A 144,179-nucleotide genomic window follows, 5' to 3' on the forward strand; every position below is an offset into this window, starting at 1 on the left:
AAGGTTATGAGTCTGAGTATAATTTTTAATCCCCGTCTAATAAAATCGGTTTGGTCTGGTTGGTTTATGGAAGGGGTGATTTTTTTTTTTATTCTATGGAAAAGAGCTTTATCAATTATATAAGTGTCTACATTATTTAGTCAGATTGGACGATAGATGGACGATAATGTTGGATCTTTATTGGGTTTGAGGAGAAGTGCAATTGCGGCTGTGTTCCTGGTGTCTGAAAGTTTTGATTTTTGTTTGGTTTGTTTATCAAACATATGAAGAACGATGATAAAATAGGCCTAAAGTGAACTCAGCAGAGTAACCATGGTAATTTATTGTTTGGTATGAGTTTAACAGCTTAATAAATTTCATATTCTGTTAAAGGGGATGCAGAAGTATTCATTTACTGTTCATTTAGTTGAAGGTAAGTTGATATTGCTAAGAAATGGATTTGTCGTCCTGGGATGGGTTAATATAAAAGGAATATAATTTGCTGTACAATTTATGAAAGATTTTATATATTTCTTCTGGTGAATTGGTGGGTCCTTAATGACTGATATTGTTGTTTTTCTTTATAGTGTTTGACTTGATTAGTCAGATATTTACCAGATTTGTTAATATGATGGTAGTTTTCTTATCTGATAGTCTGTGAATAAGCAATTGAGTATGCGTATTAATTATTTTATTTTATTGTGATTTATATTTTCTTAGCATATCTTATGTTTCTTCTGAAGGGTTATTTATGTTGATGTCTTCAAGCTCTTTAATTTTCTGTTCCAGTTAAGCATGTAGTTCTTTCTTCTTTTTTTTTTTTTTGTTAATGGAGTATTAAATGTTTTTCCTCCTAATACTGTCTTTCCTGTTTTACACAGAAGATTATATGAGGATGTTTCAGGGGAGTCATTTATCTCTAGAAAGCATGTCCACTCTCTTTTGTAATAACTTGTCAAAATCAAGGTCTTGAAGAAAGGAAGTGTTAAATCGCCATCTAAAAATTGGTTTATGTGCAGTAATTACAGTGCATCAGGAAAGTATTCATAGCACTTCACTTTTTTCACATTTTTATATGTTACAGCCTCATTTCAAAATGGATTAGATTAATTTATTTCCTTAAAATTCTACACACAATACCCCATAATGATATTGTGAAAAAAAATATTTTTTTAATGTTTTGCAAATTTATTAAAAATAAAAAAACTCAAAAATCACACAAGTATTCACAGCCTTTGCTTTGAAGCTCTAAATTGAGCTCAGGTACATTCTGTTTCCACTGATCATTCTTGAGATGTCTCAGCAGTTTAATTGGAGTTCACCTGTTGTAATTACAGTTGATTGAACATGACTTGAAAAGGCATACGCCTGTTTATATAAGGTCCCAGGGTTGACAGTGCATTTCAAAGCAAAAACCAAGCATGAAGACAAAGGAATTGTCTTTAGACCTCCAAGACAGAATTGTGTCGTGGCACAAGGCTGGGGAAGGTTACAAAAAAATTCAACCCAAGCTCATTTTGAAAGCGTAGCCATGGGGACATTTCTGGAGACCGCGATTTACGTGGCCGGAGGTTTGTATGACTGTATTTAATTTTTTGTAAGCGAATGCTACGGGGCATTGTGACGCCGCCTCTTTTCACGCTCGCCAGCTGATGGCTCACCTCTTCTGTGTGGAGGGCTTTCCCATAGCAACCAGTTTGTCCGGTTAGCTCGTCGTGTTATGTCGGCAGAGCAGAGGCGGGGAGGAGAAGAAGCCGACCGCGTTCGAAGACCGGGTTTGAGTCGGGGAAGAGCGGTTCCAGAAATCAGGTAAGACAAAAAACAGAATCCAAAAAAAAGCGAATGAGTTCGTAACGGGGCGAGAATTTGGTGAAATCCTAAAACGCTTTTAAAATTGGGCTTTTCAAAAAGAGGGCTTTTCTTTTTCTAGACGGCTTTTGTAAATCGTCGCTTGGGTTTAGGGAAGAAGGAGGAGGAGGGGGGTGGCTGGGTCGGCCAATTGGCCGGCCGCCCAGTCTATCGTTCAGTCATTTAGTCAGTCATTCAGTCAGATAGACGGTCGCTCGACAGCTGCCTCTGGTGGCTTTTTACGCAAGAACAGCGCAGTCGAGAACGGCGCACGCTCGAGAGAGGTGTTCAAGACGCAAAAAAGCATGCATAGCCGCCTCTCGCGGATTTGCGAAAACAAAAACTGCACAAATACGTACCTCCCGAGACTTATTTTGCAGTCTCCAGAAACGTCCGTGGGGCTACGTTTCCAGAATGACCCTGGGTTAGAAAAAAATTCTGATGCTCTGAAAGTTCCAATGAGCACAGTGGCCTCCATCATCCATAAGTGGAAGATTTTTGTAACCACCAGGACTCTTCCTAGAGCTGGCCGGCAATCTACGCTGAGTGATCAGGAGAGAAGAGCCCTAGTCAGGGAGGTGATCAATAGCCTGATGGTCACTCTGTCTGAGCTCCAGCGTTCTTCCACCAATCTGGTCTGTATCGTAGAGTGGCCAGACAGACACCACTGCCCACTTGTAATTTGCCAAAAGGCATTTGAAGGACTCTCAGACCATAAGAAACAAAATTCTCTTGTCTGATGAGACTAAAATTGAACAATTTGGAGTGAATGTCAAGCGTTACGTTTGGAGAAAAGCAGGCACCGCTCATCACAAAGCTAATACCATCCCTACAGTGAAGCATGGTGGTGGCAGCATCATGCTGTGGGAATGTTTTTCAGCAGCAGGAACTGGAAGATTAGTCAGAATAGGGGGAAAATTAATGCAGCAATGTACAGAGACATCCTAAATGAAAACCTGCTTCAAAGTGCTCTTGACCTCGGACTTGGGCGACGCTTCATCTTCCACCCGGACAATGACCCAAAGCACACCACCAAAAAATTAATGGAGTGGCTTCATTACAACTTAGTGAATTTCCTTGAGTGGCCCAGCCAGAGCCCAGACCTAAATCCAATTGACCATCTCTGGACAGATCTGAATATCTGTACACCGTCACTTGCCATCTAACCTGATAAAGATTGAGATATACCAGGGGTGGCTAACCCTGTTCCTGGAGAGCCCCCTTCCTGCAGATTTTAGTTGCCACCCATATAAAAAACACTTGAAACAAATTAATTAGGACCTGAACAACCTGGGATAATTACAGGCAGGTGTGTTTGATATGGGTTGCAAGTAAAATCTGCAGGAAATTGGCTCTCCAGGAACAGGGTTGGCCACCCCTGAGATATACTGAAAAGAGAAATGGACAAAAATTCCCAAAGGTGTGCCAAGCTTGTGGCATCATATTCAAAAAGACTTGAGGCTGAGATTGCAAGAGGGGTCTGGATGCAGACTTGGTGTAGATGCAATCTGAACTGCATACAATGTTTTTTAATGCACTTATCTAACACTACACCAATCCCTACAAGTCACAGTGATGTCACTCACTCCATTGAGTGCATTGTGTCTAACATTGCATCGCTGAGTAATGCAATCTCAGCTTGCATCATAAAGGCTGCATCTAGATACTGTCAGGCTCAGTGATAGAACCCGGGTCTCTGGCATGTAAGTGTGGTCACCTTACCACTAAGCCACTGGTAGTTGATTGTATCAGATTCCTTCAGGAGTTTTATTAACAACAAAAAAACAATGGAAAATGAAAAAACAGGGAACATCAGGTTTCAAAAAGTTTTTTCAACAAAAACAGGGAACTTCAGGTTTCAAACAGAACATCTACTCAGACAAGCAAAAACTTCTGAACAGAAAAAATCCCAAAAACTCCAAGGAATTATAGATACAAGAGAATTTAGCTCAAATAACAAGAAGGAAAAACTCACTGTAGGTGACAGGTGGTAAATAAAAAACCTTACGTGAAAAATTAACCAAAAACCCTGACTTTTTAGGGCCCAAGAAATGCTTTGAAATGTGCAATTTTTATTCGATGTTTGTCGTAATCTCAACTGAAACATGAAGAGAGAGTTATAGAGTAGCTCCTCCCCTTTAAAAAACAGCCAAACAGCTCTGCCAGTGAGAGTGGTTGAGCTCAAGCACAACAAATGAACAGCCAATGAGAAGTGTCTTGAAGGGAGCGAGGCATGTCAGACACTAGAGAGTATTTGATTGGTCACAGAAGATTTAATGAGAAACTGAAGTATGAGGTGATGTAAAAAAAAAAAAAAATGTTGAATCATTTAGGCAGAAGTGACAAACTGCAAGTTTTACATGTTTATATCGGTTTTACATCTTCTAAATCTGAATATGGTCATTGTTTTGTACCACACTAGCGTATAGATATCCTTGAAGTCTATCATATTGTACTGCTACTAATATCCAAATAATGATATTTTAATTTCACTGGACCTTTAAGACAATTCTAGATATTCTGCAGAAACAACTGATCCCACCTTTTATATGACTACTTGACACAAAACTACACAATTAGACACAAAACATTAATCTCAGCTGTAATGAATGTTGACAGAAACAAAAATGGCTAGAAGCAGCCAATAGCATTCTTATTATTTTTCCGTCAAGATCCCACCAAACAGTCAAGAATAGAGGCAATAAAGCTACAAATCTATTTTTAAAATATTATTTAAATGCTACCACTGCAAAAATGCTTTTCTTTCATATAGTTTTTTGTATTTTGTAGTTCAAATATCTAAAAAAAATAAATAAATCACCCACATTTTTTGCCCACATCATTTTGACAGAAAATCTGTGTAGAAAATGTTTATTCTTTAAGAATTTTTACATATTTGGACTAGAAACAAGACAAAAACAATAAAAAAGGAAAGAATTTTTGCAGTATATTTACCAACTGTCAATGATTCATTGTACATGGCTGTGTGATAAGAAATTTGATCACAAGAAAACCAACCATGATATATAAAAATGTTGTAAATGAAGGGTAGAAAATGAATCAAAAAGTTATAAGATGCATTTCTTTCATTGAAAGCATGTGTTTATAGTATTGCAACTGTGTAAAAAAAGCACACAGCTGTCCAACAAGCTGAAAAATGCAGAGATAGGTTTGTGACTGAAAGGGCTCATCTCTAAATTAGTCAGAGCAGCGGCATCACAATAAAAAAAAATTTAAAAAATGTGCTAAGGTCAAAGTTATTAGCCCCCTTATTAAGTTATATTTTTTTTCGATAGGCTACAGATACTATTTTTCCAGATGCCATCGTTATACAATAACTTGCCTAATGACCCTAACCTACCTAGTTAACCTGATTAACCTAGTTAACCCTTTAAATGTCACTTTAAGCTATATGAAGTGTCTTGAAAAATATCTATTCTAATATTATTTGCTGTCATCATGGCAAAGATAAAATAAATCAGTTATTAGAAATTAGTTATTAAAACGATATATTTACAAATGTGTTTTAAAAATCTGCTCTCTGTTAATCCGAAATTAGGGAAAAAATAAACGGGGGTCTAATAATTCAGGGGGTCTAACAATTCTGACTTCAACTGTACATGTTAGAAAACAGTTAAAATAGCAATTTATTGCTTTCTAGTTTTCTGTAAACTAAAGACATGTATTACAACTTGGCCAACCTATTTGATGTATTTTATGCATAGCCTTGGTTTATTTTTAATCATGCTAAATTTTGCATTCCCACTAGATTAATATATGTTCTTCAAGAACAGTAACTGATTGGAATGCTCAGAAAGGTAAGCAGACTCCTCTGAGCACTTATAATGCCTCCAGCAGTGGAGAACATTAGTTATTTACTCATCAATTTAAAAAGAGCATTATTTTTAAGTTTTTTTAAATTTCTCTAAAATTTTCAGCCAAAATACCATCTACAAGACTTTGCAAAGGTCTGCAAGGGTTAAATAAATGAAAGACCCTTCAAATTATGTGTTCTTGTTCTATTGATATCTTTATATATTTTGGCGGAATTAAATAGTGTGAGCCCATATTCCTGTATGAAGTTTCACAATTGCAATGGCTCATCTGTCAGTGGTTAAAAAGGCTGGTGCGTCTCTGATGTATTGTTGATCCACCATTACGGGGAGCGACTTCGTAAAACTTCTCAGTTTTGGTGACAACAATCTGGTGGTGGGTATGGATGCTAATGCAGTGGTCAAGCCCTCTATTGATAAGTCTCTCTCCGCGCCATCCGGGGTACACAGTGACCAGTCTTTATAGGCATTAAATTAGCTTATTTTGGATAATGACTTGTGTGATATCTGGAGGATGAAAAACGAAAATTGAAGAGACTACACCTTTTAATACTCCCAACACAAAACATTTTCAACAATAGATTATATTCTTATATCAAAATATTTAATTCAGAGTGTAAATAACATTGGTATTCTTCCTATGCTTATTTCAGACCATTCAACAGTAATTTGTCATTTGTCACCCCCTGCAGGATCTCAAAGGACAAAAAGGTGGCGCTTTAACACAACTCTGCTACTAAAAGATGATTTTATTAAACAGTTACGAGTTAGTCTGACCATGTTTCTTTCAGAAAACTCTAGTTCAGCGATTAATCTGCAGATTTTAGGGGAAACAACCAAGTGTTTTCTGAGAGGGAACTGTATATCATTTGCCTCCTATGAACAGATGTAAAACTAAAGAATTAAATAATTTAGAAAAACAAATTGAAATAATAGAGAAATACTTAAAGGAAACTTTTTCAAAACACAAGATCAGGATTTTAGGAAATTTAAAATCTGATTGCAAGGCAATTTTACTAAGCAAGACAGAATTTTTGATCCATCACACCAAGCAGGCATGTTTTGGCGCGTTGCTGGCGTGTTGCTATTTTCTAGAAACTGTAATAGTCTGTTCTTTAGACCAGAACAAACCCAGTCTAAAGTCCGGCGCAGTGCGCCTTGCTTACACACTGCTTAATACACACTAGATGTAGAGCAATACGCAAATATCTTTACATATGAAAAAGAATTAAAATATTAAGGATATATAGAGGATATAATAAGGATATATAGGATATAAATATAAAGGATTAAAATATTATAAAACATATTATTTTCTAAGGGCCAGGCAGTGGCGCAGTAGGTAGTGCTGTCGCCTCACAGCAAGAAGGTCGCTGGGTTGGTGGTTCAAACCTCGGCTTAGTTGGTGTTTCTGTGTGGAGTTTGCATGTTCTCCCTGCCTTCGCGTGGGTTTCCTCTGGGTGCTCTGGTTTCCCCCACAGTCCAAAGACATGTGGTACAGGTGAACTGGGTAGGCTGTAGTGTGTATAATGTGTAATATGTGTATAAAGTAGAAATATTTGTAATTTAGATGAAGTGAGTTTTGTTATAACATATACATGAGTTATATGAGTGTGTTTGGGTTCTTAAAACCGTGTTTTGACCTGCCAAACTGTCATTTTAACTAGGAGAAGTGCAGTGGACGATATTAGCATGAAATTTAGCCTGTGAAATGTGTATTTTGATTGCTGATTTTCGATCTCTTTTGTGTGTGAATGTTTAGCAGTAGCAGGCGTAAGAGAAGTTTTAAGAGAAGACTCATAACTGCATGTTCTCTGTTTGTGCAGGTATTGTTTTTTTGTGTGTGCTTTACAGTATGTGTCTGATGTTTAATGTGTTATATAAAATACTGGTAAATGTTATATATTATTAAGTGGAGTTTTGTAACACATGTTTGAAAAGTTAAAATATGAACTAGATTAATTACCAGTTTAATAATGACTTTCTCATTATGTATTATGTTATATTTACTGTTTTATTCTTGCTTGAGTCTGTCGGAGGACAGAGCAGAGCGAGCAGAAGCAGGCGTAAGAGAAGTTTTAAGAAAAGAATCATAACTGCATGTTCTCTGTGCAGCACTTGAATAAATGAGACCGCTGAACCTGCAGACAGACTCCAGCTCTTTACTTTACACAAAACAACACAACGCAGAGGGGTAGTGGAGCCAATAAGACCGGCCCCGCTACATCTGTGCGTACAAGGTTTCCCTATCTACGAGAGCAAAAGCGAAAGAGAATAATGAGATGCCTTATCTCTTATTCTCAAACTGCATATGCTCTGTTTAATTGTTTTCTTGCTAGTAAAATGCTCAGTTTTCCACTTACACTTACTTTACGTCATGTAAATAGCAAATGCGCTTATGACGATGCACCTGGCTCTTAAAGGAAATGGGAGATGAGTCTCTGATTGGTTTATTCTCAAAACACACCTATAACTCATTAAGAAAATAAACTCAACCCTTTTAGACCAAGCGACACGGCGCAAAGCGGATTTTCCCATCCTTATATTAGCAAATATGGATTCTGACACGCCCTGAATGCGTTTACGCCGTGCGCTTTCCATTTAGCGCATGGACCGTCAAAATAGAGCACTTGATCCTTCAGACTGATGCAAGATCTCTGGAACCACGCTACAACAGACTGTGCAATGGGCCCATAGCTGGTCAGTTCCACCCAGAGTGTTTCACCAGAGATAGGAACCAATCAGACATGAAGGCCAATCAGCCACATGTTTTATTTTATTTCATAGTACTGCAAAAGCAGTTTAAAAATATTTTAGAATTTTTTCGGCAACTTAGGGTGTGCCCTGTATCCCACCCACCGCAACCTTACAGGACACACTCTAATCCTATCTCCTGGTATTGATCTGGGGTGAACAGACAGCCGGTCCCATATATTCCATATTGCCAAGGTGCACAATAATAGTGTCCTCATCAGGCATTGATAGTCACCCAGTCAAGAATGTAGTGCCCCAACATTTTTGCCCTGTCTTACATGGGCAGTCATTTCCTTATTGTTCAGCATGCAGACTGTCCTATGGATTAACAACTTTGCCAATACTGGTCCATGAACTCTTTGTCCTTTGTCAATCATCCTGCCTACATGACTTTTCACTTTGAAGTGACATTCAAAACTTGATCCTTCAGACTGATGCAAGATCTCTGTATCCACACTACAACAGACTGCAGCAGGACACACTCTAATCCTAACTCCTGGTATTGACCTGGGGTGAACAGACAGCCGGTCCCATATATTCCATATTGCCAAGGTGCACAATAATAGTGTCCTCATCAGGCATTGATAGTCACCCAGTCAAGAATGTAGTGCCCCAACATTTTTGCCCTGTCTTACATGGGCAGTCATTTCCTTATTGTTCAGCATGCAGACTGTGCTATGGACTAACAACTTTGCCAATACTGGCCCATGAACTCTTTGTCCTTTGTCAATCATCCTGCTTACATAAAGTGCCATAATTTTTTCCTTTTGAAGTGACATTCATAACTTGATCCTTCAGACTGATGCAAGATCTCTAGATCCACGCTACAACAGACTGTGCTATGGGCCCATAGCTGGTCAGTTCCACCCAGAGTGTTTCACCAGAGATAGGAACCAATCAGACATGTAGATCAATCAGCCACATGTTTTATTTTATTTCATTGTACTGCAAAAGCAGTTTAAAAATATTTTAGAATTTTTTCGGCAACTTAGGGTATGCCCTGTATCCCGCCCACCGCAACCTTACAGGACACACTCTAATCCTATCTCCTGGTATTGATCTGGGGCTAACAGACAGCCGGTCCCATATATTCCATATTGCCAAGGTGCACAATAATATTGTCCTCATCAGGCATTGATAGTCACCCAGTCAAGAATGTAGTGCCCCAACCTTTTTGCCCTGCCTTACATGGGCAGTCATTTCCTTATTGTTCAGCATGTAGACTGTCCCATGGACTAACAACTTTGCCAATACTGGTCCATGAACTCTTTGTCCTTTGTCAATCATCCTGCCTACATGTAGTGCCATGACTTTTTCACTTTGAAGTGACATTCAAAAATCGATCCTTCAGACTGATGCAAGATCTCTGGATCCACGCTACAACAGAATGTGCAATGGGCCCGTAGCTGGTCAGTTCCACCCAGAGTGTTTCACCAGAGATAGGAACCAATCAGACATGAAGGCCAATCAGCCACATGTTTTATTTTATTTCATAGTACTGCAAAAGCAGTTTAAAAATATTTTTGCAATTTTTTCAGCAACTTAGGGTGTGTCCTGTATCCCACCCACCTCAACCTTACAGGACACACTCTAATCCTATCTCCTGGTATTGACCTGGGGTGAACAGACAGCCGGTCCCATATATTCCTTATTGCCAAGAAGCACAATAATAGTGTCCCCATCAGGCATTGATAGTTACCCAGTCAAGAATGTAGTGCCCCAACATTTTTGCCCTGTATTACATGGGCAGTCATTTCCTTATTGTTCAGCATGCAGACTGTCCTATGGACTAACAACTTTGCCAGTACCGGTCCATGAACTCTTTGTCCTTTGTCAATCATCCTGCCTACATGTAGTGCCATGACTTTTTCACTTTGAAGTGACATTCAAAACTTGGTCCTTCAGACTGATGCAAGATCTCTGGATTCACGCTACAACAGACTGTGCAATGGGCCCGTAGCTGGTCAGTTCCACCCAGAGTGTTTCACCAGAGCTAGGAACCAATCAGACATGAAGGCCAATCAGCCACATGTTTTATTTTATTTCATTGTACTGCAAAAGCAGTTTAAAAATATTTTTGTATTTTTTCGGCAACTTAGGATATGCCCTGTATCCCGCCCACCCCAACCTTACAGGACACACTCTAATCCTATCTCCTGGTTTTGACCTGGAGTGAACAGACAGCTGGTCCCATATATTCCAGATTGCCAAGGTGCACAATAGTAGTGTCCTCATTAGGCCTTGATAGTCACCCAGTCAAGAATGTAGTACCCCAACATTTTTGCTCTGTATTACATGGGCAGTCATTTCCTTATTATTCAGCATGCAGACTGTCCTATGGATTAACAAATTTGCCAATACTGGTCCATGAACTCTTTGTCCTTTGTCAATTATCCTCCCTACATGACTTTTTCACTTTGAAGTGACATTCAAAACTTGATCCTTCAGACTGATGCAAGATCTCTGGATTCACGCTACAACAGACTGTGCAATGGGCCCGTAGCTGGTCAGTTCCACCCAGAGTGTTTCACCAGAGCTAGGAACCAATCAGACATGAAGGCCAATCATCCACATGTTTTATTTTATTTCATAGTACTGCAAAAGCAGTTTAAAAATATTTTTGCATTTTTTTCGGCAACTTAGGGTGTGCCCTGTGTCCCACCCACCACAACCTTACAGGACACACTCTAATTCTATCTCCTGGTATTGATCTGGGGTGAACAGACAGCCGGTCCCATATATTCCATATTGCCAGTGTGCACAATAATATTGTCCTCATCAGGCATTGATAGTAACCCAGTCAAGAATGTAGTGCCCCATTACTATCAGCTAGAAACAGAAAACTTAAGACTCAACACACACAGGGACGATTTCCGTTTGTGTTTATTGTCAGCATTTTACGAGACGTTTTTTCTGGATTTAAAGCCAAGCGATTTTCACTGGCGTCAAGCAGAAGAGTATGCAAAATCCCTTCTTGACATTAGATGGCTCTACACAACTTTAAGCTTCTGACACACTGCTTAAAACACAGAGGAAGAGGAAGAGAGGAAGTTCACACATTTGTTGTTAAAGTTACTGGTGACTCAAACAAGCATGGATGGTTCAAGCTGCAGCTCTAGCGATGAAAAAATGATTATTGTTCACAGGGCAATAAGCAGCTCCACGTTCAAATCGCCTCGCTCGCTCTGACAGTTTTGCCCTAAAGGGCCTCCAAGTGCTGTTTGCTGTAACTTCAGCAGTTCCGTGCACGTAAACAAAAGAGCCAATCTGATTAGAGAAGAAGGTTTTGACGCGGTGCATCAAAACAAAAAAGGCGATGAGGCGTTTCTTTAAAAATTACGCTTTTGTGCCTGGTGTTTTGCGCGCTGATGTGCACGATCACATTGGCGCCTTTTATTTAGTTACAAGGGCTTAAACGGTGATGGAAAAAGCAAGCAAAAAGCTCATTCAGAATTTTGCATCAACAACATGAAAGCATGGATCCACCTATATTTTTAATGCCACACTTTAAACCCATTAGTACCATATGAGCATTGTGTCAATGCCACAGCCCACCTGAGTATTGTTGCTGACCATGTCCATCTTTTTATGACCACAGTGTACCCAACTTCTGAAGGATACTTCCAGCAGAATAATGCACCATGTCAGAAAGCTCAAATCATCTCAAACTGGTTTCTTAAACATGACAATGAGTTCACTGTACTCAGATGGTCTACACAGTCACCAGAAGCTAATCCAGTGGAGCACCTTTGGGATGTTGTAGAATGGGAGATTTGCATTATGGATGCACAGCCAACAAATCTGCAGCAACTGCATGAGGCTATTATGTATATATGGACCAGAATCTCTGAGGAATTTTTCAGTACCTTGTTAAATATATGCCTCGAAGGATTAAGACAATTCTGAAGGCTAAAGGGCATCCAACCCAGAACTAAAGAGGTATACCTAATAAAGTGGTTGGCGAGTGTATATTTCAGCAGTTAAGTAGGTTATTGTTTATTTCTGAAACAGAGTTGCTACTCTTGAGAGAGTAGAGGTGACAATTTTATAGCAAAAGGAGTTTTTTTTCGTAATTTTTTGACAACTTAAGAGAGTGCTCTGTGTCCTACCCACCACCACCTTACCTGGGGTGAACCAACAGCCAGTCTAGGAGCTATGAAACAAAGTGCCATAAAGTTAAAGTGCCAATTTTATCAAATGTTTATGTTGATTTTACCTGTTTAATAAAAATGTATTTAATACTTTTTTCCAACATAATAATTTGGGTGTACTAATTAAAATATTTTAAATTATTTAATTAAATTAGTTTTGGCTTTGTTACTGACAAAATGTAATGTATATGCACAAATATAATATTGTAAAACATCTTATAGAAATCTGTGAGGAGAGTACTCGTTTATGCTGAGCACTGTATATATTCAGTTGAAGGCAAAATTATTAGGCCTCTTGTGATTTCTTTTAAAAAATTTTCAAATATTTCTCTAATGACGTTTAAAGGTGCAGTAGGTGATTTTCCACAATGCTAACAGCTAAGCATAAATCTCTGAATCAAAGTCCCTCCCCTGCCAACTAGAGCCAAGCCTCCTGAAACAAGAGCACAGCAAAAGAACCCTCTCTCATGTGTTAAAAAAAACTAGTGCTTGTCCAGCGGCATGCAAGCCAAACTGAAATGCTATTTCAGAATGAACATTTAGAGTTGCATGGTAAACAATATAGGGAGAGACTAGGCGGAATAGTCGTATTGTGTTTTGTTGTTAAACTAACTATAATCTTTATCGATTCTGTAAAAGATCCCTCATGAAACTGAAAATAGTCTTATCAATCTTTCTTCGGAAGATTTTAGTGGCTAAACAGCACTTCGGTGAAGATATGTGTGTGTGTGTGTGTGTGTGTGTGTAAATTTATCATTTATTTAAAAACTTACTTGTTGGTGACTTCTCTGTCTTCTGCCATAGTCTGCCATACTCTTCTTTATGAAGTCGATGAAGTCACATTGCAGAAGTTGTGTCATGATGTTATAGAGAAGTTATAATGGAGGTTTGCTACTTAAACACTTATTTCAATTGTCCTTTGGTTAACTTTTCATACAGACACACCTCCTGTTTCTCATGTCATTCTGTCAATACATTTCTTTTCTATCATTAGATACAAACATACTTTAATATCTTCTCACATGAACAAAAGTCAGGTCAGTGCCTGGAAATAAAGAAAAGCTGCAACCTGTAGCTTTCTGTTTAGATTTTTCCACTCATCACTGCAATTTCAGAAATGATTTCTTTCATTTTAAAGTCCAACATGTGTCAACGTAACCAACTTATTTTAAGTCCATTTTAGGGCTAATTATAACTAGATTATTAGCAAGACACTGGTGCTATGCTTGATGAATTGTTTATAGTAGATTATTTTATGGAGAATAATGAGTAAGACCTGGGAAACTGGGGAGGAATTGGAAGAAAAGTTTTCTCTTAAATTATTTTTCTTTTTTAAATATGTACTCAAATGTATCATCATATCACTGAATATGGGAGAATCTCAGTTTTAAGCTTTTGTATGAGACATAGTCTGAACAATATATATATATATATATATATATATATATATATATATATATATATATATATATATATATATATATATATATGTATGATATATATATATCATACAACATGTATATAAAACATCAAACATTAATTTAAACTGGATTTTTTTAATGATTCAATAACTAGCTTAGACGTTCATTACTGGATTAATCACTTTTGCAATATTATTCAGCGACACACATTTATAGTTTTATCGCCACCTTTTGGCCAACAATATAATTCCATAAAAGTAAAAAGCATCAAACACATTCAAACGGTTATATATATATAATTACCATAAACATCAGCGTTCATAGCTAAACCTTAATCAATTATGGTAGTACTTATGTTTGACTGTTTTTGACCCAGAAATTATGATATTACTTCAACTCGCGATCACAGGCTATAATTAAGATCGCGTGGGTGTTTGAAGTGATCGCAATTTTCATTTAATCAAAAAAACCTTAGAGATGAACCCCCTTGTTTTTTTTTTTTTAATAAATCTTAGATGAGTTGAAATTAACATTACATGGCCTGCATTAACCTTTAACTCATATAGTCCGTGTTTTGGCATGTGCAGTTACTTGTTGTTGATTCCTCCTGCATATATGACGGTTTCTTTTTCCTGAAATCCATGATATGCAGCAGAAATCGGCTTTTGAAGCTGTAAAGTCGATCTTTCACTCTGAATCACAGTCGATGATCTAGGGTTTCTCATCTGTAGATGCACTAGCCATTATTCCAAATGGAACTCTGAGGTTCCATGATGTCATCAAGGCTGAAAATCTGATTGAGTGTGAATAACATACCAAACTTTTCACCGGTAGTGTGTATTGGTCGGGTTTTTTTTTTTTTTAAGTATTCTGTTCAAATAAAATTATTACTCCAGTCATTATTGTTTTTATTATTATTACTATTAATAATAATTATAATAACAAGTAATTATTATTAAAATGATTTCAGAAAGAACATGTGACTCTGAAGACTGATAATTCATCTTTTAAATCACTGGAAAAAATTATTACATTATTAACTACTTTTGAACAGTTATTTTATAGTGCGATAACATTTTGCAATGTGTACTGTATTTTTGATTAAATAAATGCAGCCTTGCAGGATAGGCTTATTTTAACACACACACACACACACACACACACACATATATATATATATATATATATATATATATATATACACACACACACACACACACAAGTTGAAGAAAAAATGCCCACCATTTCAAGATAGCAGACCTTTAATCAACATTGGATAAATGTTAAAAGATCAATTAAACTATTTTTGAAACAATCTTAGCGTTTAACACCCTGAGATAATGTTATTTCAACTGCGATATTTATATCGAAATGGTCACAAAATCAGCATTAACTCAATAAAATTGTATCAATATTTACACTGAAACTAACATTTAATAAATGTTAAAAGATTAGCAACTCTATCATTGAAACGTTAAAATTTATCAGATTTTTTTGCCAGTTTTGCACCCTGAAAATGTTATTATTATAGATAACTTATATATCAAAATGATCGCAAAATCTGCATTTGTTCAACTAAAATTAAATAAGTATGGTTTACATTGAAAGAAAAAAACACTGAAACCGCATCAATTCAATCCTGCCTTAAGAACAGTGTGATTTTATTCCAATTGGTGTTTCCATTGCCTCATTTTAATTAGAGACTTGTTAGCTGATTGTGCTAAGTAAAAAAAAAAAAAACTAAAGAAACCAAGTTTTTTTTTTGTACAGTGTCAATTATTTTACTGTCATTTTACTGTCATTCCCACTATGATGATGTTTTTGCCAAATGATCGAAACAGCTTTTTGCTGTTTGAAAGGTTTATTCTATTTTAGCAATAAAAAAATATGTAAAAGTTACTTTAGAATCTTCTCTGAACATTCTAAAACAAGGTATACATTTTACAATGAAAAATGTATTACAATATTTAAACCTGAATTACAATATTGAAAACAAAACCATGAGAAAGTTTTATACGTCTCTACATCTGTTGTGGAACATTAAAGAAGACCACTTCCAGGGTTCATACATATTTTTACTACTAAAATTCCATGACTTTTCTTTAAATAAAATTTTATTTAAGTCAATTTACTGCAAGTCAAAATTCCATGACTTTTCCAGGTTTTCCATGAACCCTGCACTTTACAACATAAAAACAATATTTATGTTCATGAGTATCTATATGGAGCCTAAAATATGCCAAATCAATCTGATTTTGAATTGTGTTAATTTTAATAATTATTCATTTAATTATGTAATTAGTTTTTCTTTCCTTAGGCTTAGTCTCTTATTTATCATGGGTAGCCACAGCGGAGTGAACCGCCAACTATTACAGCATATGTTTTACGCAACACTGAGAAACACTCATACACTCTGGCATTCACACAGACTCATACACTACGGCCAACTTAGTCAATCCAATTCACATATAGCACGTCTTTGGACTGTGGGGGAAACCAGAGCACCCGCAGGAAACCCTTGCAAACACGGGGAGAACATGCAATCTCCACACAGAAATGCCAACTGGTCCAGCCGGGACTTAAACCAGTGACCTTATACACATACATATCATTCATTATCAAGATCAAATGAAATAAAACTGAATAAAAACGGCTCATGTATGAACAAAATAAACTGATATTTATTTAAAACTGAGAACCAGTATATATATAAAAACATGAAAAAGTACAAACTATTCTACAATCTTATACAAGATGATTGCCACTTTATGCACGCGAGATGTTAGGTTATATTGACATCCAATTATTAAACTCAATAAAAATCTACCCTGTGCTTATACTGTAAGATGTAATCCTGCCACATTAACATCAAAGATCTGATCAACTTCATTCCTGTTACCTCTGCTTTCTTTGTAGCTAATGTATTTCAACATATACTGTATGTACATGTTTAATGATTGAAAAAAGTATATATAAACTGCTGATTTGCAATACATGTTGCACATAGCGTGTGCTTATATGACATTTTATATCTGTGAAATCCAAACATGAACTTGTTTATCATATGTGATTTGCTTGTGTTGCCATATATTAAATCTTTATATGAGATTTCTTTCATGCAGGCAAAATTTGCACTTTCCATAACAGTAATAAATGCATCCCTGTAACAAAACAATAGACAAACAAGTGCGTTCCGTTGCTGTGCACAGGTTTTTGCTTCATGTGTCTTTGGCGATTAAGAGCTTGTTCAATTATATCCAAGGCTGACTGGTGATGTGTCTGTAACAGAAGCAAAAAATAAATAAATAAAACACTTCTGTAGCCATGTTTCCATCCAAATATTTGTATGCACATTTTGGAAAATCGTATTAAAAATGCTAAAAGGAAATTCCTCAATAATTGATTTAATAGAATTAAAAATTGGCTTGATGGAACGGCATTAACAGACAAACAAATAAACCAAATACATTGTAAAACATCAGCTATGTTGTTTTGTTTATTGCAAAATCCTTTAGCCAAAGTCTGTCATCAAAGTGGTTTGGTATTACCTCCCAGAATTATCTTGACCATCTACGCCACTAAAAGCCAGTTATAATTGAGTTATGTCCTTGTCATCAGGGCAAAAGTATTTAATTATTAAAAAAAAATTATATATATTTTGTTCTTTGACTTATTGGAAGGCAATGATGGTATATTCTGAAATAATATTCCAGCTTTGTGCATACATTTAATGGACACCTTTAGATGGAAATAGCTTCTGTCTTCTTTATTTGATGGCAAAAGTACATATACACAGGTGATCAGTCAGCCATTGTTTTCCATACCTCCCCACCGGACATGATTATGGGCTCCTATAAGCCCTTGAGCCGTTCCTCCATAGGACGTTTTTCATGCTTTAACAAAGCATTAAACAGGTCTTTAGCAATCCTTTCACAATTCACGTACAGAAGCAGTTCCCTCATCATCGCTTGTTTTGTTTGCTTTGCTTTCACATTTGCAACTGATTCACTGTGTAACTCAGAGAGATCATCCAGAATTTGATCAATGTTCTTCACAGTGTTAATCAACCAACTTCTGTTGTCTTTGATAAACTTGGGATAATCTGTGAATCCAAACAATATAAACATTTGTTCAAAATATATTTCATATTTTACAAAGTCTGTTGACAGGGTCATTTACTCATTCTACATCCAATAACACGTATTAAAACACTCACTTGTTATTTGACTGCTTGATTGTCCAGCTGTATTTGTGGTCTCTGTAGAAATAAAACAAGTTTATAAACAGATGATCAAAAAGATTATTAAAAGTCATTCAAGATTATAATGTGCATATTATACTACTCGCAGTTAAAATAAAAAAAATTTGAGACACAAGTGTTAATACTAATATAAAACCATATATGTGTAAATATATACACAATACCTATAATGATTACAGATTATCCTAGATTAGGTATCTTTAAAGCATCTGTTTAAACCAGGGGTGCTCAGCCCTGTTCCTTCAGTAGCAACCCATGTCAAACTCACCTGCCTGTAATAATCAAGTGCTGCTCAGGTCCTAACTAATTGATCCCTATGTGTTTGATCAGGGTTGGACAGAATACGTGTGATTCTGCTTGTAAAAGTTTTGTTTGTTATTAGATATTAAATTTAAATGTAACATTTAAAATGTAAAAAATATTTAAATACACCACATACAAATTTTAAGATTTTTTTTACCATATATGCTTGCATTTATGCTTTACGACTAATGAATTTAATATCCATAAAGTGCAGTTCGAAAACCTGCATTTAATATAAGTTTAAAGTATAACATTCTCATCCAAATGGAATAAACAAAGCTAAAGGAATAGTTTAAAAAAAAAAAAAGTTCTGTCATGATTCACTCACCCTTCACTTGTTAAATTTGTTTGACTTTCTTTATTCTGTTGAATTTGTATCAAAGTTTGTATTACAAATATTTAGTATTTGTATACATTTGTATATAGGTTTTCAGCTTTCTTTTAAATAAAGAAAGAAGTGTTCAACAGAAGAAATATGCTCATAAGGTTTGGAACCACTTCATGGAGAATAGTGAGTAAATAAAATTTTTTAAGTGAACCTTTCCTTTAAGTGCATGTCCAAAAACATTATTCTATTAATGACAAATGTTCTGTGTAATACATAATTTGTAAATCAGAGTATCGGAACTTCTTACCTTTCACCTTTTCTAATTGGTCCACTCTGTTTGTCAAGTTGTTGATCTGTTTCTCATGCTGATTTAACTTTGTTTGCATCCCTTTAAGTTTGTAAACTTCAGGGCCTAGATTCTCCAGAAGATCTTTGTTTTGGTGCAAAAACTCCATGAGAGTAGTCATGTCCGGGGAATTTTCCTTAACATAAAGTCATGGTTTAGAACAAACATGGTGGCAATTCATAAATAGCTAACAAAGTTAAGTGTTCATATTTTATTTTTATTTCTGATGTACTTACATTTTTATCAAGGTTCCCTTCAAAGTGTGTGATCAAGTATTCAATCCTGTCTTTCAAGGCTTGTTGCTCACGGTTCAGAACTTCCTGGAAGTCTACCATGGTCTTGAGATCTTTATGTTGACCATCTACTTCTGTTTGATTGAAATTCTTGTCCAAAATGTTGTTAAACTACTCAGAAAATGTAAAACAAAAAAATTTCAGTCAAGTGCTGAAATCAAGTATAAATAATAAAAGGATGTGATAAAAAAAACAGGCTTATCATAATCTGGATTTCATTCACCTGTTCTATCTTCTCTCTCAAGACTGAGAGTGCTGATACCTTGGAATTAAGCATATCGGCAAACTGGAAAATTGTTTCAAGGTGTCTGTTCATATCCTCATTGTTCATTTTAAGGTCAGGGGAGTGCATCACAACATTCCGAACATTTATAACCTGAATTATTCAAAATATACAGTTGTAATAATCTTATATAAAGTGACATTTGATGTTTGAATATCTGTAACAATACAGTTTAGCCGGTTTCCAGCACATAATAATATTGGAGAAGAACAGATAAAAAGGTTTATAATGATTTAACATCAAAAAGAAAAATCTTAGGGGTAGAAAACAGTATTTACCTTTTTCACATTTTCCCCCTTAGTCAAAAATGGCTTAAAATGTTTACAGGCACTCAGAAAGTTAAGAATGGCAGAAATATCAAACTGGGCAAACTCACAATGCTGTTTGTGCCCACGTGGCATGTATGCCTGTCGATAAAAGTATGAAAAACACGCAGTCAAAAATATAATGGACATAGATTTGTTCACTGACAGCAAATATACAACAAGTTAACGCAACAGGTGATTGTTTTTAACGATAAAATGTTCTTACCTTTGCAACTTCCCATTTATTTGTGGCCCATAGATGTGGCCGGCAATTGTCCCAGTGTACATTTCTACCACCCTCATTGTGATTGGTCACAATTTCATTCTTCCAATATTCACACAGTTGGCAGAGAGACTGGTGGAAGCAGCAGTACACAGTCAGAAACGTACAGATACTCCAATAATCTTTGACTCTACATTTTAAAAAAAAATCTAAAAAGCAGGTTAAGACACAACTGGGAGTTCTGTATTTATAAGAGGTTAAATGTAAGAATTAAATGTTTATATTTAATGAAGGTGAAATATTGTATTATATATATAATGTATTTGATACATTAAATTATGAGAAAGCAATGTGTATAATTTGACATTGTTGTGTAATTAATCTTTATGTATGGTATAATGTTTAAATTTAAGAGCTGTGTGTGTTCCCTACTGCTGATGATACACTGGACAACTTTTTGGGAAATGTAGCAGTTTTGCATGATGTTGCTTGGCTACTTTAAGATTTAAAAATGGGAAAGAAAATTGTATCTGTAATACAGTGCCCTAATCAGTTACCCCGTGTCTCACCTGGTTGCCCACTTATGGCATAATTTCCCAAACTTGTCCAGCAACATTCCTCAAAAATTTGCCATGTGTATCATCAGCATTAGGGCAGGGCTGTCAAACTCGGTTCCTGGAGGGCTGCAGCCCTGCAGAGTTTATCGGCAGCCCTACTGTAACACATTACCCATGGATTTCAAGCAACCCTAAATGACTTAATTAGTTTGTTCAAATGTGTTTTATTAAAGTAACCTGTGTAGAGCTGCACTCCAGGAAAGTAGTTTGACACCAGTGCCTTAGGCTTAGGGCATGTCTAATGAAGATCTAACTAAATAAACAAATGATAACAAAATATAATAAACTAATGTTGAATTTTTGTAATATCCAGATAGTTTTGTTATTTTTTCTTCTGCCTAAAGCAGAGATGCCCAAACTAGGGCCCGCGGGCCAAAGTTGGCCCATGTTAGCCTTTGATTTGGCCCACCATCCCATTTAAGTGGAGAGGGAGGATAAGGAGCTTGGCTGGGGTTAATATTTCTGACAATGATGGTCATTTAGAATTTAATTTCATCTTTTGCTTATCTTGTCATTTGTTTTGTTTTGAAAATGAATCTGACTTGTAAATACTGTCACTCGAAGGATAGAAGCCAATGCACAAGACATGTGCGAGCAAACCAAATCAAAGGCATGTGCAGCTTAGTGTATTTAGCATTGAACTTCATTCTGTGGTTAATGGGATTATTTATGTTTTTACGGTAATAATCTCATTATAAAACATTAAAAATATATATACTGCATTAGTTGAAGTTATTTAAAGTAATGTTTTGTAGTTAGTTTTAAACATTAGGAAATACATTTTTAGTTAGTCATGGAAAAGTTATTGTAATACAGTTTGGTATATTTACCTTTGGCCTACGGCCCACAATCAAGTTTGGTTTTTGGCCTTTCATAAGAAAAAGTTTGGGCACCCCTGGTCTAGACAGACAGATAACCACAAAGAAGTGATAGACGGATAAAGATACACACGAGTAGAAAAATATGCGAATAGATGAACAGACAAATTTTACTAATGATAAATAAAATGTATACAAAAATGACACCTTTAAAGCTCAGTAATCTGTAAATAATTGTAGTCATTAAGTTTTAGGAAAATTTGGTCTTAGCCAATTTTTTTAAATAATTATAATTTTTTGGCTTAATGTTGTTACTTCCGGTGTTACGGTTTAACTGAAATTATATTAGCAGCCAATGACTGTCAAAGTACAACATTGTTCACAGTAAAATAAACAGTGTTAATGTTGTTTTCAAGTCACATAAGTAGGTTAAAACCAACTTTACCTCTACACCCTATATTGTATACCATGGTGAGGGTATTTTGAATATTCGGTATAAAATATTCTGCAAGTGTGACTTGAAAACAACATAAACACTGTTTTTTTTTTTTGCTGTGAACAATGTTGTACTCTGATAATCGTTGGCTGCTAATATAATTGATCAAATAATTTCGCTATTTAGTTTCCAAATAATACTTTTATGAAATTATATTATTAAGGAGAAAGTCCGAATGTATGAATTTAAAACCAACTTTACCTCTGTTGATGATTCTATGCTCTTTGCTGGTTTCCATAGATATATACATTAGATGTTGCCTGGCCTATTGTTGTCTATTGGACGGAATGCATCAATAGCGCCGCCATCTTGCTACAGGGTAGCGCTCCTTTGAAATGAACGCGGGACCAATGTACAGTGGAGGACTGTGGCCATCCAAAGCCAGAGATATGCACATATACACATATATCTATGATCGGGAGTTTTCCTGGATGTTAGTATGTAAATTTATTTTTCTAATTACGAAAATTATAATTTTACATCACTTTTCTGCATTGATGGATCAGTGACCGCACTGGCATTCCTGACAAAAAGCTTGTGTTTGTGTGTACAGAAATTTTCTATTCACCCTCCCTGTTAAATTTGATCTAATCATGTCCTGAAACATACCTCCTCTTCTCCCTGCTGAAAAATCCAGCTTAAACCAGCCTAGGCTGGTTGGCTGGTTTCAGCTGGTTGACCAGGCTGGTTTTAGAGGGGTTATGGCCATTTCCAGGCTGGTTTTCAGTTATTTCCAGCCTGGTCTTAGCTGGTCAGGCTGGAAAATGACCAGCCAAATCCAGCTAAAACCAACTTGACCAGCCTGGCCTCATATTTCTTTTGCATTGTTTGCTGATTTTATTTAACAAAACTAGCATAAGCCGAGTGTTTAGTGCGAGTTGAGCTGCTTTGCCTTATGGTGAGTGCAGTAAGTGACTGTTATCATCAATAACGTTACCTGATTAGCACAAAAGTTCAGAACATACAAAAACAGAAAAAAACTTAATATTACCTATGAAATGTTCTGCCTTTGTGCTTTGATTTCTTTGTTTGCTTGTTTCTACACCCGTAGACAGTGCTAAAGTCCCGCATCTTCACACAATAACACTGTCTTGACTAGTGCGGTTGAATGACATTTGTCCTGGGAGCGCTGTACCAATGTGGCGGCGCTATTGACGCATGCTTAGGGTCCCTATGCGATATTTTGTGTATATATCTATGGCTGGTGTCCCTTTCCAGATGTAACGTTAAGCTATTCATGCTTGCAGATTGGCAGATTCGTTACTTTTTCCACAGCAGCAAAACAAGCCCATACCAAATAAATATTTTTATTACTTGATGTCAGTGTCATTGTAAACATTTTTTTATTTTAATATTTGTGTAACACAGCAGTATATAACCTAAATTAATCTAAAAAATAATTATAATGTGTATGTCATCAACGGGATTCGAACTCAAGTAGTTAAAGCACACGCATTAAGCGACATGTGAGCTGTTGGGGACTCCACTAACTGAGCTATTAAGGACTCATTATTTTTGTCAGCTGTGGACTCGTGTTAACATTTTTCTACAAACTTTCACACTAATATTTTCTCAGAATAGTTTTGAATGACAAAACAATGTTTTATCACTCCTGCCAGCCAGTTGAAGATTGAACCCCGACTCCAGTATTTACTTAAGCTTAGATTTCCAGGTACAATTTACAATTTCTATGTACGATTTACGTTACCTTATTATTTTTGCAGGTTTGCTCACAACGTTGTCCACTGAGCTGCTGTTTGTTTAGCAGAGCCTTGTGATAAGTTTCAGTTTCCTTTTCAATAAAGTCCTGCATGCTGTTTCGCAGTATGTGAAGACTCTCTGCTATTTTTAGCCAGTTTTTGTAATTTTCATCACTAAAGCGTCTGTAAGGTTGTGAGTTGCTCATTTTGGCTAATTAAAATATCAATAATGCAAACTGCAAAACTTCCTCTTCTTCTTTGTGTTCTTCTTCTTCTTCTTATGGGGTTAATGGTGGTTGGCAGACCAACTTATATGGTGCATTTCCGCCACCTACTGGATAGGAGTGTGGAGCGCATAATGTAGGAAAAAGCATGAGTACAAAAGATATGATACGAATGGAGGGATGAGATTACCAAAGGGAAGAGAGAACAGGAAGAAGAGTAGGAGGAGAGGAGAAAAAAAAGAAAAAAAATACAAGTTAAATACCATATCAAATTTTAATTCCTTATTTTGCTAAGCTATTCTTAAATTCTATTAATCAATTTTGTTTCCTTTAAGTAATTAATTAATTGCATTATTATTTTAACTTGATTTGAACCGTTTCCTAATAGGGTCTGAAATGACAAATTTTTAATCCCATAAATGCTTAATCCTTGAACTAATTGATATCTCTGATTTTCATATGCCACACATTCTGTAATTACATGTTCTAATGTTTCTATTTTCCCCCATTTATCACAACATCCTGTCTCCTGCTTCCCTATTCTAAACTTATACTGGTTTAGCAAACAATGACCAACACGCAACCTAGTTATCACCACATCATTCTTTCTATTACCAAACTTATTTCTAGTACCACCCACACATCCTTGAATATTATGCATATGTCTGCCTTTTTCTCCATTATCCCACTCCATTTGCCACATTCTACCCGTTTCTTTTGCAATTATGTTTTTTTTTTATCTCTGCCTTACTTATTTTTATTTCTATTTGATTATGTTTTAATGCTTACTTTGCAAGTTGGTCTGCCTCTTCATTACCTACTACTCCCATATGACCAGGAATCCACAAGAAGCTTACAAAAAGTCCCCTGTCTGACCCTGTCTGATTCTAAATAAATTTAGCATTATCTCATTCATTATGTCCTGTCTTGCCTTAGATGTTCCAGTAATTAAGTCGTTTGGTACTGACAGAGAATCCGAGCATATTACTGATCTTAATGGTTTCACTTCTTCTATCCACTAAAGAGCAAGAAGTATAGCTACTATTTCTGTAGTGTACAAAGAAAGTCGGTCCGATATTCTTTTTGATATTTTAATATTGAATTTTGGGATGTAAACTGCTACTGCCGTTTTTTCATCTTTAGGATCTTTTGACCCATCTGTATATATCTGTAAATAATTGAAATATGACTGATTTATGTATTGTTGTATTTCTTTTTTCATTTAACATATTAGTTTTGTGTTTTTCCTCATGTAGTAATAAATCGACTACTGGCATATGGAAAAGCCAAGGCGGAATCGTAGAGGTTGGCACAGCAGGGGCTAAATTGATGTCTCTTATGCCCATATTTTGAGCCTCCTCATTTACTGTCCAACCAAAACTATCTATCTTTTTATGTCCATATTCCCAACATTCCTTTAGTACTGTCTTTACTGGGTGCCTCTCTTCTTGGCTTTTAATGCTAACCCAATATCTCATTTTTAACTTAATTCTTCTAACATTAAGAGGCATTTACCCCATCTCTACTTGTAATGCTATAATTGGTGTAGTTCTTAATGCTCCACAGCATATTCTCAGTGCCTGAGATTGAATCGCATCTATTTTCAACAACTGAGTTTTAGCTGCGGAACTATATACTACGCATCCATAATCTATAGTAGATCTTACCAGTGCATTATAGATTCTTTTAAGCGAGAAACTACATGCACCCCATTCAGCTCCTGCCAAACACCTCATCACATTTATTCCCTTTTTTACATTTATCTATTATTTTTTGAATATGCATATTAAAATTCAGTTTTACATCCATCCACATTCCTAAATATCTAATTACTGATACCTGTTCTATTTTCTGTCTGTATATGTTAATATTTAAATTTGGATTAACTTTCTTTTTTGAAAAACAAATAACCTGAGTTTTATCAGTAGAAAATCTAAACCCCCACTCATCTGCCCAATCTTGTACTTTCCTAACTGCATTCTGCAAACACCTTTCTACATGAACTACATTTCTTCCCCTCTTCCATAGCGCACCATCATCTGCATATAAAGATCTCCCGATCCCCAACTCCATTTTTGAAAAGATGTCATTTATCATGATATTAAATAGGATAGGGCTACTAACACTCCCTTGTGGTGTTCCGTTCTCTACCTTATATATTTGGGAGAATGCAGAACCCACTCTAACTTGTATTGTTCTTTTTAACAAAAAGTTCTTGATCCAATTATACATTTTCCCATTAATTTACATTTTTTCTAATTTAATTAAAAGTCCTTCTCTCCACATCATGTCATATGCTTTTTCAATATCGAAAAATACTCCCACCAACACTTCCTTATTTACTTGTGCCTTTCTTATTTCTGATTCCAAACAAATCACTGAATCTATTGTATTACGTCCCTTCCTGAAACCACTTTGATATGTGGCAAAAAAGTTTTCCTTCTCGATAGCATGAACCAGTCTGCTCATTACCATGCGTTCCATTAATTTACAAATATTAGAAGTTAATGCTATGGGTCTGTAGTTATTTGGTTGTGAATGATCTTTACCTGGTTTTGCAATTGGTATTATGACACCGTGTTTCCACCCTGCTGGTAAAATCCCTGACTCCCATACTTTATTAAATAATTTTAGTATTATACATAATGAATTATCTGATAAATGCTTGATCATTTCATTACAAATTTCATCTTTTCCAGGGGAGGTTTTCTTACCTTCTGCCAATGCTTTTTTTAACTCAAATAATGTAAATTCCCTATCTAATGTACTTTCAGATGGCCCTTTGTTTTCCAACAACCACGGATTCCTGATCAAGATCTGTTTCCTATTTCTTCTAATTTCTTCAGATAGGTTAGCGTTACTATGAATTCTGGGAAAAAAAATTGCTAGAACTTCAGCTTTCTCCATATCAGAAATTACTAATCTGTTATTTTCTGTCAATGTAGGAATATTATTATTTCTTTGTTTTCCTGCCATTTTCCTTATCATACCCCATATGTCAGATACATTGATATCCTCCCCAATACTGTCACAGTACTCTCTCTAATAAATTTTTTTTGCCCTTCTAATTATTTTCCTCACTATTGCCTGAGCTCTTTTATAATTTATAAAGTCATTATAATTTAATGTTTTTCTAACTTTTTTTAATGCTTTATTCCTTTTACTTACTACTTCGCTGCACTCTTCATTCCACCAAGGAACTGCTTTCTTCTTACCATTAGCTTTCTTTCTTCCTATTACTTCTTCCGCAGTGCTCTTAAGAACTTCACAAAGTTTAGAATTAATAACTTCCACATCATCCTCACATCTATCTATTTCAGACAATCTATTATTACACAATTCCTTAAAATTTTCCCAGTCGGCTGTTCTAAATTTCCACCTTGGCATTCTCTCTACCACAGTTCGAATTATCTGCATTCCAATTGAACTTAGAATTGAATAATGATCACAACCAATTGTGTTTTGCTTTAATACTTTCCAATCGCATCTTCCAGCTAGGCTTTCAGAAACTAGTGTTGAATCTAAATTTGAGTATTTTCCTTTTATTAACTCTACTCTTGTGTAACCTCCATCATTAATACATACTAATCCTCCCCAATCCAGCATATCTTCTATAATTAGTCCATTGTAATCTGTTTTTTACTCCCCCATAAAGTGTTGTGAGCATTAAAATCCCTGCACCACACGATTTTATGATTTCCATTCCCTTGGATATGTTCTAGATTGTCCTTACTTAATTTATCACATGGATTATAATAGTTTATTATTCTAACTTTCTGTGTTCCATCGCATATTTCAACTGCCACAGCTTCTTGTTCCCCAGTGATCTTAACTGCCCTATACCAATACTCTGTTTAATAAATGTAGCTACCCCACCACCATTAGATTTGTCTCTATCTTTTCTTACCGAAGTGTATCCATTAATTACAAAATCTAAATGTGACTTAAGCCAAGTTTCCTGAACACATATAATGTCAGGGCTATTTTCATGATCTACTATGAATTTTTTAAATTCTTGTCCATTTGCAATTAGGCTTCTTGCATTCCACTGCAGTATTGTTAATACCATTATATACTTCCACATGGTTGACTATATACTGTCTGACTAGTTCCTGATTGTATCTTGAGTCTATCGTTTATCATATCTACTGTAACACCCTCTAATTCCAAATACTTTGAAGCAGCTCTGATAATGATTTTAATTCTCTCGGTCCTGCTCTCCGTCTGCGCAGAGCAATTAACTACTTCTGCTATAAATGTGAAGAACAATACTTTGTCAATACATACTTCATTATCTTTATTTTGTTCTTTCGTCGTTGCTTTTTGTTGAGATTCTGTTACTCTGGTTTCTGTTTCTCTTGATGTCTGTTTAACTTTCTTTAGAGCTTGAGCATACGAAATTCCCTCAGCCATTCGGACATTTTGGACTTGTACTGCATTTTTCCTAACTTGACATCCTCCATAGCCCGCACTGTGTTCCCCACCACAATTACAACACCTTGGCTTTACTTCCTGCCCACATTTACCATACTCATGGTCTCCCCCACATCTCGCACATCTCTGTTTCCCTCTACAAACTGCCGCTACGTGTCTGAACTTTTGGCATTTGTAACAGCGTTTTGGCGGGGGGACATATAGCCTAACGTTGTAGCTCAAATATCCTAAGTACACCCTCTCCGGTAGTTTGTTTTCATCAAAATGAATCATTACAGACAGACTGTCTACTTTTCGTTATTCCTAACGCATTTTAAGCCTAGTTCACACTACAGGATTTTAAACATCAGCAGATCGCTGTGCCGTTCACACTACATGACTTGACTTTGTGTCTTTTAATCTCTGAGGTGTTCACACTACGCAACACTGTGATCCACAAGAGGGGGGTCACACACTACATGATCTGACTACAACTCATTCCCCATCAGCTCATTCAAGCTACCAAACCACAGCGAATGAAATTTTGAGGGAGGAGTCGTCAGAAAAAGTTGAACACTATTGGCTGCTTGTGTGCTGATGACATCACTGACAGCGTTTCAAGCTTTGGAGAAAGCATTTAAAAACATCGTCAAATCACCTAATTTATTAGTGGATCAATCACTCATCTGCAAGGTTCCAGTGGATAGATACACAGAGAGTTTTAAATTTTTGTAATTTTATAACTGTTTGAAATAAAACTAACATATTTATAACACCCTGTCGTTTTCTAACTATCAGTGTATTTTTTTCTGACATTGTTATTTTTTTATTACAAAACAGTAAAGAACTGAGCATTTCTGCCTTAAATTACCATATTGGTCAAAATGACTGCATGCATGTCTGATACTTTTCACTGTGACTTTAAATATGTGTGCATTTTCTTGCCTAGCAACTTCCTGCTAACATAAACAAAACTTTCTTATGGCAAAAACATCAATTTACTTCAGATATCATTCAAAACAGCATATTCTGTGCTGTTAAATAGCTCCTGTTTGAAAGTGCAAATGAAAGCCAAGACCTTTAACTGTTTTAGTATCTTAACTACATATTTATAGGCTGAATTACCAAAAAAAAGATTATATTTTTAGGGTAATGGTGTCATTAAATATGATGCCAGACATTCAAAGCTTAATTTTAATATCTCAATAATAGCTTTGAATGTAAATATGTTGTGACAATATGGCGTTTTATATGAGAATGGTCAGAATGAGCAGTATGGTAATTCTAATAGTTACAGAATTCTAGTTCCACTGTTATATAGCCTACTCTCATGTCTGTACTAACGCAGAATGAAGTGAGTGCATCGATGCCCATTCTGACCAATCACAGATGTTTCTGCTGAGCTCCTGAACACACGGACATTCAGCTCATGCTGAAATGCTCTCTCATTGGCTGCACCTCGTCACTACATCTGACCACACGTGGGGTTGAGTCTGCCGACTGCTCTGGAATATTTAGCATGCTAAATGATGGATTTCCGTCTGCAAGGTGTCGGCGACGCGTCAGCGAGCCTCGTTGATGCGTTGTTTAGTAGTTCACACATAAAGAGCGGCGAGCGCCGTGCACCCGCAGATTTCTTCCCGATCACAGCCCGATCTGTCGGCGAGCTCGTTAACTTCCAAATCGGGCTCAAATCAGGCTTAAAATCCTTTAGTGTGAACTAGGCATTAGCCGTTTGACTTCTTTTACTGCTGCCCCAGTGATATTTCGTTTGATTTTCTCAACTGTAACATCAGTAGGGATTCCTGTTATTACTCCTCTAATCCATTTTTTTTTTCTTCTGGGATAGAACATATTACTTTATGCCCTAATAATGTCTTCATAGCCAAGGCTATCTTCTGTTGCTTATGATCTTTACAGTATAGAATCATTTTCCCGTCTCTCAAGGTCTTAACACTCTCAATCGTTCCTAACATTTCTTCAAGAGTTTTTGTAAGCTTCAAAGGGATGATGGTATTTAGAGTCGCTAGCAAACTTCAGCATTACCTTATACTCTTCTCTTCTCCTTCTCGCCTAGTGACTTCCCCTTTCGCTTTCAGATTCAGATATTTGTGCCCAACTTCTTCTTCTTATTAGTTTTTTGGCGACTTGTATTCTTTGTACATATCGCCACCTACTGTGCGGTCCGTGTAAAACAAAAAAACGGCCGTTTTCTCCATTTCCTTTATTCCGTTTGAAAATAGAAAACAAATGAACAAAACGTACATGGATCATGCTGGATTGTATCTTTTACATTACAAGATTCACATAATCCATTCTCATGTACACCAATTAAAAACAGTGAATCATTCAGTCAGGTATGCCCTACTCTCAGTCTGGTAATAATCCCCTCTTCCTTCGTATTCCTACCATGAATAACCATTTTAGTGTCCACATTCTTTTTGATTTTAAATAGATCTGTTCCCTTCAAATCTGTATTCCATATTTTTTGCCACTGTGTTGTCACATTTTTCTTTATAATACTTTTAATTTCTCCTTTACTTAATGGAACATTAATGTCTATTTCTTTTCTTTTAGTTGCTAATTCATCACTTATTTCATTTCCCACCACCCCTGTGTGTGCTGGAATTCAGCAAAACCCAACTAGAATTCCTTTCCTTTGGATTCTCCATAATAGTGTAAATACTTCATTCATTAAATCTTCTCTTGATGACCGATGACTGTCTAATGATTTTAATACTGAAGCAGAGTCTGAGCAAATCACCACTCTGTCTGGTGTCACTTCCTCTATCCACAAGTCCCACTATAGCAACCATTTCAACTGAATATATTGACAATTCCGATGTTGTTCTTTTTTTATAAATACTTCCAAATCAGGAACACACACTCCTATTCCTGTTACCCCTTTATCTGGATCTTTAGATCCATCTGTATACATTTGTTACACATTTTGCTTAAGTGTACCAGCTTCCTCCCATTCATTTCTTTTGTCCAAGATCTCAGGATTGATAATAACTTCAGGTATTATCCATAAGGGGACTTCACTCCATACTGGGCTTTTATTACCCATTATATCAAATACTTGGTGTTGTTTTGCTATATTATGTATATCGCATCCAAATCCTCTTCCTCTATTATTTGTATACTCCCAGCAATCTATTAAAGTTTCTTTTACAATATTCTCTCCAGCATAGCTTTTAATAGATGCCCAATATGCCAGCGCCAATTTCTCTCTACACAGATATAATGGTAATTCGTTTGTTTCAACAATCAAAGCATTAACTGGAGTTGATTTTACAGCTCCTATACACATACAAAGTGCTCTATATTGGATCCTATCTAATCTTTTTAAAATAGTTTTTGATGCTGCCGCATATATCACCCATAATCAAGTACCGATCTTATTAGAGCCTGATATACTGTGAGCATTAATGATCTTTCTGCTCCCCATTCTTTGCCTGCTATTGCCCTCATTGCATTTAAAGTTTTCCTACACTTCTTTTCCACTTCCTCAATATGTTATTTCCATGTATACCTGCTATCCAACCAAATCCCTAGATATTTAAATTCTTTAACCTCTACTAATGATTTCCCATATATTGATAGTTTAATGTCACTTGATATTTTCTTTTTCCTGCTAAAGATCATATAACATGACTTACTGACTGATATTTTTAATTTCCAAAAATTACTCCACCTTTCTACCTTATCTATAGCATCTTGTATATTTTTAAGTACTTGATTCCGTTTTTTTCCTCGTTTCCATATAGCTCCATCGTCAGCATAAAGAGCACTTTCTATCCCAGGTCCTAATTTTTTGAAAATATCATTATATTAAAAAGCAATGGACTAATAGTACTGCCTTGAGGAATACCGTTTTCTGCATTAAAAGATGTAGAATTAGTATTTCCCACTTGAACCATAAATGTTCTATCACTCAGAAATTGTTATATCCAGTTATATAATTTTCCTTCTATGTTTATTTTATCAACTTTAGCTAACAATCCTTCACGCCAAACTGTATCATATGCTTTTTCAATATCAAAGTACACAACTACCATAAACTCTTTTATGTTAATTGCCTTTTCTATTTCATTACATTAGTGACTTTACTTAATGCGTCAATAGTTGATCTTCCTCTTCTAAAGCCACATCGATATTTGCTATATTTTCCTTTTTTCTCCAAATCATAATTAATTCTATTCACTATCATTTTTTCCATTAATTTACCTAAATTTGATGTCAGTGCTATCGGTCTGTAATTTTCCGGTTTTGTAGAATCTTTCATTGGTTTTTGAATCGGAATTACAATTGCTTGTTTCCATATTTTTGGGATTATTCCTTCTTTCCATATTCTGTTATATAATTTAAGTATCACTAAAATAACTTTTTCTGGTAAATGTTTAATCATAGTATAGTTTACCTTGTCTCCACCTGGGGCAGTATATGCACATTTCCTAAGTGCTCTTTTTAATTCTGAAGCTGTAAAATCAACATCCATAAAACTATTTCCATTTATTTTATTATGCAAAATATTTGGATACATTTCCATAAACTTCCCTCTACGTTCTTCATACTCATCCCCCAATTCTATACAATATAATCTTTGTAGAACATTTCCAAGCATATTAGCCTTTTCAATTTCTGATATGGCAGTTACATCCTTCTCAATCAACACTGGTATTTGTTTTCTCTTTTTCCCTTTCCCACTCATATTTTGTAACATTCTCCATACTTGATCCATGGTGGTATCTTTCCCCATTGTCAAGCAAAATTTCTCCATCCCTCCCTCTTAGCAGTTTTAATCAGTCTCCTTACATTAGCTCTTGCTCTCTTGTATTTCAGCATATTATCAAAATTCATGTTTTTCCTAAGCTGTTTGAATGCCTTATTTCTTTCTTTAATTGCCTTGCTGCACTCTTCTGTCCACCATGGAATGTTCCTCTTTTTTCACCTGCAGTTCTTATAGGTATGTATAAATTAGCTGATTGTATTATTAAATCTGTCAGTGACTTGCATAATATTTCCACTGTATCCTCTTTAACCTTTACTAATTTTTCTTCACAGTAATTCCCTAATTACCCAATCTGCTTTCTCATATTTCCAGCGATTCTGAAGATATTGACCACTATTAAAATTCCTTACATTTAATTGACATATTATAGGAAAGTAATCATTTACATAAACATTTGGTTTATATTCTAACTCTAACACAAATTTTTTAAACTCTTGCCCATTTGCAATTAAACTTCTTGCATTCATTCCATTGTAGAATACTTATAACTATTAAGCTAATCAGAAATTTGAGAAGCATCATTTATTGCTGATCGAGTGAGAATGTCATGAATTGTTTGGGCAGAATTTCCTGTAATTCCTAAAAACTCCGCTGCAGCCACTAGAATTGTTTTGCTTTTTGCTGACCTGCTTGTCATTACAGCTGTTACATTGATCACTTTGACAATAAATACCAAAAAGTTCTCTTTTGTCATTATGAGGTCATTTTCATTTATACATTTGTGATTACACTTATTATCCCTGATCTGTCATTTCTGGACCGAGAAAGAAGGAAGAGCTTGTGGCCCAAAGTGAAAGAGGCGAGCACCACTTGGGAAAAGTGGCATATTACATCGGGACACGCGCATTCATTGAAGGTGTCGAGGTTACTGTTTAAGCACTTAAATGAGAACTTGACTGTTTCCAGTCATTACGGCTTTTGAGTTTACCTTATTTTTCTGCTGGATTTATGACTTAGTGATTTAACTTGGCCATTGAGCTCTGTTCATCTCAATACCTTTAATCTTTAGTCAGTTTTGACTTTTTGCCTTTGTTTGACCTTATATAATCAACAATTGTTATTTGTCTTATGTCACTTATATGTCGTTATCGTTCATTTCACTTAATGTCAGGGGTCTAAGAAACAATGTTAAGCGTAAAGCACTTTTTTGTTTGGTAAAAACTATGGTTCAGACTTTTGTTTTTTTCAAGAAACCCATTCTGTTAAGGAGGATGCTAAATTCTGGAGTTCTCAGTGGGGGACGGATATGTGGATGTCTCATGGGACAGAACGGTCAGCAGGTGTCGCTATTTAAAAAACAAGTTTTGTGGGGCGATTTTGCATTCTGTTAGTGATGATAAGGGTCACTTTATATTGCTTGTTGTATCACTTGGGCAAAATACTTCAATTTTAGTAAATATATATGGGTACAATACTTCTAAGGAGAATACAATTTTATTGAATGAAATAAGTGACAAAATTCAATATTGGGTAGACAAATTTCCTAACTCTTCCATTATTTTGGGCGGAGACTTCAATATGGTAATAAATGGTGAATTAGATAGGTTTCCATCCAGGGCCGCCTCTACAAATGTAATTCTAAATAATTTTCTGTTGAGATTCTCTGTTGTTGATATCTGGAGAGAAAAAAATCCACAACAGAAACTTTATCCATGGTGTAGCAAGGATCATTCTAAAAAATCTCGAACAGACTTTTGGTTAGTTTCTCAGAGCTTAGCTAGTAACTGTAAATCAGTTGATATCCACGCTTCTCTGCTTACAGATCACAGTGCTGTTTCTCTTGGAGTTTGTCTCTCTACATTACTTGATGTATACTCATCTTCTTACTGGAAATTGAATAATTCTTTGCTCCAGTTTGAAGATGTTAAAAAGAATATTGTATTATTGATTGAGAAACACTGGAGCAGAGCCTCAGAGAACACATATTGTGGACAATGGGAGCTGCTGAAGTTTGAAATAGGCAAATACTTCAGGAAATTTGGCAGTAATTTAGCTAAACATCAACAAGCAGAAGAAAATATGGTGGTGACAGAAATTACTAGGCTCTCCTCTAAGCCTCCAGAGCTACTTTCAGAAACTGACAAACTCAGATTTGCCACCCTACAGATGAAATTAGATAGTATGTACACTTACAGGGCACAAGGAGCTTATATAAGATCAAGACAAAAGTGGATGGAAGAAGGAGAATGTAATACCGCATACTTTTTTAGGTTGGAAAAGAGCTTGTTGAAGAGCTCACTAATTGAAACCTTAAATGTTGATGGCATAGTTACTAATGGTTCTAAAAAAATAGCTCAATATTGTGCTAAATTTTATAGCAATCTTTATAAGGAAAGATACTCGGAAGAGGCCGCTTGTAATTTTTTTGAATCTGTCAAACAATACAAAACTATTTCAAGTAATGATAGAGACTTTTGTGACAAGGACTTGACTTTATTGGAGGTTAGGGATTCGATTAATGACCTTAAAAACAGTAAGTCCCCAGGAACTGATGGCCTTACTTCAGAGTTTTACAAATTATTTTCTAAAGAGTTGTCTCCATATATATTCAAGGTTTTTGAAGAAAGTATTCAGAAGGAAACCCTTCCCCCAACCCTTACGCAAGGATTAATTACTCTTATCCCAAAATCCAAAAAGGATTTGCTTTTAATTGATAACTGGCGACCAGTCTCTCTACTTAACAATGACTATAAGTTGTTAGCTATTATATTTGCTAAAAGATTAAAATCTGTACTGAACTCTGTAATAGATGAGACACAATTTGGGTTTATGGCCAAAAGACATATTGTTAATAACATAAGGCTGGTTCTTGACTTATTGGACTACTCAGAAATAATACAGGAGAACAGCTTTATTCTTTTTCTAGACTTTTATAAGGCATTTGACTCCTTGGAGCATAAATTTATGGTTAAGACATTATATAAATTTGGAATTGGGGACATGTTTTGCAAAGCAATTAAAACTCTATATAATAATGGCACTTCTTCAATTAAATTAAAAAATGGCACCTCACCAAGATTTGACTTATTTAGGGGGGTTTGACAGGGGTGCCCTATATCTCCTTATTTATTTTTACTTAGTGTGCAACTACTATCTACATTTGTTTATGAAAGTGGTGTACAGGGTATCTGTTTAGCAGGTAGAGAAATAGTTATTAGCCAGTTGGCTGATGACACCACTGTTTTTTTAAAAGATGCCTCTCAAATTAATATAGTTATTGATAAAATTAAACGTTTTTCTGAAGCGTCAGGCCTAAAGTTAAACTTAAGCAAATGTGAACTAATGTCAATTAAAGAGTGTGCGGCTCCCACTGTCTACAATATCCCAGTTAAGTCTGAAGTAACATATTTAGGCATTGTGATTACTAAAAACCAAGAAAGGAGATCTTCTCTGAACTTTGATCCTGCTATTATAAAGACACAAAGAAGATTTCAGACATGGTTGCAGAGAGACTTATCTTTAAGAGGCAGGGTATTACTTACCAAAGCGGAGGGTATATGTAGCGGGTCCAGGACTCCTGTATCAGCAGCTGACAGTTTAGCGATCCCAGCAATCTGTTAAATGGTGGAATAAACACAAGACAAATATATGCGTGTGATCAGCTCTCCATGTTACTGGGCTATCTTTATTTTTCTCAACATGTTCACATCAAACAAATTTAAATGGCAAGACTTGCAATATCTAAAATACATTGCTATAGCATTTACTGTTCATACATATTGACTGTTTCAGCCTCCTTCTTGTAAATAAACAGCATTTCTTTGACAAATATATTCATCAGCCAATAGCTGTGTAGTACATCTGTGTATTCACACGCTCTTTAGTGTCACATGAATCAAATAAACTTAATTGGCTTTTATCTGTACCAAAAATGCATTAAACATGACATTCTCTGAATGTTTTGCCCATATAGATTACTCACATGCACTTTTTAAAGCAAACTAAACATTATTAGAACTGAAATGCATGTATATACAAGCATATTCACCTTTATTAAACTATTTGAGTAGATATAAATCCCCTTAAATCGCGGGTAAACATCGCGATTTTAAACCCTCATTAAACATGTAAATGTAATCAAACACAAATCTTTTTCAAAGACTTAATATGCACAAACATGTATTATTTCCATATCAATACAGATTGACACTTAGAACAGTCAACTAACCTGTTAAATGGTGGAATAAACACAAGATATGCGTGTGATCAGCTCTCCATGTTACTGGGCTATCGCGAGCAGTCCAGAAAAGGCTGAATCACACTGTGCTCTCTTAGCGCCCTCTATCGCTCTGGCGGAACCACCATTCCCTTTATACATTTACACATGCATATCATTAATATCCTCAATTGTGGCAAACCAATATTTGGGGTGTCACATATAGCTAGGCTTACATTCCTTGCACTTTCTTTATATGTAGATAATAAAGTTTGTAAAAGTGTGAATAAAAATATGTTTAATTTTGTCTGGAAGAATAAAATCCATTTTGTCAACAAATCTGTAATTATGAACAAGTATGAATATGGAGGGTTAAATTTTCTTGATTTTTCATCTTTAAACAATACTTTCAAAGTAAACTGGCTTAGGCAATTTATAAGTAACCCAAACTCAATTTGGAACTTTATCCCCAATTACTTTTTTTCAAAACTGGGTGGTCTCCCTTTTCTACTGATTTGTAACTATAAGATTGATAGAATCTCTTATAAAATATCAAATTTTCATAAGCAAGCTTTACTTGCATGGTCACTGATTTACAAACACAACTTTTCTCCTCATCAGTATTTTATCTGGAACAATCAGGACATTCTGTATAAAAACAAATCTTTATTTTTAAATGGTTGGTTTGAAAAAAAATATTTTGACTGTATCTCAGTTATTTAATTCAGAAGGTTTTCTTTTAAATTATAAAGAGTTTTTATGCAAGTTTGGTTTCCCGGTGACTCCTAAAGAACACTCCATTGTAACGGATGCAATTCCTAAAGGTGTTAAAATGCTTTTTAAAGGCTATGGTGGAGTATCCAGTGTTTCGTCTGTGCTATTGCACCCCTTGGAAACTTCAGAGGGAAAAATATGTTTTTTATCACAACCTTCCTCACGTAATTATAAAATCAGGTCTCTCTTTCAAAAGGAAATTGTAACAACTCCATATGTGAAGTTTTTCTGGATGGAAATATATGACCAAATTCATTGGAAAAAAGTTTGGTCATTATCTGTAAAATATATAATAACTAACAAAATTAGAGAAATTTCATTTAAACTGTTACACAGATTTTACCCAGCCAAGACATTTTTGAAAAGATTTAAATCAGATATAGATACATGCTGCTCGTTCTGTAATATACCCAATGAAACTGCTGACCATATTTTTTGGAGTTGCCCTCATACACAATGCTTTTGGATTGAACTTTCTTTAGATATTCATCGTAAAATACTACCAGGATTCTTGTTATCTTTTAAGGATATCCTGCTGGGTTTTTTTAATGCTCCTGATGATAAAAGTAAGGAATATTTCATTATTAATCTCCTTTTAATCCTTGCTAAATTCCATATACACCGCTGTAAATTCTCTCTGCGTATACCTTGTTTTATTGTTTTTGAAAAGGAAATTCAACAGTACATTAGAACTATTGCTTCCTCTAAAAATCTTAAAGCCATTAGAACGGTTAACTTATTTTCCTTTTTTAATTTTCTTAACACATAAGGTAATATTATTTGTTTTTCTTTTTATTGTTGTTTTCTTTTCTCTTTTATGTGCTTACTTGATTCTTTGCTCCTCTGTAAAACTCATATACACTCTTGCATTTCTATGATGTTATTGTTACCCTGACATTAAAAAATAAAATAAAAATACACTTATTTTCCCTTCTGTTCCCAGTCTCAGTATTCCTTTCCAGTTGTTTTTCATCTGTCTTTACTTCGTCCAGTCTAATCTCCTTTTTCTGGCAGCTCTTGACTGCTTCTGCATAAGAAACTTTGTGTTCAATCTTGAATTTCTGTACCTCTTTTGCTTTTAACTGAAATTCACGTCCCCCATATGTCGCATTGCAACATTTTAGATCATTTGTACATTTATCATATTCATGATCTTCACAATCACCACACTTAACACATCTCATCTTTCCTCTACATACTGCTGCTACATGACCAATCCGCTGGCACTTGTAACACCTCAAGGGCTTTGGAATGTACTCTCTAACTGTATAACTGATGTATCCCATTTTCACCTTTTTAGGCAGTTTCCCCTTCAAATGTCAGCAAAATGCTCATACTTTCTTGTCTATCTCCATTTACATTTTTAAACAATCTTCTCACATTGATTACTTTACCTCCTATTATATTTTTCTCGATCTCTTCATTGGAAATGTGTTGGTACACCTGCGATTACCCCTTTCTCATTTTTGGCTACTCCTATTTCTCTAGAAGTTACCTTTTCTCCGTTCATCTCTTTAATCCTAAGTAATTTATTTCTTTGTGCAATGTCCTTGACTATTATTAGCACTCTTCCTTGTCCCAAACATCTTGCCAAACTAACTGTACCGATTAGCTTATCTATAGCCTTAGACAGCCCAATCGGATGTAGATGTTTCACTGTACCTTTGTCAAACGTCATCATTACTTTATATCCTGGTATTTCATTTTGCGTTTGATCTTTCCTATTATCTTTTTCACTCGTTTTAGTCTTTTTTTAAAATTCCGTTTACCACATTATTCGTGTACATAGTATTCCTGTTCTTTATACGTGGCTTTTTTACGTTTAGCATTTTTCTTTTTAGAAAATACTTCTGTAAATCCTATACTTTCATTTATCATTGACTCCTCCGAGTCATCATCCATGATTGCACAACAAGCACAGATCAGATCAAGCGATTACTTTTTATTTACTTAGAGTTATTAACTATTAAGAAATGATACAGATACCGCGAAACTTGTTGTTGTCTCTGAATCCGTGACGTAACTTCCGCTTTCTCTCGTTCCTCATAATGCTCTATATTTTCCTCCTCATAGCAGTAATTACAGTTTCAATTGGATGTCTCCCTATTTTGAACTGCCCACTATTCAGAGCAGTGTGTCCAAACCTTAACCATGATATAACGATTTCCTCGCATCTATTTCTCCCTACTGTTCTGTTTTACCATTCTCTGGATCATGTATCATCTGTCTGTTCTCTCTTCCTCCCATTTCTTTTGTCATCTCTCCCTCACATATTGTCAAATTATAATCTTCATTTCATTTTTACTAGGTCTTGTCAATACCTGATTTTTAGTGGCTTCCTTTGCATATTCATCTGCTTGTTCATTCCCTAAAGCTCCAACATGTGCTGGAACCCAAATAAAAGCTAAAATGATGTCTATCTGTTGAATTCTTTATATTGTCTATAAAACTTCAATCAAAATATCTGATCTACAATCTGAATGTCCTGATTTAACTGATATTAAAAATGAACTCGAATCTGAACAGCTTCTTTGGTTTGTTTTCTTCTACTCACTGGAATGCAAATAAAACTGCAGTAATTTCACGTGTATAAATTGAAAATTTATGATATTCTTTGTATGCCCTGATGTAAAAACTGGAACACTAAAAGTCACTCCTACTTTATTTTCAAAATGTTCCATTTTCCTACTTTATTTTTCATTTCTTTTAAAGCATCAGAATATATCTGAGCATATCAATCAAAGTTATTTTTGCATGTATTCATATGTATCTTGTGCATCGGGAATCTTCTCCTTCTTTATTTAACAGTGACAGATCTACTGTGGGTTGCGAGATTAACCATAATGGGACTGTTGACCAAGGCAATGTACTTGATATTGATATTTCATTCAGATCCAATTCTTTAATTATTCTTGGTATACACCCCAGATTAATACAGTGACTAAGCCGAAAAGAAAATTAATGAACGAATAAGCTCTTCATCTTTATTGTAGTCTAGATTTTAGTTTAGGATTATCTCTGACAATTTATATGTGATCAAAACAGAGTATCATTTAAAACAAATATCAACAAATACTAACGTTTGTCGTACAGACGTCTTCGTCACAACAAATCTTTTTTTTTTTAAATTGTGTAACAGGGTAAAATGCATCATTATAAAAGTGGGATAAAATATGACACTGGATATTTGAATTAAGCAAGAACTATTAAGGTAAATAATATCAGACAAAGACAACATGTCAACATGTTAAAAAAAATTACGGATGGAGCAGCAACATAATTTAAAAGAGAAGTAACAACGCCATCTAGTGGAGATTAAAGTTTGTCTGATGGAAAGTGCATGGGAAACCTATGAGGATTCATCATGTACAAGGCAAAAACATAGTCCTAAAAAATCATAAAGTATGAGACCAAATATATGGCAAAATACATATAATATATAGAAATTCACACATTTTATGAAGAACATAAAATCTTTTTATTGAGCAAGAGACTAGATTCTAGTTCACTAGATATTAAGGTGTTCTTGATTGTTATTTTTTAAAATATATTTTTAAAGATTAATTTATGTTATAACATATTTTATCTACAAAATACTGTTACCTTTTTACCGAATTATACAGGGCAACGTGATGGCTTGATGGGTAGCGCTCTCGCCTCACAGCAAGAAGGTCGCTAAATTGTCTGTAGTCTGAGTGTGAATGAGAATGTATGGGTGTTTCCCAATGATGGGTTGCAGTTGGAAGGGCATCCGCTGTGTAGAACATATGCTGGATAAGTTGGCGGTTCATTCCGCTGTGGCGTCCCCAGATTAACAAAGGGACTAAACTGAAAAGAAAATGATAATTATATAGTTTTCAGTGATTGATTTAGAATTGATTTATTCTTCTTGACATTTAAGAATCATATGGTTAGATTATTTATATGTTAAGCCCATATAATCACAATTACAGAGCAACAATTAGTTTTTTATTTATTTTTCTAAAAAATAACCTTAATCTGGCCTTTAACTGTAAAACTCTCTCACTGCCTCTCCCTTTTTTATTTACAAGTAATGTGGTTGTCGTTCAATTATTTCTGTTATTTCTAATTTGTTAGTCACTTTGAACAAAAACGTACAGAACTTTTTGTGAATTTACACCCCCGACCCCCACATTACTTATGCCTGCAATTATTATGTTAAGAACAATGCATTTCCCATATATTACTCATTTTTATCAATAAAGTGGTTATCATTTTAAATTAATTTGATGAACTAAAAGTCAAAAGCACACTCCAATAAATGACATTTGTTGAAAATAATTTGGGCGTCGAGGTGTCACAGTGGCACAGTGGGTAGCACAATCGCCTAGCAAGAAGGTTACTGGTTCAAGCCTCGCCTGTGTCAGTTGGCATTTCTGTGTGGAATTTGCATGTTCTCCCTGTGTTGGCATGGGTTTACCCCACAAATCCAAAGACATGTGGTATAGTTGAAATGGGTAAGCTAAATTGTCCGTAGTTTATGTGTGTGAATGGGTGTGTATAGATGTTTCCCAGTGATGGGTTGCAGCTGGAAGGGCATCCGCTGCATAAAAAATATACTGGATAAGTTAGCGGTTCATTCCACTGTGGTGACCCCAGATTAAAAAAGGGACTAAGCTGAAAAGAAAATGAGTGAGTTTGGGCGTCACGGTGATGCAATGGGTAGCACGATCGCCTTACAGCAAGAATGGCACTGGTTCGAGCCCTGGCTGGGTTAGTTGGCATTTCTGTGTGGAGTTTGCATGTTCTCCAAATGTTTGCGTGGGTTTCCTCAGAGTGTTCCGGTTTCTCCCACAGTCCAAAGATATGCGTTATACAGATAAATTGGGTAAGCTAAATTGTCCGTAGTATGTATGTTAATGTGAGAGCGTATGGGTGTTTCCCAGTGATGGGTTGCAGCTGGAAGGGCATCCACTGCATAAAACATATGCTGGATAAGTTAGCGGTTCATTCTGCTGTGGCGACCCCAGATTAATAAAAGGACTAAGCTGAAAAGAAAATGAATAAATGAATGAATGAATTAAGCTAATTTAAAATGAGCTGAATCAACTTAATTCTTGAGTTTTTTTAAGACAGCTGAAACTGTTTTATGTTCAGTCTATTTAAATTTGTAAAAACTAAAAATCTAACATAATTCTGACGATTTCCTCTGATTGTGTGGAACCCAGCAATTTTTACAGTGTTCTATTATTCTATTATAATTTTTGCAGTTTTCAGTTCAATTCCAATAAAAACTAAATTTGTATTCAGTAATGGACACGAACTGTACTGCATAATATTGTATTGGACTCTAAAAGTTCTTGTCTCAGTATCTGTTGAACATGCACCACAGTAACAGAGTTTAACAGGAGGCCAGGTGGCCCCTGGCAGGGCTCCGCTTTCAAACAAGATCCTCCATCTGTCTCTTTTTTTGCCTCTCCTTTCTTCATTTGTTTATCAGTAGGGGAGAACAAGGTGAACTCTCGATGTCTGTTGCATGACAACTATTAATTAATCAGAAGTTAAAGTAAAAGTGTAGCTGCTTGTGAGACTTATACAATATGTTAACTTTTATTTTGTCTTATCATTGCTTTCTTTGTAATTATATCAAAATTACTAGGCTATGGTAAAGTGAGGGTTTTTGCTCTGTAATAAGGGTGTAAAATGTGCTGAATCTTCAGGGAAAACTGAGGTCATTATCTCATGAGACAAGACTGTCTAAACATGCAACATCCACACAATTGTGCATTATCCTCCGAATAGAATATAACTGGTGGTTTTAATTAGTGAGGAAAATGTTCAAATTGTAGTTTATAGTCTGGACTGCATGCGGAAGGCCAGACTTTTACCTCATAAACACCTCAGGTTTAGGGATACTGTATCAAAAATTATATGAGATAAATACTAATAGTGTAATATGGTTTAATTTTTAGTTAATGTTGTCATTGAAAAACAACAACAAATTTTTTAGCTAAGCTTAGCTTTAATTAATTAGGGATATTGAATCTATTGAGACTTTTCATCAAGAAGTGAAAAATGTAAGTATATCTAAATTGTATCCTAAATATTACAAGGTTCTATCTGACATTTTAGTCAAAATTGAGTTATTCACATTCTTATTAGATGAAAACTTATTTACATTATGGGATTTTTTTTTATAAGTTGTTTACTTTTTATTTAAGACTTTTTCTTGAATAAGACTGTCTGTGAGCCAATCAGGTTTTTTTTAATGCACGCACGAGGACCAATCAGGATTAGCTTTCTTTGTCATTTCATCTGACTACTCCATTGACAGCTGGAAAGACCATGACAAAAATCCCACAAAACTGAGAAGAAATCTGAAACAGAAAAGATATGTGTAAATGTGATGATTTAGAAGCATTTTTTTTTTACATTAAGACAAAATGTTAAATTTTACATTATTAAAAACGAAACAGTTATTAAAAAAGTCATATACTAAATAATAAATATTTTATTTGTATATATATAGACAGTGAAACATTTTCAGTGTTGATTAAACTCATCTTCTCATTGTCTGTTTTCTTTTAAAGTCTTTAAATTTGATTTTAAGCCTTGAATGACAAACACCTAATTTAATTAATGGAACCAATAATCCAATAAATATATTTCAATTCTTCATATAAAGCATAACGTTTTATAAATATGACCATATTATTTAGATAAAATTAACAGCTGTACTAGACAAAATACTTAGCACAGCCTTGTATGCTTAATTTGAACAAGAAAAAATATTCATCCTAAAACATGAAATACATATTTAGAAAGCAAAAAATCAAGCATCAACATATTGTTACAACACCAAATCATATATATTTTTGATTGTATTTCTTAAAAAAAGTATTGCTTCAATGAATGATCTGCCAGATAGAACCTTATTATGTTAATAATAATAATAATAATAATAATAATAATAATAATAATAATATAAATGTTATCAGAATTGGCAGGATCGTTGTTTACCTGCACATATTTATGTTTACATTAGAGTTACATTTTTATTGCGTCCATTTGAATATATAAATTGCTTTTTCATCCTGCAAATACATAGTGCAAAAAAAAATGCAACACATTAAACATAAAAAAACTGATTAAACGGCATCTTTGTAGTTCCGAACAGAACGTTGCTATGTAACTAAAATAATGAGGGGAGCTTAGGGAGCTGGGCAGCAATATTTTTTTGCACAGGTGTTTCTCGTTATAATCTTTGTACATTTTACGCTGTTTGCTTACATTTAAGAAGCCAGCATAGGCATTGTCCGGTTTATAAAACATCAACATAGTTATTATCCTAATTATCCAAAACACAGCATTAGGTAGGTAAAATACTGTAATCTCCTTCTATCAATGACGATGCTTTGCTCCACCCTCTGCTTCAGAGGCTCCGCCCCATCCCGTGCGCATCCCGTCCGCATTCTGCAAGAGGCACGGGAAAACAGGAATAGACCACTACGAGAAGCGAGGGGAGATGTGCTTGTACATGTTACATTAATTTATTGGTATTTGTTTATGTTCAGAAACAAAACACACGTTGTAGTTTTTATAAATGTTTATGCCTTACCTAAATAACACCAGTACAGTGTGTATTAGCAAATAAACCTATGAGCAGCCACCAGAAATTCCATCCCGCCTTTCCCGAAGTCCGCCTTGAACTCTACCGTCCTGCTGCCATGTTGGATTGAAGGATCGTTATTGCTTTGGGAGTTCGGAATGAAAGTTTATATTATGCGGTCTGTCAAAAGTGGAAGAATTAAAGAATAAATAGTTCACAGGAGTCCACGAGTCGCATCTGCATCTCCAGCGCAATTGAGGACAACACCATATCGGGTCTACTTGTATGCGGAATTCCTTACGGGATGAACCGAGCGCAGGCCATGTTGATCTGTGATTGCACATAAAATAATCTAAAACGAGACAAACGCTCGAGTTTATCCGCATCATCCGTAAACATGAGCGGCCACCCGCCTCCGAGGAGGGTGGCAAATGTGGGCTCTCTCCTTCTGACACCGCAGGAGAACGACTGTCTCTTCAACTACCTGGGCAGGAAATGCATCGTAAGTTATGTTTACTCTCATGGCCGAGCTCTAGTCCTTTAACCGCAAGTTTAGATGCAAATCATCCTGCTTTTTGCATCACCCGTGAGGTGATGCAAATTAACGGCTGTAACTTCTGGAAGGACAGTTGTCTTGTAACGCATTTGAGATGTCCATGAGGACGCACTGGGAACATCATGTTTGTTGTCAGGATAATTAGACTCTATTGAATGAAGTGAAACGTTTTATTAAATATTAGCACGACCCTGTGGCTGCAAATATGTATTTGTTTTTATGCAGTATTTTATTTTCGAGGCCTTTTGCCGTAGTGAAGCAGTACATCGGTTAGGTCAAAAAACCGAGGGAGCTGCCTACGTAGTCAGCATCATAAGTGCCTTCTGAGTCAGCTAAATGATGCACGTGCCTGTGATGCTCAAAAATGCTGTGAATGAAGTCAGTTTACACGTTTTTGAGTCACAACTAATGTAGTATCTATCAGTCTGTCCTGTATGTATGTATATATGTGTGTGTGTGTGTGTGTGTGTATATATATATATATATATATATATATATATATATATATATATATATATATATATATATATATATATTCATTCATTCATTCATTCATTAGTCTCATATAAGTTAAATTACAGCAAGAGAAGCAAATATTTCCCAAAGGGAAAGTTGGACCCCGCCATCGCCAGCAACTTCTGCAAAACATCAAATACAGTTAATGAAAACTTGGATTGTAGTCCCAGCTAAACCCAATCTAATAAAATTGATAATTTAGATAAAAATTATTAGAAGTCATAATCTTTGCCCATGTTATGGGTTATCCTGTGTGTGTATATTTGAAAACCTTATATGATCTTAAATATTTAGACACCTAAGACAGACTTGCAAATGTTTTAATGTCTTTTTTTCATAGTGTAACGATTTCAAACACGCATTCTTAATCATAATAATACACTTTATCAAAACATTTTACAAGAGAAGTTCCAAAACTGAACCTTTTTTTATTGTAAATTATATATGTATATAAATATTATACTCTGATTATTGAATGTTAAACAAACAGGTTTATACTCAGCAGTGCTGTTAAACACTTTATTTCCTGTGTGTTATTGAAAATGACCAAGAATTCTCAGTTCACACAGGTCTGCAAAGTGACTAAGATGGTATATCAGACCATAATTTGGCGGTGCAGCTTTGAAAAGAAACACTTTGCAATCTATCAAGGATTTTACAAGTCCAGTGGTGCTTAAGATCAAAATAAAAAAAAGAAAATTCTGACCAGATATTTGTGTATTTACGCAGGAAAAAAATAAGAATTGCAGCGAATAAAGTAATACTTTCCAAAGTCCCAAAAAATGAAGCAAAAATATGGAGGCGCTGACTATGCGACTGCACTTACGCAGTCATCTATGCGCAAACACACTCCTGTAGTTTTCCATTGTTGATTTGGTTGTCTAATACTTGTGCATTCATTCCTTTTAACTGAAAATATTATGTGCATGGCCATTCTGTTTTCACACATTATAATTTTCATTAGTTTTCCCAACGATGGGTTGCAGCTGGAGTGCTGGAGTGCTGAAGGCAATGATAAGACAAGTTGGTGGTTCATTCCGCTGTGGCGACCCTGGAATAATAAAAGGACTAAGCCGAAAAGAAAATGAATAAATTAAAAAATTAATTTCCATTAATGGCAGAAGTCAGTGGTTAATTTTAATTATTTAGCCTGACACATAAACTCATATACACACAGACACACACAGGCCAATTCAGTATCAGTTCAGTAATAGATCCTATCCAGATTGGACAGCCTTTCACTGACACTAAAGTTACAGCAAAAGCCCCTAGTTTATTGCTTTAGAGAAAATGAAAGTAAACTCCATTTCTCTCTCTCTCTGCAATGCATTTGACCTGCTGGTGTGACGTTTCCTCTTCCTCAGCTGTTACAAGATATTTTTCGGTGTTAATCATGGATCAGCTTTGATCGCCGCTGCCGTTTGTCAGTAGCTGCTTTTCCACTATCGTGCCAAACCGTTCTAAGAACACTTCGGTACGGTTACGGTTGTTTCTCCACTGAGCCTGGAACGGCGCGGCACGATTACAAACCGTTCTCGGCCCGGAATTCTCGGCACGGTTAGACAACCGTGCTGAACTGTGCTGACAGATTCTGTGTGTTGACGTCGCGACTCGGTTGCTAAGCTACCACAGCTGGCTCAGCAGAAGCGCGCTAGTCATCAGACATCCTCAATAAACTACAGTACATTTAATATAAAATAATGATCCAGGTCTAAACGATACAGTTTGAAAAGGGTTTTAAACCATAGAGCAGTATATATAGCCTATCTGGCAGAGAAGTGAATAACTCATCACATTCTTACGAAGATATTTTATTCATTAAAGTTATTATTTCATTGACTTGAATACAAACCTACTTCGCCTGCCTGAATGTGAGTTTATTGCACGCAGCACTGTATTTCACAGCACAAAACTCGCTCGGATCCGGGAGAGACATGTCAGCGACCTGCGCTGCTGACTTTTTTGTCCTGCTGCGCATCGAATAAAGCGAATAAAGCGAATAAAGTCACGCTTCACATCGTCGATGTCCAAATTCCACAACAACATCACCATATCCATGGAACACGAACTTGCAGACTCTTTTAACAAGGAGGAAATAATTGCACTTTTTAATTCAAAGCCAGGACAGCTTGTTAATACCGGCGAGACCACCTGAAGGATGGCGTGTTCGTGTTGTAATGTCGGCCGTCCAAAAGACTTTGCTTGAAAGCTTTACGGAGCGGCACTGTAACTGTCCAAGGTACTGTTGTATGATTTATATTATAGCATATGCACTAATAAACAAGTCAAAAGAATGAATGAATTAAATAAATATGGATTCTTAAATGTCAGTATTGCTTTTACTCAAAAATATCAATACATTTTGACAAATGTTTGATAAAAATAAAATGAGCAATTTTTATCATTTCAGCTTTAGGCAATTATATGATTCAGTTATACATAAGTTATATGACATTTATGAGGCATGTAACATGTTTCTGTGTTTTTGTTTTTTTGTTCTTGGTGATCTTTAATATAGCTACGCAAATATTTTCTAAAACGTCTAGTAATAATTCGCCTACAGCTTGTTAGTTAATTATGAACACAAAAAATAATTATAATAATAAAAATAAAATGATCAAAATAAAAAGATAATAGAGCAGCATTTTGCTAAATATAATAGTGCTTTATATGCTTTAAATCCTGCTATATATGTGTTTCATATTCGTTTTTATTTCACTTGCTGCATTCGTTATTTAATGTTTGAATAGTAAAACAAAAAATGTAATATATTTTATATCATTATCAACTTTTGCAGTGTAATTTAATTAATTGTTAAAAATGAAATAATTTATGTGCTGTGTTTTTATTAGTGAAAGTGCCCGCTCACCTTTCACAAGGCCTGTCCAAAATTATATTTGCCAATATAATGCAAATGCACTATTATTGTTGTCTTATCATTGTTTATTTTTCTGTTATGTTCAGAGATTTTAAATACTATTTATTTCCCCTCCAATTATTTTAAATCATCACGGTACATTTTGGTAATTTTCCCTCCAAATAAATTTAGCCAGAGCTGCGCAACGTATAGATAAATAAGGGTGCACATGTACCTATATTTAGCACCTATTTGATAGAGCGGTATAACAGTGTTTAGTCACATGGTTGCTTTCGCTTTTATGAAAAAAAAAAAAACTAGTTTCGGCTCTTATTTAACTTTAATTGAACAAAGGGAGCCGTTTACATTGCGTTACCAAGGCAACTACTGATGCGGTTTGTGTAATGTTTTAAAGAGCTTTGTCGCAGCACGACAGTGGAAAATGAAACCGTATCCGTGCTGTCTGGCCCGGTTTGGCACGGAATGGAACAGTTCTGTTTAAAGAACGATTCAGCACGATAGTGGAAAAGCGGCTAGTGTCACTTATCGGTGAACAGCGCCAGCATGTTAGAGCCAATCGCAGCCCTTTCTGTTGAGTGTGTGACCAATCATAGCCGTTTAAGAACTCGCTCGACTGTTCAGAAAGCAAGTGGGATAATATTTAAATTTGTTTATTTGCTTAAATCATCATGTTGTTCTCTGCGTGTACTTGAGTTTTGTTTAATGCAGAGCGTTTTCTCTGAGCAGGTAAAATTAAAGGTACAGTTCATATATCTGATTGCAAGCGTATGCTATGGCGCAGACTACGCGTGGACGCATAGCTCATGCCGTGGCCGTGCTGACGTGCACCTCTCAAAAAATTTAACTACACGTCGCAACGATGCATAGTGCAAGCTCTGTGATTGGTCGGCTTGGAAGTGCTGACAAGTGTGGGCGGGACCGAGAGCTGCATGAGTTCCTGCCTTAAAATGAGCAAGTTTGAACCACTTGTACATTTAAGGAAGTGTTCAGACAAAACAAAACACCAGCGAAGAAACTTGACACAGGAACATAAACACCTACTGCCAGCTAGTTTCAGTTTCAGAAGTGTTATTGCAGAGCAACAGAAACAGCGCGCAGAAGTATGAATGCACAGTAGAGCTGCACGATTCTGGCTAAAATGAGAATCGCAATTTTTTTGGCTTAATATAAAGATCACGATTTTCTCACGATTCTGTAAAATAAAGGTATGGTAAAAACAAACATATGGCACAACATCGATAATAATATGTGTAGGTCTACTGGTTTTTATAGTTAATTCTATTCTACTTATAATAATTATGATGTTGAATTATTATGTTTGAGATATATGCTTGCAATTGTCATATTAGACAATTTTATTCACTGGTAAAATCAGACATTTGCCATTATCAGATTATATTCAGCAAAATATTGTAGGGGTGTAACGATACACTTAGCTCACGATACAATGTGTATCACGATATACTGTTCACGATTCAATATGTATCACGATATTTGGAAAAAAAAATTAAAATTAAACTGAAATGCAAATTTTAATTTAATTACCAAGTAAACTATTTTTTTATGTATTTCTTTTGTTTTAACTTGTTAAACTGAACCTTCTTTAAGAAAATAAATTAAACAGGACTGTCTCTGTAAAATAAAACAATTTAAACTTCTTATAAAATATTATTGAAATTATTCAATTCAATTGAATTTAACAGTAAGAGCTTAAGGCTTTGCTTGGTCACTTGTGTTTTTTTGTGTGTGCAATCTACATTTCCAGGTAATCAGCAGTTCTTTAAAATAATCCTGAACTTATGTGTATCTGTCTGAGAGGTTTTTATGGATGGCTTATGGATGGTCTTCATGTTGGGCATTATGAGTGACAGTGTGGCCGTCTTTTCATTACACAGGACAGTCGTGGCTCTTTTCAGCAGTTTAGGCAGGTTTACTATTTCTTCGGCGTTGCTGATGTCGGCGCTATCAAGTATATCATGTTGACATGCATTTTTGTGTACCTCTGTACTCAAAAGAGTTCATGCACGTTGTAATCATAACTCTAAAATGCGATATGATTATTTAAATAATGTGCACGCTTTCGGTTTCATTTCCACTGCTGTTCATACTTCCCACGCGGTTCCTGAACGATCACTCTGTTCCACAAACTGAATATTGTTTACTACTTTATTACCTGTTAGTCATAACCTGCTGGTTCTGTTCACTGAAGTAGACGCGCGCGCCTATCGCGTCTATCATAGTCCGCCCTCTGTAGTAACAGCTCACGGTCAGCTCACGTCATGTGTGATTTTGCGGCCGCCAATACATCATTATATGAAGACAGAATGATATTTTAGGGTAAATTGTACCTTATAAATACAGCATGTGACTCTTTCAACACCATTAGGAGGTATCCATGTCGCTGTGCAAAGTATGTAAATCACTGTGAAGACTTTAAAACTTAGGCCAGGGGTCGGCAACCCGCGGCTCTAGAGCCGCATGCGGCTCTTTAGCGCTGCCCTAGTGGCTCCCTGGAACTTTTTCAAAAATTGTTTGAAAATGGAAAACGATGAGGGAGGAAAATATATTTTTTGTTTGAATATGGTTTCTATAGGAGGACAAACAATCTTAACGTTTTCCGATGCTGTAAAAGTGTGTAGAATATTTAATTTCAACATTTCTGTCAACGAAGATTTGCGTCATAGCCTGCGACACACGTTTCTAACAGCAGGGCGGGATGCCAGGCAGGTAGCTGTTGTAAACAAACCGGCGGCTGTGTGATGCGCCATGGAGCGCAAGCTGTCCTTGCTAAAGAGGTACAGCGGGGCACGCTTTCTCATTTTCCCTCCCTGAGAGAATTCTAAGAAGCCCATCCCGATCACTCACTCAACGGTAATTATTTACAAGGTGCGATCGTTGATATGCAAACCCCTAACCCCAACCGTCATTGGGGGAAAAGCAAATCGTACTAAATTGTACGAATTAGATCGTACGAATTCATACGAATTAAGCCTGATTTATACTTCTGCGTCAGGTAACCGGCTTAACCCACGGCGCAGGCAACGCGTGTGGCTGTGCATTTATACTTCTGCGCGCTGTCTCTGTCGGTCTGCATTAACACTTCCGAAACGCTAGTTGGCAGTGAGGTGTAAATGTTCCTCTGTGTCGAGTTTCTTCGCTACTTTTTTGCATTTCCTGAACACTTCCGGGATGTACAAGTGGCTCAAACTCGCTCATTTTGAGGCAGGAACCGGCGGACGTGCAACAAATTTAACTATGAGGTAAACACAAAACAAAACTTTCCATCCGGAGCTCCTTCACGGTACTCCACACTTGTAAACAATCGCTCGCGCGGCGTCGCGCCATTCTTGCGCCTCTCGGTCCCGCCCAGACTCGTCAACGCTACCAAGCCGACCAATCACAGAGCTTACGCTACGCGTCGTTGCGACGTGTAGTTACATTTTTTGAGAGGTGCACGTCAGCGACGGCGATGGCCACGGCGAAGGGCTATGCGTCAGCGCCGTAGCATACGCCGACGTTTGACGCAGAAGTATAAATCAGGCTTTAGCCACTAAATGAAAAAGTTACGAATTGCCGTGAGATTGTGTTGGTTGAGCACATTCCCAGGAATGACTCGAGCTGATCTTGAAATGGAAATGGCAGACTGCGTTTTATTGCACTGTTTGTTGCCCAGATAAGGGGCACGTTGTGCACGTTAATTTTGATGTTATTTTTTGGAATCCTCAAAATAAAAAAAACATTAAAAAAATCTGATTTCTTTATTGCATTTCTTTAATTTCTTCAAAGCAAAACATAATGCAATAATATTGTAATGAAGTTAAACTTGATCATTAAACATAATTCATTAATATTGTAATGAAGTTAAACTTGAACATTAAACATAATTCATTAATATTGTAATGAAGTTAAACTTGATCATTAAACATAATTCATTAATATTGTAATGAAGTTAAACTTGAACATTAAACATAATTCATTAATATTGTAATGAAGTTAAACTTGATCATTAAACATAATTCATTAATATTGTAATGAAGTTAAACTTGAACATTAAACATAATGCATTAATATTGTAATGAAGTTAAACTTGATCATTAAACATAATTCATTAATATTGTAATGAAGTTAAACTTGAACATTAAACATAATTCATTAATATTGTAATGAAGTTAAACTTGAACATTAAACATAATTCATTAATATTGTAATGAAGTTAAACTTGAACATTAAACATAATTCATTAATATTGTAATGAAGTTAAACTTGATCATTAAACATAATGCATTAATATTGTAATGAAGTTAAATTTGAACATTAAACATAATTCATTAATATTGTAATGAAGTTAAACTTGATCATTAAACATAATGCATTAATATTGTAATGAAGTTAAACTTGATAATTAATCATAATGCATTAATATTGTAATGAAGTTAAACTTGATCATTAAACATAATGCATTAATATTGTAATGAAGTTAAACTTAATAATTAAACATAATGCATTAATATTGTAATGAAGTTAAACTTGAACATTAAACATAATGCATTAATATTGTAATGAAGTTAAACTTGAACATTAAACATAATTCATTAATATTGTTATGAAGTTAAACTTGATCATTAAACATAATGCATTAATATTGTAATGAAGTTAAACTTGATCATTAAACAATTTATTAATATTGTAATGAAGTTAAACTTGAACATTAAACAATTTATTAATATTGTAATGAAGTTAAACTTGAACATTAAACATAATTCATTAATATACTGTAAGTTAAACTTGAGACGGCATTGTACAACAGAGTAGTCACGTGGCGCGTCATTCTCTACAGGATGCACTGCAGGGAAATGAACATTTAATCATGAAGGCTCAGTATGTATTTGTAGCCAACGAAGTCATTTTTATAGTAGGCTAATATAGCTAATATAAATACATACAGCATGTGTTGCCATCATTATAAGGCTTTTAATTTTTTGCGGCTCCAGACATATTTGTTTTTGTTTTTTTTGGTCCAATATGGCTCTTTCAACATTTTGGGTTGCCGACCCCTGACTTAGGCTATGTTTGACCCAGTATGCGTGTCAAAAAGCGGACGAGTCTAAAGCAATGACTGTACAACCGAAATGTTGCTAGACATCTGATTTTGAGAGGATGGGCCATCCTCTATTTCAACTCCACTCATCTTGGTCTGCTAACCTTACTGCTGCTGCAATCTGAACTCACGTGCGACAGCAGGTGGAACGTATCTCACATGCAAACAGCTCAACTAATAAGAGAAAACGGACGGCATATCGGAATAAAATTGTCATAACGCCACGATGCATATTGTGACATTTTTGCATCGCAATAAATCGTACAACGATAAATCGTTACACCCCTAATATATAGGCTAGAGTAGTTATACTGACATTGTAAACATTTATTTTCATGCAAAACTATGGTTTCGCTATGAAAGAAAAAACATATCAAATGCTTGCCGTAATCATAATTCTAAAATGCGATATGATCATTTAAATGGAGTGCACACTTTCGGTTTCATTTTGACTGCTACTGTAATAGCTGTTCATACTCCGCGCGCGGTCCCCAAACGATCACTCTGTGCCACAAACAGTATATTATTTACAACTGTATTGCCTGTTACTTGCAACATATGCAGGTTCTGTTTACTAAAGTTGACGCTCAAGCGTCTATCATTAAGTAGAGCGCGCGCGCCCTCTCTTTGATAACAGCTCATGGTCAGCAGCTCACGTCACGTGTGATTTCCCAGCCACGAAAACATCATTATATGAAGACAACAATGACATTTTTAGGTGAATTATACCTTATAAATACGTTATGTGACTCATTCAACATCATTTGGAGGTGTCGGTGTTACTGAGCAACATGTGTGAAACAATTAAAAGACTTGTGCAGCCGCCTTTTCTTCTCTCCTGAACTTGAAAATATGATTGGCAGAATCGTAGAAATGCTGGATTAAGATCGTCTAGGGGTTGGAATCGAGATCCCGATCTTTTACCGAATAATTGTGCAGCTCTAATGCACAGCTATGCGCGTTGCATGTGCAGTGGGTCACGCCGATCACTTCATGCAGAAGTATAACCCATGCTTTACAAGTAAACATTTGCTTTCTGTTTTATTTATTTTTTTATTTTTCAAATTTCTTCTTGCAACTTGGACAGGTACAAAGTCACATTGTAAGTGTATAACCTATTTGGGTCTCAGTAGATTATGGACATATCCATTGGTGATTTATTATTATATTTTTTTTGTCAAATTATGAATGAAAATGATATAACAATCATAGAGTTTCTGTGTGGAGTTTGCATGTTTTCTCTGAGTTCCTGTGGGTTTCTTCCGGGTGCTCCGGTTTCCTCCATAGTTCAAAGACATGCGGTACAGGTGAATTGGGTAGGCTAAATTGTCTGTAGTGCATGAGTGTGGATGAGTGTGTGTGGATGTTTCTCAGAGATGGGTTGTGGCTGGAAGGGCATCCGCAGTGTAAAAAAAATGCTGGATAAGTTGGCGCATATTCCACTGTGGCGACCCCAGATTAATAAAGGGACTAAGCCGAAAAGAAAATGAATGAATGTATAACAATCAGAGACTGTGGACTACTGAAGTATATAAAGAAGAGGGATATGCTTGGCATAGTCAAAGGTTTTCCAGCTAGTGGTTCTTTTAACATTTTTCTCAAGAAATCTGATTCACAAATATGGCATTCTTTCCCATCAGACCTACTTAGGTTGCTCGTCCATGTCTAGGTTAAAACGAAGAGTGTTCGTAAGCAAGCAGTGTCAGTCCAGGAACGGCAGCCAAGAACCAGGCCATAAAGTGGGCTTTCACTGGGAATGACTAAATATGAGACGCATCGCTTGGGGCCAAGATCCAGCAGTCATGAGTTCATTCATCACAGTGTCCCGAACCGGCACCGAAAAACCGAGGGCAGAGGGTGGATGAAGTCCAAATCGCACAATAGTGAGGGAGATGGAGAGAAGGGAAAAGATAGCGATTGGGGGTGGGTTGTGCATGATCAGCAGTCTTTGAGGACAGGAAGTGAACTGATCTGCCTCCTTTCCATGGAGATTTGAGCTTTAATGAATAGAGCTGCTGATCCAGAATCATGTTTCCAAGTAGACCAAACCAAAGTCTGACATGAAGACGGTGATCCCCATGAAAGTGGTGGAAATGTGTCTTTATTGCGTATTTATGTACTTGGCATAGACTTTTGCAGACAGGAATGCCGACACAGATGCAGTTAACATGGGAAAGCCTGGCAAATGTCCATCTGTTTCCTTTTCTTTTGAATTCAGTTACACTCAGCCGATCAATCAAACGTATAGTTTTACATATCCATATGAGGACCTTTGGTTGCTTTGAATGCCAAATCGCATCCGGTGTTTGTGTCATAGGGAAACTTGACTCTCTTTTTGAACTTCATGAACTTTGAATACCGAATTTGTACATTTAGCAATGTCCTTGAATCACTCTGCTCACCAGGAGTGCTTGCTCATTTTCAAATGCTGAATGTGCAGTCTCAGAGCATGAGGAAGCAGTTTTCCATCAGAAGAAATGAAGAAAAGTCTTGTTTCATTGATGCCTCATTTACTGACGTGGCAGGCTCACAAGGAGTGCAAGAGCTTTTCTGCCTGTGCATAATTTTTTTGTTTGCATCAGTTAATCATTAATTAATTATAAAGATTTTTCAAAGTTTGGTCAAAACAACATATTGTTTAAATAGATTTTTAAAACAACTGATAGATTATTACATCTTTATGTATTCTGGGTGCATTAATATTTAATTATTGTTTATGAAATGGTTCATAAATGCTAATGATTTGTCAATAATTATTCATATATTATATTATTATATTTTATTATAATTGGTTAATTTGGTTATTTGAAGTAGTCTTTCAGTTTAACTCCTTTATTACTGTTTAGCGATTTTGTTATTCATTTGTTTAAACCATTCTTTAATAATTTTTATTTGATTATTGTTTTAATTACGCATCAATCAATGCCCTGCTGCAGTCAACCAACATGAGTTTCTTAAGTTACTGTCGGTGGTGGAAAGAGTACTGAAAAATCATACTTGAGTAAAAGTACCATTACTTGCCTAAAAATGTAGCGAAAAAGTATCTGTTGTAAATATTACTCAAAGTATAAGTAAAAAGTAAACCTTTTAAGTGTGAGTAGTGAGTATTACATTGTAAAGAGCTGATGCATTTAATATTTTATTTTAAAAGTTAATATTAGGTTTGATTTAGGTTGTGATATCAGGTGACCAAAATTTAATGTCTAGCCAGTGTCTAATGGCAACATTATTTTAATGTCCAATACTAACATCAAATGATGTTGATATTTGGTTGATTTTAGAAAGTGACCAAAATCCAACGTCAAGCCAACATCTTAATCCAATGTCATATTGACAACAAATACTGACATTTATTCGTCAGGTAAGGCAACTAAATCCAACATCTGATAGACATCATAGTGGTAGCGTCTACACAACGTTAAGAAGTAACATTATTAGATGTTGATATTTGGTTGATTTTAGGTTGGACATTGACATCGGCCTGATTTTTGGTTCTGACGTCAACTCATTCTCATTTCCAAACACAATGCAACATCCCCACAACATTGGTGTACGACATCAACCAGACGTCTTGTTTACGCCTTGTTGCCTGCTGGGTGTTTAAGGCCATTTCGGTCATCATACACTCTCAGAAATAAAGGTATGAGAGCTGTCACTGGGGTGGTACCTTTTCAAAAGGAACACATTTGTACTTGAATGATCCATATTGGTACCTCAATATTAGTACCTACTAGTTTTAAGAGGAACACTTTTGTACTTTTTAGGTGCCAATATGTACCCTTGAGGTGTAAATATGGACCTTCTAGGTACAAATTTGTACCTTTTAAAAGGCTACCACCCCAGTGACAACTCTCGTACCTTTATTTTTGAGAGTGTACAGTAAACAGATCAGTGACATGCATCTAAACAGTCTCTCGGTCATTGCGTGTAAAGGTTTTGGACATCTTCTTGGACACTTATAATGCTTCCAAACAGTTTCCTGCAATTATAAATAGACATGTCGAGGTAGATCATTATGATGCGAATTATGAACCTTCTATGTGCGATTTGACTGGACAGAAATCACAGGACTGATTTTTCTAATCCCCATAGACAAGAAAAAAACGTAGTGACCACAGGTTGAAGGATAGCAGTGGAGTAATAGTACCGATACTGCACTACAATTGTACTCAAGGGAAAGTAAAGGTGCACATTTTTAAAACTACTTGGTAAATTACAATTCCTGAGAAAAACTACAGTCATTTGAGTATTTATAATTTGTTACTTTACACCACTGGTTACTGTTTAATAAAAACTAATAATATAAAATCATCTGTTTTGTTCAATAATCTATATGGTGTCCTATCTAAATTGTCAGTTAAATGCGGCACTATTATCTTTCTTGGTCTTGCTTAGTGTAAGTCTGTATGTGTGTGCACAAGTGTTACTTGTCCATGGAAAATATTTCATCTTCTGTGAGATCTTGGCTGTCCTCCCTATAACAGTATTGCCAAGACACTGGCCTATTTTTCCCTTCGGTAACCCATGTCTTGAAAAAGGGTGTTTGAAATGCTGCTTTTGGTCATGTGCATGGAACACAGACACTCTTCGAGTAAGAGTCCCTATAGAGAGAGAATAAAATGCCCCATCAAGTGTGTCTCCAGGTACTTGGCTGCAGTTTAAATTACAGCAGTATTTGATATCTGCAGTAGCCAGTGTGTGCACCAAAGAACATCATGCAGTATTCATACACTGATTTCTGTCTATTTTTTGGTACATGCTTTCTGAATGAAATGATTAAGCAGTTTTGGGCAAATGCAACATAGGTTGTTGTTGGTGTATGAGATTTATTTTTATGTATTATGTATGCATGCTTGTTTGTTTGTTTTTTACTTATTATCAGATTTCAATTGTTTATTTACTGCTATCTGTCTGTGTTCAGTCTATAATATCACTAGGCTTCATTTTTGAAAAGAAAATATAGAATTTGTTTGTGATTTAATTAATTTACGTAATTTAAGTGTGTAAGATAACTTGGGGTGACTGGGTTTTTAAAAATTCGGAATTATCAAATTCGTAATCAATAAAACAATTAAGTGGTGTTGGAAATATATTAATTGGTTATAAACAGCAATGAGTAGGTTATTTAAAGTAATTAGCTACTAATTATTAGTGTTGTAACAGATCACAAATCTCACGGTTCGGATCTCATTATGATTTTTTAGTCACGCATTGGACCAGTTTTCATAATCAAATAATTTGCTTTCTATTTATTACAAAAACAGTTCTGCAAGAACTTTTGGTTTCATAAAGTAAAAAGAAGAAATAAATAAAAATAAACTGTAAAATATGCAGTATAAATTATAATTTGTACAACCCATATTTATTTGTATTCTAATTTTCATAAAATGATGCAGGTTTTCACTCATAAAACTTCTTGCTTCGTTGCTAGATGGATCATATTTGAAAAATTATTCAGTAGAATGTTTTTGATGGCTGGTTATCACCTACTTTTGGTTAAATGATGTAATTACTGCCTACAACTTTCATTTTTGAGCAAATGATGGTAATCTTAATTCTTACCATAAACATCAGTGGCTTTATCTAAACCATAAACTGTTATCCCAGTACTTCTGTGTTATTTGACTGTTTGTACTTCATAACTAACTCAAAAGACTAAAAACTGAATCTCGTTCTTGATTTTTGCGTTGTCAGATTTGAATGCAGCAATTCAAAGGATTAATAAACACATCCAAATCACCATCATTTAAAATTTATGTTGCGTGGTTGTTAAGATTCTAATCTTTTAATGATTAATCGTGTACCTTACACTGAATGCATTGATGCAGGCTAAACAAGTAGTGACAGAAAACACCTTTAACCTGAGAAACCCACCACATTCCGAATAACCTACCACAACTTCTTCCAGCGTCATTGTATTTTACAGAAAAGCCTAAATGCTTTCATACATAAAATGTAAATGACATGAGAGGGCGATCTCTCTCTCTCTCTCTCTGTGATCGTTACAAAATTTAGAATTAATCTACAAGAAAAAAAAAATGCTTTAATGCGTGGGTCACGCATGTTCCAAACCATGTGTTGTGATTCGTATGAATCACGGATCAACCGTTAGCCGTTACACCCCTACTAATTATTAAATTGTATTTAAAATTCGTGACACTATATTACATTCTGCATTTAGGTTATTTTCATTCTCCTTTGTTTTTTGAGCATGTGAATTTTCAGATATATCTGACCTACTTTAGATAAAAAAAATCATGTCATGCAAAATATCTAAAAGAAATCGTATAACAAAAAACATTTATTCTGTTTCTCTAAATTGATTATATAATACTGTTTAATTTACATTAAGTTTAAAGCAAGTACATTAGAAGGAGCTGTAATTAAATTACATACAAAGTAATCCATTACTTTTTCAGCAGATTTGTAATTTAATAAGTTACTAGTTACTTTGTAATTAAGTACACCCATCACTTTATTAGCTTACATCTCTTTCATGACACATTTATGATTCCGTTTACAAAAAATGTTAATAAATGTCACCCTACTCTCCTCAAATAGTAAAACTTTAGATTTTAGAGATTCCTTCTAAATGTACAGTTTGCTTGTTTTATGAAGTTTATGAATTTCATGAGTTGTATTTTTTTGCAGACATTATGCTCAGCAGTGGTCCAGGTTTACGGGGCGGACAGGGGCTCATCCTGGGCCAAGCGGTGCTGTGGCGTTGCCTGTTTGGTGAAAGACAACCCTCAAAGGTCTTATTTTATCCGTGTCTTTGATATCAAGGTGAGCCCTGTCAGATGATCAGATGAATGGCAAATGTATTAGACCCTTCAGTTACTTTCCTCATTAAATTCATATTGGGCCCAAAAAGCAAGCTTTATTTACTCACGCTGCCTTAGTTCTGATGCTCTATGCACCACAAAAGAAGAGAAAAACATAAGCTTAAAAAAAACTGTGTTGGACGTGTGTAAGAATCACAGATTTGTCCCATGTGACACCTAATAATTTTCAGTTTTCTGGGAGTTAAAGATAGGGTTTGGTGAAAAACAAAGCGCAAATCAATCAATTAAATATTAAATGAAAATCCTGACCCTGGTGGTTAGTATGTGTGCATGACTGCACACAGCAACTAAGCAACACAGTCTCATTAGAAATACAATGAAACTACAAAAACATGCTTCAACACATTTTGATTGCAGTTTCTAGGTAAAGTGAGTACTATGGGGCAGCATGGCACCAGCAAATTGTTCCTTTTCTCTATAATAATATTTGAAGTCACATATCATCAATGGATAAAGAATTATTTTTTTTGGGCGTTAATTGTAAATAAATACTACAAAACAACTTTTAAAATTGGTTATTTTTCTTTTTGCAAAAGGAATTTGAGGACTATCCTCAATCTGGTCCACAACAGACAGGAAGTACAGCACCTTGCCTGTCTATTGGTCCAAATTTTATCCATCTGTCCAAATGAAGCGAATTCAGAAGCATACATATGCGCACAAATGAAAGCTTAGTATTGTTCTGTTTATAGCAGGGGTGTCCAAACTTGGTACTGTAGAGCTGGTGTCCTGCAGATTTTAGCTTCAACTTGCCTCAACACACCTGCATGGATGTTTCAAGAATGCCTAGTAAGAGCTTGATAAGCAAGTTTTGGTGTGTCTGATTGGGGTTGACACTAAACTTTGCAGGACACCGGCCCTCCAGGACCGAGTTTGGGCAACCCTTGTTTAGAGTATGTGCAAGCCCTTACTGTTGCTATCTAAATTGAATACAGAATTGATTTTTAACTTTTAGGAACCAATCCAGAACCATTAGAGAAAGAATCACAATTTGTTGATGGATCTATTTTTTTTTCTTTTTCAACTCCTAATAAAATTATAAGTAACACATTTTAGATTCACAAAACAGTTCTCTCTAGTGGATTTGTCTTCTGAAACATGCAACAAATGTACCTTGAGTAGTGTATTTTACATTTAGCAAAAATTTAGAATGTGTCCTCACTCCAGCCTATAGCAAGATAGTGTACTGGGCCAGGTCCAATACAGAGTGATGTGCACACAAGCGGTTGTTTTTAGAAATAATAGCTATTTATATTAATTATTAGATTACCTTTTACATTGTTTGTTATTAACTTCTATACCTACTCAACCATAATTCAAACCGTCACAGTAGCATGGGTGTTACAATTGGACCTAATCAAGTACATCATTGTGCTACAGACATTAGTAAGGACATCTTGAAAATGTAGGCTAAGCCATGTGTTTCTAATGAGCCTGGGTTGCAACTTCAAGTGCCACAATTCATGCTGACTCACAAACAGTAGTGAGAAATCAAGATAAAACATAAAATTCAATTAGTGTTCCAAATCTCTCTATCTTCTCTGTAGATAACTGCTGTAAAATGTCAACTGTCATTTATTGTCAATTAGCTTTGGAACCGATATCTGACAACCAGAGTTTTAGTCTAAATTTATTATGAAGAAACTGCACAGACAGGATAATATGAGATTTTTTAAGCACTGCATATCATTTAGCAAATTTTATTAATCTTGATTTATCAAACTAATGCATTTGTAAACATTGACGGGGTGAATTGAAACAAAATGCTACACTAATGAACAAAGCAGTGGATGAACACTAATGGCCAAGTTCAGTTTTTTGTTAAGCGACGCTTGTAGTGTTTCATTGCCCATTTTTTAATTTTGTTTTTTATAACCAGACCCATTCATGTACCTGTAAAATACCTGGAATATACAGCATGTTTTATGGGACCTTTCTGATACGTTTGTGTGTGTGTGTGTGTGTGTGTGTGTGTGTGTGTGTGTGTATGTGTGTGTGTGTTTACTTAAAGTATTAGTTCACTCAAACATTTAGAGAGAACCTCATGTAATTTCTAGCCCCTTTCATCTTCCGAAAACAAATTAAGATATTTTAGTTGAAATTCAAGAGCTCTCTTGTCCTGAATAGACAGCAACGGTCCTGGGGTACTCAAAAATCCAGAAAAAGATCCACTGGAGTTCAATGGAATGTTTTTTCACAGCTTTTTTCTGGATTTTTTTGGAGACCATAGGGCTGTTCCTACCTATCAAGGGGCCAACGGGCCCTCAGATTTCATCTAAGATATCCTAATTTGTTTTATGAAGATGAACAAAAGTCTCAGGGGATTGAGATGACATTGGGGAGAAAATTTAGTTACAAAATATTTCATTTTATTAAGAACTAACCCTTTAATGCTGGAAATTGTTCACTATAGACAAGAACAAACATTTTTCCCTTCAGACTTTGATTTGTTTGTTTGTCTTAGTTTTTTTCTCCATTTCGGTTTTGACAGAAGGACACACAGTTGAAGTCAGAATTATTAGCCCCCCGTTTATTTTTTTCCCTAATTTCTGTTTAATGGAGAGAAGTTTTTTTTTTTCAACACATTTCTAAACATAGTTTTAATAACTAATTTATTTTATCTTTGCCATGATGACAGTAAATAATATTTTACTAATTTCTAATTGCTAAAAATTTTCACCTTAAAATGGTGTTTAAACTATTTAAAACTGCTTTTTTTCATTATTATCAGACCTGTGAAAATGTCCTTGCTCTGTTAAACATCATTTGGCAAATATTTTAAAAAGAAAAAAATATATATCAAATGAGGGCTAATAATTCTGACTTCAACTGTACATGAACAATTGCTTTAAACCACATGTGTCAAACTCTGCACAGTTTAGTTCCAACCCTAATTAAACACACCTCATCAAACTAATTGAGTCATTCAGGCTTGTTTGAAACCTACAGGTCAAGCCACTGCACTTCTTTTTACCCCATTGACTTCCATTCATACCCATGTGAATGCGACAGACCAGAAATGCAAGCTCGTGCGACAGCTCATGCAGCTCGCTTCATTGCAAAGTTTAAGCTTGGTGGACTGTAACCTGCGAAATCGCATCACAGGATTGCGTGAGACCAATAGAAGATCAAAACTTGACCTCTGTGTACAGATATAAAAAATATGGACTCATCGCTTGCTTTTTTGATATCTAATCAACTTTTTTTAATCCCACCCCTTTTCGTAGCATCGTATGACAGAATATTGCATGCTCAAAATCTAGTGGGACTGCGGCATAAGTGTCATGGAGCAGGGTTGGAACTAATCTGTGCAGGGCTACAGCCCTCCAGGAACTGAATCTGACACCCCTTCTATAAACTATCCATGCCAATAACAAACAAAGGAAAAGTGTAACAGTTATAATGCCTTGTTTCTTATGTTTTTCAGGATGGAAAAACAAAATTTGAGCAGGAGCTCTACAATAATTTTGCGATTAGTAGTTCAAGAGCATACTTCATTACATTTGCAGGAGACGTGAGTCTTTTTTCTTAATATTTCATGTTGCTTACTTGACTGTAAATAAGAAGACAAACTGAGAAATCTAGCCAGCGATTTTACATGTAAAAGTTTGTTTGGCTAAACACTTTCTTGGTTAAACTACTTCTGAGCTTTAGTTAGGATATGATTGGCTTTATTGGTCATATGGTGTGTTTTGCTCTTTAGTCTTGTCAGATGGGCCTCAACTTTGCCAGTGAAGAGGAAGCCAAAAGATTTAGAAGCGCACTCAACGAACTGCTAAACAGACGACAGAGGAAAACCGGTAAACTTGCTGGTTTAAATGTCTTATTTTTCATTTACTCACCCTTATGTTATTCCAAATCCACTCCATATGACTTTGTTATTATCTCTTGTCAGTTTTATTTTTTTGGCCACACTCTGAATAAATATGCTTTATATGAGCATTTTTCCTTCCAAATCTGTTTTTATTATGAGTTTAAATTAGTTATTTTTTTGTTTTTGTCAAAAACATCAATCATAGCAAACCATATTACCACGTTTTGGTTCTGTAGACAGTTAAATATGTTCTTATTTTAATTAGGTACAGTTAGTATAGTCATTGATTCAGGAGTAGCATAATCGATTACGTATTTCACCATTAATAAATAACTACAGTTAAATCAGAACATCCACTCACAGTTTACACATTCCACATTAATAAAGATATTTAAGAACTGATTTAGAATAAAATAGAAAAAAAATATGAATAACAATAATCAAATAAAGATAAAAATAAAAAGATTCCTATTTGATTTGTGTGCTGTATGCAAATTTCTGTTAAATTATACAGTAAATTTGTGTGAAGACTGGCTCAAGATATTATTTTACCTAAAAAATACTCTCCACACCACCACTAGTGTGCAGCATCCACTTGGATGATGCGACGGCAGCCAAAGGACAACGGCGCCACCGCGCTAACCACACACCAGCTATTGGTGAAGTGGAGAGACAGTGATAGAGCCAATTCGGTGGATGGGGATGATTGGGAGGCCATGATCGTAAGGGCTGATAGAGGGACTTTGGCTAGGACACCGGGGTTACACCCCTGCTCTTTCACGAGAAGTGCCATGGGATTTTAATGACCACAGAGAGTCAGGACCTCGGTTTAACGTCTCATCTGAAAGACGGCACCCACTGACAGTATATTGTCCTCTTCACTTTACTGGGGCATTAGGACTCACGCAGACCACAGGTTAAGTGCCCCCTGCTGGCCTTTCTAACACCACTTCCAACAGCAACCCAGTTTTTCCCAAGTGGTCTCCCATCCACATTTGAGCACGTTCTTAAACACAGCTGGCTATTGTGTTCATGTGCTCAAAAGAAATGACTGTAAATGGCCGTGAAGGTCATCAGTTCACTGATGTTTACCAAGTGCAAACACAGATCCACAGACATTGGAGTGTTTCAATGTTGTGTCAGTCAACTGATCTGTCTATGGGTTGGCATAGGTGCAATTTGCTGATGGATTGACTTCAAATTAGGGCCAGGTCGAAAAACAATATTAAAATGAATCGTGATCTAATTTTTATCAATAACAATGATCAGCACTGAACCTTTTTACTCTATATTTGTCACGGTATGAGGTGGATGCAGATGAGGCGAGGACCCACATGCGGGAAATGAAGGATTTATTTAAAAAAACTAAACAAAAACAAAACTTGAACCTCCCCATGTGGGTAAAACATGCCATTATATTACACACTCCACTAGTCTTAACTTGACATGGTCCTTGGCATGGCACACTACATTTAACAACTGTTGTAGACCAGACATCAAAGAAACTCATACAACAGCAAGAGCAAGCATACAATCAACAACGGACCAGCACAGGACAGAGCACACTAGGAGAATAATTAGGAAAGACAAACCAATGAACAGACAGGCGAACAGGTGAAAATAACAATTACAAACAGGATAACAAGGTGGGTGGGACAAGACGCTAGACAGAACACATGATGGTACAAGAACACACAACACAACCATGTGTTTGCATACAAACAGAACTAGAACACACAGCCAATGAGAGAGCTCATTGACTGCATGCTCACATAAACCAAGATACTAAAGCATGTGGTTGCGATGTAAACATGAAACCATCTGCTACACAAAACAACAGAACACAAGACATGATAAATAAAGATATTTACCGTGCGCTCACATATGCGACGTGAATGTTCCCTCCCAGCGCCATCCAAGGCCGAAACCAACTGAGATGCTGAGAATGAACATAACGGCGCAGACAAACATGAGGACAAGAGCATGCAACCATACCATGATCAGGCCTCACGCGCCCACATTATGCGTTAACGCGCATGGTCCGAGCGTAACAAGGCAGGTGCTCACATAATGACAAGGACAATGACAAGAAAGAGGTACTCGACCCGAGAAAACTCAAGCAAAGCACTACATTTAACACATGACCTGACTAGTGTCTGGGCTCTGCCATCAAAACAACAATTAACAGGACTGGAGTGGCAGAATCCTGACAATATTTATCATAATAATATTGGCTTTAAGAGCCAGTCACACAGCAGAAAAGAGCAACAATGGGAATCTAGAAGTGTGTTGATATTAGAGATGCACCGAATATTTGGCCATAAAAAAAAAATTTATTGGCCGAAAATTTGCCATTTAATGGACCCTCTAATTTTTGTCACTCCAGTCATTTTTTTAGGGAACCCTATTATACAATAACAATAATTTAATATTGTATTAACTTGTATTAATATATATCGAAATTGCACTTTTGCTATAACGCCCAGCCCTACTTCAGATACAAAAGGATTTGAAATGGACAAATGTTAGAGGGATATAAACGTTTTTAAGATTTCAGTACCAATTAGTACCGAAATTCCATTATCGTGACAATACTAGCGGGCATAAAGATAGTACTACCTTCGAAGGCTACGTTAGGTGAGAGTTCAAAGTGACTATTACCGCCGGGCCTTATACCGCCGCCGTTTGAAATATCTGCCACTCTGTTTTTAGTGTATGACCGCAGTTTGTGAATAAGCCGCCAGGGGGCTGTACCTTTGTGGCTTTTGTTCGCTTATAAATTACACCAAAAATAGCACATGCGCAAGATTTAACCCTGGCTTTAACCCGATCCAGCAAAAATATGCATTATCCAACTGATATTGGCAAAGTATTGGCATCGGTTCATCCCCAGTTAGTAAGCGTAAAAGCTCCATATATAATTTATTGTAATTTCATGTAAATGAGTGACCTACACTATACAAAGTGTTTCCTTTTTTGATGAAAGAATGTAAGTCATATGGGTTTGGAGCAACATGTGGATGGGATTTTATTATTAACCTGTTGTTTTTGCAGTTTTGTTTCTCTTTCCTCATCTTTCCTAGTGTTCATTCTCAGTTTGTAGTTGTAATCTTGTTATAGTGTTGTAGTCGTAGCAAGTGTGCTGGCATTCTCTCCATAGGGTGTGTCGTAAAACCTTCACAGTAGACCTTTTCTCCTCATGTCCCGCTTGTAAACGCAGCAGTCTCTCTTTTTTCCCCACTTCCTGGCTGGGTTCCAGTACTTCCTGCTCTGTTTTGCATGCTGGGCTTTGAAGTTTAGGCTTCTCTCTGCACTAACTGGATTTAAAAGAGGCCCTGGTGCCTTAAATGCCTCCTGTGTCTGCCCTCTTGTCTGCGTTTTTAATGTGGTCAAATTACAAACAAACATGCTGAATCACTTCTTGTGCAGTTCAGTTTCATTCAGATGTATAGGGAATTCAGATCTCTTCCGGTTGTTACATGTGAAGAGATTAAAAATGATATTTGAATAATATTTTTGGGTAAAATTTGAGTATATTATAAACCATTTTTAATTATTCACACTTATATTAAACTTTTTATACTTCTATTATACTTTTTTCATTTTAAATCAATGAATTTGTTTTAAATTCTAAATGGAAAATATTAGTTTAGAGATGTGGCTATAATTGGTTTGTTAAATATCTTAAATATGTTTTAATCATGTACTTTCAATTCAAAATAATGTTTTCACAAAAATATTAAGTAGCATATCTTATAAATAATTGATAAAATCAGTTGAGGTCTTTATTGTGATACAAGAATGATGTCTGAGTGGTTGGCATTGAAACTTGGAGTAATGAATGCTGAAAAGTTAGCTTTGCCATTGCAGTAATGAATTACATTTTTAAATATATTAAATTGGAATTTTTTTTTTTTTTAAATTATAATAATCATTTACAATATTTCATTTTTAACTTTATTTATTTATTTATTGAAATGCATAAATGCAGCTTTGATGAACATAAAAGGCTTCTTTCAAATACATCTAAAACTTGTACAAAAATAATAAATAAATAAATAAATAAATACATTTGTTGTTTTATTTTTATAGTTTAGACGGTTGCATGCCTATGTCACTTTTAAATGACAATTAAATTATATATATTCTGTACATTTAGTAAATCTATTATATAAACCTATAATCATTAGGGATGCAACGGTTCTCTGTAATAAAACAGTATCCTCCCGTTGTCCTCCCATGGTTCGGTGCGCCCTGTCATCCGCGGTTCAGAATATGCATTATTAATATTGATTTGGTAATTAAAACAACTGCAACAAAGCAGTTCCACCTTGGTATGCTTCCGATTACTTTTCATGGAAAGTGAAGAAGATACAGCGCAAATGCGCAGGTGAGGCCAAATCACAGCTCATTGCTGTCAGTGTTTCAACAGACATTCAAATAAATTCAGACAGACACAAAATCATATGGAATGCCGTTTTAAAGATGGCCTAGATTAGTGGTCACTAACAGGAAAATTCCGTTGCAAAAATAGTCTAGATCAGTGGGCACTAACATGTGGATCAAGGACCTTGTCCAGACCCAGAAGCTTCCCATACGGACGTGGACATACAACAGGTCTGTTACTTCTTCCGCACCAGATCGCTCCTACTATTTACTATTTACCTGCTTTCTGTGGGTATCAACTGATCTTATCGACTGACTGTTCCCGCTGAATTAAGAGAGAAAAGCCGAACGCTCTCTCTTTGCTTAAGTTTCATTCTCTGAAATAGTGCTTAGTGAAACGGAACTCTCTGAAATCACAATACATAGAAATCATAAATAAAAGTGTGTTGTTGGCTTGGCTATGTAAGCATAATGTAAAAAGAAGTAATCAGTTCCTTAGAAGTGCACAAATATTAGAATGTGTTGACATAAAATTATTATCTGCATAATTTCATAGAGACTGTTGAGTCGAGATGTAAAATAGAAAAAGGGCAAACTTAAGTTTATTTTTTTTAAGCAGTTTATTTGAACATTCAGTTTTCAAAATGCCCTACTTTTTTAGCTGTTTGAAGCTATTGCATTGTCAGGTGTTTGTTACCCAATCAATATGTTTATTGTTATTTGAATTGTTCTCTAGGCATTTTTTTCTGAGCATGGCACAAACGGTACTGTTGCGAAACTGTGACCCTAAAACCGTGATACACCGAACCATGAGTAGATTGAACCATTGCACCCCTACTAATCATATTATCGATTACGTTAAAATATAAATGCAACCTTTTATGTTTGAAAGATTTTAAAACTATGACATTATGATTTTTGCCCCTCTGTAAGGGAGTATTTTAACAGTACCGAAAACCCAATTTACTTTTGAGACCAAAATTATAGCACAATGGTCAGTTTGTTCATGAATGAACGACAGATATGGAAAGAAGTAATGTATATTAAAGGAAATTGGGGAAAATTCAGTAGTAAAAATTTCAATAAAACAAGTCATTAGGTTTGTGAATGTCTTGAAAAAGGCCACAGGAGCTCTGGGCACCTCTGTTTACCCTTTTTTCTCCCTAACCTTTCCAAAACTAATATTTATTCCACCATTTCCCTCTCCTTTGGGTGGCCTACCAGCTCTTTTCCTTTCTATTTCTGACCTCACTAGTTGTTTAATTCAGCCTCAACGTTTTAACAATGTTAATTTTGTTTTTGCAGAGAAAAGGCGTGACCCACCAAATGGTATGTGTCCTGGTACTTACATTTACTCATGTATTTACTCCTAATGTTGTCAGATCTAATCAGTTTGTGTTTAGTTGTTTCGTATTAAATTGTTAAAGGAATTGTGCTGACAAAAGCATATGTAGACAATTTATTTCTCAGTAAGTTTACATGGAAAACAGAATTCCAATATCACCACAAGACAGTCGACACTCTGATTAAGAATCTACCATGAAAACCGGGATTTTTGATACTTGAATTAAATTGTGGTGTATTTCTATTAGGGCAGTGCAATGAATCGCAAATCCGATTTCGATTTTGGCTTCTAATGATTTTGAAAAAACATTAATCGAGATAAACGATTATTGCATGATATACCCCCACTATTCAGTTGTACACATTTGTTGCGCTTAAAAGCAGGAAAGACCGCAAGATTCTTTGTGTGTGCGGTGCACACACAAAGGGCTCTATTTTGACGGTCCATGCGCAAAACGGAAAGCGCAGGGTGCAAACGCTTTTAGGGCATGTCAGAATCCATTTTTTGCTAATTTAAGGACGGGAAAATCCGCTTTGCACCGTGGCGTATGGTCTAAAAGGATTGAGTTTATTTTCTTAATAAGTTATAGGTGTGTTTTGAGAATAAACCAATCAGAGTCTCATCTCCCATTCCCTTTAAGAGCCAGCTACATCGCGCCATAAGCGCATTTGCTTTTTACAGGACGTAAAGTAAGTGTAAGTGGAAAAACTGAGCATATTTATATCCTATATATATTCTTATTATATCCTATATATAGGCCTGTCCTCAATATTTGAATTTTTTTATGTGTAAAGATATTTGCGTATTGCTCTACATCTTGTGTGTAGGCTATTAAGCAGTGTGAAAGCGAGGCACAACTCTGCGCTGGAGTTTAGATCGGGTTTGTTTTGGTCTAATGAAAAATCTACTATAGTTTCTCAAAATAGCAACGCGCCAGCAGTGAGCGCAAATGCATTTGCTATTTGAGAAACGTGTGCAACGCCTCAAAACGACTCTTGCGCCAAGCTTAAACTAGCAAACAAGTATTGCGCCGTGCCTTGCGGCACATTGCGCCGGGTGTATGATAGGGCCCACAGTCAGAGGCATGCGGTCATCATTGGGTCTCATTCGCAGACTGAGACGAGCAGAGCGCACACATCTAAAATTATCTTAATGTGAGAGCTTTAATGGTCAAATATTTGTCAAAATGCATGTTTAGTGGTTATTCATATTAACCCTCATTTGTGTAATTAATAAACGAGTTGAGAATCAAGACACGTGAAAGAGAAGAATATTCCTGCTGCCGCCTTAAGGACTTTTGTACCTAAAGTGTTTTTCTTACAGTGAAGATGCTTAAAGCACAGTTTGTTTCATATTTTTATTCTATTGTATTTATTTCTCTTACCTTTGCAGGATGGAAAATAACTATATATGCAGTTGAAGTCAGAATTATTAGCTCTCCTGAATATTAGCAACCCTTTTCCTCCCCAATTTCTGTTTAATGGAAAGAAGATTTTTTTTCAACTTATTTCTGAACACTAGTTTTAATAACTCATTATTAATAACTGATATATTTTATCTTTGCTATGATGACAGTAAATAATATTTTACTAGATATTTTTCAAAATACAAGCATACAGATTTAAAGTGTGATTTAAAGGCTTAATTAGTTAGTCTGCAGACAATCAAAAGATATATTCCTTAACGGGGCTAATAATATTGACCTTAAAATGGGTTTCAAAATATTTAAACCTGCTTTTTATTTTTGTCAAAATAAAACAAATAAGCCTTTCTCCAGAAGAAAAAAATATTAGAGGAAATACCGTTAAAAATGCTTGCTCTGTTAAACATCATTTGGAAAATATTTATTAAAAAAAAAAATCTCTGAAGCGCTAATAATTTTGACTTAAACTAATCTTGATTACAATTATAACCAAAATAATCGTCATTATGATTTTTTCCAAAATCAAGCAGCCCTAATTTCTATTTTGGGTCCATTATCAGTGTGCTATGTAGATATAAACACAGTTGAACCACACTTTTAATGTGGTATAGGAGTTTTTTGTGACTGGATCCACACAAGGTATTGCTTAATATTTGGCTTTTACAATTACAGGTTTCTAGATAAACCCCAGTAAATTTATCTTTTTTTTTTTTGTAATTTATTAAAGCAAACTTAAGTTGTCAATAGTAACGATACAGTAAACCTCAAACTCTGTAAACAAAATAAATTATGATAATCAAATCTGTGCTTTCAAGTAAATGAACTAACCATCATTATTCAAATACACATTCCAACATTACAAATTGTGAACTTTGATGATTACATTACCCCTATGCTTAAAAAAAATCTTTCAGATGGGGTGCTGGTGGCTGAGATGCACAAGAAAAGAAACCAAAAAGCCTCTCTGGTGACATCCTTACATCTTTTTTTTACTATCTCCTCACTGCTGCTAGTCATGGCACCAATTTTCACGTGTTTTTATTCTGACCTGAGGTGGTGATGATGCAACCCAAAACTTAAACGTGAAAAGCGTGAGCTCATGGTTTCCTTCACCATTTTCAATGCGCTTAGCCCTCTGCATTCATGCTCCCCTGTCGTCTTTCTCTAATTAGGTGACCATCAATCGTTTTCTCAAAGGATGACAAACAGACGAACCATTTCTGCAGCTCCAATGCAAGTTTTTCGAGCAATTGAAAAGGCACTGCAGTGTTTAGGTGCACTGTGCTTGTCTGAAGTAATTAGTCTAGTTTTACTAAAATATGTATATTCCATGCATGTGAAGCAGATTGGTTCGTTCTACTTGCGTAAATCTTGGGGCAAAAGTGGCATTTTGGAAAGGTCAGATGTTTTTCAACTCTGTGTGCCTGGAAAATGTATGCTCATCACATGTGTGCCACTCCCTATTTGTCCACCTCACTGGAAATGACAAACGTTCACCCTAAGTTTATTGGCCTTCCTATGCAAAGGACACACTCAGCAGTCATGTTTAATGAAGCTATGCTGCTTTATACAGAAACTTTATACTGAAAGAAATTGAGGCGGCGCAGTTGGTAGTGCTGTCGCCTCACAGCAAGAAGGTCACTGGTTCGAGCCTCAGCTGAGTCAGTTGGCGTTTCTGTGTGGAGTTTGCATGTTCTCCCTGCATTTGCGTGGGTTTCTCCTGAGTGCTCTGGTTACGTATACTGGATAAGTTGGCAGTTCATTCCACTGTGGCAACCCCAGATTAATAAAGGGACTAAGCTGAAAAGAAAATAAATGAATGAATTATTCGACCACACTGACTGTGATCGCTAAATTTGTGCGAAAATCGCTAAATTTTAAATGCGAAAAAAAAATCCAAAAATTGACCAATTGTAATTTTCTGACTTGTGAGTGCAAAAATAGTTGTCGTTATAATGAACTAGGCCTGACCCTCACTAAAGAATTTCTTAGTTGATCAGTAGTTGTTCATTCAAGCAACTAGTCGGCTAATCATCCATTTATTAAATTAATTTAATTAGGCCTACAAATAGAGAAAACGATTTAAGTTTAAGGGCTGAGAATATCATTTGTAGCATTGTTGTAGGTTACACGGAAATACTAAAATAATAATAAAAATAATCATTAAAACTTAACATTAAAACTTTAAGAAGAACATTAGGAAGAAATAAGCGCACACAGAAAACGGCACCAAAAAATTATTCTAATTATGAACGTGAAGGAAAAAAAACTGCATGGAACTTTATAGATTGAATATTGATTATTTGTTAATAAAATGAAAGTAAAATAAAACTTTTGAGGTAGTGGCGCAGCAGGTAGTGCTGTCGCCTCTCAGCAAGAAGGTCGCTGGGTCGCTGGTTTGAACCTCGGCTAAGTTAGTGTTTCTGTGTGGAGTTTGCATGTTCTCCTTGCCTTCGCGTGGGTTTTCTCCGGGTGCTCCGGTTTCCCCCACAGTTCAAAGACATGCGGTACAGGTGAATTGGGTAGGCTAAATTGTCCGTAGTGTGTGTGTGGATGTTTCCCAGAGATGGGTTGCAGCTGGAAGGGCATCCGCTGCGTAAAAACTTGCTGGATAAGTTGGCGGTTCATTCTGCTGTGGCGACCCCTTTTTAATAAAGGGACTAAGCCGACAAGAAAATGAATGAATGAATGAATGAATGAATGTTTGGCAAAGAAAGCAACTTTGATTGTCTAGTAGGCCCACAGCAGGGATTTCCAAACTCAGTCCTGGAGGGCCGGTGTCCTACTAAGTTTAGCTCTAACTTGCTTCAACACACCTGCCAGAAATTTTCTAGTATGTCTAGTAAGAGCTTGATTAGCTGCGTCAGGTGTGTTTGATTAGGGTTGGAGCTCTCTAGGATACTGGCCCTTCAGGACTGAGTTTGGACACCCCTGGCCCACTGGGTAAGTCATAGAAAAATAATTTAGGCTAAACAAAGTAGTCCTTCCTTAGCTTCAGCCTGAAGGACGAACTTTAAAATTAAACATCGAATAAAAAAAAAATGTAAGTCAATTTTTGTTACAAGATTTTAGATAAGACTGTTTTACCAATTTCATTTATGGATATGTTTCTGCTGTTTTTCTGCGACCACAACGTACACAGTTTGTATGGTTGACTACAAAATGGTCTATCCAGAATAAGGTAAATAATTAGATTACTGATGTCCATGTAAACATACCCACTGAAAGCAAAGCATATTCTTGTGTGAGCGTCGTCAAGCATGAACGTAATTTGCACAAACACACACCCGTATTGTACATGACCTAGATGAGAGTAGTGTACAACCCTTGACTGGAAGCCTGGGGTCAATCTGTGTGCTGGGAGCCATATGTATGCCACATGGATCATTCCATGCCACTGCACTACTGCGGCTCTCTCCCATTCAATTACATCAAAGAGGACACGTTTCTTCGTTTAGTTGAAGGATTTTTCTCGTGGACTCTTATCAAATTTTTGATGCTGGTTTGACATCACTTAGGAACTGTGGTTCCTTATTAAATTATCTTGTTGGGCTGATGACATTAGTCTGCTGCAGTGCATGTGACATGTTACATCAAGTCTAATGAAAATACTCTGATTTTATTTTTTAGTATTTCTTATGGAAGCAATGATTTTGGAATTTGGACAGGGTGTTTTTAACAGGTTTTCTGTGGATTTTTAAAAAGTCTTATCACTTTTTACTTTTAAATCAAGTATTTTAGTCTTAAATGCGTATGATCATGGCACTAATTCAACAGTCCTTTCAGTGTTCATCAGGCTTGAATAAGGACTTGACCTTGTCCTTCAGGGTTGTAATTGTACCTTATAATTTTTTTCCTATGTCCGTGGGCCCTACAGTGTAATATGCAGGTATCAGGGAGCTGCTACCAATATGCAAGGTTTCGAAGGTGCGCAATTTTGCTTTGGAATGACACAAGCTCACTGTGTATTAGGCATGGGCCAGTATAAGATTCTGACGGTATGATAACCTTGGAAAAAAAATTCACAGTTTCAGGGTATGGTATTGGTATTGGGGTTATTGCTCTAAAAGATATTATTTTTAAATGTCTGGGTAAGAAACTAAACCCTTTTCCCCTTCAAACACCATATATTTTATTTTGAGAAACATTTTAAATAATTTGGGAGCAGTAAACACATCAGGCTGAATAATGAAACGAATCATTGAATCATACTTCTGCTGTATTCATTTTTTTTTTAAATAACATTTATTTCTGATTTAAAACTACATATTTGGATATCTTTTCTGCTGAAAATAAGGTTTTATAGAGCTGCACAATTAATCGTAAAAAGATTGCGATCTCGATTCGACCCCCTAGACGATCTTAATATAGCATTTCTACAATTCTTTCAATCATATTTTCAAGTTCAGGAGAGAAGCAATGGTGGCCGCACAAGTCTTCACATTGTTTTACATGCGTTGTTCAGCAATGTGAACACCTCCAAATGATGTTAAAAGAGTAACATGCTGTATTTTATCATGCTGAAGATATAATTCACCTCAAAAATGTCATTTCTGTCTTCATGTAATGATGTATTTGCGACCGCAAAATCACACGTGATGTGAGCTGACCGTCTGCTGTTACCACAGAGAAGGCGGGCGCTTGCCTGTGAATGAAGTCTACTTTAATAAACAGAACCTGCATAGGCTTTAAATAACGGTAATAAAGTTGTAAATAACATTCAGTTTGTAGCACAGAGTGATTGTTTGGGAGCCGCTTGGGAAATATGAACCGCTCTTAGCAGTGAAAATGAAACCGAGAGCGCACACAGTGTGGCCAGATGAAGCCGACTGATTCCAGCCCAAAAAGTATCCAAAACCCGCCGAAATGCAAAAATACCCAGTCTTCTGTATTCACGAAAATCACATCAGTGATAGATTTTAAGCAGAAAATTACAGATTGCAAGCATATTTCTCAAACACAATAATTCAATATCAGAATTATCATCAGCATTAATGACCAGGACAAATCTAAAGTCTGTCCAAGTCCACCATTCCAAGTCTATACAAAATTTAGCATTTTAACCAACAGTACAGCTACACAAAGCCTATCGCTGTTTTACCACGTTTGAGAATAACAATAATAATAGCCCACTCATATTAACCTTTATTTTACATCTACAGAATCGTGAGATAATCATGATCTTTATTTTAGGCAAATAAAAAAAAAATAGCGATTCTCATTTTAGCCAGAATCGTGCAGCTTTACCGTTTTCCAAACCGCGGTATACCTTGAAAATGGTTAACAGGCCATGCCTGCTGTGTATATAAATATTTAATGTTATTGTTATGGTATTTAACATCACTATGAGGTAGTTTTGCGCCAAGTTAAAACTTGTTTAATTTAAAAAAAAAAATGTGTCAACTATACTCGCTGTTATACATTTTAATTTGTTTTATTTTTATGTCGATTTTTTTTCTTTACTTAGTCTTAAATTTACTGTTATAGAACCTGCTGAAACTTGCAGGACATGCAAACTTGACTGCTTAAAAGAACAAAATATTTTGTTTATGCGAAAAGAAATTGTTAGTGTTACCAATAAATTAGGATTTATTTTGTAATTTTGTATTTATTTCTTGTAAATTTGTTGGTTTATTTCTAAAATAGTAGTATTTCACATTATATAATTATAATTATTTTACTGAAATGTATAGATTGTCAACTGTAAGAACCATAATTTGATTGGATTAATAGTGCTCTGATTCATGTACAGTTTACACATGTTGATTTGTTTAGTTGTGTATATTTGTTGATTTCACCTATATTCTACTACTAGTTTTGTAATAGTTTGCACTACCGTTATTGGACTTTTTAAAGTTGTATTACGATACAGAAAAGTAAAAGAAAGACAGATGGAGCAACAGTTTTTTTTTTGACTGGAGTTGATTGTTATGCTGCTTGAAAATTCAGTAAACGTCTTTAAATGGAAAGAAACATTTTATTGCCTGACTGATTTTGTAAATTCTGATAGTACCTCAACTAATAGTTCATATTTAGTTTTTGTGATTCTTGTTAGTTTTTATTTTATTTTATTTATTGTTTTAGGTAAATTACTAATATATTTCTGTTTACTTCTGTGCTCAGTAAACACACTTCTGACAGCTTGTAACCCTGAAGGACTACAATATTTGTTGTGTGTTTTTTAAAATGAGGTTAATTATAACCAATAGCATATAATGAAGGCCCTCCACTGAACGTACTATTGCCAGTGTAAGCCTGTGTACTGTTTTGGTACTTGGATAGATTGAAAGGGAGAAAAATATTTGTACATATATTATTTTAAATGTTAATTTAATAGTTATTTGAATTAATTTAAATTGCATACATACGTACATTCATGAATATAGTTAAAGGTGACATAGAATGAAAATCTGAATATACCATAGCTAAATAATAAGAGTTCAGGATGGAAATGAAATACAGCCCAAATACCTTGTTCTCATGTAAATCCTGTAAGTGTAAGTACTGTGATTAATATGCATGCCCTAGGCTACATTTGATTGGCCACAGCGTTTCCTAGTGTAATTACAATAGTGATTTTCCTTAGTTTGTCTAAGCTTGTATGAAACATACAGTTTATGTGGGACTCTAATTTTGAAAGTAAGAAAGGCAGGATATTCAACAATATTTACCACCCCAAAATTGCAACTTCAGGTACTAGCAATTTCTAATTAAAAACAACAAATCAAAAATTAATTTGTTAATTATTTATAACTATCCGTTACAACTAGTTAATAGTCCATTAATAAACTGTTAGTTAATGTTTTCCAAATGACTTGTTAAACAAAAGTTAATAGTTATTCATAACTGTACCTTATAGATAGCCAACACCTAACTTACAAGCTGTAAGTTAACAAGTTATTAATTAAAAAATTAAGTTATTAATTACTTGTTAACTGTATTTTAATGATTTATAACTATACCTAATAAATTAGTAATTGATCATAAACAAGCTGTTAGTAAATTACTTACTAAAGACTTGTTAAGTATCAGTTATTTGCTTATGTATGTTATCGGGACGTTATTCTCAAGTTGCAATTATTCTTCATTTATTACCTGTTAAGCCTAGTTCACACTACAGGATTTTAAACATCAGTAGATCGCTGTGCCGTTCACACTACATGACTTGACTTTGTGTCTTTTAATCTCTGTGGTGTTCACACTACGCAAAATGATCCACAAGAGGGGGGTCACACACTACATGATCTGACAACAACTCATTCCCCAACAGCTCATTCAAGCTACCAAACCACAGCCAATGAAATTTTGAGGGAGGAGTCGTCAGAAAAAGCTGAACACTATTGGCTGCTTGTGTGCTGATTACATCACTGACAGCATTTCAAGCTTTGGAGAAAGCATTTAAAAACATCGTCAAATCAGATTAATCGGATTAATCACTCATCTGCAAGATTCCAGTAGATAGATACAGAGAGTTTTTAATTTTTGTAATTTTATAACTCTTTGAAATAAAACTAACATATCTATAACACCCTGCTGTTTTCTAACTGTCAGTGTATTTCTTTCTGACATTGTTTTTTTTTTTTTATTACAAAACAGTAAAGAACTGAGCATTTCTGCCTTAAATTACCATATTGGTCAAAATGACTGCATGCATGTCTGATACTTTTCACTGTGACTTTAAATATGTGTGCATTTTCTTGCCTAGCAACTTCCTGCTAACATAAACAAAACTTTCTGATGGCAAAAACATCAATTTACTTCAGATATCTTTCAAAACAGCATATTCTGTGCTGTGAAATGGCTCCTGTTTTACAGTGAAAATGAAAGCCAAGACCTTTAAGTGTTTTAGTATCTTAACTACATATTTATAGGCTGTATTACCAAAAAATATATAATATTTTTAGGGTAATGGTGTCATTAAATATGATGCCAGACATTCAAAGCTTACTTTTAATATCTCAATAATAGCTTTGAATGTAAATATGATGTGACAATATGGCGTTTTATATGAGAACGGTCAGAATGAGCAGTATGGTAATTCTAATAGTTACAGAATTCTTGTTCCACTGTTAATATAGCCTACTCTCATGTCTGTACTAACGCAGAATGAAGCGAGTGCACCGATGCCCATTCTGACCAATCACATATGTTTCTGCTGAGCTCCTGAACACACAGGCATTTAGCTCATGCTGATATGCTCTCTCATTGGCTGCAGCTCATCACTACATCTGACCACACGTGGGGTTGAGTCGGCCGACTGCTCTGGAATATTTAGCATGCTAAATGTTGGATTTCTGTCTGCGAGGTGTCGGCGACGCATCAGCAAGCCTCGTTGATGCGTTGTTCAGTAGTTCACACATAAAGAGCGACGAGCGCCGTGCACCCGCAGATTTCTTCCTGATCACAGCCCGATCTGTCGGCGAGCTCGTTAACTTCCAAATCGGGCTCAAATCAGGCTTAAAATCCTTTAGTGTGAACTAGGCATTAGTAAATGAGGAATAGTTGCAATTTTAGAAAGTTGCAACTTTAGAATAACGTCCCAATAACATACATAAGCTAATAACTAACACTTAACTAATATATTAGCTTGCACTTTACAGATCAGTTGTTTATAATTTGTTAACCATACACTAATATCAGTGAAATTTTGGAGAACAGCAAATGGATGGTACAAGTTCAAGCCACAGAAATTCGATGTGATATTTAAAATATAAAATGTTTGTACCTTAACCCTGTTTCACTTATTGGCTTTTCTGTGTGCTGTATTTCATCAAAGAAACTTCACAGATGAAATATTGAACATTGTGTTTAATGTATAGAAACGCACACACTGAGCCATCACATCGCAGAACAGCAGTATTCAGCTGAATACAAACCCATGAGGTTTGGGCACTTTTTGTGCTAAACATGAAAACAAAATAAATTTAAGTTTTTTATTTAGATAAGTTCTACAAAAGTTTCAGTGGTGTTAATAGATGGTAAACAAACCATGAACAACTGATTTGTAAAGTGTGAGTTAATATATTAGTTAAATGTTAGCTTTTTTATGTTATTCTAGTCGCAACTATTCCTCATTTACTAACAGTTAATAAATGAAAAATAATTGCAACTAGAATAATGTCCCAATAACATATATAAACAATTAACTGATACTTAACAAGTCTTTAGTAAGTAATTTACCAACAGCTTGTTTATGATCTATTACTAATTTATTAGGTATAGTTATAAATCATTAAAATACAGTTACAAGTCATTTATACATCGTTAACTAACAGCTTGTAAGTTATCTGTTGGCAATCTATAAGGTACAGTTATAAATAATTAAACTATTAACTTTTATTTAACAAGTCATTTATAACTCATTAACTAACAGTTTATTAATGGACTATTAACTAGTTATAAAGGATAGTTATTCTAAAGTGTTACCGTAATACTTAAACTCTACACTAAGCCTAGCCTTTATATATGCTTTAAAAAGAAGTCAAAACAAAACAAACAATAGTCAGTTTTCCTTTACCCCAAGTTAAAACTTTTGGATTAGTCACAGTTGGAGAGGTTGGCGGTGTTATGAAGGACAGGAGTCTCAAACAAACATAGTGATGTTGACACTCTGCAAAAGATTCAATCCTTTTTTATATTGTTACCAGTCAGAACGATTTTCAGTCTGTAATGTTATCATCTTTGACATTAAAACAACAAATTTGGCCTAGATTTGTTATGGCAGCTCTGGCAGCCAGTTCAATTTTTTTTTCCTGTTTACAAGCTGCTCACATTTCAAATTCACCTTCATAATTTATAGCTGTTGTTCTAGCCATATTGTGTCCCTGTTTGACAACACTATGAAGAATGAAGCCCATTCACATCAGATTTATGAGACCTGTCCAACTGTTCTTAAAGAAAATAAAATCTGTGGGTGTTGTATAAGGTGACAAAAAATAAGATGTAATCTTTCCCTAGCACATTTCTGTCTCCTCTGCTTACTCATTGTGTAATTAGATTGCTGGTGGATATCTGACTAGGCATGCTCAGTGCGGCCGCTTTATCTCGATCATTTAAAGGTGTTTTCATTTGATGAGTAGAGACGCTAATCAGTAATTGGTTGGAATTCTCTACTGAAACATTTGGAACATCAGTTAAACGAAGCCGAATACACTTGTGTATTGTAAATAGCATGTGCCCTTGCCTGCGTTTGAGGACTTGTAATGCCTACAGCAAATATCAGAGATTATACTGGATTAGCAGTTACTTGCGTAATACTCTGCATTCGTAATTTTTCAGGATTTGACTAACATGAGTGGGATTGGTTTGGTGGGAGGCTAGATCACAAAACCGTCTCAATTGATTTAAAGGGCATCTTTGGGGATGACACAGGGTTTTGTGGCTTGTAGCTAAACTCTTGGTAAGGTGAAATTAGCTTAGCCGTTCAGTCGCTTCATGTCTCAATGCTGAACCACAGATGAGATGATGTTTTACACAACCTTCCTGTCTGCCCCATCTGAGGAGTTTTCAGAGAGCGTTTCAAGACCAGATGGTAGTTCGGTGCCTCTGAAATGCCTTGTGTTGTCACGGGATGAGCGGAATGCACCTTTACCTCAGCCTCGTCTTAAAACACTGCTGAAATTGAGCAGCAACAGACGCTCTATCTCTCCAGATAATGCCTTCTCGAGAGGTGCTCTGGGTCATGATAGAGGTCACCGGAAACTCCTGGCTTTCACCCAAGGTAGGCGTCTTAAGATATTTGCTCTAGGGTTTTAGCAGTTATGATGAACTGAGATCTGTGACACTTTACTGCTATAGTGCAGAAGTGAACGTTTGTTCTCAAGGTATGGAAGCATGTGTAAATGAAGCATTTACATAAATATAGTGATATTGTGGAATTTACTTGTTGCTTTTGTAAGTTGAAGCAGTTATTTATTTTTCTGTAACCGTTATAAAGGTGGGTGTGTGATTATGTATGTGGTTTGTGTTTGCGTCGTGTTTGACATGAGATGTTTTTTTAATATAATATATATTTTTAATCTGTTTTATTTTTGTTTTGTACCACAAAGAATTATTGGACTACTAAAGGATTATTGTTGTACTTCTAATGCACAATGTCTATGTGATGTCGTTTTATAATTTTATTATTATGTGGTTTTATTATTACATTTATTGTGAATTATTCATGCATTTGTCAAATATTTATACATTTAGATACTATGGCTTATAAATTAATCACATAATAATTTAATTGTTTTAATTGATGTAACACTTTTAAAATATTTGTGTGTAAAATTATCAATGTCAGAATAAATATGGTGAATTTATATCATATCATATTCGTTATATTTTGCTTATATTATAAACGGTATATTATATTTAGTGCTGGGCAAAAATTAATACAAGTGAAAATAAAAGAAAAGTTTGTTTTGACAATCTATGTGTGTGTATTATATTTATTATGTAACAAAACTATACAAAACAATTCTGTTATGTAAATTTAGTTTATGTATAATTTGTATCATATACACATTTTATATCTAAATATAAACAAATATTTCCTCGGATATGTGCATATGAACAATGTATAAATAATAATTATACACCATACTTAAATTGTCAAAATAAACTTTTTTCATTTTTGCTAAGCATTAATTGTATTTTTCAACTAAATAAATTATGAGGATTATAATTCACAATATAACTAGTATTATTATTATTATTATTATATATTTTTTTTATAAACTAAATATATTTCATCCCCCTGAAGATATAAGGTTCTAGCTGCGCAGTTTTCTTTCATGCATGAACATGACAGAGACCCTTAATTTACTCTAAATGTAAATGATCAAAACCCTCCTAAATTTGCAAACTGGAGTAAAACAAACCGGGCAAATGCAGATAAAGCTTTTTAATTTTGAAAAGTCATTCTCTGCTTGTAATTATAGGGTTCTCTCAGGCAGATCGTTAATTGAAGTAGGGCTGTGCAATTTGGGGAAAATATCTATTTGCGAGTTTTAATTATTTATTTATTTAAACAAATATTGCTACTTTTATTTATTTATTTATTTTATTTATTTATTTATTTATTTATTTATTTATTTTTATTTACGTTTTAATTTTGTATCGCAATATAGCCTATGTGAAATGAATAACATCAGTACACATTAACCGGTTATAATTATTACGCCTCCGAATTATCTGCATCTGCATCATGGTGCACTGAAGAAACAATTAATTTTGATACCCCTACTTGTTTTTGACTTTTTTTTAGCAAGACGCTCCTCATATAGCCACCCGTGGTGCTTTTTTACGTGCGGGTGGTGTATTTCCTCGTTCTGCGACAGCTCTTACAAATTACCTGGTTTTGTTTGGTGTCTGTGACTTTGAAACCAAGATACAGTGCATCCGGAAAGTATTCATAGCACTTCACTTTTTCCACATTTTTTGTTACAGCCTTTTTTCAAATTAAATTCAGATTAATTTCATTTATTTCCTCAAAATTCTACACACAATACACCATAATGACAATGTGAAAAAATTCTGAAATTTAAAAAAAATAAAAACCTGAAAAATCACATGTACATAAGTATTCACAGCCTTTGCTAAATTCTTGCACCTTTGGCAGCATTTACAGCCTCAAGTCTTTTTGAATATGATGCCACAAGCTTGGCACACCTGTCTTTGGGAATTTTTGCCCATTCCTCTTTGTCAGGTTGGATGGGAAGCGACGGTGTGCTGCCATTTTCAGCTCTTTTCAGATATGTTCAATAGCATTTAGGTCTGGGCTCTGGCTGGACCACTCAAGGGTATTCACAGAGTTGTTGTGAAGCCACTCCATTGATATTTTGGCGGTGTGCTTTAGATCATTGTACTGCTAGAAGATGAACCGTCGCCCCAGTCTGAGGTCAAGAGCACTCTGAAGCAGGTTTTCATTCAGGATGTCTCAGTACATTTCTGCATTCATCTTTCCCTCTGTCTTGACTAGTCTTCCAGTTCCTGCCGCTGAAAAACATCCCCACTGCATGATACTGCCACCAACATGCTTCACAGTTGGGATAGTTATTATTATTATTATTATTATTAGCCTGGTGATGAGCGGTGCATGGTTTTCTCCAAAAATAACGCCTGGCATTTACTTCAAAGATATCAATTTTAGTCTCATCAGACCAGAAAACTATGTTTATTATGGTCTGAGAGTCCTTCAGATGCTTTTTGGCAAATTCCATGCAGGGAGTGCTTCAAACTGGCCACTCTGTGGATTGCTGCACAGATGGTTGTCCTTCTGTAAGGTTCTCCTCTCTCCACAGAAGCTCAGACAGAGTGACCATCGGGTTATTCATCACCTCCCTAACTAAGGTCCTTCTCCCATAATCGCTCGACTTAGATGGCCGGCCAGCACTAGGAAGTGTCCTGGTGGTTCCAAACATCTTCCCCTTATGGATGATGGAGGCCACTGTGCTCAGTGGAACTTTCAGAGCAGCAGAGATTTTTCTGTAGCCTTCCCCAGCCTTGTGCCTAGAGACAATTCCTTCTCGGAGGGTCTACAGACAATTCCTTTGCTTCATGCTTTGTTTGGTCTTTGACATGCACTGTCAACCCTGGGACCTTAAATAGACAAGTGTATGCCTTTTCAAATCAACTGAATTTACCACAGGTTTTTACCCCCCCAGTTTATTTTTTTGAATTCATTTCTAAATATAAAAGTTTCAATAACTCATTTTTAATAACTGATTTATTTTATCTTTTTATATTTTACTAGATATTTTTCTAGACATATCTATAAAGCTTAAAGTGACATTTAAAGGCTTAATTAGGTTAACTAGGCAGGTTAGGGTAATGGACCCTTCGCTAAGCCCCACCCTCCTTAGTTACTGTTGCTACGCCTGACAAGCTTTCGTGCCTGGCATGGCTTTTTCAATGTGTGTGCCGGTTTCAGACATTGCCAGGGATATAATGTCATTTTTGAAGATGAAACATGCATGACAGTGCTTTTACATAGTTCATTCATAGAAAGAACAGCCAGAAAAGGGAAACTGATGGATTTGTTCCGAATATTAGCATCATTGACCCATAACGATGTTCAGTAAGTCACTTATTACTGTCAGTATGTTTGTGTGCTCTTTATAAATGACTGAAAAACAGCTGCAGATAAAGTATATTGATCGCAACTGCTCAGTTTGTGATCATATCTCGGTTTTGTTCTGTTGATTTGTAATTTCAAATATTCGTAGCTTGAAATAGGTGGAAATATGAAGTTCAGTAAAGTTAGCAACAGATTCGCAGTTTCGTATTTTCCGGATCAATAACACATGTCATTATGACCTATTCCCTATTAGTATGACTACGTTACTAACGTTATGGCGAAGGCTTAAACGGAGCATTACTCATAATATCGAGCGAAAAAAAGGAATAAGATAGACAGCTGTACAACATAACCATCTCTGTGTTTTTGTAGAAAACACAGTTTAGATCTGTTTAGGGTAAGAGGTGTGTGAGTTATTGCCGCCTGTCTATCACTGAATGTGCCAGGAATATCAAAACAAAACCAACCTATCTCCACTCCTTTAGCGCCCCTCACACAGCTTGATCCACGCTGGCATTTCTCCTCTTGGGTTTTAGGTTTTGAAAAAGGAAAAAATTCCACCATCCCGTCCAAACTTTAAGGACACCGGGTATCAGATTTGCACTATCCACATGCACTCGCTCGAAAGCTTGACAGAGCCCCTGCGCGTGGCTACAGTTGCTAAGCCACGATTGGTGGATGGCGTTTTTTGGGCGTGGCTTAGCGAAGAGTCAATTAGGCAAGTTAGTGTATATCAATGGTTTGTTCTGTAGACAATCGAAAAAATTATAGCTCAAAGGGGCTAATAATTTTGACCTTTAAAATGTTTTTATTTTAAATTTGAATCTGCTTTTATTCTGATGGCAGTATGTGTGGAACATGTAATATCGGACAGAAACATGTCACATTAACACAAAACAGATTTTTTAAAAAATATTATTAAGTCAAATTTGCAAGTCAAATTAACTTGCACTGCTATTTATATTTACTTATCAATCATCATAAAACAATCCTTTATAAAATATAATAATAATAATAATAATAATAATAATGTAACAATTTTACGGTGGAGAATAGAAAAGATATTGTCTGATAGAAAAAAAACTCATATTAACACATTAAAAATAATTCATAAAGTTTACTATTCAGTCAAATTTACAATAATCTAATTCTAATCAAAAAACTTGATGAAACCACAAATCTTTGATAAAATAACTTTTTAAAGTAGTTGTATGCATGGAAAATATATTCTATGACAACAATAATTATATAATTTGAGTCAAATGCTCATATCAATCATTATAAAACCATGAGACAAAATGGGAAAAGAATCTAGTCTTTGTTATTCCAAGTCATGTTATTATGAGTGTGTTAATGTGAACAATGAGCCTGGTACCCTCTCTTCGCAAGGAAGCCAAAGTCTAAAGTTTGCTATGGCGAGGTACGCAGAACCCTCGCGGCTAATTCTGAACCAAACCGTTACTCAGAGGCAGCATTTTATAAACTCCCTCGCGGGCCCGATAAAAGTGTTCAGTGGCCGCATATGGCCCGCGGGCCGTAGTTTGCCCACCTCTGTTCTAAATCATCACCATTGAACACATTTTTTTAGTTTCAGGTTTTATCTCAATTTTGTGTGGTGCAGCATTATTTAGTCAATGATTTTGTCTTTCTTTCTGGTCCTTGTCAACGGGCGAAAAAACAAAGAAAGATGATCTTGATTGGTCCTTGTGCATGCAGTTGAAATGCTGATTGTCTTACAGAAAGAACCTTATGGAGCAAAAATAGAGTTCGACTTTGTAGATAAAACCTTTTTTGTTTTTTTAATAAAGTCTTCATGTAAACAACTTTATAAAAAAAAAACATCACAACGTAAATAATTTGTCATTTAATAAGAATATTTGAATAACTAAATTTTGACAAAAATGTCAGATAGAACCTTACAATTTGACTATTGATTTTGTATATAACGTCTTCTGTTGTAAATAAAACTAACAGCATAAATATATAGTTACAGTTTGTGACCAGTTGGCTGTTGGTCAAAACCTGAAAGATGTCAGTACAATTTTGCCTTATTTTTTAACACGACATATTTGAATGTTCACATTTATTTATTTATTTATTTATTTATTTATTTATTTATTTATTTATTTATTTATGTACAGTTTCTTATATATCATTGATGGCAATGTGTGTTAGACTGAACTTGCTGGCTATATTGCAAGGGATTGCTAGCTAATGCTTGTGGAATTGGGGAAATTTTTATACAAAGCCTGTTGTTTAAGCAGCATTCCTTTCTATGAATGCTGCTTTTTCATTATCCACATAATGATGAGAATCATTATGACATGTATATATTTGCCATGATTCAGAGTATCTCACTTGTGGCTCTGTTGGCCATGGCCATGTTTTCTCAATGTTGTCGTGTTTATTTCATTAAATATCGTTAAACGGAGAGATAGTAAGGCAATTGTTTTGATCCATGAATGTGTTTATTTTATTTACACATACTGTACATTTATATTTGTTTGACAATGGACATTTAAGTATTATTTTTTTTTACTGTTATTAGTATTATTATTGTTGTTGTTATTATTATTATCAATATAATTGTCGTTATTGTTGTTATTATTCTTATTATCATTCTTCTTCTTCTTCTTCTTCTTATTATTAGTATTATTATTATTGTTATTATTATTAGTATTATTATTATTATTAAAACCACACTGGTGTTATCTAAGCCTTGAAAGCACAAACTTTTAAGAATGTGTGTGATTCATTCATTATGACTCTCCATGAAGCACAACTATGAGACGCCCCCTCTATGCTTACGCATGGACAGAATCTGCTGTTGTTGGCAACACAAACTCTCAGAGCTCGGCCGGAGTCCACTACTGATACTCTCACTGGGAAATGTGTGCAAGCGATTGTCAATTCTTAGATCGTCGCTAATACCTTTTTTTTTGTAATGTGTCCAGGACCCACTCTCCCGATGGCGACGGTGGACATTAAGAATCCGGAGATCAACAACATGCGCTTCCACAACAATTCTCACGTGAATAACATGGTGCACAGTGGCCTTAACAAGAAAGAAAAGAAGGTCAAGGGCAAGAGGAAGAAGCTGACAAAGGCTGACATCGGGACACCAAGCAATTTCCAGTGAGTCTTTACGTGTGACAGGTTCAGTACTTCCTGTGTTGACAGGAAGTGACATCAGGAAATTATTAAAGTCAAGATATTGTAACTAACCATTTCAGTGCTTCCTTTAATATGTATAGTTTATTTTGTTTTTAATTATGATTACAAAAAATAAAACCTACAACATACACACATACAAAATAAAAGTTTGTTTTGACATAAGATGATTGTGTATTATATAAATATATATTTATATATATTTTTGTTTGTTTGTTTGTTTTTTGTTGTTTTTGTAAAACACACACAAAAAACAAAAAACTATTTTTTATATTTTTGTATTTTATAAAATTATTTAATTTATATATAGTTTGTATCATGTACATACATATTTTATATCAATATCTATATTTTATATCTATCTATATTTATTATGTAAAAACAAACTTTTATGGACACAATTAATTGCAAATAATACATTTTGAACGCGATTAATCCTTTGCCCAGCAAAAAGGCAAAAAAAGTCCAAATAATAAATTAATTTGAATTAATTGATTTCAATTAAGAATTTAATAAGTGTTCTGATGAGGGCTTTAGGATTTTGGCTTTTGTTGACGTATAATCATTGATCAGCTCACCTCGTTTACAGCATTCAGATTCAGTCACAGAACTTCAAATATGCACATAACAGTGAGGTTCATTTTTGTATCATGTTTGATTTTCCACAAGAACCGGTGAGCTTTGATCTTGTAACTCAGGAACGGGTGAGCTTCTGTTTGTGTTTGTGCTAAACCAATGTTTGGATGTGTATAAAAGCCTGAATTAAATTTCCTCATTTAAAGCGTATATTCATAAAACTTGTATAATGATCAATTTTTATTTTTTTTGGTCTGCTTTAGGGCTGCGTAAAATCAAAATCTCGATTAATTTAACATTTTAACTCGATTTCAAATAATAAACGATTGTGTTATTTATTTTAGGTTTTTGTCCTTAGTTCATTGAAGTTTTGTACAGTAAATATCACTCTCATATTACAAGTGAGAGATTTTTGAATGAAGGGTGCATTACTTTATTTTAAAATAATTGAAGTAAACACACACTACTGCATCTACTATCTATGATTATTTTTTGAACATCAACGCTAAACAACTAAAGTTAAAACACACATAGCCTAAAATGTGGCTCTCTGCGATGCCCACTGTCGTCACCACTACCAAACAGACCATTCACATAGCTTGCGCTACACATCATTGTGACGTGCAAGTATGTTTTTTTAAGAGGTGCACGGGAATGCAAAGCCTGCGCTAGACTGTTCATGTGCCCTTTGCAGATGTATAATAACATAATAATATAATAAGTATAAATCCTGTAGGGAAATGTAATTGAACAATTTGACCTGGAAAACTTCTATTAATTATAGATTCTGAATGTCGATTTCGATTACTTTTTGATTAATCGCCCAGCCCTAGTCTGCTTACAAATATTCAAAATTTTGATGAACAGATTTGAATAAAAAATATCTATCTTTGTGTTTTAAAGATGAGGAAAAGGCTAATGGGTTTGAAACAAAAAAAAAAATTATTTAACTGAGTAGTTCTTTCAAAAAATTAAAATGTCCTCCATCTTTTTCCACTCTTAAGTGTTTTTAAACTTTTTCAGAATATATTTCTTGACGAACAAAATATTTTGAAGAATGTTGTAAACTATTAGCTATGCTTCCACCTTTTTCCATATTAAAAATGCTTCATGAAAACATTGAGATGTGCATACATTTTGAACGTTTTATCTGATAAAAATGTGCATGAATTATAATTCAAACACATTTACCAAATAAATTAATCAAAAGTCAAATAAAAGTTTAGCAAGTGCACATAGACTATTTATGCAGCACAATGACAATTTTCTGTGGGAACTGTGGTGCAGTTGTACATGGACAAAACAGCAGACACATTGCACAACATCAGAAATGTTCCAACCCCCAACATTGTAAGCTGCTTGCTTTTCTGTCTGTTCCATTGCTCTATTTGTTAGATGTTTGCTCCCACTTTTTTTCTTGCAGTCTAAAGTGAGTCAAATGCTCACATCGCGCCACAGGATGTCTAATCCAATCTTTGCATTGACTTTACAACTTGTAAATCACTCAAACTTCATCTGCGTCTGTTTACTGCACAGGTTGAAAAAACACTTCCACCTATTCTCATGTAATGTAATGATTGTGTGGGCGCAGGTGAGCGGTTATTTTTCGAAAGACACTCAAACACATCTCGTGTGCTAGGTATGAAGTGTCTAAGTCATGTAAAACAATTAATTGCAAACTGAAATGAATCTAATTTCATTATATGTTTTGGAATTGGATGTTTTATGAGATTATTTACATTTTTTCGATTACTTTGCATTTAAATAGAAAATTTAGCCAAATTGCAAAAGTTTGCTACTTTTTGTTGATTTGTGTTGGATTCAGCGAATGCGGAGTCACTAAAAAACTAGGCAGTCTGAGTTATGACAGCGTTCATTGTTTCATTCTGGTTTTCGGAGACTCAAGTACTTCATTTCATAAAAAAGGTGGCTCACGGTGGCTTATTCTTTTTAATATTTGTCACCAGTTGATGGTCACCAGTGACAATTTTGTTCTTTTCGACTCAATGTATCTAAATGGAGCTTTCTTTGCAAATGTTTAATACAATATTGCAGTTTAGCGCATGAGCGTAATCCACATACATGGAAACTGCTTATGTAACATCCATAGTATGAACATGGTATGACCTGCTGCTTCTCAGGTTTGTATCAAGTGAAGACAGTAAATAATGACAGAATTTTTATTGGTTTGCCTGTCCTTTTTAAACCAGTATTAGTTAAAACCTAAAACCGAACATTCTGTCATTATTTACTCACCTTTTACTTGTTTCAAACTTGTTTGAGATTCTTCTGTTGAACACAAAAGCAGAAATTTAAATGAGGCTGGAAACCTGTAACCATTGACTTTCATAGAATCAGTTTTTTCTACCATGGAAGTCAGTGATTACAGGTTTTCTACTTTCTCCAAAACATCTTGTTCAACAGGGCTAGGAAAGCCATGAAAGTTTGTACATTTTCATTTTTGGGGTGTACTCTCTCTTTAAGTTTAATTAAACTTTTTTAATCTTGTTTATTGGCACATTCTGACTACATTTAACACAATGTTTTCCAGGCACATCGGTCATGTAGGATGGGATCCGAACACAGGCTTCGATGTAAGTACACAACAATGACTTGCTCTGTCATCCCCACTGACACACTCGCACGCTCTCAATGTCGTACACACTCTCACATACATATTGAAGAATCTCTCATAGGAAAACAATGCTGACCTGTGTACTAATGGCATGATGAAATGCCTCAATAGCCTTGTGTTCACGCAGGCTAAAGCCTCTGACGCTTGAAATTGCTGCCTGTCGCCCACAGCATAGCCCAGAATGGCATCTGTATATTTGCATTGTGTGTATTTTAAATTGATTTCAAATCAGTTGTTATGGAGGTGCCTGGGAAATTGCCACATGCAATCTTTTTATGATGCAATCAGAGATTCGGGACAATAAAATCAGATGGTGTTGCTTATAAATTACTGGGAAAATATGCAAATGTTCTGAAGAAGCGTTCACATTTCAGATTTTGCATTATGCATGCCGTTGGAATGTTTTGCATGACATAATGGATGGTTTTACCAGAGATGTTTTTCTTCGTGTGGTTTCCCCACAAGATGGCAGGATTGTGCTATGTTTGAGAACAGCATGAATGGTGGGAAAGTGTGATTTTTGTAGGGCTTGCAAGGCAGAATTGCATTCATATTTCTCTTGCTACTTTACTTTACTCACCTTGATCTGATATTAAAATGTCTTTTTTGATCTGTAATACATTTTTTCCCTTTTATTTTAGTTTCATTAAACATTGTTAAAGAAACTATGATTAAATTAAAATCCACAATAACTCAAAAACAAGGTATACGCGGGGTCTTAAAGTATTAATGGCTAAATTTTATTTCTTAAAATGTTTACTGAATCTACTGACACATTGTGTTGTAGGTTTTTAAATATTTTTTACAGGTCTTAATTTTCCTTTGTTCATGTATAGCTACCCAATCTGGCTATTAACACTCATTCAATCACCAGCAGTCTATCTCAATAAAACATTTTTATTTTAAAATTGCATTGAATTACTTTTTCTTATAGTAACATTTGCTTAAGTTTATTTATTTACTGCTGAGGATACTGACATGACCTATATTTTTTATTATGTAATTCTTTATTATTATTATTATAGAATAAAATAATTGACAGCTATGTTTTGTTCTTTTCTTGGTAAGGGTTATAGGGTTTGTGAATGGATACATTTAATAATTATCAAATAACTAGTGTATAAAAAAATATATAGAATTTTAATAATGTTTTGATGGGGCAAGTGAAAATCTTTTCTAACTGGGGTATTTGGAAAAAAAAAGTCTTAGCATTTAGCACTGTATAAGTCTAAGGTTTCAGTCATAATCATTTTAAAAAGTCTTAAATATATCTTGGTAAAACCTGTAGAAACCCTAAAATATTATCTTCAAAAATATTACATGTGAAATTGATTTCGCTTTAATTTATCTTAAAAAGATTTGTCTACTTTTATTACTGTAGGTATTTCAGGGTTATTTCTTTGTTTTTAAATAAATGTAAATTTATTTTAGCTTTTAAAGTAGTTCATCAACGTTGACCAAAGAACAGAAGCAGTATTGCTTTGCATCTTTGATGGATGGTTTCGATATACTTTAATATTGATTAGTTTACAATCATTGCACCTCTTTTAAAGAGATTTAAGCTTAAAGTTTAAAAAGCTCTATGAACTTAAAATTTTATTAACCTTTGTAAAATTTTTAGATGCCAACTTTTTTTTTTTTTTTACCCCTAATTTGTTTTTCATTTGTAGCATAATTAAACACACACACACGCACACACAAACAGTTGAAGTCAGAATTATTAGCCCCCCTGTTTATTTTCCCCCAGTTTCTAAACATTTCTAAACATAAAAGGTTTAATAACTAGTTTCTAATAAAATTAATTTATTTTATCTTTGCCATGATGACAGTAAATAATATTTGATATTAGACTTTTTTCTACATATTAGACTATTAATCTTTTATACAGCTTAAAGTGACATTTAAAGGCTTAACTAGGTTAATTTAGGTTAACTAGGCAGGTTAGGGTAATTAGGCAAGTTATTGTATAAAGATGGTTTGTTCTGTGGTGTATAGACCATCGAAAAAATATTTAGCTGAAAGCGGCTAATAATTTTGACTTTAAAATAGCTTTTGAAAAATTAAAAACTGCTTTTATTCTAGTCGAAGTAAAACTAATAAGACTTTCTCCAGAGGAAGAAATATTATCACACATACTGTAAATGTCTTTGCTCTGTTAAACATCATTTGCGAAATATTTAAAAAAAGAAAAAAAAAAATCAAACAAGGCAAAAGATTCTGACTTTAACTGTATACAGTTGAAGTCCGAATTCTTCGCCCCCTTTTGATTTTTATTTTCTTTTTTAAATATTTCCCAAATTATGTTTAACAGAGCAATGACATTTTTACAGTATGTCTGATAATATTTTTCTTCTGGAGAAAGACTTATTTGTTTTATTGCAGCTAGAATAAAAGCAGTTTTTAATTTTTTTATAAACATTTTTGGGACAAAATTAGTAGCCCCTTTAAGCATTTTTTTTTTTCGATAGTCTGCAGAACAAACCATCGTTATACAATAACTTGCCTAATTACCCTAACCTGCCTAGTTTACCTTATTAACCTAGTTAAGCCTTTAAATGTCACTTTAAGCTGTGTAGAAGTGTCTTGAAAAATATCAAGTAAAATATTATTTACTGTCATCATGACAAAGATAAAATAAATCTGTTATTAGAAATAAGTTTTTAAAACTATTATGCTTAGAAATGTGCTTAAACAATCTTCCCTCCATTAAACAGAAATTAGGGGAAAAAATAAACGGGTGCTAATAATACAGGGGGGCTAAAAATTCTGACTTCAACTGTATATAAATATATACTAATTACAATTTACAATTATACAATACATTAACAATTGCAAAAATAAATCAATATCTCTGCATTCAAATACTAACAAGAAGTGACAATTCTATTTGCATATTGAGCTGAAAGCTGCTATCTTGCAACTGTTTGCATATTGGAATGTGGCTGGGCCTTTTGCTTTGCATCCATTTATTCGTCATTTTTTGACTTTTCATTAATTTCTCTCTCTTTCTCCTCCTATTTATATTTAGTTGTGCTTACTAAGGCAAGCATCACTATTACTATTGCTCATAATTAAGGTTGGTGATCTAAACAAACCCTAAATATAACAATTTCAGCACATCCACACGATTTTACTATTTTTCTGCTCTATTTGGCTTGTGGTAGAGAGTAAATTTTTGACTAGGATAAGTAAGAAAGCTTACAGAATACCCTATTAAACCAGACGGAAGACATTAAAAACCGCTTTGAAACACTCTAGTACTTCTTTTAGTGTTGCCATGTGGCTTTTGTTAAGGAAAAAACAACTTGTTAACCACAACAATTTCTGCTTGTTACTGCCTTGCAAGCACTAGTATAAATTGACTAAATAAACATTTCTGTTGAACTTCACTGCAGGTTAAATATGTAACTTATGTATTAATGGAAAAAAAGTCTTACTATTTTAGCTTTTTTTGTGTTTTGCAGTTGAATAATTTGGACCCAGAGCTGAAGAACTTGTTTGACATGTGTGGCATTTCTGAGGCCCAACTCAAAGACAAGGAGACGTCTAAGGTCATCTACGACTTCATTGAGAAGAAGGGTGGTGTAGAGGCCGTGAAGAATGAACTGAGGAGACAAGGTGAGACTGATCGCTGTCAGACACTGGCTGCTCTGAACAGCTGTGGTTTTTCTGTGGCCTCGGCATATTGATATGTCTGGGGTCTGGCCATCAATCATATGCTGTCTCAAAGTCTGAATCAACAAAATAGTTTTACATGGCTCTAAACTTCATTCTAAGTACCAAGGTTTTTTTCATAAATAAAAACTGGGACTAAGACTAAAACTACTAGTCAATAATCATTTTTGTTAGTTGAAATAAAATAAATCAAAAACTAAACAGTAGTAAAACGAACTCACAATAATAGAAAAAAACATCATATTCAGAGTTAATAAGGACTCATCATGTGGCGGGAAATATAGCATGGAGCTGTTTATATAGAAAAACATTAGCTTGCACTAACATGTAAAAAAGGCAAGTTTAAAGATGACATCAAATATCTATTTTATATGTATGTCCATTTGATATGATTTTTTTTAGGGTCTTCATGAAAAGTGTATAAATTGGTTCAGTTCACAGTGAGCCTTTTCACTTCATGTCTCATTAAATGCTAATGAGCTGCTGCTCACCCTGCTTCTCTCTGAGGCTGGTTCAGTAATGGCTGTTGTTAAATCACACTCGTCATACCAGAAAAATAAGTTTTAGCCCCGGACGCCAGATCCTGTCAGAAAATGTCTGTTTCTTTGCGTATCCAGACAACAAGCCAGCGGAGCTGCCTAATACCCAAACCAGTTAATCAGTATTCAACTGAATTTACAGTCTCCTATCAATTTAGGAGTTGACTGTTAAGCTTGAGAGGAGCAGAAGCAGGAGACGAAGTAATGATAACAAAGAAAGAGCAGAGTTTATTGAATAATTTGAGTTGCTACTTTAATAATTTTGATACTGCTTCACAACATTGTTCAGAGACAATACAGACCTTGTAATGGAGAAATTATGAACTAATGAAAACCAAGTGTTGCTTAACCCACACACTAATAAGATTATAACAATATGGAAAAATGAAATAATAATAAAGCAATAATTATAGGAAAATTTCATTAATAAAATATAAAAAGGAACGAAATTGACAAAGAATAGTCAATAATAATAATCTAATCATTAACTAATTATTAATCAATACAATGATAATTATATAAATGACTAATGATCATATGATTAAATAAAATAATTAAATAAAGAATAAACTGATCTAAACACATGGTGGGCTTTGTAAGTGGAAAAACTAAGCGCTTCACTAGCAAGAAAACAGTTAAACAGACCAACTGCAGCACAAGGATAAAGAATGAGCCTCCTACATTTGGCCTCTTCCTCTTTCTCTTTACTTTTACACCATTACTTTCATTGTTATGGAAACTGTGTTGTACGCACTCCACTGAAAACAAGCTCAGCTTCTTCTTTACAACAACCACATTACTGCTGCCGCTGCACCAATCCGCCTGTCAATCTCACGTTCCATCCTTTCCTCACTTGTGAACAAAACCCCGAAATACTTAAACTCCTCCATCTGGGGTAAGGACTTTCCTCCAACCAGGAGGAAATTTTGCTAATTTGCTAATTTCCAGCAAACAAAAAAATAAACAACGATATTTATATTCAAATACATGTCCTATTCTTGTGCCCCTTATAGTGATGCAGAGGTCTTCAAAACCCAACATGTGGACAAATCTAAACTTTTGTTCATTTATTAATTTTCTGTCGCTTTTACGGGGCCCGGTCGTGTGGGCAGTAGTTTTAGGAGAGAACCCCAGACTTCCCTCTCCCCAGACACTTTCTCAAGCTCCTCCGGGGGGATTCTGAGACATTTCCATGTCCGAAGCTGCACCTTGAAATTTTGTCCTAAAAAATTATGAATAGAATTGGTGACAAGGGGCAGCCCTTCCGGAGTCCAACATGCACTGGAAACAAATCTGACTTATTGCCGGCATTGCAAACCAGACTCCTACTTTGTTCATACAGGGATGACTATCATGCCATACACATCTTGTGTCTTATTGCGTCGGGTGTATGATCAAGCCCCTAGAGTTTTATATGATTACATTTAAACCACTAAAGTAAAGTGGAATGTTTTGACAATGTTTTTGGTTCTTTATTTGGACTTTGTTCATCTCAGAACTTTTGTTGTCAAAGGAGGACCAGAGAGCTCCTGAATTTAATCTAAAATATAAATTTTGTTGTGATCTGAAGACCAAGTTAAGTCTTGGGGAATTGGAACATAATATGGGAGAGTAATTAATAATGATTTTCTTTAAACTTTGGTCTACACTGGAACCATACTCAACTATAATAACTAAAAGTAAATGTATAATAGCTAAATAGAAATGTTCACAGAATAAAAACTAAACTAGCTAACAAAACCAACGAAACAAAAAAAAATATACGTAGCAAATTTAAAAATATAATTGAAGTAAAATGTAAATGTGCCATAACCTTGCTAAATACACTAGAGGCAATGGTGTAGAAATAGTTTGACTAAGAAATTGCTAGTTAATTTTGGTTGGTTGCAAAGACATTGGAAGTAACTGAAACTGTTTTTTCTTGAATTGTTTTTACTCTGTACTAGTTTTTTTCAGTAACTTATCTGTCCCCGCTGAAAACATAATGCTACATAAAACAGCACAGTCAACATATCGCATTAAAATAATTTACCTATAATGTACCTCAGAGGCTATATCTTGGGAGTTGGGTACATAACGTACATCAGCATTTCTACATTTGATCAATATTTATTGTTTTCCTTCAGGTCCTCCAAGGTGGTGTGGTAGGTAGCGTGTGTGTCTTGCTGAGTTAAAACCTTTCAGATTTGCATGCATTAGAGCTTAGAATTTTTGTATGCTGGCATGGGTTTCAGACTTTGAAGTACATCTTCAGTATGAGAGTGCCATTTAACCAATGATAGCATTTGAGCATACATGAGTATGATTCATTATTCAAAATTTATCTACTGCCATTTATCTTTTTGAAAATGTGCTTGATCCCATAATATGTGATTTATGACAGTGTGAGGTGTTGATTTTTTTTTAGGTGAAAAATGTTGGATTTTTGTTCTCTGAAGTGAAAGTTTTGCTGTGGTTTTGAAGACTCCATGAAATAGATTGACTAGGTTGATTTAAAATAAAATGTTCTTTCATTGGATAAAACTCGAACGATAGACCTTAAGTAACAAGTAGTTATTTTACATTTAACTTGCTGGCTCTTAACAAACTGTAGCTATATACGTATTATTAACAAATGATTAGTTACTTAGCTGTGTGGATATTATGGGGAAAATGTTATTAAATAAATATTATTATTTGTGTACTTCTTTGTAAGAAAAGAATTGACTTTACTTTTAACTATTAATGGAATTTCACACTTAGCTGATGATTGTTTAGCAATGCTGTCTAAGAAAGCCCTGAGCTCATAAGATCCCTGATCCTTGAGCCTCTCTTCTGTGCAAGGCGAGAAGGGAATTTGAGCTCAGGTATATTGAGAACTCCCCTGTTGTAGTAGCTAATGAACAGATTGTGATTGCTCTTAAGAGATAACCACTTACTATAGGTGCTGATTTGGATTAGTCAATTAACTTAAGTTGCATGTTTTTGGACGGTGGGAGGAAACCGGGGAACCCAGGAGAAACCCAAGTGAGCACGGGGATAATGTATAAACTCCGCACAGAGACGTTGGCTTGCTTGGTAAGGACTAGAATTAGTGACGTTCTTGCTGTGAGGCAACAGTGCTAACCACTGGGCCACCGTGCCACCCATCTAGAAAAGGAGTAGGGGTGGAAGGGGGAATTCTTCAAAACCTAGATGGCTGTCATATGGAACTTAGGGTATTTATAGTGGCTTAGGAATCGTCTGATTGGAGAATCATTAATCGAATAATGCAGGGCCGGTTGCAAGCAATCATGAGCATGTGATCCTCTCGAAATTAGTTTATAAATAAACTTCACTTTGTAGCTACAGTATTTAATTTTTTTTTTCTGTTTTGTATATTATCGTTGATAGTGTTTTGTAATTGTTTATTGTAGTCATTTATAATACATGTTTCTTTTCTTTTGATTGTTTTAATTATTTATTTTGTCCATTTCTACAAGATGAAATTAGTTACTTCTAGATTGAAGTTTTTACTTTTAAAACTCTATTTGGAAACAGATGCAGAATGAATTCAGAACTCCAAATGTGTTTTGTTTCATGGAGTCTTTTAAAGGGATAGATCATCTAAAAATGCTCATTCTTTCATAGTTTTTTCATCTTTTACTTAATTCAAACCTTTGCGTTTCTTTCTTCTGTTAAACAGAAAAGCAAATGTTTTGATTACTATTGACATACTGTAGTATGTTTTTCCTTATAAGGTAGTCAGTGCTTAAGGGTTTTCAACTTTCTTAAAAATATCTTTTTTTACCAAAGGTTTCAAAAACGACTTGAGGGTGAGTAGTGAGTAAATAGAACATTTTTGGGTGAACTATCTCTTAGACTATGCTGATTTTGTATTTAAATACCTTACCTGATGGTGTGTTGTGCTTTTGTTTGTGTGTTAGAATAATTATTGTTGTACACATTTAGCACTAATACAGATGCTGTATCTATTGTATCAGCCATGTTTTCTCACTGACATTCTCATTATTTAAGACCATCTGGTTTCCAAAAGCACCTAATGTGTATAAAGTTTTTAGTATTACGCTGTAATTCAAGAGTAAGAAAAAAAAAAGTTAAGTAAGTCAAAATATTCCAAATGTAATAAAGTAATAGCACCATTTCCCCAAAAGTCTTGATTTTAAATGTTACATTTTAGACACAGAATTGATATTGTTTCTTGTTGTTCTTGTTGATAGTTTCACTAATAACCAACTTGTTCTTTTTATATTATATATATTAAGGAATTATATATTTTTGGAATTAATTTATTGAGCAAGGAAATTGATGATCCATTCAGAAAAAAAGTCACTTCCTGTCAGCCTTTTGTGCTTTCATTTTGAAAATATGCACTTGAAAATATCTACTTTACAATGTATGCATTATTAATTTTAGACTGAATTTTAGAAATTTTTTTTGAGCATTAATTGATCTTATTTAAGATTGTACTTTTAAATATATTCTTTTAAATTCATCTTAAGATTATACTTTTAAGTAAATGTAAGTGTGTAAATAGGTTTGGAAACCTTTTGAGCAATGGAATATGTTACATCGACTTCATACCACCTACTTAAAATTTGTAGTGTTATTTACCCATGACAGGCCTTAACTAGGAAAGTTGAATGCACACAAACACATTCGGCTCACTATGATTTAATTAACATTAGTGAAATAAATCCCCAGTAATATGAATATATACAATATTTGTTTTATTTTTTCCTAATATCGCAACAACCTTTATTTATATACCACTTTACTACAACCGGGGTTGACCAAAGTGCTTTACATAAGTAAAAACAAAATATACAACACAACAAAAAAAGCAGACAATGCAAAACAATACAGAAATATCAATAAAATACATCAAACATAAATCAGTTCTTTGGGGTCCGTTCTTCATACCTCGCTTAAATGATCTGAGATGATTTGGCAGATCCTGGATCTTTTAATCTTAACAACTGATCTCTGGCTAATTTGGTTCTTCAAACAAGTTCGCGAATCAGATTAAAATGTCTGGATCAACTGATCTGAGATCGCTGCGTGTGTTGCGAAGGACAGATCTATCGATCCTTGAAATCATGATCAACAATGCAACGATTGGCTGATGGCACAGCAGCGTAATGACATCATCTGATTAATATTCAATTATCCATGTGAGCAAAATTACATAAAATTAGCAGCAAACTATTTGTTAATTATGACATGCAATAACTTTCCACATTTGTTGTGAGCTGCAGGCTTTACACTTTCATGTGTCAAGAGTATTCATCATGAATTTAAATGCATATCAATGTATTTAATTCTACATTTAGAGAAGATTTTCTTTATTATAGCAGCCTAGGCCTACATTTTTTTATTTATTTTTAATCAGCGTAAGGAATAAATGTGTAAACTAATTTTGCAACAAAAAAGAATTTTGATATCGGTAAAGGTGTCAATCACTGGCATACTAGCGGTCAAAATATGTACTCGACTGCATACATTTTTATCCTTTTTAAAAAAGTTGAATATTATGCATGTACGCGTTTGTATCTAAAAAGATCATATCAATAAATTTTCTCTTTAAAACATATTTTAAAATATAAATCAATATATATTTTTATATTAAAAATATAAAAAGTTAAGAGTTTGAATTTGGTACATGCTTTCAGTATTATCTTTGCCTGAACTGACCCAATGTAATCCTGTTTATAGGAAATGAACCTGCTCCCAAGCAGGTTCGAGCTAGTCTACTAGAAGAAAGAACTAAACGATCCTGGATCGTGTCAAATCATCAATATCCAAATCAAGCTAATTGAGTTATCCACAAACAGCAGTGTAACTGACATTTAATTGGCAGTGTTATTGGGGTCAGATGTGCTGGAGACTTGGGGCATAAACCTCTGATTACAGTTGTAATTTGTGTCTTTTTCACATTTTATTTATTTTATGCTTGTCTACTCCTGCAGCACCCCCACCTCCACCCTCCCGTGGTGGTCCACCTCCCCCACCCCCTCCTCACACCTCTGGACCCCCTCCTCCACCGCCTCCCGTGAGGGGACGAGGAGCCCCACCTCCCCCTCCTCCTTCAAGAGCACCAACGAGCGCTCCACCGCCACCGCCTCCATCTCGGCCTAGCATGGGAGCGCCACCACCACCACCACCCAGCAGAGGGCATCCACCTCCCCCTCCACCTGCACCTGCCTCCATGCCGCCTCCCCCACCACCACCACCTATGTCCGGAGGAGCTGCGCCTCCTCCGCCGCCTCCTCCCCCACCACCTCCCGGACCTCCGCCTCCTTCTGAAATGGATGGAGGCCACGGTGAATCCACGCCTCCGCCCGCGGGTGGGAAGTCAGCTCTGCTGGAGCAAATCAGGGAGGGCACACAGTTAAAGAAAGTGGAGCAGAACAACAGGCCAGTGTCATCCACAGGACGCGACGCGCTGCTTGACCAGATCCGACAGGGCATCCAGCTCAAAACGGTGAGGATTATAAACGCTAACCGTACCTGATGTTTCCCAGACAACAGTGAATAATCACCTGCTCTGCTGTCAATTATTATTATGCTAAAGTAGGTGTTAAATGACCAGCTACCTGTGGCAGTGAAAGATTATAACAGGAGCTCATGTCAGAAAAAGATTTGATTTATTTTTAAATTACACTGTTTTGGTTTTTATTATCATGTAAGGATGCAAAATTGATTTAAAAAGACATTTATGAGTTACAAAAGATTGCTTTTTCAAGTAAATGCTTTTCAGGAGTCCATATGAAAATTAAGCAAAGCAAATGTTTTCAACATTTATGAATTGGCATCAAGTCGGCAGTGAAACATTTCAAATTTTGGTCCCACTTTATATTAAGTGGTCTTAACTAATAAGTACTTACACAGGAATTAATAGTTTGTTACAATGTACTTATTGTGTAAATACATGCTTTTACGGTGTACTGATGCTTGATTAAATACTAGTATATTACATATTTAATAAACTTTTGTAATTACATTTGTAAATACAACGTTGACCATCCCTTACACCTTAACCAACCCTTAAACCTACCCATACCGTAAAAACCTGTTCATAACCCAACCTCTATCCCAACTCAAAGCACCACAAGTGTTCTCAAATACATCATAAACACAGTAAGTACATTGTATGTATTTTTTAAAGGAAGTACATAGTAGTTAAGGACACTTAATATAAAGCGGGACCCAAATTTTTATATTTCACACTGTAAGTATTTTACTGCATTTTTATCAACTAAATCCAACCTTGATAAGCATAAATGACTTAAATCAAAATTATTTAAAAATCTTACAAACACTAAACTTTTGAACAGTTGTGTATGTGAAAAATAAAAAACAAAATGGTTAGCTGAGGAACTGTTTAATAACATAATTAATTGTAGACTTGTTTCAAATTTTAAATCTAAAGGTTTTTGCGCACATTGATGAAAACTGATCAAAACCAAGCCCCACGACTCAAAGTTTGCTCAAACCTGGGTTACCTCCCAGACTGGCTTTGTAAAACAGCCCACAGGTGACTGTGTTCTGTAGTGGAGGTTAAGTGGAGTTAAAGGTGCTGTACTGAATGGGAGTTTTGGGCTCTTCTAAAACATAAAAATACCATAATATGTTTGCAGATATTTAGGAAACATGCTAAGTGAGCATTCTTGTTTATCTGAAAAGTAGTGCTAAAGAAATGGTAAGTTTTATGATCTAATTAGTACATATTTAACCTCTTTAAAATGAATGAATGTAGATGCAGCATCGGATGTAGATTTAGAGAGTCACAGTTCTAAAGTTCGATTTCAAACTGTTTCATTTTCATTCATTTCATTTTCAAGATCTAAGGTGAACTATCTGCTGCTGCTTTCAGTGGTATGGCATTTAAACTCACGTTATTAGCATTTAGCACTGAATGAAGCACATGAGGTGTACCTGAGGTGATCATTGTCAGTTTTCTGTTGTTCAGCTCAAGAAGTAAAACAACAAAATCTAAATTTGACGTGTTGGTTAGAATACAAACTCGTTTTAATTTTAAAATATTCCTATTGCGTGCGGTTGCTTTTATTTAGAACATGATTTAAATCAGCTTTTAGGCTTGATAGTCACTCACTCTTGTTGTTCCTCAATCTGGCAACCTGTGCTTGCTTGTGTTGTGATCCAGGAATGCAATACCTTGTTCAACCACTAGGTTTCAAACGTACACTCTGCACCTTTATATGTAAATGGGAAAAGCTTACTAGATCACAGGTGTCAAACTTAGTTCCTGAAAGGCCAAAGCTCAGTTTACTTCCAACTCTTGTTAAACACAGCTGATCAAACTAATTGAGTCCTACAGGTAAGTGTATTGAAGCAGGGTTACAATTAAACTATGCAGGGCTGTGGCAGTGTTTGACACTTCTGTACTAGATAAATACACAAAGAAAAACTGTGACTACAAGTGAGTATCAGAAGTGTAAAGTTAAACAGCACTACCTTGTGTACCAGGGTATTTCTGTTTTTCTTTTAGCAACAAATAAAGTAAGTGATTTTGCATTGTGCAGTGAAAAAAAAGTGTGAATGTTAAAAAGTGTCTTGGAAAAAACACTAGCGATAGCCTCCCCGGTCTGCATGAGGCTTAATGCAATATTATTCTGTGTGAATACAAAGTAGAGGTGTAACCTACACTGGTCTTACGGTTCGGTTCTATTACGATTATCATTATTGATTCAATTTAGTTTGATATCTCGGTTGATTGGCGATGGTTTCCATTCACAATTTTATATTTTACTTCACAGAACAACAATTCTTGTATTAAAATGTAGAAATAAATTTTTTTTTATCAATAATTTGTTATAAAATTTTGTCCTTTAATAGCACCATATTATCTCATAGCTCATTTTGTATAATTAGCACTCTAACCCAGGGTGAAATATAATTGCGGTGGTTGCTAGATTGAAACACATCATTTACCCACATCACATAAATAAATACCTATATGCAACAAACTAAACATAACTAAATTATCAACAATAATTGTATTTATTCAAAGCAGTTCAAAGCAAACTTGAATGCCAAAGCATTTTAGATATAAAATAACCTATGTAATATGGCCTACTGACATCATCAAATGAATGAAATGAAAAATAAATTACAGAAAAAGTAATTACAAACAATATTTCTAAATTTTAATAATTGCAAGATTAAAGCATATAGATTATTTATAGCCTCATGAGACCCCGTCCATTGACTTGTGTCCTCTGTAGTGTGTTTTCATTAATTTTTCTTTGAATTTTTTTAAATACTCTGTCAAGTCCTGTTGTACTGTTCAGAGGACATCCTGGGCTTTCTAGTTATTTGTCATTTGATTGGCTGGCATGCTAGGAACCACTGGATCCAAAATGGCCAACATACAAAAAAAGCACATTTTATGGGAAAGAGAGAGGCATGTAAAATTTAGCTTTTTAAATGTTTTGTAACTTTTATTATTACATATATATTTGTTTATTAAAGTATCAGGAACAATACATTTAACTTTTAAAGCTGTTAACTTGTTTGTGTTTCAAAATATCATCCTTTTTTTAATGTCCACTATAGTGGACACCAGGACCATCTTAATGTAATTAATGACTGCATATTTTAGAGGGCAGAACTGAAGCAGAGAGGATTCTTTATAAGGTAGTTGAGCGAAACTCTGATTTAGAGTCTAACAATCAGACAATTGGAGAATTGGAGACAATTAGAGAATGAAAATCAGTTTTCAATCTCTTTTGTTAAATTTGTTTTGTATAAACATTACTATTTTTTATTTATTATTTTTTTGCTTTCTTTCAGACAAAACTCTTTTGGGAATTTTAATACAAAAGGAAAAAATGGCTTTTGTTTTGTTTTTGTTAAATTAATATTATATTAATATCCCTTTTTCAGCCATATCCTGTACAGTTTTGTTGTCTGAGTGGCAGTTGTTTCGAAGTAAAATGGTCCTATGGTCTACTACAGTGGACATGCTGTAAAATTAAAAATAAAAACTAAATGTAAAAGTTCTAAATTGTAGATTTTTTTTTTAACCCAAAGGATGTAGGAAATCACAGAAAAAATAAAAAATTTTCTTTGGGTCTTAGGAGGATATAAGGTAAATGTGCTGAATAACCTTTACTAATGGTGTACATATATTTAACTGCCAGTTTAGACCAGTCTCTTTTTGTCCTGTGCGCCAAGTGAAAGTAGGCTTGAGTCAAAATGTAATGCAAAAACACATACAATTAACAAACAACGAGTTTTAGAAAGCAAAAGCCGAATCCCGGACATTTTAAGAAATTTAGAAACCCGATTGGATAAATTTTTTTAAGTGCCAAAAAGGTGCATCTCTCTGAGTCTGCAGAGCACATGAGAGTGTCTGTGGGAGTGTTGACGTCTCGCACACAGAACGAAATGGGTAAACGAGGGGGGTTTTCCCACTACTTAATAGATTGCGTATGTTTAGTTATATTAGGCTGATACAGTATAGTGTAAAAAGGTGAAAGTAATAGTAAAAAAACACCCGTCACTAAATATACTCAGCCGGTAATATACCCGGGCGGCGTACCCAAGTAAAGTCTATGTGTGGTATGCACTGACACTTTTTGTGTGTATTACCTCTTCTTGTTGAATCCCTGAATACCTCCTCAATTGTAAGTAGCTTTGCAACAAAAACATCTGCTAAATGACTAAATGTAAATGTACTGCACGATAGGCAAAAGATAAGAGATTACTTTTTTTTTTATTGGCATTCGTGAAAAAAAAGAAACGAAAAACAGATTTACCATCATGCTCTCAGTCAGTCATTATCAAATCTCATGGAAGAAGCTGCTTGCAAGAGATGTACAGATGGAAAAGATGTACACCATTTCATAACTATACCGACCATTTTCTGACTGAACCAAATTAATAGTTCTAGGAATGTCTTGGAAGTTTCTAAATCCTTATTTTCATCCATATTTCATAATTGTTATAAATTATTGGTCGTTAATTGTGGTGGTTGGCTAATTCTTCTGTTCTTGACTGTTCAGGTATCAGATAATGACTCAGGACCACCCACCCCTGCTCAGTCAGCAGGCATTGTTGGAGCTCTGATGGAGGTGATGCAGAAGAGGAGCAAAGCCATCCACTCCTCAGGTAAGTGCCTGCTTCACATTCCAAGAGGTTTATCAGAAATTGCCACTCAAAGGCTGCAAATTGGGTTTGTTTGTACCCTCTTTTGTATAGAAGCCCTTTTCTGCCAGAGAATAATCAAAGAGATAAAACTTTAAAATCTAGTTTTGATATTGCAATTTTGAGTTTGGGCGGCAGAGTGGCTCTGTGGTTAGCATTATCGCCTCAGAGTAAGAAGGTCCCTTGTTTGAATTTTGGCTGGGCGATGTATTTTAATGTGGAGTTTACTTGTGTTTGTGTGAGTTTCCTCCAGGTGCTCCAGTTTCCCCCACAGTCGAAAGACTTGTGAATTGGAGGAACTAAATTGGCCATATTGTATAAGTGTGTGTGAATGTAAACATCACATAACTGCCTCCATTTTCATTGAAAAATACAAAAAACACCCTGCCTCGTTTGCTGAATATATAACAATTCCCATTATAAAAGTATAACGTACAATATGTTTATAAATTACGGGAAATAATACAAGCAATCATTCAAATGTGCAGAATCAGTGTACGTGGTTACATAAGTTAATAAATTAACTTGTCTTTGTGCTCAGCCAAAACACGGTACCTGAGAACAAGTTATGGATTCAAAAGACCAAAGAGTCTTTAGATAAAGACAAAATGAATTAATATCACGTGCAACAACTATAGTGAGATGAGATCCAGCGGTAGGTTCTTGATGAACTGTCTGACATGCGCTGCTCTCACCTGGGGTTTTGTGCTCAAAGCACCAGCTGACTTCCTGGAGCTCAGGTGTGTGCAAAAGCTGCAACGCATGCCAGAATGTGTAGGGTCATGTGATGTGCGTTCTGTGAAATGTTTGTAACTTTTTTTTTGCAATTGCGAATTTATTGGCTTTTTTTAACAGTTCTTTTATTAATGACAAAACGTTATATTTTAGAGCAGTGGTTCTCAAACTTTTTAAGCCAAGTTCCACCTCAAAAAAAATTGTCTCTCCAAGTACCACCATAATGACCGGTATTGAAATACAGTAGCGTAGTATGCCTAATTAAGCAGCGACAGCTCTGCACAGTTCAAAACCGTGTCAGATTAATTCTTATTTATAGAAATATTTGTTATTATCAGCCACTTTAAGCTTATAAATAGTTTGAACATTTAAACTGTACTGTGCTTTGAAAAAAATGTATAAAACGTCAACGTTTAATTTAAAATGCTTTTAAAAGTTAATAAAAAATGACACTGTACTTAAATGTAAAGTATTATCATATAGTAGTCTATTCATCAAAACCGGGAAATGTTCCTAAGACCTCATAAATATAGGCTATATGTCATCATATTGATATATAAACTCTTTGATGTTTTTTTTCAAAACAGAGGTTGCATGTATATATGACTTATTTGTATATCTTTAAAATGTCAACATTAACTTGTCTTTTATGAATTGGATTTACATATTTAAATTAGAAATTAGATCTGCTTACTGGGTGTTAGAGTAGGCTTTGTGTTTCAGAAAAGCAAGTGAATTAAATATACCTGTCCACATTGGGATATAAAAATGCGCCTTCAACAACCATTACAATTATGGACAGGAAATTAGCTTCAAATGATATAATACATAAAAAACATTAGAAAATTGAAATTAAAATAAAAGGTTTAGCCTATTAAAACCAGTTTAACTGATCATACCGGTATTATCGTATGTGTTAAAGGGTTAAAAGTGTGTTCATTTTTTTTACTTGAATTATTCAGCGATTCTTTAGCATACCTCAGCTTTAGAACCACTGTTTTAGAGAAAAAAAGTAATTGCAACTTTTGAATTCAGATCTGTGAGAATTATACTTTTTTTTCTATCTGTGTAATGTTTTAAAACTTTAAAACATGTTTGGTGACTTATTTGGAGTTTTGATGTCAATTCTAAAATACCACAATTCAAAGAAAGCCACTGCAAGTTATGAACTCATTGTGATAAATATTATTGTTTTCTTTTTACATGTTTTTTTTTTTTATCACATTTTCGTTATTACAGGTTTATTGTTTTTTTGCAATTCTGAGTGGATTGTACTATTTTCCTGTTAAATGTTTTGTATCTTTTTTGTAATGTCGAGTTTATTGGATTTTTTTTGACAGATTTTTTATAAAAAGTTGCACTTTAGAAAAGTCATGGCGAGTTATTTTTTATGAGATGTAAATTCAGAAAAAGTCTGAATCCTCTCACAATTCAGAATTTGTCTCTTTTTTTTAAAAAACTTTTTTCTGTAATTTGTGATATTTTTTTTTCCCGATTAATTCTTGTACAGTGGTCCCTCGCTATAACGTGGTTCACTTTTCGCAGCCTCACAATTTTGCTGACTTTTTCATGCAATTTAACATGTTTTTCAATCTCCTCCATGCCATGTCTCCTGTACATTACAGAATGCATTCAGGTTTGCCAAATTTACATAAATCTTTGATCGCTAGCAGTGTAACTAAAGTGCTGTACTGTATGTTTGCAAGTTTTCTCCACACAATGTTGACTAAACGTTCTGCACCGTCAAAGGCAACTCTTTTAGCACCCAAAAGGCAGAGGAAGATGCTAACCATCGCACAAAAAGTTGAACTTCTGGACATGTTAAAGGACGGTAGAAGTTACGTGGCTGTAGGCGCAATTACAGAATAAATAAATGAAGATAAAATGGTTTGATCTTTGATTTCATTTTATAACACTGGACTTACTTTTTATATAGGGGTTTAACTTTTATAGTGTTTAAAGGGAGATGAAAGTGTGAAAATAATAATGAACGAAGGGTTTTACAGCCTTAAAACATTTAAAATAATTGTAGAAAATAAAGCTGACTACTTCGCATTTCATCTTGTAGGTTATTTTTAGAATGTAAAGGCTGATTTATACTTCTGCATTGAGTGATTGGCTTTACCCACGGCGCCTGCCTTTTTACTTCTATGCACCGTTTGTGCTGCTCTGCAATAACACTTTTGAAACACTAGCTGGCAGTAGGTTTTTATGTTCCTCTGTGTCGTGTTTCTTTGCTGGTGTTTTGTTTTTTCTGAATGCTCCAAGTAGCTAAAACTCACTCATTCTGAGGCAGGAACAGGTGGACTTGCAACATCTTTAACCACAAGGTAAACACAAAACAAAAGTTTCCATCTGGATCACATTCACAGGACTCCACACTTGTAAACACTCGCTACATCGGGCTCATTGCTCTCAGCATCACTCACACTTGTCATAGCTACCAGGCCAACCAATCACAACGCTTGCGATACGCATCGTTTCGATGTAGTTACATTGTGTACATGTGTGTAGTTACATTTTTTTAAAGAGATGCGTCAGCCACAGCAAGGGCTATGCAACCGCATGCAGGCTGCGCCGGAGCATATGCTTGATGCAGAAGTATAAATCAGCCTTAACTCCTGCGAATAACGAAGGACCACTGGACTTGCAATTTTACAGGCTTATTACTAAAACTGGAGTATTACTATCAGTTGTGAGATTTGTATTTTATTATTCTATTTGTGGTTCAATTTTGCTGTAATGTGATTATAGCATAGGTTAAGTAAAAAACTTGAGTTTTGAGGAATACAGTTGAACCCAGAAGATTACATACACTATAAAAAGGCACATGACCATTAAAAAAAATAGTCAGATAGTGATGTGACTACATTTTTTTCTTTTTTAGGTAAGTTAGGATTATCAAATTTGTTTCTGTTATGCTTAATAGCAGAATAATGAGAGAGATATTTTTTGAGAAATTCTTATAACTTTTCTTGAAAGTCAAGTTTACATACAATACAATTATTCTGCCTCTGAAAAAGCCTCAGATGATGATGTAAAGGTTTTGGAAGTTTCGGATTGGCTGATTGACAATGTTTGAGTTAATTGTGGGTACAACTGTAGAATAGTATTTAAGAAAAACCTCAAACATACTGCTTCCTTGTGTGGCAACATGGGAAGATCAACAAGCCAGGATCAACATAAAAGCAAGATTACAGTTTGATAAATTACACTGGGAAAAATAATATTTTTGGAGATATGTCCTGTGGTCTGATGGAAATAAAATTGAACTGTTTGGCCATAATGACCAGTGTTACGTTTGGAGGACAAAGGGGGAAGCTAACAAGCCTAGGAACACCATTCCAACTGTAAAGTATGGGGGCGGCAGCATCCTGTTGTGGGGCTGTTTTGCTCGTCCACTTGACAGCATAGAGGGCATCACGAAGAAAGAACATTATGTAGAAATACTGATGCAACATCTCAAGATATCAGCCAGGAAATTATAACTTGGCCACAAATGGGTCTTCCAAACAGACCATGACCCTAATCATACTGCCAAATTAGTTAAAATGTGCTTTAAGGACATGTTTTGGAGTGGCCATCACAAAGTCCTGATCTCAGTCCTACAGAACATTTGTGGGCAGAGTTAAGCTTGTGCAAGCAAGACAGCCTACAAATCTGACTCAGTTACACCAATTCTGTCGTGAGGAATTAGCCAAAATTTCTTTAAACTATTGTGAGAAGTTTGTGGAATGATACTCAAAACATTTGACCAAAATTATAGTTTAAAAGCAAAGCAAAAAATAAAAATAAAAAACAAGGAAATGTATGTAATCTTTTGACTCTCTAGAAATTAATAAAAAACTCTCCAAAATAAATCTCATTATTCTGGTGTTTAGCAAATGTAAATTGTTTAGGTAATTCTAATGGACCTAAAATAGTAAACCTTGAGTATGATTTACCATCAGACATTGTTTTTAAAAATGGTTATGTACCTTTTATTAGAATGTATGTAAACTTCTGTTTTTTACTGTATGTTGTTGTCATTAAGTAATAAGTTATTTACATTGGGCATGCATTTATTTATTTATTTTTTTGATTTTTCAGATGAAGATGAGGATGATGACGAAGATGAAGACTTCGAGGACGATGACGAATGGGATGATTAATCCCCCAACACTAACCCCACCCAGTAGAGTAAATGATACTAAATTCTCACTTCCCCAAATTTTACTCTCATTCTGTGCATTTTTTCCCCCCAAATCGCTGTATATTTTTGTTGCCTTTTTTTTAATAATCTGTGCAATACCTCATGTAATCTGTAAAGTATTGTCATTTATCCTCTGTAAAATAATCTCCTGGAATAACCATGTGAAGATTTTATGCCAGGAATTCATGATTTGTTGACCTGAATGTTTTTGTTTCCCTGCGAGTGGGGAAAGGGAGATGGACGGGACGCTCCACGTCCTTATTAATTGTTGATTAATGATTTAGATAACACTATTTTCATACCCTACTTTTCTGTACCTTCGATTTTCTTATTCAAATCCTAGTTTAGCATTCTTAGATTTGGTAAGAGGTTCTCCTATCAGAATATGTATGTCCCCTGTATTGTTTCCCTTGTAAATGTACACCAGGCTGATATATTGAGGCTATATATATTTTTGCACGAATAACAAGAAAAAAAAAAGGAAATTCACTGCAGGAAAGAGAACACATTGGCTGAACTCTAAGTATGATTTCTGTGGTAATCACGATCAGCGTCACACTACATTGCACGTCACAAAGTAGACAGTTTGGAGTTTTTGAGATCACTTTATTAACGAGAAAATAATATACGGTAGATTCCAACTGGCAAAGTCATGAGTACAGCTTGCTCTTAAATGTGAAAGCCATCAGTTCACACAAATATAGAATTTCCTGTCATATCAAGTAAAAACGACAAAAAAAAGCACTTCACAAAATGCAATTTAAAGTTCCGTTTGTTACAAGCTTTTACAGGTCAATGTTTATCTGACAGCTACATTTAAGGTCAAAAAATAAATAAAAGAGGCAAACCTTTGTGTACAATTAATGCTGGTTTAACAGTATTGTTTGTCTGGACTGAATTTGCTGTCCTTGTCCTGTAAGGATAGTGCTGAAATAAATTGTAAAATTGACATCAGATCTTACAAGAGGAGTGGAATGTGGAGAGAAAACACTAAATTCTATACTTAAATAAATGGTAATATTTACAAACCTGAGATTTGGTGGTTTTCTTTTTAGTAATAACATTTACAACTTTACATGTAAAATTAAAGGGCTGTCAGGAAAGTGGGTGAGTCCTGCTTTGTTTAGGTGTGAGTGTCAAGTGGCAAAAGAGGGAAGGGTTTGCATGAAAAGGGGAGTTTCATTACATGCGTGCGCTGATTTTCACTGCGACAACACAAACACGGACGCAGGGGAGATGGATGCAGTGCAGTGCAGTCAGAAATCACTCAGAGGTGCATTTCTCAAAAACGACATGACTCATGGCTGAACTATTATTGTACATTGCATCGTTTGTGAAATGAACGATGTATTGACAAGTGTTTCCCTAAAACCATTGTTTCTCTGTCGCAGATTCATCGTTTGAACCACATTAGTTACAATGTAAAACCTCCACAAGGACGCTCTAAACAAGGCGGAGTAACAACTTCTTTAGAGAAAATACCCATCATTTTTGGATTCAAATTATATTGCTTTACACACACACACACACACGCAGTTGAAAAAAATCCAATATTAGTTTTGGTAAAAACATGCACTCTGAGAATATTATTATAGAATTATTATAATTCCATGCTAAAACATAAAACCACTTAGCTAACACGTATTCTAAACTTATATAATGTAAATTGTTAATGATTGTAATTTACAGTAGGCTATGTATTAAGAAAAGTAATAATATTAATAATAATAATAATTATTATTATTATCTTTATTATTTTATTATTATTATTTAGGATATTGGGCGAAGCAATGGCACAGTAGGTAGTGCTGTCGCCTCACAGCAAGAAGGTCACTGGTTCGAGCTTCGGCTGGGTCAGTTGGTGTTTCTATATGGAGTTCTCCCTGCGTTCGCGTGGGTTTCCTCCGGGTGCTACAGTTTCTCCAACAGTCCAAAGACATGCGGTACAGGCTAAATTGTCTGTAGTGTATGAGTGTGTGTGGCTGTTTCCCAGACATGGGTTGTGGCTGGAAGGGCATCCGCTGCTTAAAAAAAACGTGCTGGATAAGTTGGCGGTTCATTCCGCCATGGCGACCCCGGATTAATAAAAGGACTAAGCCGAAAAGAAAATGAATGAATGAATAAATGATTAGGATATTGTTTATTTTTTATTGTTTAATTAGTTTATTTTTTTAAGTATACTTTTACAATTTCACACATTCAAAGCACTGCAGAAATGTGCTAACCACTAGGCTCATGTCTTAAACAGTAGGCTACAGACAAATTTCCTAATAAATAGCCTATATAAATATAAACTTAATGTATGCTTTATATATATATATTATATATTGTATATATATTTATTTTTTATTTTTTAATTTAATTTTTTTTTGTTTCATGAGCAGCGGCTCTGTTCAAAATTTTGTTTTCATAGTGCACTGCAAAGGCAGCACAATTTTCAATATAAAGATTGCTAAAAATGAACTGTTGAAATACTTTGTAATTTTTATTACAACTAAGAGAGATGACTTTAATGTTTTTTTTTTCCAAATATAGGAAAATTTGTGGGTAACTGGAAATGGAACTCTGCTGCAAACTACAGCTCTAGAGGTGTAGTTGCAAGCATAAAAGTTTATGACGCAGTTTGCGAATGTTCGCTGGAACAACGGATTTGAAAAATGCCAAATTAACTAACTAGGTTTGAAATGATAGAACTTGTGACCTTAGTTGGTTTTAGGAAACGCACCCTAGGGCGGCATCTTGCTAGGGGCGGCAAGGAGACTAAGAAGAGTGGCAAATGCGGATTTCAGCATTTCCAGATGCGAAAAGCTCACACAATGTTATGAACATATCTTTGTCGCATGTTAGCAGACCACTGTAATCCACAAATGTGGACCCAAACGTGGGCTGTGCTCTCATCACAGGAAAATGGAAACAAAACCTTTGTTGCAGCACATTTATAAATGCAACACTGATGTCTCATGTCTCCGAACAATTTTTCTTCTTCCGATTGTTTTAGTTATGGTTGGCAACACAACGTGGCATCTCTCTGACGTCTCAACACTGTAAAAGTAAAAAGTAAAAACAGTCTTTGAAGCCATCATGCATATTAATGAAGTTGCACCTCATACACAATAGTGTGTGCTGATTGGGTCAAACTAAGTCTCATCAATGATGAAAATTCAAAGACGTCACATTGTTCCAGCCAGTACAGACATCAAGTCTCCACGCTGAATTTACACAATGATCGCATGTTGGTGTTTCATGACCCTTTTAGCTTTACTAAATTGTGTGTATTAAATGTGTGTAAAAATAACCCAGGTCAAATTCGGAAGCATGCCCAAGTTTTCATTTGTGTTTATGTTATACAGATTAATTATCTGAGAGGTTTTGTACCTTTAGGACCTGCAAGATGGGGGGAAAGGGAGGGAAATGCTGGCTTAGTGTTAAAACAAAATGGATATTGTCAGTTACATGGAGCAAAATCCACATTGTATATAAAAGTTAACTGCCCGAGTCGTCTGGAATTGATATAGCTTTTAAGGAGAACAAGAAATGGTATGAACTCTTCAGTTAAAATATAATTTTTAAAACAGATTGGCATGTACATTAAAACCAAGAGACCTAGTTAGTGCATTAAAACAGAAATGTCTACATATTAAATTCATACTAGAAGATAAAAATTTTCCGCTGTGTGGGTAATGAGTTCCTGCTGGAACTGGAATAACCTTAGTCAGAACACAAACACTGAATGAATCCTCCAATTCTTGGTATGAAATAGGTAATTATTGCTTAAAGTTTCTCAAGAGGCCTGTTTTGGCAGAGTTGGTTTTCACCAGAATGTTAGTTTGGAAGTTCCAATCCTGTCCTTTTGAGTGAATTACAATCTTGGGCACTGTTTTGTTTTCCTTGGCTACTTGTGATGTCTTGGCCAAATGCTCAACTTTTTACCCTTCGTAGTGAACCAATGTTGCTGCCGCGAATTGCTGCCAGTAGATCATCACGGGTTGACTCCTCCAGACTATTTAGGTCATCTTTTCTTCTTGAATGCTCTGTATTATCATCATGAAGCTTTTTCTTGCCATGCTTGTCGCCAGTGAGATTGTGCTTTTTATTTGAATTAGCCTGGATTCGACCCACGTTTTCGGTTTCTTGTTGCTTGACCGTTTCAGCTATTTGCCTCATTGGCACATTCATCACACCATTTGGTTGATTATGAGGTGGTTGTGGCAAATAAGAAGAGACCAAGTGCTGCTTCCCTTGGGTTGTGTGCTTGTCTGTTGAAATCTGGAATTGAAATGACTGCATTTTGTCCACAGTATTCCAAGACTTCACTTGTTCTTGACTTTTGTCTTTTTCTCTTCTTTCTTGGAGCCGCTTTTGCCTGTGGCGGTCCTGATTGCGGGTTAATATACCAGTTGCACTCATCCTTGGGCCGGGTAACTCAAAATGGTATCCTAGTTTCAATAGGCTAGTGTTATCCTTTAGCAGTTTCACCATTTCCATCTCTACTTGGCCTCCACAGATGTGTCTCTGGTTGTGGAATCGGAGCTCAGTCAGTGTGTTGTTATACTGAAGTGACTTAATCAAAGCTAAGATGCCTTTGCCTGAAATGAAGTTGGACTCGACATTAAGTCTGGTAATGCTACTATTCGCCTTCAGCATTTTGGCCAAGGCCAAAGCTACTTGATCATCTGCATGGGTGTTGGCAAGGTTGAAAACCTCAACATGAGTGTTCGAGGTTAAGGCATCAGCAAAGCCCACCAAAACACCTTGGGATAAGTTTTCAACATTGTTAAGGTTGACTTCAGTCAAGGAAGTGGCATTGCTCAATACGTGCTCTAAAGTCTTATCGATATCAGTGGGGTTACAACTTGACCCGTCCAGTGTAACAGGGTAGTGGGGGGCATCATTATATTTTCGAGCGCTCTCGCTATCTAGTCGTGATAGCTCCACAGAATTCCATTTGTTTGACCTAGCTTGCTTCACCCTGTCACCCCCCTTTTCTTTATTATCCTCCGGCTCTTCACTGGCACATTCCTCTTCGCACTTATCTGTCTGGCACTCATCCATGCTGTCCTGTGTGTTGCCATAGAAAGACAAGATTTAGCATTGGCATACTTCAAGCAAAGGAAGCTTAATTAAGAAAGACTATGACCAGCTGAGACAGCTACACAAGCAATACCTATTCTGTGGAGGCATTGTTGCAGTTATTTGGTGCACTAAATTGAAGAAAGTAACATTTTAATTAAATTGTCTTATTGCAGTGATTTTAGAAATCAAATCAAGAACATCTGATTGACTCAATGTTTATAAAGCAAAATAACAATGATTATTCTTATGCCCTAAGGGTGAAAAACTCTCAAGGAAGAAGAAAGTAATCTGTTTTTAGGAGTACTACAAACTTCGGGGGAGGTTTTTTTTTTTTTTTTTTCAGCAGGCTGAAAGTAAACTTTTTAGGAAAGTGTCATTACATGATTTGGACATCTCTGCATTCAGTGGACTGCCTTAGAGCAATTCTTAGCTGTAATCCTCATGATCCCCTGTTGTGTACATTTTTCATGTATGTCTTGCCTGACTTAGATAACCAGATCTTTAAAAGAAAGCTCCAAAAAGGGATTGTTCCGGTTGACATGTTCAGTGTTTTTCAACCACGTTCCTGGAAGACCACCAGCTTTGCGAGTTTTTTATGTCTTCATAACCAAACACTCCTAATTCAGATCATAAGCTCATTAGAAGAAAGTGAAAGACAGTAATGGGTGTAACAAACAAAGGAGACATCTGAAACATGCAGTGTTGGTCGTCCTTCAGAAACACTATTTATTACTCTCTACCCCTGGCCCTGCATGAGAACACAGGTGAACTTAGTTTTTTTTATTATTTAAAAACAAAGATTTGCAGCATTTCAGATGAAATTTTTTACAGAAATGTAAAGACTGATTTATATTAGACACATCCACTATTTCGCTTGTGTGAAATAGTGCAAGTCGGAGTCATTCTAGTCACTCTAGTCACTTAAAAATTAAGTGATGATGACAACAACTATAATATACTGACATTTTCATTAACTAATAAAAACGAAACAAGAATGATATTGAGGTCTGATTTTTTTCTTTTTGATCATCTAAATAGAAATAATCTTGCTATGGAATACATGATGCACAGACACATTTAAAAAGTAACTTGTCCACAGTAGACATGGGATGCGATTACATCATCTTCCATAGGAGTGTCTGTGTGTCAAGGTTAAACTATAATGAAATGGCAACAGCTGAGAGAAAAAGAAAATTCACACTTGATGTCAAGACAAAAAGACTGTAAACTGTATGTGGTCAGAATAGCTGATAAAAACAACAAATCTAAAACTCCTGGGACTCACTGCAGTGCTCATTTAGTGTGTCTTATTTAAAGGGCACCTATGGTAAAAAATCTACTTTTCAAGCTGTTTGGACAGACATATGTGTAGATATAGTGTATAGACCAGGGGTGGCCAACCCTGTTCCTGGAGAGCCACCTTCCTGCAGATTTCAGTTGCTACCCATATCAAACACACCTGAACCAATTAATAAGGACCTGAACACCACTTGATAATTACAGACAGGTGTGTTTGATATGGGTTGCAACTGAAATCTGCAGGAAGATGGCTCTCCAGGAACAGGGTTGGCCACCCCTGCTATAGACCATCATATTGGGCTGATATAAACACACCCAGTCCTTTTTTTTTTTTCAATTTAACAACATAAAACCAATAGACCAATTGGTAAGGTTTTCAGACCGACCGCAACTTGACGTAGGAGTGCAGTCCCCCCGCCCACCGAATTGATTGACAGCTGCGTAACATGTCCCGGTAGTTACGTGTATAATCAGATCAACAAGAGAAGACGAGCGCAAAGCAACCCAGAATAAAAGGTCTGTCCAGTTTGCTAGGATCATCAATCATCATCAAATGTGATCAAGAAGAGCGAGTTTCACAAGTTTAAAATGTTTTAAAACAGTGCATGTGTGTAATGAATTACAGCAATTTACTTCAGATTTAATTAATCAGCACAGCTGATTAAATGTCAGAACATTTATAAAAGGAGACGCTTCAATCTCAATTTGTGGACGTTAAATCAGGCTTATTTTGTACACTAACATAACAGATATCCATACAGCGATGAAATTTAGCCTGTATCCTGTCACATTTGCGTGCAAAAAGAATACAAAGCTAAACGTGCTGTCTGTATATATGTGCGTATCGTATCCTTGCTGGGTGTGTGTGTGGGTGAACTTTGTAACAACATTGTGTCAGACTCCTCGTTGTAACTTAACACAGCAAATGCATCAAATACTCATTGGTAAAGTTCTTACTGTAGTATTTCTCACAAACGCTACATGATATCTGCTTCCTTAATGTCTGTTTGTTGTCTGACGCAGCCGAGGAAGGAGATTAAGGCACGCAGAAAGGCACGTAGAAAAGGTGGGCGGAGAGGACTTGCCTTAAAGGTGCAAAACAGCAAAACCGCCACCCAGTGCAAAAACGTATAAAGCAGAATCTTATAAAAGGTATAATAAAAAATTTGATGGGTGTTTTAAGCTGAAACTTTTACAGACACATTCTGGAGACACAAAAGATTCATAATAAATCTGAAAAAAGGGGTAACCTAGGTGCCATTTAAAACACCTAAATCATATTTTGATCTTGTTAGCATGAAGCTCCACGAACTCATTTTTTGTGTGTTATGTAAGAGACCTTGCACACCCTACCTTTAACAATCTTTGAGTCTCGTCCTCCCAGTACTTCAGCAACGACCCTCTGCAAAATGTTCCCGTTGACTTTTTGGCTGTCTGGTCTTCTTGCTGTAGCCCAATGGGTATGTTCTCATCAGGTTCCATTTCAGCCATTATTTTCTCTAGCTCCTGGAGCTCCTCGCTGGTAAGTGAGGCCAAAAGTTCATCTTCTTCAATCTCTTCATGCTTGCCAAGCCCTTTTCTATACCCAGAGGTGCTCATAGTTGTAACTCTATAAATCCTTTGTGTGATTGAAGTTTTACTCTGCCTTTGTCAATACTTGTATAGGAGATTAGTGTCCTATGCTGATGTAAGTGTGTGTGCACTGTTAGTCTAATCTGGGTAGCTGGTGAGGCAAAATAAGGGGAGGGTACACAACTGAGAAACATGAAAATCTGCATATGATGGTGTCTTTTAATGAGGACACAGAGATTACAGAAAAAATATGAATTTATTTAGAGCTACTAAGACCTGATGGCTCAACTAATCTAATTTTCACACCTTATTTAGCACCTTAATTCCTTAAGTTTTTAATATCTTAGTTAAAAAAAAGAAAACCTATTTACATTTATAAAGCAAGGTGTTTGTAATGCAGCGCCAATGGGCGGGACAGTAAATCTGATGTTGTCTTCTGGCTGCTGTTGTTGATCTCACACATTTATTTATTTAATAAATAAGAATACCATAAGAAAATCTTTGTGGTACTCTCCAGTTCACTGCGCTCCAAATTTACCCAACTATGATGATGTTAAGTTACACTATATGGATTAAAGAAGTTACATTTATGATAAGCTCATACAGATGTGGTGTTAAATATAATATATATAATATTAAGGTGCTGTAAGTTTTTTTTTTTTTGGCCACAGCCATATCACCCTGCAGCCCAAGACCGGTTGCTTTCTGAAGCTAAGCAGGGCTGAGCCTGGAGGAAGGGAGACCACATGGGAAAACTAGGTTGCTGTTGGAAGTGGTGCCAGCAGGGGGTGCTCAACCTGTGATCTGCGTGAGTCCTAATGCCTTAGTACAGTGAAGGCGACACTATAGTGTCAGTGGGCGCCGTCTTTCGGATGAGACATTAAACCGAGGTCCTGACTCTCTGTGGTCATTAAAAATCCCATGGCACTTCTCGTTAAGAGTAGGAGTGTAAACCCAGTCTCCTGGCCAAAGTCTCTCAATCAGCCCTTACGATCATGGCCTCCCAATCATCCCCATCCACCGAATTGTCTCTATCACTCTCCACTCCCCCAATAGCTGGTGTGTGGTGAGCGCACTGGCGCCATTTTCCTGTGGCTGCCGTCTCATTGTCCAAGTGGATGCTGCACTCTGGTGGTGGTGTGAAGAGACCCTCCTCATGATTGTGAAGCGCTTTGGGTGTATGGCCATACACAATAAATGCGCTATATAAATACACATTACATTACATTATATATTTCTTTTTTTATTTTGACCTTAAAGAAACAGAGCCGTACAAAAAAAGGAACAACAACTATTAAGACAGAAAAGAAAAAGTTAACAAAAAAAGACAAGAAAAAAAGATCAGTTCCTCCAGTTTTACACATAGGTTAACAAGGCCAGTGGAGACAATATAGTCTTGCAAACAATGAAAGGGTCCTATCTTTAAACTTGTATCGGACAGATAAATAAGAAAAGGTTTCCATGTAGCTTGAAACCAGCAATAAAAATTGTGTCTAAGTCTGTGTCTAAGTCAATGTGCTGGAGAGTTCAGAAAGCCAGAATTTAAAAAGTGATTTTGATGCCTTTTTCCATAGACAAAGAATCATGTTTTTAGCTACCACCATGGTAAACCAACCAAAACACAGCTATTTCTGGGTCAGGGGTGAGGTCACAAGAATAAGCCTAATGCTGCGTTCACACCAGATGCTGAACACGCGTCAAGCGTGAGTGATTTACATGTTACGTCAATGCAAATCGCTGGAGTTCAAAAATCTGATCTTGGGCGGACATTCGCGCTGCGTTAACCAGTCAGGAGCTTGCCCTTGTGGGGGCGTGATTGTGATATAGCATCTGTTGTTGGTGTCCCAGGGGAAATCCTCCAGCCGACCCTGATAACAGTTCATCAAACTGGGCTCAGCTCAGTCGAAGCACCGCTGAAAGCCTCCGTCATTCAGGTATTGTTTCTGGAGAAGTTTATGAACTCACAGAGCTGAATGCACCTCTGAAAGGATCTAGTGGACTCAGACACGGCCTTAAACGTATCGACGCTGTTTTTCAGCCTTCATAAAGCACATAAACACTGTTATTTTCTTAATAAAATTCATGTTAGCCATTTAGCAACAAAGCTAGAGTCACCAGGCAGACAGAAGCACTGCTCATCACGCGAATCCGTGACTGTTCTGAAGTGAATTTGACGTGTGAATAAAGCAAGTAAACTCAAATGTTCACGCTGCTATTTACGTGCGAATATCGCGATTTATCCGCACAATCCGCGTCTGGTTTGAACACAGCATAATGTGTTTCGCTCCAAAACTCAAAGCTTTGGGCATGACCAAAATAGAGTTTTTGACTTTTTTTTAAGTTTAAAAATACAAATATATATATATATATATATATATATATATATATATATATATATATATATATATATATATATATATATATATATATATATATATATATATATATGTTTTCAGTTAAGAAACATACCATGCTAATATTTATTTGAAAAACATTTTCAATTAAAAGTGTGTGTTGTGTGTCGGAATGTCAGTATTTGATCTATGTAACCACCGACTGCCATTTTTCCTCAATTACATTTCAGCACCTCTGGTTTCCTTAATGCAAATCATTGCATTTCATTTCTGTCCTGAAGGCTTCCTCAATATATGTGAATGCAGCCAAACATTTGACCTCAGGAGGACTGTAGCAGTCTCCATAAATGTTAGGTGGATTCACAAGAATTTATTTATTTTTTTTTCGTAAAATCATCAAAATATTCCAAACATTGTAACTGTGGAAACTTGCCTATGCATCAAGATGGAGGAGAGGGGGTCCAGGTGAAAAAAAAACAAAAAAACGTTCTTCAATATTTTGAATTTGGACTACAACACCTTGTTTAACCACTAGGTGCTGATCCTACGTAAAAAAAAAATAATGGTGCATTTCAAACTGTTGCAAACTATTTTTATAAGCTGAATTCAAACATATTAAGTTGAATCACATTATTAAATTTAATTTGTTTAAATTCAGTCCACATAAATTGTTTACAATTACCTTAAAAAAAAGATTTATTAGATTTACTAAATCTTTTTAAGTGTACTACACATATAGTTATGTTCTGGCATTTTTAGGGGTAACGCGTTATAAGTAATGCACGTTACGTAATAATATTACGCATATAACGCAATACTTTTAAAAATAGGTCATATTGTTTCAGTGATTTTGAGAAAAATGTTACATGAGTTACTTTTTTACTTTGCTTGATTTTTTTATTATTATTTTTTTATATAGTGCATAATAAATATTACCTTAGTCTGAGATTTATTTAGATTTGGGGATTTTTCTTTTAGCATCTTACTGTTCATTTTTTTATTAAACATTTTAAAGGTTAAAAATCTGTTTTTGTGTTAATATAAATTATTTAATGTTTGTAGCCTAATCTTAGGTTTTATTGAAATTGTAATCTCAATAGACAGTGAATTTACTTAAACTAACGACACAAAATGTACAAAAGTAACAAACACGTTCTTTTACATGCTTTCATAAATCTGTATATACAGCATGTATAGCTCTGGGCTCAGAAAGTTCTCATATATAATGTTATCCTACATTTTTTAAAGGTAAATTAAGGTGTAGGTTATATGAGTGGTTGTTTAATGAAAAAAGTAAAAAAAAAACATCTGTAAGTTCTGAAAGAGATCAGAACACATTACTTTCCATAAAAACGAACAGTAGCACAATTAGTAACTTTTTTGGGAGAGTAACTTAATATTGTGATGCATTACTTGAAACTTTCCCCAACACTGTGTTCTGGTATTTATATTTGTCAGATATTTGTTATTATAATAATTATTTGTATGCAGTATTAAATTAGCTAATAATAAACTATATGTAAACTTACATTTCAGGACATCCAGAACTATTACACCAAAAAAAAAAACAAATAAATAAAATAAAATTGATTGCCTAACCATTGTTCAGTGGGATTCAAACATTGCGATGTCGTGATACTCTTACGTTTTTTAAAAGTTATAAAAAAATCTCTATCAGGTAATACAATCATATGTACTTGAACACAAACTGATAAGAACATTGTAAACTACGAATACATCTAATGCGTCTGGCAGTTTATCTGAAAGTGAGGTGGTGAGTCTGTGATAATGGATAAGTCAAAGGTTTCTCCTTGACAAGTGGCCGAGCATGCCTGTTGATGTTAACAGCGCATAAAGCTATGAATAGATATGACCTGTTTTAGTTACTTCAATTGTGATAAAGCAGGTCACCACTGTTTAGCAGTGCTTAAATGTGACTTGTAATCACTAATAGCGTGTGCACCTTGAAAGTGTCACATTAAAAGTTAAAATGTAAATAAATAGAACATCTTGAATGTTTACTTATTGAGGACAAAACAGTCTGAATTCAACAGGCATCAATTCATTTATTATTTATCTGATATAAACATGTTGTTCTTAGTAGCTTGAACATTATTATTATTATTGCACAAATATCATAAAAAACTTTGCTTAAGAGGCAAAGTCCTCTGATATAATATTCACATTTCCGTGTTCATTGACAAAGTGCTAAAAACACTTAACATGGAAGTTTTTGTTTTAAACCCATGAGTTACAACACGAGAAATCTCTGGTCATGTCAACTTTATATTCATTTCTAACTTAAACTCAAAGTGCTTGCGCCTTCACATTTACAAGAGACCATCATTCCTGATAAATAATTCTCCCGTACAGATCGTATTCTTTGTATGTTAAGTAGCTTTTTAGTCCTGGTGGGAATGGACCTGAGTTTATGTAGTCTGGGTCGCCCAGTCTTTCTGGGCTCATCTGTCCCCTGATGACCAGTCTGCACTGGTGTTGCAGTGAACGTGGTTTCCCTGGGGGAAAAAATCAAACATGGTTTCTTTGTTGTTGTTTTTTATCATATTTTTATCATCTAATGATATGGCATTTGTTTTTGTATTAAATGAGTGGTTCAAAACAATATCCTATTTTAATCTTAAGTTGATGTGTAGCTTTGTGAACATAGACAACATCTCTGAATGTAACACACTCAAAGTTAAATGCAAAGGAAGACATTGGCTTTTACAGAGGTAGCTAAGCAAAGCTTACAGCTAGGGAATTTTGGGGACTACAAAAAATACACCCAAGCTAGAGAGATGCCATACGCTACAGGTTACGCGCATTTACCATGTGCCTGTGCAGCAACAAGGCATGGCCAGAGGCGCTGTGATGTTACAGCAGAGAAAGCTAAAATACCATCTAAATGCTGCTATTTCCACAGAGTGTTTTCATTTTCTGTATTTGGGCTAACAAAGGACAAGACGCAAAGACAGAAGTGCTTACGATTTAATTTAAATTATTTTCCAGAGAGGCGACGCAGTGGCGCATTAGGTAGTGCTGTCGCCTCAGAGCAAAAAGGTCCCTGGGTCGCTGGTTTGAGCCTCTGCGTTTCTGTTTGGAGTTTGCATGTTCTCCCTTCATTCGCGTGGGTTTCCTCCGGGTGCTCTGGTTTCCCCCACAGTCCAAAGACATGCGGTACAGGTGAATTGGGTAGGCTAAATTGTCCTTAGAGTATGAATGTGTGTGTGAATGAGTATGTGTGGATGAATGTTTCCCAGAGATGTGTTGCGGCTGGAAGGGCATCAGCTGCGTAAAAACGTGCTGAATATGTTGGCGGTTCATTCCACTGTGGCGACTCCGGATTAATAAAGGGACTAAGCTGAAAAGAATGAATGATCCAGAGAATTATACTACTATACATATAGTGTGTGTGTATATATATATATATATATATATATATACATATATATATATATATATATATATATATATATATATATATATATATATATATATATATATATATATAAAGCTAGCGTTTGACAAAGGATAGCTTCCAGAATCTCTTTTGTGAAATTTTTTGTTATTTTTATTTGGTAAAATTGATCTATTACATTAACGGTATGTTGTGGAGAGGACGTAAACACAGATGTAAAGAACGGGAAATGCTGTTTTGCTCCGCTAACAATTCAGCTACAAATTCATATTTATCAGTTAAACTTCTGTAAACACCCACAATCATAAACAGCGCATTGTCTGTCTATCTGGCCGCTTCCAGTGTCCCTCTTTACGTTAGCTTTCTGTGCGTTCTACATCTCAAATAACAAACTCGCAAAAGATTTGTGATCGTGTCATATTACTTATATATGCTTAATTCGAATATATATGAAAGACACTTGTCAGATTTTATTTTAGAGAGCAGGCGTGAGGTTCATATATATCCTCTTCATCTTATGTCTAATTCAGGCAAACTGGTAAAGCTAACAGCTACTGTTTACACAGCACAAAACAGCGTGCTTGTAGGAGTTTGACGTGGAGCCAATTCCGCGAATCACAGCTTATTATGTTAGCTGACCAATCAGAGCCTTTTGAGGGCTGGAAATATGAAAGTCGTTTTTATGGTGTATAATATAATATAATGTCTGTTGTTCTCCCCGTGTTAGCATGGGTTTCCTCCGGTCCCACATCTACCCCCCAGGAGAGAAGCACATAGGCGGTTTCAAAAGTCTTGACATTGTTTTATAAACATTGCTCAGCAACATAGACACCTCCAAATGGTGTTAAAAGGGTCACATACTGTACTTATAAGGTGAATTATACCTTATTGTAAAGGCTGATTTAAACTTCTGCATCAAACGCCGGCGTATGCTATGGCACTGATGCATAGCCCTTCGCCACTGACGTGCACCTCTTTAAAAATGTAACTACACGTCGCAACGACGCGTAGCTCAAGCTCTGTGACTGGTCGGCTTGGTAGCGCTGACGAGTCTGGGCGGGACCAAGAGCCGCGTGAATGGTGTGAGCCTGATGGAGCGATTGTTTACAAAAGTGGAGTCCCGTGAAGGAGCTCCGGATGGAAAGTTTTGTTTTGTGTTTACCTCATAACCATATTTAAAGTTAACCATAGTTAACCATAGTTAAAGTTGTTGCACGTCCGCCGGTTCCTGCCTCAAAATGAGCGAGTTTGAGCCACTTGTACATCCCGGAAGTGTTCAGGAAAAGCAAAACAGCAGCGAAGAAACTCGACACAGAGGAACATTTACACCTCACTGCCAACTAGCGTTTCGGAAGTGTTAATGCAGACCAACAGAGACAGCGCGCAGAAGTATAAATGCACAGCTACGCGCGTTGCATGCGCCGTGGGTTACGGCGGTCACTTGACGCAAAAGTATAAACCAGGCTTAAGGTATAATTCACCCAAAAATGTAATTTCTGTTTTCATGTAATGACTTATTCGCAGCCGTAAAGATCACACGTCAGCTGACCATGAGCTGTGTGTTTACTACAGAGGGCATGTGCTTCGTAAATGATGTCTACTTTAGTGAACAGAACCTGCATAGGCTGTAAATAACATGTAAAAAGTTGTAAATAACGTTACGTTTGTTGCACAGAGCGATCGTTTGGGAACCTCGCGGGAAGTGTAATTTGCATGTATGTTTTTTTTTTCTCAAAGTGGCCATGACATGAGCTCACTCGGCAAGGAAAGTGAAACTGAAAAAATGCACATTTAAATGATCATATCGCATTTTAGAGTTATGATTACGACAAGTATTTGATATGTTTTTTCTTTCATAGCGAACACAGTGTGTTGTGCATGAGAATAAGCTTGAAGGCGTAGGGCTAAGGGGAAGGAGTGAACAGCCCTTCGAATGAAGATTTTTCAAGACCTCACTCGAAACCAAGTTGAAAGTACATTGCTCAGAATACACCAGCCACAACAGCAGGATCGCAGCTCCTGTAAGTAAGGAGATCTACAATTTTTTTTTTTTATTACGAATTTTTACAACAAACACGTTTTAATATATTCATAACCGTGTTCGTGTTTTACTATCATGCTTTTTTTTTAAGCAAATTTTTTTAATCCATAATCCATAATACTATTTCCTGTATAATAGTCCCACAACTTTCTGAAACTGGAATACCCTGTCAGTAATGTCTAGGGGCTGGGAATAAGCTTTTTACAGTGTCTGCTATAATGTTAATGTTGTTTTTGGTGTGTTTTCATAGATGAATGTGGCCACGGTGTAAATGCACTGTACAGTTACATTCTTATTGTCTCATAAGATTATTATGATAACATAATTTATTCCTTCAGTGATTTCCTGAAGATCAATACCAAAAAATAACACATCTGGAATAACTACAGCAGTCGCGATCATCTGATCTCATATGAAGCAAGAGATCGTAATTACATGTGATGGCAGGTGCTGTAGTGCTGTCCCAGTTCTTAGGGGTAAATTTTAAAGCCCTTCCCTTTCACCCTCGGTTTTAAGGGCCAAAGGGAAGGGGTAAGGGTACAAAAATAAAATTGGTATTGGGCCTACATGTTTAACAGTGTCACTAAAACTAGCTACTATAGGCTATAAAATCTTGATATAATGCAAGAGGTAATCTGATTATGACAAATGTCTGATTTTACCAGTGAAAAAAAGGTCTAATAATGTTGTTAATGACGGATTGCAAACATATGTCTCAAATATAATAACTCTACTTCAGTTGTATTCTGATGTAACCACATTACTGTGCCTTATTGTAACCAGGACAAATATAAAGTCAATTCAAGTCCACCATTCCATGTACAGTTAAGTCTATAAATATTTGGTCATTGACAGCATTCTAACATTTTTTGGCTCTTTACACCAACTCAATCAATTTGAAATGAAACAAATATGTGTGTAAACAGCAGACTGTCAGCTTTATTTTGAGAGTTTTTATAGCCAAATCAGGTAAACGCTGTAGGAGTTACAACAGTTTGCATATGTGCTTCCCACTTGTTAAGGGTCCAAAAGTAATTGGCTTCACAGCTGTTCCATGGCCAGGTGTGTGGTATTCCCTTAGTACCCCAATTACAATAAGCAGATAAAAGGTCCAGAGTTCATTTCAAGTGTGCTATAGCATTTAGAATCTATTACTGTCAACTCTCAAGAAGAGATCCTTAGAGCTGTCACTATCAGTCAAGCAAATTATACCTTCAAATTAAAGCTGATAGTTAAAGCACATCTTGATCGTTTAATTTCAAATCGATTGTGTTGGTGTATAGAGTCAAAAATGTTACAATTCTGTCAATGTCCAAATATTTATGGACCTAACTGTATATACAGTTGAAGTCAGAAGTATTAGCCCCCCTCAATTATTAGCTGCCCTGTTTAAATTTCCCCTGTTTTCTGTTTAACAGAGAGATTTTTTCAACACATTTCTAAACATAATAGTTTTAATAACTCATCTCTAATAACTTTTATTTTATCTTTGCCATGATGACAGTAAATCATATTTGACTAGATACTTTTCAAGACATTTCTATACAGCTTAAAGTAACATTTAAAAGCTTGACTAGGTTAATTAGGTTAACTAGGCAGGTTAGGGTAATTAGGCAAATCATTGTAATGATTTGTTCTGTAGACTATCGAAAAGAAAATATTGATTAAAGGGGCTAATATTTTGTCCTTAAAATAGTGTTTAAAAAATTTAAAACACCTTTTATTCTAGTCGAAATGAAACAAGTAAGACTTTCTCCAGAAGAAAAAAATATTATCAGACATACTGTGAAAATTTCCTTTCTTTGCTAAATATCATTTGGGAAATATTCAAATAGGAAAAAAATTGAAAGGTTACAATTGTACAAGATTTTAACTAACAGTAAACTTACAGATAATATAATTATTGTTGTTTTACCATATGTTTAGGAAATAGCCTACTTTTTTTTACTTTTTTTTAACCTTTATTTTACAATCATGAGAAAATCATGGTCTTTATTTTAAATAAAAAATAAAATAGTTTGAGCCTCTGCGTTTCTGTTTGGAGTTTGTATGTTCTCCCAGCCTTCATTTGGGTTTCCTCCGGGTGCTCCGGTTTCCCCCACAGTCCAAAGACATGCGATACAGGTGAATTGGGTAGGCTAAATTGTCCGCAATGTATGAGTGTGTGTGTGGATGATTCCCAGAGATGGGTTGCGGCTGGAAGGGCATCCGCTGTGTAAAAACTTGCTGGATAAGTTGGCGGTTCATTCCGCGGTTCATTATGCGAGAAGTACCCGGATGACTTACTACTTCCGGCGAGATTCTGTAGTGTGCATCCCATGCACGCTGCGCTATCCCATAATGCCCAGCGAGAGAATTCATGAATGGAAGTGAGGCGACGCAACTGGCCCAGGTAGGTCACATGACCATGACAAAATGGTGGATGTAGTACGTCCGTATTCCATTCATACTTTTCACATTCATACTGTATAAAACGTACTTTTCTAACGGCCAAGTAGTATGTTTAAATTCAAATGCATTACCTACTGAGTATAGGCAGTTTCGGACGCATCCATGCACTCTGGTGCTCTCGGCAACCTGAGTTCGATTCCCGCCTCGTGGTTCTATGCTGATCCTTCCCCTCTCTCTGCTCCCCACACATTCCTGTCAATACTCTCTACTGTCCTATCATTTAAAGGTGAAAACACACAAAAAATATGTTAAAAAAAGAATATTGTGGCTGAAGTAATCAAACTGACATCAACAAAGAAGGACCACCACTTCAAATGCAGCAGCAAATGGAAAGATTTTGATTGAAGACGACCAAAACAAAAAACACTCATTCATTTTCCTTCAGCTTAGTCCCTTATTTATCAGGGTTGCCCACAGCAGAATGATATTCCAGTTTATGTTTTATGCAGTGAATGCCCTTCCAGCCACAAACCAGTACTGGGAAACAACCATATACTCTCATAGTCACACAAACAGTCATACACTTTGGCCAATTTAATTTATAAAATTCACCTATACCTCATACTGTATCTATAAGCTGTTGGGGAAACCGGAGCACCCGGTGGAAACCCACATGAACATGGGAAAAACATCTAAACTCCACACAGACATACTAACTGGCATCGAATCAGCGACCTTATTGCTGTAATGTGACAGTGCTAACCACTGAGCCACCGTGTTGCCCACAAAATAATTTTTTAAAGCAAAACATTGTTATTTAAATATTTTCTTTTCGGTTTAGTCCCTTTATCAATCTGAGATTGCCACAGCGGAATGAACCACCAACTTATTTGGTAACACTACGAACAATTTAGCTTACCCAATTCACCTATACAGCATATCTTTGAACTTGTGGGGGAAACCGGAGCACCCAGTGGAAATCCACGCAAGCAAGGGGGGAACATGTAAACTCCACACAGAAATCTCAACTGACCCAGCCGAGGCTCGAACCAGCGACCTTTTTGCTGTGAGGCGATTGTGCTACACACTGCTCCACCTTGCTGCCAAATAACATAAATATGGACCCTAGTAACTATGGTAACTATCCCATAACACTTTAATATGGACTCTAAGTGTCAAATCCAGAACTGTTTATGGTACTTACCCAATATTTCTGAAATCTCAGCCCAGTCTTTATGCTTCTTAAGAACCATTTTCAGCTTAGAGCAAATGGGAACATGATTGACGTAGTCGAGGAGAACCCGCACAGCTCTCGCTGCAAACTGCACTAGCCAGGACACGCTGATGAAATCACAAAACTGAATGCAGAAGAAGATAGAAACAGAAATAAAAATACAATGTGTTTAATGAAAGTGTAAACATGCGATATGGACCATAATAAAATATTAGCATTTTTGAGACGTTTTTCGATATTTATTTTTTTACAGAACACTCAAATTATCAACAGATTGATGGCAATGCCACATTCACAAGTGCCTTACCATCACGGATTGCCTAAACTTGACAGGCAGAAGAATTCTGTGCTGAAAACAATTTCTAATCACTCTGATCCATATTCACCTGTCTGGTCATAGAATGGCTCGATAGTGACTTAAATAACCCAAGAGAACCAAACTATTGTGAACACACACGTTTAAAAAAATTCACAAAAGTATTTTTGTAGCTTTATAATATTCAAATTGAACCACTGAAGTGGCATCATACAACAGTGATCTTGGAGCTTTGTATAGAAACTGTTGAACCACTGACACGGATTGTTTTGACAAGGTAAAAGTTCATTTTCTGGACCAAGTCAGGACCATTGCTGTCTTAGTAGGATCAGAGTTCTCTCGAATTTCATCCAAAATACATGTATATGTCTTTCAAAGATGAATGACATGCGAATGATTAATTATTAAGAGATTTTTTTTATCCTATTTCAAGAGTTCACACTCAGCTGATTGATTATGATAGCGTTTGTTTGCCACGCTGTCCCGGGAGAGAGCCCTGAGCTCAAAAGATCCTCAAGCCTGGGGCTCCCTCTTATTTTCAGGTTGAGAGGGGAGTTTGAGCTCAGGTAAATCTTGAGAACTCCCCTGCTTATTTATGGCTACTGACAAATTAGGGATTGCTGTAGAGAAATTCTTCTTGTCCAAAAGCTCATCTGTGGTGCCAATTTGGTTTAGTCAATTTACTTATGTCGCATGTCTTTAGAGCAGAGATGCCCAGACTAGGGCTCTTTGATTTGGCCTGCAATCCCATCTGAGAAGAGGGAACGAATTATAGAGTTGGTTTAGAGAATGTCCTTTCAAATCGAATGTAATTTTTTATTTGTTTGTTTGTTTTATTGTTAACAGCTAATTGAAATTAAATGTTTCAATGAATTTTTGTAATTAATCAGATTTAGTTTAATTGTACAAACTGTGGGCGACGCAGTGGTGCAGTAGGTAATGCTGTCACCTCACAGCAAGAGGGTTGCTGGTTCGAGCCTCGGCTGGGTCAGTTGGCGTTTCTGTGTGGAGTTTGCATGTTCTCCCTGTGTTTTTGTGGGTATCCCCTGGGTGCTCCGGTTTCCCCCACAGTCCAAAGACATGCGGTACAGGTGAATTTGGTAAGCTGAATTGTCCATAGTGTATGAGTGTGTATATTGATGTTTCCCAACATCCGGTTGAAGCTGGAAGGGCATCTGCTGCGTTAAACATGTGCTAGATAAGTTGGCGGTTCAATCTGCTGTGGCGACCCCGGATTAATAAAGAAATTAAGCTGATAAGAAAATAAATGAATGAATGACTGTACATACTGTCACCTGAGGACAATGCAGAGACTTAGAGGCAGATTCTGCTTGTCTAGTGTATTTAACATCGAACTGCACTGTTTACTCACCCATGGCAACTTTAATGTAATATAGTATGGTGTATTTACCTTCGGCCCACGGCTGATATTTGGTTTTTGCCCCTTTATTTGAAAAAGTTTGGGCACTCCTGCTTTAGAGGTTGGGAGGAAACCAGAGAACACACATGAGCACAGGGAGATGTAAACTCAGACAAACTTGACAGAAACGTTAACTGGCCTGGTAAGGACTTAAACCAGTGACATTCTTGCTGTGAAGCAACAGTGCTTACCACTGGGCTTCTGTGCCGGCCTATCTAAGAAAAGGGAGGAGGAACAGGGGTAAAAGGGGGGTTCTTCAAAACAAAGATGACTGAGGTATGAAAACTCTGGTTATTTATGGTGACTTAGGAATTTTCTCAGTGGTAAATCATGTGTTAGCTAATGTGGAACCTGCCATGGTCAATCATAACCACGTTCCACTCAAAATTAACATAAAAATAAACTTCCCTGAAGGTTGCACGGTGGAGCAGTGGGTAGTGATGTTGCCTCACAGCAAGATGTCGGTTTCCTCTTTCTGCAATGGTTTTCCCCACAGTCCAAAGACATGCGGTACAGGCGAAATGAATAAACTAAATTGGTCGTAGTGTAAGAGTGTGAATGTGAGTTTGTATTGATGTTTCCCAGTACTGCAGCTGGAAGGGCATCCACTGTGTAAAACATATGCTGGTTAAGTTGGCGGTTCATTCCACTGTGACACTGACTAAAAGGACTAAGCCGAAAAGAAAATGAATGAATGAATAAATTTCCCTAAGTAGTGAAGTAAGATTCTTTCGTTTTATTCACCATATTTTTTTTTTGTATCTGAGCTATACAGTACCTTTACCAAAAGCATCTGGCGTGTGCATACATTAATAACAAAAGCAAATTTAAGAACAAAGACACTAGTGGTGGTGTACTTACTGGAATCTGCTCGCTGGTCTGTTCTGTGGAGCGGCCCCATGTTGAATCATGAGGACAACGGAAGCATTTGTCTGCATTATAACCACTGTTTAATAGCATTCGCATCATCATCTCATCCCTCAGGCAGTATTGTAAGGCTGTGGGAAACACTGTGTCATTGACCTCTGTGAAGTAACAGTTCACATCTGCTTGGCTGGCCAGCAGAATCCTGACAACCTCGTACCGCCCAGCTCTTACTGCCACTAGAAGGCAGTGCAGAGGATCCAAGTCTGTTTTGGCTCCGGCATTCAACAGCAATTGGGTGCCAGTCACATCTCCATTGGAGACTGCAAAGTACAAAGCAGTCCTTCGCAGGTCTCCGTATTTCTCAGACACTTGTGGATCTAGAAGGTCATTGACGTCGAAACCTTTGTCCAACAGAAGCTCTAAGCACCGGACATGGCCTCCATCTGCAGCTGCATGAACCGGGCTCTGGCCTGATAGACGGAGCGCTCTCCTCGTGGTTATTGGGATCAACATTCTCAATGCACTGAAAAGAGAAAACTAGATGTTGACAATGAGGAAATGTAGATGTTATGTTGTGTATTCTGATCATTCTCTAGATTCATATTCACAAAGCATCTTAAGACTAAAAGTAACTTATAACTAAGCATACACAACTAAGCATATACAACTTTTTCAGTAGTAGTTTGGTAATACATGCTTCAGAGAATCAACTTCACACAAAAATAGAAAAAAAAAAGAAATAAAAGTAAATCTGAAAAGAAAAGTAGGCCTAAATCTGAAAGTCTCGAAGAGGACTTTTAAGTCACTAAGCCAAAGTACTGCTATGACAAACTACTTGGCATTACTAAAACACTAAAACAAATGATGATCTATCAATTTTGCTTCTGGACTAACGAAAATGTGATTTCTGACCGCATAAGTTTTGTGAATATGGGCCCAGGAGTGACAAAACTAGCATACCATTAGCACATTTTCTTACAGGTAATGGCCATTGTATGCAGCACGGTGGATTGGAAGCTGTAGGGAAAGACTAGCCACATTTGGATCAGCCCCGTGTTGAAGTAAAAGGTCAATGCAATCCGGATTGCCAGAACCAGCGGCATCATATAACACGCTGTCTCCATTTGGTGCCTGAGCATTTACATCAGCACCTGTGGATTATAAAATTCTGTTAGTTTACTAGCTCATGTAAATATATACAGCTGAGATCAAAATTAGAAAACAATCCACTGCAAAATGACAGTTTTCACTAAATTTGCTAGATGATAAACCATTCTAAAGTGACTGAAGCCATCTGACAGCAGGTTTGGGGATTTTTTTCTGCAGCAGGAGTTGGACCCCTTAGCTACAATACATGGAAGAGTGAATACAAACGTTTATCAGAAACTCCTTCAGCAACATATGGTTGCTTCACTGTTCAACACTCAATCAGCCAACAATTTTCATGCATGACAATGCCTCATCACATAGCAGAAAGGATACAGCAGTTCCTCGAAGCTGAAAGTATTGAAATAATAAAATGGCTTGTTCATTGCTGTTCTTTACTGTTTCTCCCTTTTTATATGAGCAATATCTCACTTGTAGCAGTCCGATATAGCTGTATATTGGCAATGTGTCACCAGTAACGATATACAGCCATACTGCTACAAGTGTGATATTGCGTTTATACAACAGTTTGATGGTATAATCTTGTATATATATATATATATATATATATATATATATATATATATATATATATATATATATATATATATATATATAAAATCAAACAGAGAGTCTAAAAACCTTTTTGTAAAAAGGAACTACTTCCTTCCACCATTCATTCATATCTGCAACTGATGTCAGAACAGCAGAAATCGTTGCTAAGTCACACGTCACTTTAGAGTTAGAATTTGTATGTTTCTCCTGCGTGATGTCTAAAGTGATAACAAAACAGGTGATTTTGATGACATTTTAAGATTATATGGACTCAGTCTACAGAGTATTTCTTAGATCACAGTAACGCTAGTTAACACAGAAAAAGCCAAAGCAGCAAAACCACTACCAGATTACAGCTGTGTTTGCGACAAGGAGAAACATTAAATACACATGCGGGCATTTCTTCTTTATTTCTTTTACTGAACTAGTCTGCAGTAACGAAAGCAGGAAACTCAATAGAAACAAACAGATGGCCAACCAAAAACTCATGGTTATGCATGGTTATATGTGAGTCATCTTACACACAATACACTACATTTATACAACATACAAAAGAGAGAGATCGACTCAGAAAGTCACCTACCAGTTTAATAATAATTTGATCAACTGCTGTTATAAATTACTCTGTTTTTATCCTCTAAGGCTTTTTATGCGGTCTCTGTTGCCATCTTTTAGATGAACAACACCAACCGTCTTTGTTCTGTTCAGACATAGGCTAATGGCCGCCGGTGTGCTGTCTCTCAGAAATGATAAATAATTAAAATAGGTTCTATACTTATAAATTAACAGCAATATAAACAACTACATTATCACCTAAAAAAGATTCAAAAGTACTTTATGTTGTCCAACAGCAGCAATATTCGTCAAACTGTAGAGTGTCCTCTGCTTGTTGCTGTATGTGGGCGAAATAATACACAAGGGTGAAGGGTTAAGAGGCTGCACGAGTGCTGTTATTTGCAGACTATCACACGGCTATAAGCCAGTCAAATTCAAAACCTGATAAAAATGTTATATAGATAGATAGATAGATAGATAGATAAATAGATAGATAGAAGTGCCTTTATTTTATAAGTAAATATATGTGGTTAACAGTAAAATACTGTTTTAGAGCACTACTAGGATGATATTCACCTTATTTTTCGCCGACGAGCGGGCGCAGCCATTTGAATCTTTTTGGCACGAGACTTCCGGTCTCATTCACTTCCATTCATTTTTATACATTAAAAACTGCTCGTTTCGCTGTTTGATGTTGCAAACTGATATTTCCTTGTTATATTATTCTACTTGGTCTGTATAGTAATGCAAACATTTGTTTGTAGAGCAAGTAGTTTGACTGTTTTTTGCCGTTTATTATTCCTAGTCATTTCTCCCATTGGCGACTGAATCGGAAGTTCTAAGACAATCGCGAAAACAGGCGCACTTCCGCATTTTAGAATAAGGTCAATAGCCACAACTAATAGCTGTACAAATTTTCACGATGATGTTATGCCTGAGAAAGGTATTTATACATTGCATTTAAAAGTGAAAAACAGAGCATGCTGCATTTAATTCAATTTCATTTCAGACAATTTAGATTTTATTTTTTATATACTTAAAAAAATATATATTATAGTAAATACTATAATGTTTTTGACAACAGTAGTGAATTATATTGTATATATTATAGTTTTCACAACTCTTGGTTAAGGAGTGCTGCAGTATACAGGGAAACTGTAATAAATACTGTAGCATACTTTAGTTTTTACTGAAGTAAAGTGTTGTAGTATAATATTCCCATTATAGTTTTAAGAAACTACAGCATTTGGTCATTTGTAGTAGTATAGTTGCTGTGTTACCATATAGCAACTAAAGATTTACCTCAACAGATTAATTCAAGAATTTTTCTATAGTACTGTTCAAAAAACACTATAGTATATTTACTATAAATTACTATAGAATTTTTCATGTGGATTTACATTTACAATAACAATAAGATACTAGTATCACAGCACATAATCCTTTTTTGGATAGAATGCAAATGCACTTCAAGATGAGTTTCTTTTTGGCTTATTCAATTCATCTTTATTTCTTTAGCGCTGTTACAATGTAGATTGTGTGAATGCAGCTTAACATAGAAGATTATAGTAAATTAAATAAGTAAATAACTTATGATAGATTATTTTGTTTATGAACTGTTCTCTAATTTTAATTTCCACTGTATTCTGTATATACAATGTGAAGCTGTAAAACTCCTTATGTTGTCTTTTTTAGTTAAACACATTGGTCAATCAGTATTACCGTAGTGAATAAGAATGTCCATTGCTTCTGCTTGTGCGTACTCCGCAGCAATCCCTATGGCCGTCACTCCGTGCTCGTTTGTCTCCGAAACGTCTCCTCCGTGTTGTAGCAGGAGCGTGAGGATATCAGTGCAGCCCACCTTGGCCGCCTCATGAACGGCTGTCCACTGTTTAGGACAGACTTGGTTCACCGATGCCCCTCGTGATAGAAGTGTAAAGGCGATTTCAAATGAATCTGTTCTTACAGCTCCAAAACAAAATAGGAACTTATTATAAAAGTACTAAAGACATTACAGTGGTTGCAAATGAGAGCCTACCCAACAGTAAAGGAGATTCATTTTTGCTGTTGATCCTGTTTGGTGAAGCTCCATGTTCTAGTAGAGTCCTAACGTTGTCATCCAGCCCAGCTTTAAGCGCCAAAATCAAGGGTGTTTCTCCATCTGCGGTTTCCTCCTCTAAACTCAACCTGTAAGAAGCTAAGTATATAATGAATATATTTGATTTGAAAGTCATTCAGTCTTTTTTTATATTCAGTGATAAAGCTAGCGTCACTGAATCATTCACTTAAGCGATTTATACAGTGGCCGACAAAGCTTAACGTGCTGTAATTTAAAAAACAAGTGCAATTACAAAAAAAACGCCAGCAAACTGAGAAAAGATCTTCATCAGTTTGACAGCACACATGCTGCAAATCGTCACAACAAACACATTAAAAAAAAAAAAAAAAAAAAACGGGCTGCATTTTCATAAAACGTAAACAATTATCAAAACACGCTGCATTTTCTCACAACACAAAAAAATGGAACACAACGGAAATGTTTCAAGGGGACCCAACAACTTGACAAATGCCACTTTGCCGTTACTATGGCTGTTTCTCAATTCCAAAAACGCAGAGAATGGCCTTGTGTTCTTGTGGAGACCGGTCTTGCCAGGTCACCTCGGAAGAATGAACTCGAGAGACTGCGAGAACACAGAATGTGTCCTGTAAGAAATGAGATGCTGTGTTCTTCTTGATGGTCACATGACTATTATGCATTTCATCATTCATTCATTCATTTTGTTTTTGGCTTAATCCCTTTATTAATCTGGGGTCACCACAGCAGAATGAACAACAAACTTATCCAGCACGTGTTTTATGCAGCGGATGCCTTTTCGCATTTATAACAAAAAAATCATTTAAACATTACATCATTCATACAATGATTTAATATTTTATTTAATAATACGTTGCACAATACAAATAAAAAAGATTTTAAATTTCAAACAGATTTCAAATTTCAGCAAATAAACATCCTTAATAAACATCCTTAAATAAACATCCTTAAATTATGATTTTCATGCTGATGTTTACTTTCACAGTTTCATTTAGGGAAACCCCTGAGGTAAACAAGTTATATCTCTGTACTTTAATAATAAATCTATCCATAATTCTGTGCTTCCCACTTCCTTTAACCCGCCGAAAGGACTTCTGGAACTTCTCGAGCGAGTTCGATGCTCAAGTCTGCATCATCCAAGTCTACATCATCCTTCCTACCAAGAAAACATGCGGGAACATTCACACGTCCTCCATTCTTGCAGTCTTTTGGAGTTTTGGAACAGAACTTTGGCGATTGATGATGACATTACATTAACACAAGGACGCAAGATCGCTGAAGAACACATATTGAGAAACAGCCTGTTGCTCAGTGAAGTTGTAGGTGATCTTTGAAATGTGAGTTTTTTATGTGTTTATTTTAATAACCATAACCTGAAAAGCCGGGTCCGTCACTTTTAGGGTCTCTTAGAAACATTTTCATTTTGTTGTGAGAAAATTCAGCAATTTTTGTAATTTGTTTGCTGTCAAACTGATAAAGATCCTTTATCAATTTGCTGGCATTTTTTGTAATTGCGCGTTTTCTTAAATTGCAGCACGTTAAGCTCTTTCGGCCGAGGTAGATTTAAACCCACCAAGCAATTTGTTTAAAAAAAAAATAGACATCAAAACATAGATGTTTAGCTTAAATTTGAGCAGTTACCTAAAATCTAACTATAGTCCAATAATAGACAAAAAATGTGTTTGACAGCTTACACCTCAAAAATGTTTTTTTTTTACTTAAAAAAACTTACTTTTCTAGACAAGCAAAAAAATGGTTTTGTTTTCAGAACTAATTGTAAAGCTAAACTCTCATTCTGGCATAATAATCAAATATTCTGAAGGTGTGCCGTAGCACAATGATTTTATGGTAAAATAAGGGTCTAATCTGATTCAATGATCTATGCTAAGCTAAAAGTGCTTCCAGCAGACCTGAAGAATGTTGAATCAGCTGAATGTATTAAAAAAATGTAAAACTCAACTATTCAACTCTAGGTGCTTGTAAAATAAGCCTATAAAAAAGTGTTTTGATTTCATGTTTTACATTGAAATAGATTAATTTAAAGAGGCTGTGCATAAATTCAAATTTAAAATTTGAGTTACCTGTTGTAATTGAGTTATTTGTCGATCTGACAAATTTTAATTGGATGAACATTTTTTAATCTTATGCCTTACCCAGAATATAAAAATACATATAAATACATTTAGATCCTTTTCATTAATCATTGGAATTTGAAGAGACTTTCAACCAGCACAACAACAACAACAAAAATTCTTAAGACAATCAACTACTGCACCTTTTAAGCAAGCTTAACATCCAAGACTTTTTGGTGTTCCACTCTGGATTAGTTTGCATGAAAGAAGTAGATGGTGATATCATAATGTTTTCTAAGACATTTTTGCTTTATTTCGAGATTCCTAAAGGCAACTTTGTATATTAACGTTGCACCTCCCGGGAGAGGGGATTACTGCACGATTCCTCAATGGTCAATTGTATTGCAAAAGCTCATCTTGCTCATCTAGGTCACCTGATGGATCCATTTCTCTCGAGGTAAATGGAGTTGTCGTTGTTTTCAAAAATAATGTACCAACATTTTTTGAGTTTTCCTTAAAACAAGTGAGATAATCTGCCAATGGGTTAAGCTAAATAATATTTTTTTTGTTTTGACATAAGATTATTTCACTTACCCGATGAATTATTTTAGTTGTTTTAAGGAAAACTTAATTTTGACAATAATTCTTAAAACAAGACCATATTTTTGCTCGTCTAGAAAACCCTTTTTGATTTAAGAATATTTAGATATGTGGGCTAGAAACAAGGCAAAAAATCTATGTTAAACAAGGCAGTGTAGTTAAAGTATGTGTAGTAACTTGCTATTTCAGAAAAGCATTCCCAACGCTGGTATAATTCTCATTTTCTTTTTTATTAGTGGTCGCCACAGCGAAATGAATCACCAATTATTCTGGCACATGCATTAGTAATGCATGCCCTCCCTGCCACAACCAAATAATCAGTGTGCACTTGCTCATGCAACCACTGAAGCACACACACCAGGCTTCTGGGAAACACACACACCAGGGCCAATTTACTTTATCCAATTCGACTATACTGCATGTTTTTTGGTCTGTGTGTGGAAGCAGAGCACCCAGATGAATGCCTTACAGATGGGTGGAACATGCAAACTCCACATAGGCTAAACACAGAGCCACCGTGCTTTTCTCAGAAGCCACCTTAAGGAACTCAAAATTAATTTCTCATTTGTTGTTTAAAAACATATAGCTTCTTGTATGCTTTAGCATTAGAATGTGTGCTTTAGCTCACCATAAAGTACCATCTCCAGCACCTGCACTGACTGCTGGATAGCAGCTCTATGGATTGGGTACCACCCCTTGGTATCCATCTCAGTGAATGCAGCAGGATAATCTGACAGTTCTTGCAGAGCAAAGAGGTCACCTGTGGGGCCAGATGAGAGCATTTTGCACTTTTCTTCTTCATTTTTTAATAATAAGAGCGTCTTACCAACATAGCTATTTATCTCTACTAAAAAGTAACACCACTTTTTTTTTTTTTTTTTGAAAATAGACTCATTTAGATACCCAGACATTCTGACGCTGTGCCATATGACACAATAATAGGATGGGAAACATGCTAATCTGATTCAATGATCTATGCTAAGCTAAGCTAAAAGTGGTTCCGGCAGACCTGGAGATCATCTGATTGGATTTAAAAATTGTAAAACTCAACTATTCTAACTCTAGGTGACTTGTAAAATAAGCCTATATGAAAAAAAAAGTGTTTTGATTCCATGTTTACGTAGAAATTAATTCAGTTAAAGCAAGCATAAAATCTGAAAGGAAGTATCACCTCGGAATATTGCATCCAAGACTTTTTGGTGTTCCACACTGGATTTGTTTGCAGGACAAAAGTAGATGGTAATATCATAATGTTTTCTAAGACATTATTCCAAAAGGCAACTTTGTATATGAACATTGCACCTTCCGAGGGAGGCGATTTCTTTGCAGGATTCCTCAATGCTCAGTTGTATTGCAGCATCAAGAAGCTCATCTTCCTCATCTAGGTCCATTTCTCTGGAGGTGAATACAATCTTTTATAGAAGCATGTAATGATCACTTTGTTTAGGTTATGTGTTTTTTATGTCAAGTGTTATATTACAACCAATACCCAAAATTCTCAGAACATTTTAATATGACACTCACTGTATGAAAGGTTGAAGTGGACGGTCAGTTTCCAGAAAGACACTTCTGCTGCACTTACAGCGAATTCAATTCTTTTTCAAGGTAGTTGTTTTCACAGAAACATGAATATTTTTTTACAGTTCTAACAGCTGAACACGCAGGATTCAACATTTATAC

General features: G+C 35.5%; 4 protein-coding genes and 1 long non-coding RNA gene across 37 annotated transcripts in view; 1 reads left to right on the forward strand and 4 right to left on the reverse strand.

Moving 5' to 3' along the window:
- Positions 1 to 16,640: 16,640 nt before the first annotated feature.
- zgc:153935 lies at positions 16,641 to 37,623 on the reverse strand. 16 transcript variants are annotated; one of them, XM_073942332.1, is made up of 12 exons: positions 37,560 to 37,623; positions 36,874 to 36,945; positions 23,968 to 24,290; positions 21,776 to 21,845; positions 20,332 to 20,460; positions 20,177 to 20,207; positions 19,741 to 19,893; positions 19,461 to 19,628; positions 19,186 to 19,360; positions 18,203 to 18,244; positions 17,811 to 18,088; positions 16,646 to 17,265 (listed from the first exon to the last, which is right to left on the reverse strand). In XM_073942332.1, exons 5-11 carry the CDS (start codon positions 20,406 to 20,408, stop codon positions 17,838 to 17,840), a joined length of 897 nt encoding a protein of 298 aa, XP_073798433.1. In that variant the 5' UTR covers positions 20,409 to 20,460; positions 21,776 to 21,845; positions 23,968 to 24,290; positions 36,874 to 36,945; positions 37,560 to 37,623; the 3' UTR covers positions 16,646 to 17,265; positions 17,811 to 17,837. The 16 variants fall into 16 exon arrangements, with proteins under 16 accessions (NP_001417887.1, XP_073798433.1, XP_073798422.1 ...); XM_073942321.1 differs by having other exon boundaries at positions 20,079 to 20,207; XM_073942328.1 differs by having other exon boundaries at positions 23,968 to 24,293.
- An 8,378-nt stretch (positions 37,624 to 46,001) lies between these two features.
- Positions 46,002 to 114,524, forward strand: wasla (WASP like actin nucleation promoting factor a). 6 transcript variants are annotated; one of them, XM_073941636.1, is made up of 12 exons: positions 46,015 to 46,393; positions 61,591 to 61,725; positions 65,212 to 65,298; positions 65,488 to 65,584; positions 71,290 to 71,313; positions 89,772 to 89,952; positions 93,116 to 93,158; positions 96,664 to 96,817; positions 99,540 to 99,557; positions 103,362 to 103,876; positions 108,423 to 108,528; positions 113,389 to 114,524. In XM_073941636.1, the coding sequence occupies exons 1-12, from the start codon at positions 46,289 to 46,291 to the stop codon at positions 113,448 to 113,450; spliced, it is 1,527 nt and encodes a 508-aa protein (XP_073797737.1). In that variant the 5' UTR covers positions 46,015 to 46,288; the 3' UTR covers positions 113,451 to 114,524.
- LOC141381004 (uncharacterized) lies at positions 61,647 to 66,005 on the reverse strand. The gene is made up of 3 exons (XR_012400459.1): positions 63,615 to 66,005; positions 62,972 to 63,428; positions 61,647 to 62,372 (listed from the first exon to the last, which is right to left on the reverse strand). It is a non-coding gene; the product is annotated as an uncharacterized lncRNA (long non-coding RNA).
- A 2,683-nt stretch (positions 114,525 to 117,207) lies between the features above and the next one.
- Positions 117,208 to 121,569, reverse strand: lmod2a (leiomodin 2 (cardiac) a). The gene is made up of 2 exons (NM_001004616.3): positions 121,217 to 121,569; positions 117,208 to 118,549 (listed from the first exon to the last, which is right to left on the reverse strand). Exons 1-2 carry the CDS (start codon positions 121,460 to 121,462, stop codon positions 117,410 to 117,412), a joined length of 1,386 nt encoding a protein of 461 aa, NP_001004616.2. The 5' UTR covers positions 121,463 to 121,569; the 3' UTR covers positions 117,208 to 117,409.
- Positions 121,570 to 125,835: 4,266 nt separating this feature from the next.
- The window catches only part of asb15a (ankyrin repeat and SOCS box containing 15a), an 18,533-nt gene continuing 189 nt past the window's right edge, over positions 125,836 to 144,179 (reverse strand). The window contains exons 2-12 of one of the 13 annotated variants that reach the window (XR_012400451.1): positions 144,024 to 144,094; positions 143,802 to 143,894; positions 143,671 to 143,708; positions 143,128 to 143,259; positions 139,771 to 139,929; positions 139,455 to 139,700; positions 136,456 to 136,627; positions 135,471 to 135,999; positions 132,844 to 132,997; positions 131,771 to 131,912; positions 125,836 to 126,305 (exon numbers count right to left, since the gene is read on the reverse strand). Coding sequence is in view for 11 of the 13 variants with exons in the window: in XM_073943236.1 (XP_073799337.1) it covers positions 126,133 to 126,305; positions 132,844 to 132,997; positions 135,471 to 135,999; positions 136,456 to 136,627; positions 139,455 to 139,700; positions 139,771 to 139,929; positions 143,128 to 143,259; positions 143,671 to 143,708; positions 143,802 to 143,890 (1,692 nt within the window). In the remaining 2 variants the exon portion in view is untranslated. Of the gene's footprint in view, positions 126,306 to 131,770; positions 131,913 to 132,843; positions 132,998 to 135,470; positions 136,014 to 136,455; positions 136,628 to 139,454; positions 139,701 to 139,770; positions 139,930 to 143,127; positions 143,260 to 143,670; positions 143,709 to 143,801; positions 143,895 to 144,023 lie in introns of all 13 variants that reach the window. The other 12 variants (XR_012400452.1, XM_073943238.1, XM_073943236.1 and 9 more) reach the window with 12 other exon arrangements.

This window comes from Danio rerio, chromosome 25, assembly GCF_049306965.1.
Source record: "Danio rerio strain Tuebingen ecotype United States chromosome 25, GRCz12tu, whole genome shotgun sequence".
Taxonomy (NCBI): Eukaryota; Metazoa; Chordata; class Actinopteri; order Cypriniformes; family Danionidae; genus Danio; species Danio rerio.

Excerpts from the sequence above, each read along its gene's own strand:
- zgc:153935 (NM_001430958.1), bottom strand. The coding sequence starts at position 24,165 with ATGAGCAACTCACAACCTTACAGACGCTTTAGTGATGAAAATTACAAA. Across the intron at positions 19,361-19,460 it reads AAGGGAACCTTGATAAAAAT|GAAAATTCCCCGGACATGAC; the intron begins GTAAGTACATCA and ends CTTTATGTTAAG. Across the intron at positions 18,245-19,185 it reads CCAATTAGAAAAGGTGAAAG|AGACCACAAATACAGCTGGA; the intron begins GTAAGAAGTTCC and ends TTATTTCTACAG.
- wasla (XM_073941636.1), top strand. The coding sequence starts at position 46,289 with ATGAGCGGCCACCCGCCTCCGAGGAGGGTGGCAAATGTGGGCTCTCTC. Across the intron at positions 103,877-108,422 it reads AGGGCATCCAGCTCAAAACG|GTATCAGATAATGACTCAGG; the intron begins GTGAGGATTATA and ends TTGACTGTTCAG. Across the intron at positions 108,529-113,388 it reads CAAAGCCATCCACTCCTCAG|ATGAAGATGAGGATGATGAC; the intron begins GTAAGTGCCTGC and ends TTGATTTTTCAG.
- lmod2a (NM_001004616.3), bottom strand. The coding sequence starts at position 121,462 with ATGAGCACCTCTGGGTATAGAAAAGGGCTTGGCAAGCATGAAGAGATT. Across the intron at positions 118,550-121,216 it reads AGACTCAAAGATTGTTAAAG|GACAGCATGGATGAGTGCCA; the intron begins GTAGGGTGTGCA and ends GGCAACACACAG.